Raw genomic sequence first — 144,179 nt, forward strand, 5'->3', positions numbered from 1 at the left:
TACCAGCAATACATTGAAGACCGATAAGGTATTGCAAGTTAAAAAACGGAGGTCCAATTTCGACAAATATGATTTGTTATCTGATCATGCCTCATCACACTGCACAAAATATAATGACCTATTATCAGGCCAATCAGAGAATATCAAATTTGAATTCTTACAATCTCCATTGACCGTCGCTGTTGTAATGCCTTTATTTGATAACAAGTATGTTATTTTGGACTGAAAGAAAAGAAATTTAATCACCTAGTGAGTCATAATGCCGGCCAACAGGAACAAGTTTGTGTAAACCTTATTGAAAATTCTCTGTAGAATAGGGGCGACGGCTTGGGTAGTATCAAAGTGCAACTTTTGAGCCATTACTCTGTAAAGTAACGCTAAAAAGTTCGGGTTGTCTGTAATCCTGTAAATCTTGTTCCCATCTCAATAGTTGTGCCAAGTTTAGTTACAGTATGCACAGTCACTTGTGATCGGTCTATTCCGCTCGGCGTCTATGCCCCCATAGACGTGTGTACATATGCCTGAGAAATCTATTTCTCAGGCATGTGTACACATGTCTATAGGGGCATAGACGCCGAGCGGAATAGACCGATCACAAGTGACTGTGTAGTATGCAGTTGCAAAACGTCCAAGCATATACAAATCTTCAGTATGACGCGATTGAGACAAAACCCTAGATATGTTTTCAACATCGACATTCTTCTGGTGAAACTTCAACAGCGCCGAATGCTAGCGCACAAAATCAGTAGAAAAGTGTTTTATTGCGCAGAAATGTGTGTACTCAGACTCGTGCAAAGTGACCACGTGGGGCGCTCTGAAAATCAGGATATAACTGCAAAAGAAATAGGAGGATATTGCGATGCCCTTGCTATTGTGTAAAACTCATGAAGTTATGAAGATATGATTGTATCAGGATAATTGCAGTACATATGATGAAGGGGGTTCATGCATACGTATGCAAGACTATTTACTGACATGTTTCGTACGTGACCGAGATACGTATACTGCGCATATACAACACTTCAACGGGGAATATCAGTTTCTGTGTATAATAAGATGACCTCGTCATTGTTTCGAAAAAGACGAGTTTGCTCGAATGTACTCATCACAACCAGTGGTCTTGGAGTTCGAAAACTCCATCCGTGAACAGAATACATATTTTCATTTTTTGTTTCTGCCACCGTGAATGGTCCTGTATTACAGCAGCAAGAACGTATCCACGTGGATTTGTTATTATAGTCCAATTAATTATAAGCATTACTTTTTATTGGCTTTTTTTGCTATAGATATGTCACAGTCTAGCCAATGAACATGTTTTTCATGATGATGCACGTTCTTTCAAAGAACTTTGAATTCCACGCCATGTCTCAAGTCCCAAGTGACATGTCCAGTCGAGAAATTGTCGAAACGAAGCTAAAGCGATCATTGCACCAATAACGATCTTATAGATCTCCAAACACAATAACCCCGATGTTGGGTGTATACACTAAAATTTCGGCCCGTTTTGAAAACGGTATTCACACACGCTCATAATTGGGGAATGAAATCACCTCGTTCTTCGGACTTACGCAACCTGGACGCCGGAAAAATAAAACAGATAGTAGCGGAACTTACTGTAGTACACTTTCATTGTCAGTGATCTGGAAATAATCAGAATGGGACATCTTCCAACCATCATCAATACTTGTAGATAATGATCGGTATTCCGGACTTCTCGAAAAAAATACTGCACACCCGTGTAGCCCATTCTGCTGTATTTCGTTGTAAAGTTTTTGAAATCATACCTATCATTTTGGTCAATAACATAATATTTCACGCTTTCTTTTCCCTTTTTTACACATTTTCACATTCGTTCAATACGTAAGGGACCGAGCACAATTAACGGCAGGGGGGGGGCGAAAGAGAAAATGGGGGGCCACGAAAAAAATGAGTGTTCTTGGGGTGGGCCATGAAAATTCCAGGGAAGGTAAGGGATGGGCCACCAAAATTTTTTACACCATGACAGACAGAGAATATTTTTCAGCATTTTTGTTCCTTGTTGAAGCTGGAGTTCCTTGTTAAACTTCTTGTAGCATGATGAAATACCAAGTCTTAAACCTCACAATGCAGTTGTTATGTGTAAAATGAGCAATATTATTATTCAAAATTGACTTCATTTGTCAACAATAGTAATGGTTGGTAATAATACAGAGGCTTGGTTGAAACTGGTTATTTCATCATGCTATAGGAAGAACTAGAATACGTAGTGGACACACAGGAAAAAATAGTGAAAAAAAGGAGAAAAAATGGCATTATGGGTCTTTTATAGTTAGCCCATGAAGGACTATTCCAATGGCAGACTGTCATTACAGTGGAGTAACATTGAATATCTTGGGTAGTCATAGAAAGGCAGACAGACACTGGGTTGTGGAAAGTGCATTGAAATCACAATGGTCATGTTATACATTTTTCCCCAACATCTGAAAACATCATACAGATACTCAGTTGAAGTAAAGCATAGACATACCGGTATATGAAATGCTAAACATGCATACCAGCAAACAGACTCAAAAATAATTATGCAGTTCAGTTCAGTCTTCTCAGTGACAAAATTGTCCTAAAATTCTTACTCTTTGCTGTATCATACTTTGGAAATTAAAAAGACAATGCATTCATTCTATATACCATGGGTAATATGTACATGACCCCTGTGTGACCATTTGTTCGGATGACTTTTGAGTAAAGGGTTAATTTAAAACTATATTAAACTGAAGGGGGAAAGTTACATGGAATTTTGCTCATAAAAACACTTATCTTTAGGGTTGTGCAGGAATCTGTCAAAAATGTCCTCCAAATGTCTTTTGTTTTGTTGCTCTTTTTGTTCAAAGTGTGTTCTATTTTGATCTCCTGCCTTGGAGTATGCATCATTTGGAAAGGTATTGAGGGTCAGTAGCTGTACATAATTTGGCTATTTTTTAGTATTTTGTGTTCTGTGTGTTTCACTTGAAGTTCTTATTTTACTCAGAGTATGATGAAATGCACAATATTGAGCTTGTTAGACTAACTTGGAGATGTGCAGTGAACACTGTCATCATTAAAAATAATTCATGTCTAAATCAATGCTTCAACTATAACAACTATAACAGCACTGAATGAACTTGTAGATTGTTTATAAGGTATTTGGTAATTTCATCATTCTTTGAGATTAAAATAGCACAACACAATACTGAAAAGTAGCTGTAGGTGTTACGAGTAGTAAGCTTGAACATATGTTATTTTGTTTGTTTATTATTTATATATTTATTTGTTTATTATTTATTTCAAGAATGCAAGAATGTTGTTTTCACTAAAGCATATATTAAAAGTTAGAAGGATTATATATATGTGTACAACTTTGTACCTTTGTAATCTTTCTTTTTTGGGGAGGGGGCCACAAAAATTTTGTTGCCGGTGATGGGGGGGGGGCACTAAAATTTTTGCCGGTGTTAGGGGGGGGGGCCTGTAAAAAATATATGCACCACGTATTTTCTCTTCCAGCCCCTCTGCCGTTAATTGTGCTCGTTCCCTAATGAACAACACCATTGTATTGAACAACGTTTCTTCCTTTCTCTCATTAAAAGAATGAATTTTAAAGTACCTTAGTTCAATATCTGTATGAAAAGTCCAAGTTCATTTAATTCCGATATGTTCACCTGTAGTGCAATGAAAAGACTCCTTTAATGTTTCATATTTTCCACAGCATCTAAAAATTAATATTGATAAATTTGAAAATACTACATTTCAACTAATTTGCATTTTTTTCATAACTCAAGCTTGAGATAACTGAACGTTGTATCTCTTGCACATCAATGTAGGGGTGCACATGTGATAATTTTGGCCCTGGGTGCAGTTTAGGCATTGTTCCCATTTTTCTCGCAGCCAATGGAAATTGCTACTAGATTTAGCAAACCAGGACAGCCAGATTCAGTTAGCCCCCCCCCCCATTTTTAGTCCGAAATGTCGTATTGAACTTGTTGATGCATACCTGCTGTTAAATATCGTATATATGTAGACTGTATACGGTAGCTATGGCATTTTGATAAGTATTTGTAAGTGTAGAGGAATAAAAGCTTACTCTCTCTTTGTGAAGTCAATTTTAGCTGGCACAACGGTTGCTGTCTATTTGATATCCGATATGAAACTTGTCACTGCATGTATTGTCACTTTTCCATATAATCAACCTCCCTTTGTCCGCGAACCAAAAATATTCATGGTCAACCACAGCACTCTTCAAAATTTAAATATGTAAAATTTAAGTATGTTATCACAATGCATGGTGGAAAATAATAGTTCAGAATGATGTGCCCCGGAAATTCCACCGGACGGCCACACAGGGAGGCTTAGTACCAAATTTGCAAACCCACAGTGTTTTTTTCAATGTCTTGTAGGTTTCCTCCGTGAAGAGACGATTCCATTACAAGAAAGGTAAGCTATATATGTAATAGGATGATATTTTCCCACTGCCCTACCAACGAGTCCGAAAAAAGCACCGGTTAATCTTTTTTTTTTTATTTGTGTATGGCTATGTGTGCGTGGAAGGAAATCACACAATGCATTACAAATAGACACTGCCTTGTATAGGTTTGGACTGCCGGAAATTTATTCACTTCAGTTAATGCTACTTGATACTGTATGTTCTGTCTGTCTGTCTGTCTCTGTCTATCTGTCTGTATGTCTATCTGTCTGTCTGTCTGTCTGTCTGTCTGTCTGTCTGTCTGTCTATCTATCTGCCCGTATGTCTATCTGTCTGTCTGTCTGTCTCTGTCTGTCTGTCTGTCAGTCTGTCACTCGCCCGAGGAGTGTATACATGTACCTTTAAAATGCTTGTTTTGTTTAATGCAATTGTACACAATTTAAATGCACCTACCTAATTCAGCGAGAAAACTTTGTAGTTTAATCGTGAACCACACTTTTACATTGTGGCCTTTAGAATGAAGATTCATTTTAACCAGACAACAAACCAGCTGATTACCCAGCAAGTTCACAGATGGTGGTGAGGCTTTGATCGGTAATTAATATAAAGGTGCTTGAGTAATTCTGCTCTATAATTATCAATTTCTTTTACAGTTGTTTAGAAGGTTGAAAGAGCACATGAATCAACAAAAAGAAAATACCTGTATTCTTCATAGCTCTGCGTGGCAGGGCTGTGTGTTACCGGCGTTATACAGCCTCCAGGCCATATAACGCCGGTAACACACAGCCATGCCACGCAGAGCTATTTTCTTCAATTCTGTTACCCAATAGCAACATAAACAACAACAAAACAACACCATTAAACGCCCAGATTACTGTGACTATCTGTATCGTATTTTTCTTTCTGTATAGATCCTTGTTCAGCCCTTCTCCTCTACAGACGAGATATCGCCAATCGGCCGTGTGCAAAGTCATGGAGGTTGAACACTATGGCAGTATGAGCGGAGAGACCTTCACTGTAGAAGAAGCTGTGACCAAAATTGGCTTTGGAAAATTCCAGATCATTGCACTGTCAGTAATGGGGCTGGCTCTGGTGGGTTTCAGTTCTTGTTTTAGGGACCGTTCAGTTTTTACGGCCGGGGGGGAAGGCCGGCAAAATCCAGGGGGGGGGGGGTCATCGTAATTTTGGAATCCGCAAAGGGGGGGGGGGTTCATCGCTTTTTCACTGGTAGGAAAGGGGGGGGGGGTCACCACATTTTAAAAAACATAATACCAACAATAAAGTTCACTTTATGCCATGGCCATGATCGACCCTCTTTACCGGCGGGCCGCCTGCGGCGGCCCACTACAATAAATTGACTTTATGTAATACCCCACGGCAATCTTACCGTAAAATTCCCAATTGAAGCCGCGGCTTGTATTAGAAACATTTTTGAGGGACCCCTGGGATCACGCACTGAATAATGGTAATGGCCGCGTGCCTTCAGCGGCCCTGTCCGGTAAAGTCTACTTTATGCAATAGCCATGATCGACCCTCTTTACCGGCGGGCCACCTTTGGTGGCCCACTAGAATAAGTTGACTTTACGTAATGGCCCATGACCCTCTCAACCGGAGAGCTGCCTTTGACGAACCACTCCAATAAAGTTTACTTTATACAATGTCCATGGACATGAGTTGTCTATGGACATGAAGTTTAAAATTGCCTTACAGTCGTCCTAATTAACAGACGTTTGAATGGATGTGGCTGAGAAGTTTGTGCACTGGCATCTCTGCTACACGAATAAAGTGCGCCGCGTACCGGAGTTCAAATCCAAACCATGCGGGTAAATTTGACATATGGGTTTTGGTTATTTTTCAGGGGGGGGGGGGGTCATCAATTTTTTTCGTCTGACAAAGGGGGGTCATCTTTTTTTCACAAAAAATGCAGGGGGGTCTATATTTTTTTGAACACCGGCGACAAGATTTTGCCGCCCCCCAGGCCGTAAAAACTGAACGCTCCCTTACACTAGTAGACTCAAGTGGGCACTGTTTCGGGTATACGAGAGCTAAGCGGTAAAAAGTACAAACGTAGCGCAGGTGAACGAAAATAAAAGGTCGCAACATATAATGGCTGTTCAGTTCAGGAGATATTTCTAACGTTAAAGGGGTACTATATCCTGCATATAATTAAGGAAAGTCACAGGTATGTCTATGGGGCTTTGGATATAAATAAGTAATCCTAAGCCATAAATACACACACCTACACTCATAAGCTTATATATAGCTATATTCTTCATAAAAGTATATAAAAGTTACTCTTTACAATGGCTAACAACGAGATCAGTAAAAAAATAACAGCCTCAATTCAGGTGAAAAAAGTGTTCACATGACGTAAGGCTGCGTTCACAAAAAATGGTTAGGGGGAGCTGGAGGAATTCAGGGGGATTCGAAAATTTTTGGGGTAGTAGAGGAGGGACTTGAAAATTTTGCTCTGCCTGTAGGGAGGGGGGACTTGAAATTTTGTTGGTTCCCTTTTATGTTTTACATTTTCCAATTCCAAGTTTTTGTAGGTAATTCAATGAAAATGAATACCATTTTTATGTCATCCAATTGTTGTAATGTTAGTAATAATTTAACAAAATCTAGAACCATTATGTCACATTTCATGACTTTTATCTCGATAAAATCTAAACTTTTGTGATTTGTCATAAAAAACCCAAACTTAAGCCTGGTAATAGGGCAGAAGCTGCAACTGTTGATGATTTTTGCAATATTTCTATGAAGTAAACGCAGTTTCTTGTTGTCTCCCTACAGAATGCTCAAACACAATATTCAGTTTGTCGACAAAGTCTGTATATATAAATATGTATTAGGTGATAATTTAATTAGAGTCCAGACTGACAGTCAGTTGTCAGTGATACAAATGCATGGTACACATACACAGGCTGTGATAGCAAGCTGAATACTGGACAATTCAACATGCTGTAGGGAGTAGAACAAGAACGCAGTTGTATAAACTGAACAAAAATATTGTCAAAATTATCAAAGTTAATACAGCTACTCCCTACGGGTAGTGTCACTATCAGGTACCGCCCTGCTACTGCAGTGTCACTGTCACTGCATACCTGATCAGTGATAGAGATAGCTCTGACTCTGATGTACATGGTAATTGAAGAAGAGTTTGGGTCAAATGACACTCATGACAGTGAAAACTACTTGTACCCAAGATTAGGCCAGAGAGCAACACATGGAAGACCAGGGATTTTTGAATTCTGGCATATGAGAATAATCAAATATTAAAGAAAAAAGATAAGGTCACCATGCTTGTTTTCTAAATTTTCAAATTCTCGTCATAAAATAATACAAAAGTAAAACTTTGAACAGTAAAGACTAAATGAAAGAATATGTGACTCAATGGAATTATTTATTTTTTAATAAAATTTGCTATTATTACACCCAACATTTCTGAGATTGAAATATTTATTTGATGGAATATTGTAACTTTCCAGTATCGCCAATTTTGAATAGCATCTAATTCATATATGTCTTGTACTTTTGAAACAATTTTTGGTGGGTCACTGTTCTGAGCTTTTTACAATATGGCAATTAGCCAGAATTCACAGTTTGCCCACTCTCTCATGATCGTCATTTTGTGTGCTCTTCGGCCGGAGCAACTTACCTGGCCAGAGTTGGATTAACTCAAGTTGGCTTAGATTGATAAATCCAAAAACTTCACTGATGCATTTAAAAATGAATCAATTTAAGAACTTGCCTTAGGAATATGACTTTACAAAGTGCTAATAACAGGTAGTCTTGAACACCTGTGAGCGGAATGGCGCAATACAAGTTTATTTTTGTCTGCGCGCACATCCTTTACAAATATGTTGGCTTGTGATAGTTGGGGGGACTTGAAAATTTTTGATCATATAGAGGGGGGCATTTGAAAATTTTTTAGGGTATTGAGGGGGGATCTGAAAAAAAATAAGATTTCAATCGCGATTCCTCCAGGCCCCCCCCTAATCGTTATTTGTGAACGCAGCCTAAGAAGTAAAAATAAAGCATGGAATACTACAAGAATAGCTTGCATGCAATGTTCTCTCAAAAATGATTTACTACTGCATTTAGAATGCGAACACATTGTGTATCGTAATTCTGACTAGATGACCCCGCGAAAGATCGAATGATCCATTACAGCCGATGTGTTTTCGATTGAGCCTGTCCCGATCTTTCACAGGTATCAGATGCGTTTGAGACTCTTCTGCTGGCCTTGACTTCCCGGCAAGTTCAGTGTACGTGGATGTTGTCCAACACCGAGGTCGCCACTCTATCGACAGTAAGTTTCCACCGCAAAAGTCATTGTGATCACAATGGACGCTTAACTGTAACTTTTTATAGTACTTCATTATTTTTATCCAAACAAAGAAGTAAGTTGTTTCTCTATGGTAAGCTTATTAGTCCTGCAGTGTGTGCGATATAAAATACTAGTGTTGACAAATCAATTATGAGCTATATAATCAATAATAGCACAAGTCATATGTTGCACATATTCTGTGTTGACAAGCTAAACATCAGTGTTTTAGACATTCTATTTTACAAGCAGAATAAATATGATAAAAAACCCATCAAAGTTGCAGATGATAAAGACAGTGATATGCAGCGGGCAAGAGCACATGGAGTTAAAATTATTGAGATATTGTAGGAGTTAAAACGTTCGTTTTTGTTAAGAAACTATTTTTTATTTTCTTCGAGCTAAATGTTTCGTCTTTCCTTAAACGTCTCCTTTCGTCGAACCCAGCGAAATTGATCTACTTCACAACTCTTGCTAGCAGACGACACCGCCACATTCAGTTCTTTTCTTCAGTTTAAACGTGCGCATGCGTAGATTGTGTTTGAAACTTGCACAGGCAACAGTTGTTCCAAACTATTAACCGGTTAATAGTTTTGGAAACTATTAACTGGTGGTTTAAAAACTATTAACCGGTGGTAACTGGCTCTTTGCATGTATCAGTGTCAAAATTATGCGTGCCACGTGACCGTAAATTAAAGAATCATGAAAGAGTCTGGAAGAGATGTATTACAAATGTAAAAGTCTGCGGAAGACAAATGGGTCAACCACACCATGTTTACCTCCGGCGTTTAGTCGTGCATCAGGCTATTGTGCATTGCACAGAAGGACGATGTGAAAGTTGACAACGCCCACGGAAATAAGTTTGTCGCTGAGGGCGTATGTTCATTTTCCATTTTCGCAGGTTGTGTTTTTCGGCACCTATATTGGAGCTCTTGCTTGGGGGACGTTCGCAGATAGGTTTGGACGATGGAAGGTCAGTTAAGTATATATCATCTATATTTCGATATAAACCTCTCCTCGCCTTTCGTGTTTTTCTTTACTTTTATAGTCAACATGTACAATTTTCAAATGTCTAAATGAAACCATAAAATGCCATAGTTATTATTGATTGACATCTTCACCCTTTTAAATAGTAAGAATATTTAAGTTTAAAATTTACCAGAACGGAATTGGAACAACATCCTGTATAAACTATTAAGATGTTTTTCTTTCGAGCGTGAAGATTTTGCGAAATATTGCGGAGTAATTTTACCAGCTTCTGGGAATGGCTTGACCTTAGCTAGTGGAGTAGGCATATTAATTGCATCGTGATGTCCATGTGAACGACCTGTAAGTTCACAAAATAATGATGACTTGAATGAATGAATGAATGAACTTTTGTCCATTTTTATTCGTAAATGTTCTGCACGAAATGCAATGAATTAGACTATCGATAACCGTTCGCAACGATTTGACCATCCAACTTACCCCTTTACAGACCTTTTGAGGCGGCGCTCTCACAATTAACACTATGACAGGTTATGACGATACTAACAACATAGGGAGGACGGGGAACTATCGATAGTCTGCTGCTTCACGCCGGGCACAAGTTGATCGAGGAGAACACTTTTCAGGGTTCCATATGATTACGCTACTATTTTCATTTCGCAGACTGCATTATTCGCATCAGTAATACTAGCCTACTATGGTTTACTCTGCGCGTTTTCGCCAACGTACGTATGGTTACTTTGTCTGAGGTTTGTGGCGGGATTCGCCATCGGGGGTCTGCCAACGCTCTTTCCCTACGCTGGAGAATTTTTACCGACAGCAGGCCGAGGATCTATCCTGCTCGGATTTTGGGTGAGTGATGTTCACTGAGAAACAGAGTAATTCCTATAACGTTTGTCGTCCTTTTGGTCCGCATAAAGACAAGCACCATAACCATGACACAAAAAGAGTAGAAAAGGGTATTAGAAAGGGTGAGTATTCAGAGAGAGTGGTGGACACACATGAGTGCTTATTCACGGCAAAGGCGGGGTATACTTTATTTCATATGTTGAATTGTATTAGAAACTTTTCAAAGCATCACTTAATGACTATATTTTTAATGACAAAAACAACAAACAAACAAACACCGTGTGACGAGTATGAACACAAATACAACTCTTTATTGGTTTCTTTAATGTATATGGAAATAATCATACGTAATAAATAAATAAACACGCATTAACAAACAAACAAGGAGCCAGAGCTCCCGGCGCTCAAATCAGACTTGCACCGAAAGAATCTAGTCCCGGTATAAACCCTTGCCGAGATTGTCCATTTCAAACTGCCACATCAGAGAGAGAGAGAGAGAGAGAGAGAGAGAGAGAGAGAGAGAGAGAGAGAGAGAGAGAGAGAGACAGAGAGAGAGAGAGAGAGAGAGACAGAGACAGAGAACATAACATATTATTGTATAAGAGGAGAATGTATAGGAAACATTTGTATGTGCATGCACACAGTTTATCCTTGGGCCTTGGGCCTCCAATGTTTTCTTTGTAACTGAGAACCCTAAAATTTCGGTTCATACCGACCTGTTTAAAAGAGAGATTTCAAAATTTACTATTGCATGTTAAGCCCGGTAACAAATCAATATTGCAAATTTTGTGATGCAATATCAAAATCGAATTATCGACACAGGTGCAATTCATACAATAATTCATACAATAAGTATGAATTATTTTGTCACGTGACAGCCGCGATGATTACGACAACAGCAACCTGGTTCCAGCATCTAATCAGACAAATTTAATTTAAAGATAATCTCAGTAGTGTGGGTAGCCATGGTTCTGTTTATCATAATTTATGCAAAGAAGTCCATCTTTGACTGCTCGACACCACTTCATTTTCTTTCGGCAGGCTACATGGTCCTTTGGAACAATCCTGCAGAGCGTGATTGGTTACCTTGTGCTGCCAACCCTTGGATGGCGTGTACACATCGCAGTGTCTTCATTACCCTCCTTCATAGTCCTCGCTGGATTAGCGGTGAGGCCGTCCTTAAATTTTCGTTATATTGCCTGCAAAAATACAGCATGCACTACAGACGATATTGTCGATGAGTATCGTTCAGTGACGCTAATAAAACCCGGTAGCTGCACGTGATAATTCGTCTGTACCTATGCTTTTCTCCTTCTCTAGTTCTTAAATAGTGCCTATCGGTGTTCACAAAATCTAGTTGAAGATACTTCATATGATCAAAGCTCCATTATCTCTAACTTTCGATGTGTTTTCCATCACTTTTTAAAATACATTTTCTGGTTATACTTCTAACAACATATGGAAGTGTCTAGCGTTCAACGTGTCTACATCCGAGCAGACTCTACGTGCGTATAAATGTCAACATACATACATACATACATACATACATACATACATACATACATACATACATACATACATACATACATACATACATACATACATACATACATACATACATACATACATACATACATACATACGTTATACTTCTGTACGTACATACATTGGCAAATAGACAGACATATTGTTTTAAAATTCCCAATTTTTACAGACTTCTCAAATTAACCGAATTCGCGTTTCTCATTTGTCAGTTGTTCATACCCGAATCCCCGAGGTACTGTCTGGCATCCGGAGAAACAGCAAAAGCGACTAAAATTCTACAGAAGATGGCCACTTTAAATAGCGCTACCCTACCCGCCGGAAGACTGCAGCAGGGCGTTGGTAATGCTGCGGTGAGTGATTGCCGAATGTAGAACAGACGAAGATAGATTTCGTCAAAAACTAGGGGATATCAATGACGAAATCGCAGAGGTTCTAGCCAACACAACTCTGGCCCAAGGGTTTATCTACCGTTTGCAGGGGCTCATTTTGAAGATCGTTGAGTACCTAGAATTATCACAGCTCTTTTTTTGTGAAAATCGAAAAGTTAATTTTCTCCATGGAGTTAACACAAGGATAGTGGACATTTTGAATTTCAGGAGCATAATTTGTTGATGGGGTAATTTCTTTGTCAAGTACAACATCTTGCAGGGTGACCCCCGAATTTACTTTCGATTTCGAAAGGGACTTTTTAAAAGTTTCTTTTCGGAAATTTTGAACAAAATCAAATTAATTAACTCAATCACAATTTCAATAGAAACAAAGAATTAGCACCTTGTAAATACGCTATGTCAACATTTACAAATGTGAGAACCACGCCATCGCCATCTTAAATCGTAAATTGCCGCCTTTCTCTAACAGCATTGAAGTTATTCTAAAATTTAGATGACCAATAACACTGACCTTCTAAAAACGACAAGCCGTACGCATAAAGGCATGCAGCTGTTCAATAATTTACTTTTCTATTTAATTCACAGAGCGAGCGAGGGAACTTTAAAGAACTTTTCAGCAAAAAGTATAGACGCATTACGTTGATGTTGACGATATTATGGTGAGTAAAAAATTGATAAAATTGGGAAACATTTTACGGGATTTCTATTCTTTCTTGTAATCCAACAGGCTGCTCTGAGCCGGAAGAAACGACTGTTTGTAGTTTCTGCAAGAACAAAATTCAACACCGAAATAAAATACTTTCAGGTTCAGTGCTGGTTTTTCCTACTATGGTGCCATCTTTGCAATAACGACACTGCAAGGCGCCGATGCTGGCGGCACGTGTTCTGCTCTGAGAGAGGGAATCAGTAAGACATCGAACAACGTGTGGGGCTGTGACTGTCATCCGATGAGAGCGGAGGACTACCTTACCACAGTATGGACCTCATGCGGTGAAGCTCTCAGTATGTTGTCAAATATATATATATCTCTTTAGAAACGAGTGAGAAAGATCGTTGTTCAAATTAATTTCTACGCATGGCTGTGAAGAGTGCGGCATTTAATTTCAACCAAACAAATAAATAAATAAGTAAAACCAAACAAATAAAGAAGAAACTAATCAAAAAGAAACAAATAAGTAATAAATTAATAACATATAAATAACTAATAAAAACTCGAACACATAAACATAAATAATAAATAAATACTAAATGAATAATAAATAAATGAATTCAAAATGCGACGTCAGTATCACCCTCACATCGCATTTTGAATGTTTTTTGAATTATTTACATACTTATTCAATTTAGTGTTCGATTGGAAACACCGTTTTTTCCTACCCTTGGTTGATAGCTCTGCTGGTGGACAGAATTTACCAGTCGTTTTTGAGAGTGGGGATTTGGTCGAGCGGTTCTGTTTGTTGCTTCTCTGCTAGGTGACTGGATGCCGTATGTTGTGAGTTCGAATAGAACCCCATTGGAAACACCGTAATTTCATTTCAAATAGGGAAACTGACATACAGATACACATACCCACACACATACCCATAGGCAGAAATAGGCGGACATCAGTCCCCGTGTGTGAACAGAAAGGCTAACATTAAATTTTGTAAAAAAGATGCGTATGATTTGTTGCAGAATCACCGTAGTAATGGGGTGTGCGTACTCGTCGTGATAGGGGATGTTGTAACCTCCACAAATGTAATATCAACCACAATTGTAATAAAATCAACCACAAATGTAATAAAACTGTCAACCATAAATGTAACAACCCGCAACCACAAATGTAATAAACAAATTAACCATAAATGTAATAAAACTCAACCATAAATGTAATAAACTTGAACTTGCATATGTGATCATATTTGTTTATCAATGCCCTGAGTAAATAATAACTTTAATAAGACTAGTGTAATGTTATTGCATACTTTCCTGAAACTAGGTTTCCTTTCCGAAACACAGAGTAGAATACTTTGAGAACGCTGTCAGAAAATGGCGAGGTACTGATCAAACCGTTAGATAATGGAAGTGGAACAGCAGTTCTAGACACTGATAATTACATAATAAGGAAGCGTCAAAATAACTCGTCAACCAGTGATACCACACAAAGTTTATGACAGATGACTCAGAACAAATAACAGAGAAATATAAAACCTTATAACAGAAACTTACGACACAAAACATGTTGACGAGAGCATATATTTCAATCTAGTAAAAAACAATACGAACACTACCTTGAACACAGTAGAACAAAATTAGACATCCTGGCATCCCTAGTGAAGGAACAAACTTCAAGTGGGACAACATAGGAATACAGACAATCTATCGATTATTCCACACAATTTATCCACTGAAGACGAATTTGAGGCAATTGATTAAGAAAGTACGGCAATTTTCAAAAAAAAACGGCGTTAAAGGATCGTAGTGTTATACAGTCTTCCCCACTCTGGAGTAGAGACTGCACTGACATTCATATTACTGCTGTGTCTCGCCGTGGCCAATCAGTTCTATACACAAAACAGTGAAACGTAAAATACACTTTCAAATATACTTACAAACACACTAAAACGCAAACAATCAACATATGAATAATGTGTGGAGTTGCTTTCCTTATTACATAGATCAATATTTAAGGGCTAATTCCTCAATTGCAACGACAAAATAGATTTATTACATTTATGGTTGATAAGTATTACATTTATGGATGTTTTATATTACATTTATGGTTACCATTTATTACATTTGTGGTTGGTGTTTTTATTACATTTATGGTTGATTTTTGTTACATTTATGGGCGATATTACATTTATGGGTGCATTTTATTACAATTGTGGTTGATATTACATTTGTGGAGATTATTACATTTATGGAGGTTACAGATGTCGCCCTCTTACGACAAACATGCATGTATGTAGCATAATAATAATGTCCATCGACAGTAATGGATGGAGGGACTGTGGTCAAACTATACTTTGATAACTCTTATTTTACAGGTATACCCCTAAGTGTTGCCGTCAGCTATGCCCTTAGTAGAAGACAAGCTTTGGCTGTGATGTCTGTATTGGCAGCGTTGACTTATTTGTTAATGATGATCTGCGTCAATAGGTAGAGATTTCAGTCTCGTCTTTCACCCAGTCCATTAAACTTAAATGTAAAACAACTCCTAGATCACACAAATCTGGTCAATACGCACAGAGCGACCAGTTTAATAACGTTTAAACCTGTAGCGTTACTTTGCTTTGAATGCAACGATGTATGTATGTATGTATGTATGTATGTATGTATGTATGTATGTATGTATGTATGTATGTATGTATGTATGTATGTATGTATGTATGTATGTATGTATGTATGTATGTATGTATGTATGTATGTATGTATGTATGTATGTATGTATGTATGTATGTATGTATGTATGTATGTATGTATGTATGTATGTATGTATGTATGTATGTATGCATGCATGCATGTATGCATGTATGCATGCATGCATGCTAGATAGATAGATAGATAGATAGATAGATAGATAGATAGATAGATAGATAGATAGATAGATAGATAGATAGATAGATAGATAGATAGATAGATAGATGAGAAAACCTCTCGAGATTGTTCAAATCATCAGTTAGATAGATAGATAGATAGATAGATAGATAGATAGATAGATAGATAGATAGATAGATAGATAGATAGATAGATAGATAGATAGATAGATAGATAGATAGATAGATGAGAAAACCTCTCGAGATTGTTCAAATCATCAGTTAGATAGATAGATAGATAGATAGATAGATAGATAGATAGATAGATAGATAGATAGATAGATAGATAGATAGATAGATAGATAGATGAGAAAACCTCTCGAGATTGTTCAAATCATCAGTTTCCTGTTCATTACAGGTCTTACTTCATTGTCATGGGGTTTTTCGTACGTTCTACCAGTACATCGCTGTTTAATATCACTTATTTATACACCACTGAAGTGTATCCTACAACAGTCAGGGGGGTTGGATTATTGCTGTGTACAAGCTTCAGTAGACTCGGTGACACGGTTGCACCCTATGCGGGACAGGTATGTTTAGTCAGTTTGCTCGACTCTAACGGCGTTTATCTCACTTGAGAATGTTTGTGTCAGTTTATTTAAAAGAATGTTGAAACTGGTCGAATAAACCGTATTTTGCCTTTCCCTTATAACGAAACCACATTGATCTACTCACTATACCGTATCACAAACAAAGGTAGAACCAATGTGTGAAGTTGCCTTCATTTCCTTTTCTATATATTCGATTTTCCAAATACCATTTACTCAAAGGCTTTGCATTCGATATTTGGTACACCAGTTCCCTGCAGTGGTGTCGATACTACCAACATTATCGCAAGTGTCCAGAGAGAGTTCTAACTTCAAGGTGTTTTGTCTAAATATTGATTCCAGAAAACACACGAAACTGGAGTGGGAAGTTGGGAGGGTATACGGTGCGTGCTAGGAGCAATATTGTTGTTTTTGTGGGAGCTTTATATCTGACCATATCATATATGTACTTACACACACATACATACATACATACATATACACACACACACACATACATACATACATACATACAGTGAAAATTTTCTTACTGCAGGAGCATTAAAATAAGCCCTTACGAGCAGTAGATCAGAAAAAGGATTTTTTAAAAATGATTTCAGTCCGTTTCAATATCTGTCCCAAAGTTGCATTTTACCTAAAAATGCAACCTCATTTCTGTCAATTTCATTTCCAGGTATTGGTCGCATCGTCTCCGACAGTTGCCTTCAGTATGTACGCTGCTATAAATATTTTACTTGCAGCATTGTGTCTCTATTTGCCCATAGACACCGCAGGCCGCCCTCTGTTGGTGAGTACATGCATATCTTTCCTTCACCTCTCAATCTCCCGCCTTGACTACACGTGTCCGGAACGATTTAACGTGTCAATATGTACCCTGTCTCTTCCCTGTTGGTTCTGTACGCTGTACTTCTTCTCTGGGCGACGTAATTCTTTTGCAATTTGTTGTTTTTAAGAGTTATCTAGCCACTAAAATTTTACCAATGATTTTCGTTATTTTTCTATGACAGTAAGACGACAAAAAATCAAAATATCATCAGATTAATTTGGCAGCTCTAAGGATTTGAAATACACCCACTTTTATCCCATTCGAATGACAGAAATTATGAATCTCCCGTAAGCGTTGCCCAACTCGATATATTTACTTTCAGTTCCTTTCTTGAAATGCTGCACTTGTGTTATTTACATGTGAACCACATTGAATAATAAATGCAAGTTTTAGCTATTTTTCCGCTGAAAATGTGCATAAGAATTGAAATTATCACTTCTCGGGCCTTCCAAAACAACAGTTAAAGCTGTTGCAAACTTAAAAGTAATGACCATGCCTTATCCATACTTTGTAGAATTATTTAGATTTCCAATCCAACAATTTTTGTTTATTTTTACATAAATTATTTGTCAGATATTATAGAAATAACGGGCGACGCGCTTACCATTAACGTTTATTTATGGGCTAGGGCGAGAGGAAAGCCAAAAATTAACAGGCGAGGCTTGCCGAGCCCGTTAATTTGGCTTTCCTCGAGCCCGCGCCCATAAATAAACGTTAATGGTCAGTGCGGAGTCTGTTATTTCCATTATATTATCAACAAACCGGAGAAAACCGTCAAAATTTGCGAAAATTTTCGGAGCAAACGACAACTTGGCCACAGAACTGAGCAATACGCGACGCACTGTCACGCGCGCTGTAAAATATTGGCAAATCTGGAAATATTTTCAGAAAAAAGTATCTCAACTTGGCTCCATTTTATTTGCGATTGACTATGATTTACGTTTGAGCTATACAGTTACGATACTTTGAGTTGAAAATCTTATTATTCATATTCACGGGCATATAAACAGACCATTACTGTGTATTTGTGGTCAGTCACGTGGTTCAGCTCGACCAATCAAAATGCGACAGGCAAGGCATGGTAATATAATGCACATTATATTCATCAAATAAATATATGGAAGTCACCAGCCTATTTACAATGCTACATTTGCTTAACATCACCCCTCCCCATATGTGAAATGGGAAAAATCACAATTTGATGAGAAATGCGTCCTTTTCAAAAAGTTGAAGTGACGTATACGTAAATAGGAGGGCGCCACGCCCCGTTCGGAAATCGCATTCAGAATTCTGGGACATATAAATTTACTTTTCAATGGCTTTATACGTTTCCTTTCTATTAAAATCCATTCTCCTGTCTCTTCTTCCAGGAAACCGCCAAAGAGTCCCGCGACGAATAATGTCTACATGATATTAAACGCATCTTCGCATGCCAAGATCTCTTGTCCGGAGAGCTTGATGCTGCCCGAAATTAAAGCTTGGTTAGCTCGTAGGAGACTGTAGTCGACCAGTGTGAGCGGACGATGTATCGAACGTTGATAGTGGTCAAGCGATCTCCATAAATTAGCCAGACTACCACTGAAATTATCACGATTTACATAGGACTCTTCAATAATGAATTGAATAACTTCAATAAACATTTTTTATAATCTACATTATCATTCTCGTGTTTTATCAATATCTGATACATTCTCGTTCTGTTATATTCTCGCTTCTTTTTCCCTTGTCAGCAGTTTCCCTGTCGGTCTGTCTCTCTCCTACTGTCTGTCTGTTCTGATGCCCGTCTATCTGTCTGTTTGTCTCTCTTTCTAAAACTCAATCTGATCAAAATCAGATGTTGGAATGGCAACGTTTCCGCCTTTGCTTGTTATTTGCTGTTCTTGTTAACTTACAGCCCCTTTTAGTTAAAGAAACAGTAAGGAACAAGCAAAGGCCATCTCTACTTCTTATTTTAATCAGATTGTCTTAAACCGTGAGCGTTCGAATCAGCAACCGTGGAGTCGAAGTGAGTTGTGACAGACAAATCTTTTGAGATGGCAAAGAAAATTCTCGACAAACGTAGCAAGCCTCTTGGTCGTTTGGTCAACTTCAAGTAGGTTATGTCGATAAGGTTAGACTCAGGACAACCATCCCTGCCTTTTTGTCATTTTTCAAAATACTTCTCCTCACGTATAATCAGGCGATGTGATTGGTCGAGACTTAGTCACATGGTGTAGGGGAAATAGTAACTTGGTTTTATACGTAATTGAACAAAGATTCCTCCATTTCGCAATCGAACTTAAATCTGCGTATACGACTGTCGACAGTAATATTTCGCTAAATTGATTTAGAAATACTTTTGGTGATGTTACACGGAAAAGCCAAAGAATACGATTAATCTGGCGTTTTGATCAACCACGATATCATGAAATTACATCAGTGACGTTGTTGTTGTTATTTCATACTCTTTTTAAACTGGCACAAAACTCATACACCAGTGAATACATGGCTACCAAAGTACGACCGGTAATGTGAAAGAAAAGATCTTTACAAATTATTCATACCATACAGATAGTTTTGAGACATCGTCACTGCACACCCATGGCCCATTCTACGTTATATGGTTTCCACGTACACTACTTCCAAATAATTGTCTCACTAGATGCTTATGAATATAAAAAAATAAACAATCAGATGTGAAGTGAAATTCTCTCGTACGTCAGAACATGTGGTGTGCGTAATCATCTGTAAATTGAATTCTTTGTTTTCTCTGACAACGTGTCCATGTCTTGTTATGATAAACATTACTAGTAAATTTCGTCACATTACTTGACTTCTAAGATAAGGGCAACATTTTAAAAGTTAATTAAATATGTCAATTACCAATTATTATATGACTAGCAGCAATGCCTTTCATAAGTTGCTCGGAGTGATGTTTACAGAAAATTTCAAACTTAGATGGTCACGGTCAAGATGGTCACGGTCAATATGAAACGTGACTTAAATATATCATTAAATATTCAAATTAGCAACAAACTGACATGACACCTCGGGTGTCTCTCGCACTACTTTATACCTTAAGTGTCTGTGGAAATTTTCGTCAACTGTATTCATATCCTTATAGATCCGATTCACCAGCTGTTAAAGAACCTGATATTTGCAACTATTTCACATAATATGCATAAGGTCTTCTAGTATACTCAGTATGGTGCAATACATGTCTAAAGTTTCATTTGATGCGGTCACCATAATGTGAAAATGGCCAAATATACCAATAAATTATATGAAACCGGCTAAATGCCTTCAACTACTGAAATTTCATTGTATTTCGGTCTGTAGCAAGTTTTATTAACTTAGGCCAAGTCTTTGAAGATGCAAGTCACCTAATCGTGAAAGCTGGTTAAATATACACATTACTGATTGTTTGACGTGGTATAACTTTCAATTTGTGTGTCATTTCATTCATATGCCCCTTGTGAGGAATGTCTGAACAGTGTTTCATAAAATTCGTTACGGTCAACGTTGTTTTAACAGTGTGAGATATGCAAATTGGCAGCTAGCTAAATTATGTTATTTATTACTGCCGTGGGGCTCTACTCAGTTTGTAATTTAAATCCCCTTTGAACAGAAAAAAAATTAAAAAAAAATTCTAGAAGCAAAAATAAGCATACCTTTTACGACTTTCTTTACTTTTTCTGACAACTTCTGAAATAATGAAATAACAACCGTCGCTGCTTTATGCACTAAATGTTAGTTTTATTTACATAAGCATTTTACAAAAATAAATTACGAATATATTTAATATTTGACAATATTGCACTTGGTATGCACTGACTTGGTATAAAAGTCTCTTATAAACGAGTAAGATCGAGCGCGCCTGAACGCTTCAAATGTTGTGAGGGTGTAAATGGTATAATACTGGTTTAAACGTTACATCAGATGATGGCCCTGTGGAGATTTTCTTGAGGGCTTTCTTATAGAGACGATCGTTACGTCTGTACTTTGTGCATGTGAAATACCAGTAATACGACATGGTGTGAGCTATTCTGAAGATTTTCTTCCACTTGACGGTATTGCAAAATATCTCAGGGGCGGACAGTAACATATGTATGGTTGGAAATATCGATATCAAGAATCCCGCCTGGATATCATACATGTGGTATTTGCTGAATCATGTTTAAGTTCGATGTAAATGACTTCCGTCAAATCAATTTTTCACCTCGCAACTATACCTCCACACCAAATTACATGGCTGGAAATGCGGGGATCTGCAAAGGACGAAGTTGTCGTATCCGATACATGCATAAACGACTAAGTTTTCTACATTGCATAAGTCTTTAGATTGGTATTGCTAAGGATATCTATAGCAGTAGCGTTATCTATGTTAAAGAATCCAAATAGTTATATGATGCTTATATTAAAATCCAACATGGCAGTTCAGTAAATATCATAGTTGGAAGATATTTGTACAATTGTAAATAATATACATAAAACAGACTTTAAGAAAGTTTGCTCTTTCAGTTTGACCCGTCGAAGAATTTTATAAGTAAAGTTTTAATTACGTGAATAAAACCTTCGCTGACTTTTTAAAATAAAGCTTACCTAAGTTTGAAATACCTTGGAGTCAGTGACGAACAAGCGATATCGATTGTTAATTTTTAGCAGTTGCTTTTCTCGTGGTTATGTTGAAACTACAGGGCAAATACAGTTGCCTTATTCTTATACACACACAAGTAATTTCGGTCAAGTTATATTCGTGTAGAGCGTAACGATGTTGGCAGACAATTCAAGATTAAAGTCGCTGTAAACCTTGGCAAACCCCTGAATCCTGGCAGTTTGTTGCACGTCATCAATCGGAGAGGCTGACGATGCCATACTCCATAGGCCGAAGTGGCGCGCTTACTGTAACTTCCTCGTACCACAGTGGTACCGAGAACGCCGTCAATACGGTTCCGAGTGAAATGCGACAAATTTAAAAATAGATTATAGCGAAAAATAAAACCTCGAATAATCGAAATTTCAGCTGCATTCTCCGGGTTGATGGGCCCTGTAATTGCATATAATATATTGTATTATAAGTCACGCCTGCGTATATCAAATATGGCGTCAGAGTTCTCACCGAGTAGCTTTTCGATGTCCACAAGAAAAATATACCACTACATTGTCCTTGAGCTTCAAGCAAATATTTCATTGCGAGATGACGTTTTTACCGTTACGATTTATAAGTAATAAATGTCATCACAAATGTCACTGGAAGAACTTCTCAGGAAACCGTAACGTTTCGGTAAACAATTACCGTATACTCTGTAGGCTTGAGGCTGACAATACAATAAAAGGAGACACTGTGATTTATACATGTGAAATAAAAAAATAAATGTACATCTTTGCTTTCCTTTCTCCTTCTTCGAACCACTGTGAACGTCGACGAGCAGGTCCTCGAGGGTGTCCTAGTCCCACATCCTCCCGCGAAACTGGAAGTTCAAGTTCCTCCATTATCAAAACTTCATTTCTTTGATACTGATGATTTATCTCAAATACAAACTTGAGGAAAACAGAAATGCATCACGACTCAAATTAATTTCGATCAGTCGGGCTGTTCAATATTGTTATAGGTATTCGAGTGACCTGATGACTTCGAAGCATTGTCATCGAGGTTCAAGTTTATATCGTCAGTCCGCGTGATGTTCAGCCTCACATTCGAGCGATCGGCTTCGGCCCCGTTTCCTGTCCGTTCGTTACCTCGGTCTGTACGGACCCTTTCATCGTGGAGTCGCAAATTTTGTTGAGTCAAATCTGTTGAAGAAGCAGGCACTTCGACAACTTCGTAGTGATGTTCCCCGGTCAAGACTACCGCTGGAGTGTGGTCCGGTAGGACATCGTCGATTGACGACATCGATTCGTAAGAACGCATGGGGAAACCGCTTCCTTCGGGTGGCGGATCCCGCCGCCGATCGCTTGGTCCATCTCTCGAGACTTCTAGTCCTGGGTCGACGTACACGTCGTCGTCAAGATGACGTCTCCTGTGGAATAAATGCAGCAAAATCATCCTTTCTGATACTCGACCGAAAATGTAAAGGTAATAACCAATCATGAGGCCAATCATAGACCCTTGAGCGAGAGTGATGGTCTGTCCGATGTCCCTTGCACCTCATTCAACGTAGTAAAACTGCTCACATCATAAATCAAAACAGACCAAGACACAGTTCATTGACCTTTGTGATCTGGCGAGTCTGGAGAGCGATATTCTGGACGGCTTGCTATAACATTGATGCTTCATGCTGCCGTGTCATGCCGTTAGTTTATACTTTATACGTATTTTTTGAGACAAGTTTTTGCAACTACAGCGGTCCCACTATCTCCAGGGGTGGGGTAGGGTGGAGTATTACAACTATCATCGACAGGATTAACCAGAATACAAAATAAGAACATGATGCTTCCTCCATGGTTCACATTTCTGAGAGAGTGTGACAGCAGCAGCGTGGCGTTGAACATGACCGTTTTCTAAATCTGAATCAGGCATGCTGCCAGATGAGAATGTTCTATTTCGCCACAAAGATGACACAACATGCACTTGACATTGGATTGATTGGATGTGATTCACCAGATCCCGAATATAGAAGGTATATCTTTTTGGATTTGTTCTTGAATAGTCTGACTGGTCTTCTGATGTATGCAAATTCTAGATTAAGATGATCTCCTACTATATGAGCTGGGTGCAAATTGGTATGTACGATGAAAAGCAAAGTGACATATTAACCATTTGGGACGTAGGGTTGTCTTAATTAATGATACTTGCGACGCACGATGAATGTTTAATTCTCATGTCACTATAATTTAAGGTGGAGCTGCATGTTGCCAACACAGTTTTTTTCAAAGCAACATTTCTCATCAAAGATGACAAGGAAACCCCCTCATACTATATATTTTCAAAAAGCAAAGATTCTAAAGTTCAGTATGATAGCAGTACTTTACTCAAAGGATGAAGTGGGTGTATATTTTGGGTAAAAAACCCTCAATTTCGGTATTAATGATAAAAATTAATTTAAGTCAAAAACTTGATGTTATTTTCTGAAATGTAATATTTCACTTGAAAGAACAGTGTATGTGAAAAAAACGACTATTTTATTTTGCATTATCTCTCCTTATTCTAAAATGGCATGGGTTGAAAAACTGACACTCAAAAAAAGTGATTAAAATCATGATTAGTAAAATTCAAATGCCTCTTATTTAAAATGTAAGAACTTTATTGCCAAACAATATAGTCGTTTTTTAAGAGCATTTAAAGAACATAATGTGAAAATTTCAGAAAATTTGACCAAGCCAGAGTGGAGTTAAATTCTTTGGAAATTTTGAAATTGGGAGGAAAAGGAAGCCAGGAAATCGGGTGATTTGCATTCATTTGCATAAATTTACACTTCTTTATCACGAAACTTACGACTGCTTGACAAGCTAAAAGGTGAACCCCACCAACATTTTAATCTTGGGTGAACATATTAATTAAAATAGAATGAATATTTGCAAAAACGTGATTTTTGAGCAAAATATGCTGCGTTGGGTGCAGCGCCCCCTCAATTACTTTATATATAACAAGTCATCGTTGATGACCCAGTCCCCGCTTGCTAATGGGTACTTTGATTACAGGTTCTGTGATAAAAATACTTTGATACAGATGGCACTCAATGGCCAAGAATGAGTTCCATGGTGATGAAAAACATAAAACCAATGTAGGCCACTATCCTAAAGGTCATTAAATGAGTCAACTGGGAATTAGTTGACAGGATGTTGCAAAACATTTTTTCATTCTATCCTAACACTAATAGATAACCGGTACCATATTTCATAAAGTTTAATGTAGTATTTACAACACTATGAGATCAACATCTGTATCAAGTTTCATCAAATTTGACGTTGTATTTGTGGATATATCACTCTAATTAGGAAAGTTCATTACACATGCAATTACAAATTAATTAAAATGACACTGATAAATGTCTTTAAATGTCTTTTTCACTGTTAAAGCAATGTGAGCTTAACATCTGTACAAAGTTTCATGAACTTTGATGCAGTATTTCTGACATATCAACCTAATTATGAAACTTCAATAATTGACATGATACTGCTACATGATGTGAAACAACTGACGAGCATGTATGAAATAGGTCAATGTCCTTGTACCAACTTTGAATGATACTGGTGGAAATACCGGTATGTCTGAGTTATGGCTCAGTACATGAGAAAATCGTAACAAATTTGCCGCCACGCAGCGATATTTGATCTTACTGTTTAAAAAATCAACACGTATATGTATTACATAAGTCAATGTCCAGGTACAAACTAATAAAATCAGTTGAGACTTGCTAGAGTTATGGCTCTCGACATGAAAAAAACCATAACAAAATTGCTACCATGTGGTCATATCAGACCATATCGAGAAACAAATCAATGTACTTATGTATACTATAAGTCAATGTCCTTGTACCAACTTTGAATAAATTTGCTTGATACATGTCTGAGTTATTGTTCAGGACATGGAAAGTCGTAAAAAAAATGGCCACAAGGCGGCCATATTGGATCGTATCACAAAACAATTCAATGTGCATAAGTATAACATAGGTCAATGTCCTTGTACCAACTTTGAATAAAATCAGTTGAGATATGCCTGAATTATGGCTTTGTACACGAAAAAATCATAACAAAATGGCCGCCTGGCGGCCATATTGGATCATATCACAAAAAAAATCCACACACATATATATGACATTGGTCAATGTCCTTGTACCAACTTTGAATAAAATCTGTTGAAACATGTCTGAGTTATGGAGCTGTACATGAAAAAATCGTAATAAAATGGCCGCCTGGTGGCCATATTGGATCGTATCACAAATCAAATCGACATGCATATATATGACATAGGTCAATGTCCTTGTACCAAGTTTGAACAAAATCGGTTGAGATATGCCTGAGTTATGGCACTGTACATGAAAAAATCGAAACAAAATGGCCGCCTGGCGGCCATATTGGATCGTATCACAAAACAAATCAATGTGCATATGTATGACATTGATCATTGTCCTTGTACCAACTTTGAATAAAATCGGTTGAAACATGCCTGAGTTATGGCTCTGTACATGAAAAAATCGTAATAAAATGGCCGCCTGGGCCATATTGGATCATATCACAAAACAAATTGACATGCATATCTATGACATTGGTCAATGTCCTTGTACCAACTTTGAATAAAATCGGTTGAAACATGCCTGAGTTATGGCTCCATACATGAAAAAATTGTAATAAAATGGCCGCCTGGCGGCCATATTGGATCGTATTGCAAAATAAATCGATGTGCATCTGTAGGTCATAGTGCTATGCCTTTGTGCCAAGTTTGAACAAAATTGGTTTGGCAGTGTCTGAGAAACTGTTGATGACGGACGGACGGACGGACGGACGGACGGACGGACACACGGACGGGACCCAATCTATAAGTCCCCGCCGGACTTCGTCCGCGGGGACTAAAAACTATAGAAGGCGTATAAACAGATGTGACTCACATACCTGAAGCAGTAGATGAAAAGTGTGACACTTATCCCTATGGCAACGCCCAAGATCATAGCAACAACAATGCCAACAATTACGCCAACTAAAAATAAACAAAGAAGAGCGTCTATCATGTCAAACTCGCACGAACGGTGACGTCACAGCAAGGAGCATATTTCGCATGCGCTGATGAAACTTGCTCAGTGGCGGCTTTGCGTGGAACCTCAGATGTTAGGATGGTTGTCTCAGATCGAACAACCATAACTACTACCACCATCATTTGATTGCAGCGTCAACACTGAATAAAGCATACGACGGTTGTGTAGATTAATGTCTAAACTATAATTTATGGCAGAGTCCAAAGACGTTTATACCACTGTTCACATGTTTTGTTATGGCTTGGGGATGAAAGGGTTGTCGCATACACTATAATAAAAAAAAAACGGCTTACGCAAGATGGCAGCTACGATTCATTGAATCTGCATCTTCGCATCTCAAACATTTCAGCAAGGGCATCAGGGAAGACATAAACTCCACGTAACGTCTACTATTTTGAACAAAGGTTAAATTGACCGTCGGAAAAGAGTATTCGCCTCCTAGAGGAAGACATAACAAACGCACTTTGTGCAGAAATCAAGTGTAGAGCACATATGCACTTACTGTTGAGGTCGACTCCCGACGAACGTCGAGGGTTCGGATAACTGTTTGCTGGGGTTGGGGTCGTTTGTAGTTGGTTGTTACGGTCGTCACCACCATCTGTGACAGCCTCTGTGACAATATCTGAAAAAAAAACCCCAAAGGATATTTATGTTGTTGACGAACAGGTGTTTTCGGAATACTTGACGATTGTTCCGCCTGACTCAACATCGGGTATGGCAGTTGTTTGAGACTCTACAAACAAATGTCTTGTCTTTCTGTTAGTAACAGTGTGAAGTACATACAGATATCACCAAAAGTCATATATCACCAAAACAGAAACATTCGAAAAAGTCTTAGCATCCGAAAGTCTTGAGATTACGGTTGACGAGAAGATTTTGAATTGAAAATCTATTCATTCACTTATAAGAGACGGTGTGTTCAAACCTGCTGTTAGACACCTTGGTCCCGTCCAGCCCGACCAACAGCCACAGAGAAACCCCTCGGCACTGTTCTTGCATGTCCCGTAAACACACGGATTCGAAGCACAGCTATCAACGGCTAAAACAGAAACCGTGTAGAAAAGTGAACGTAAGTGTTACAGTTACTGATACAACCGACAAATGGACAAAAGGAGGACATTATCGTTCTTTAATCTCAGTAACCCATATTGCTCTCTTTACTCGCCACTACTGCACTTCTTGAGGCGGCAGTATGATGCATTCTTGGTCACCCTGACCACGGTCCCTCTGGTCAGGGTAACCTAGATTAGACAACAGAGAGGAAGACAACTGCAAGAACACTCAATCTTTTTCCAGAGAAATACGGGTGAGGGTCGAAAGTCCACATTTTTTTCCAAATTATGATATCAATATTTACATTTTCCTACACAACACAACGGTAACCTTTAAATCGTGTTTGAGTAAATAAAAAACAAACGAGCGAACAAACACTTTTGAAAGGTCGTCAATTTCTGAGACGTTAATTGGTAAAAGTCTACAGGTGGCGAAAAACGGAGGGGGTCAAAACCGCGGTAGGCCTACATGTGTATATCAAATCAATGGAGTGCTTCCGGGGTACATCATCCTAAGAACATGTATTTTCCAACGTTTCCTGTGTTCATGATGATGATTTCATTGTAGTAATGTTTTGCTCTGCGTTATAACGATTGTTAAGCTTTTGTCCGATAAACTTTACCTATTTGACAGTTGATTCCCATGAATTCACTTCCGCACGTGCAGACATAGCCGAGGGCGCTGTCTTCACTTTGGTAACATGTGCCGCCATTTTGACAAGGCTCGTCCAAACATGAAATCACATGAACTAATTCTGAAAAAAAAGCTCTATGATCAATTCAACCGCCGAACATGAAAACACCCAAACACTAGTGGTTGCACAGGGTACCAAGAGATGTGGTTGTTGTTTGTATTGCTGTTTATGTTTATTAGTCGTGTTGTTGTTGTTGACCAATAAATTTCAACGAAGATAACTGTTGTGTCGTTGTTTCAAACGTAATGTAGATGTCATAAGAAACGCTACAAGGACACTATACTATTATTTTGATCCGATGAAACTCTCTACAACGTACACTTTCTTTATATGCTTAAGTAATAAGTGTAAGTATATGAAGAGAGCGTACGTTTGCTGAGAGTTGCATCGGGTCACATAATGATAGTGTCCTTGTAGCGTTTCTTATGACATTTACATTACGTTTGAAACAACAACAACAACTGTTACAACAACAGTTATGTTCTTTGAATGTCATTGGTCAACAACAGCAACAACAACAAGACGACTAATAAACATAAACAATAATACAAACAGTAACCAGATCTCTTGGTACCCTGTGGTGATTGCTAACTTCGAATGAACACACTTCGTTAATTGGACGTAAAATATATTAATTCTTCCTCGCATTTCCCCATCAAATCATGTTACGACTGTGAGACGTCCCCGGCGAGATAGAGCACCCACTCCCGAATTGGGAACTGATGTATTCTGGATATTTTAAACTACAAAGCTCAAACACAATACTTAATTTTCACTCGAATAGAAGTCCAAAAGTCGGCATTTTTGGCAAAATACATCTTATTAGGTCAAAAATCTACCTTGTCCAAAAAGAAGTAGGCCAAAAGTGCGTATTTTGGTCAAAGATGGAGTATACAGTTAAAAACATTTTCCAACATTTCCTTGGTCAAAAAGTATATAAGGCGAAAAAAGAGGACAAAACGGCGGTACTCGTGTTATAGTCTTCCTATAATAATGCCCCTCCCCCTGGGAATGCGAGACCGTGATTTGCTGTATGGTTAACGGAACACCGATTACTGTGGAGAACCAAAGATTCTAAATAACTGGTAGGGTGAGATAAAAGTCAGTTTCTTCTATCAAAAATGGACGATAAGTCAGTTACTGTTACGACACTGATAACTGCCAGTGATATTGCGTCTCTAAGAAGTTCAGTTATATAACTTACCTATTTCACAGTAGGTTCCATCGAATCCATCCTTGCAGGTGCAGATGTACGAGTTGCCGAACTGAGAACACGATCCTCCATTTTGGCAAGGTCGACTTGAACAGTGGTCTATGTCTGCAAATCCAAAAATTGTAGACGCATATGCCAGTAAATACGCGGGAAATTTAATGAAATGTGACGGCCGATATGGTCAATAAATATATTAAGCTTCGAGACTCTAATTAGTGCAGATTGCGCCTCACAAATATAAAAAATTCAAGCGACGACCATCAATTTTCTTTCTCTATTGCGAACTTCAAATATGGCTGAAGATTTCTTTTATGAGCAGAGCAGAAATTTCAAACTTTCATTTTTGAAGTGGTTCCTATGACATGCGCCGAAAAAAGAGAATGGTCGGTTTCACACAATCATGTAAAATTCATCCGTTTGTTATGGGAAAGAGTGATTTAGATTGACTGGAAAGGTTAAAGGTCAAGCATCCGGAAGATGATGGAGTCCGGACCGGAAATACCAATGCCATTACAACCACCTGGCCCTTCATTCATTATAATCGGATGAATTTATAGTCTTTCAGAGTACATTTATGACCTTTCCGATACAGCTATTGAGAAAGACTTTCTAAACATTTCGTACAACGTTGAAAGTTCACATACATTGGCAGTTTTGCCCTGTGAAACCAGTTCCACAATCACAGGTGTTGGTTGAGGTGATGCAGACCCCATTGTTCAGGCAAATGTTAGGCCCACACTGCACTGCTCGAGCTGAAAGTAAAATGTGAACAAGTTACGTAAATTCCATACATATACAGTGACATAATCACCAGCGATCGGGAACTCTATCTTCTATTCTTCATCAAAACGTTACGGTAGACACATGTTCAGACAGAAATAATTCATATTAATTAAGAAAATCTCTCGAGACTTATGTTTTCTCGTTTTCAAAATAAGAAAACCGTCTCGTTCACATTTCAGTTTTTTCTCTGTGAGTACCAGTCATGCGATTCTGTTGTCATATTGCAGCCTGTTACTCTAAGACCATAAATTCATTTTTGTTCGAAACCTTCAGCAGTTACTTCGATAGCCTTGAATACTTTGTCTTCGTCCCTACGCAAATCTGTATTTAAATATCATTGGAGTTGCAGTAATTTATATTTATGTTTTTTATATAAAACAACTCGCGTCTATATACTTATTGCAACAGAAGATGTCAGTATCATTTTCATGGCGACAAAATTGTCCTTGTCCCTTCTTTCAAATTTTCTTACTGTTTCAAATGATCTTTCACAGGAATGTAACTTTACTATTAACGTTGTGTATGATGACCCCTTACTCAGAGGGGAAGAAATGTCAGAAGTAGCGTGTAAAGACTTTTCAAGTTCCCAGTTCTTACCCTTTCGAGAACGCTTCTTCGTCTTGGTGTAATTCCATTTTAGTGTCGACATCGCGAAGCTGTACCGAGACTCTCGACTCACCAAAGCACTGTAAGATATATCAGTTGGGGATAATGTGAAGCATTATGTCTTATGCGGAAAAGATTACACTTATATGTCGTAGTTTTAAAGTTTTGTACTATTGTGAATCAGTTGAACATAAAGTTATATATCAAAATATGAGCCAAAATCAATTGAACGAACTAATGGGTAGCTCTGGATCATCGGACAAATGGCCAGTGCCACATTCTCGGAGTTCACAACATAATAGGATTTGAAACTTACAAAATTTCTATCGGGTGCTCTTCGGGTGTTGACTTCAGGTCCAACACAAAATTTGTTGTTGAGTTGTTCGACGGCGGGTACCGGAAACGTAACGTGTCGTTCATTGAGTTGCATGTCGATACTTGGACACTATCTGTTGCCGACTTCCATCGCGCAGTGGGGTGGGACCTTTCGGACAGGGGGCGCACCAGTAGTTGTATTCCGGCTGATTTCGTCGCGGTGCCGACGATTCTGACTGCAGGCATTGAAAAAAATGGCAAAATTGTCACCAGAATATTCTTCACACACTCTTGCGTGTGATTAGTTTTCAGCATGCATAGTCCAAGTCTGTCGTGTCCCAAGAACGACAATTGGAATTGTACCACGACTATACATGCAATGACAAGGTATGTCTACCACAATAGCGGAGGGAACCGGGTGAATTTCATTGCTGCCAACAACAATATGCCTTACAATGATACAATCAAAGAGAAAATGTGATGTAAATAACAAGTACATTATAAAGGTTTATATAAACATCAGGGGGTATCTTCGATGTTTTTAAACTTTCAGCGTGAATGGCAAGTAATCATGCGATCTGCATAAGAAGATCAGTTTCTTGCAACACGCAAAAAAGATATTGTCAGAACAGGGAGTTTTTGCTCGTTCATTGCATATCAAAATGTGGTGTAGGTCTAATCGCAAAAAGTAGGTTGTCGATGATACTTTTGATTTCGATTTCGATACATGTTTCACAGTTCTTAGGTTGTATCTATATGATTTGATTCTACATTCATATATTTCTTCCTTTTCAAAAAAGTTTCAGACCAGCCGTGTGTGTGTTTGTATGTGAGTGATGTCCCCAATATCTCAACATGTACTTCAATACCCACCCCCCCCCATTGTGAAAAAGCGGCAAACGCTAACTAGTTTGCTCGAGGCCATTGGCCTGAAAAGTTATCCATGTTTGCAAATTATTATTATTATTGGAAAGCTGTAAATGACTTGATATGTTGCAGTGACTTATTTTGAATAAAAGTGACAAAGATTTGTTTTCTGCATGTTTCGACGGATTGTTAGAACAAATCGGAGACGAATGTGAACCTGGTCATCACTTCAGCCGCGCTTTCATAAGGTGGACAAAGCAGAGTTTGGGATAACGATAGGAGTGTGTCATATCAAATTATATAATACATGGAATTTCCATGCCGAATCTAGGCGAATCTGTCCGAATATTGTTGAAGGCGTCCGTTTTGTCACTTTGCGCTGAAGGGATCCAGGAATGTGTGCAATTACGTCACTCTCGCCACGACAAAGGTGAAAGGTATTTAACGGTCGCCGATGAGAAGGGCACAGTTCGTTTGACTGATAATGACAAAGCAAGACAAAAATGCAATCTTCTTAGTCATGATCACCATAGCTTTAGTGCTGACTGAATTGATAAGAGTACAGAGGCATTCCACCCTATTCTTCACATCCGAGTATTTCATGGCGCATTCCACGTCTTCTCCGCGTTGCAGTGTGAGCTATAGCGCCGACGTGGTACACGGTACCTGCGCAGAAAATAATGGGCCATGACAATTCCGACCTTGACCCAGCAGATACACCATAAGCGTAAAGGGAAAGTATGTTTACATTTTGTACTTTGGGGAACAAAAGGGTAATAACAATATTAGGGTGGAGGTAAGTTTACGAGCGAGCGCTAATCCCTCTACGGCCGCTCTTGACACTGTCCATTAGGGTCAACCACCAAACCTTGACAGACGTAGGTATCAAAAGAACGGCAATTTCATCGACCATAGAAGGTCGATTTTTAGAGTTTGGAAGTTGAACGCACCCACTTTAAATTGTCGTTGGTTAGTTTTCGTGCTTGTATACCTTACAAGATCTTGTTTTTCATCGTTATTAAAATAATTTAATATAAAAGAAATAGATCATGATCGTCATCACGGCTTGATTACACGGTGATACGAACATGCAAAGCAGTACCCTGTCCAAGAACTAGCATTATTCACCCTGACTGGTGTCCGCTTTTTGAAAACGTGTTGAATAAAAGATGACAACTTTGTCCCCGACGGTTGCGCGCTAGTATAGCAGTTACCAGTCCTTGCTTTCAAAATGTCTTCAATATGTTCGCTCTGTCAGTATGATAGCTAGGGTAATAAGTTGTAGCGAAGAAGTTTGACCGGCTTAAAACCCGTGATGCCTTTGAATAGTAGTGTTTAGGTAGCTCTTATGATTACTGTTGTATAGGTTTGTATCTGGTGGGCTGTGATGTCCGGTAGGTGATTGACCTATAAAATACAGCATTGCCCTATATTGAGTGGACGATAAAATGCCCGTACGTGCTGCATGTCCCGCAACCCTGGAAATGCCTATCTTTCAATCAAATAAAGGCATATGAATTACACCAAGCCAGATCTGAGTTCAGTTTAATCATTATTGGAGTCCTCCACAGTCCTTCAACTTACTCTACCGGTAGCTATGAGGCACGGAGCGCGTTAAACAATAGACCCTCCACGGTCTAATGTTAACCTATACACTTACCGATCAACGAACGGTCATCCGTTACTTCGGCGGCCAACAAGGACAGTTCCCGCTCTTCGGACACTGTATACGGTATCTTCCCATCCTTTGACAGTTTGCATATCGAGGGTTGAATTCGCAAGTTTGAAACGGCGGGAGCAAGGTGTAAAACGAAGCAGACGTTGACGAAAATTAGGATCAGTAGCTTGGGCGTCGCCATTTTGACCCGTCTTTAGTCAGCGAGTGTTATTAACATTTGAATGAAACAATAATAGCTCCAATGACCTCTCTCACATTCGTACGACCACAATAGAGCTATTGTTATGATAATTGTCAGGAATCTGAAATTGAATGATTAAATTTAAAAATGCTATGGTACGGGTTATATAGTTTGCCAAATTTTATTGTTGACAATATTGGGGTTGATTCGGGTCACTAATTCTTTTCAAAGAAATTGGAGCTGTGAGTGAGCTGAAACCCGCGCAACATCGTTAATCTGAACGAAATTACGATTTTCGAAGCGGTCCTTTTCCTTTCAGATAGGTCGACAACAGAACTTGGACACAACTTCGTCACATTTTTCAGAGAGATTGGATTGCCTAGCATGCTTCGCGCAGATATTTGGCTTCATTCAGAAATATGAAACACAGCCGGGATGGAGCTCGGTAATATGTTCGTTAATGCTGTTTAAACACTATTGAAGGAAAGTTTTTTTTATGTTATAGTTTCAATAATATTGATGCTGTTGGAAAGATATGTCTAGGAACTAGATAATAACTAGATTTTAAAGGCAGTTAGTGTTGTACAGAGCGGGTATTTAGTGCCCTACGTACCGTTTAATCTTCCCTATTATTACACTGGTGAAAGTGTAAGGCTTGACACTGTACTAACAACCAGCTCTGTACTTACAGCCATCTAAATCCAGTTATTATGGTATTCCTGGACATTTGTTTGCGACGTTATCAATATGCTTGACACAGCAACAACAAATCAGTGTTCTACAATTTCATTGGCAAATAACAATGCGAACGAAGGCTAGATGATTGTCAAAGTCTCTGGGATAAAATTAACCCGAGGCGAGAGATATTGTCGATAATTTTGATGAAGCAGTTGATTTTCTATATTTACAAAACTAGCCGGTATTTTAATTGCGCGCTGCTGCGCATCCCTATTCTATGTTGATATATATGTTCTTTCCAGTCTACGCGTGCCTTTTCAAGTCGACTCGATGTCCTTGTCGGGTTACCGGTAGGTTAGGTCATTAGAGTTCCGACAACATGGTAAACTAATTCAGTACATGTCACTACATCCCATCATCTGTATCCTTATTATCACAAAGTCCTCGCAACATCTGGCGACAATGATCCTGAACTTAACCGACTATTATAATGATTTGTGCCCATGTAATAAGCTTAAATAAGTAACCTATCGCACAAAGATGTCCAGTTCAAACAAGTTCAAGTGCTATTAACACAAACTTCATACAACAACCACTTTCTAATACAAAATAATATGTATACTATATTATAAGCCTATGGACTGTATTATATATTATATTGTGCATAGAATATATTGCAATATGTACGCTACATGTAAATACAGTCATTTTAACAACTCAAATTATTTTTATTATAGACACACAACAAAATTATATATCAGACATATCCTCTCGAATGTAGTTTAAAGCCATGCACAGTCCCTCCACACACGTCCATAGCCTATTGTTAGTGACCATAGCAACACATCAACCTAAGATTGAACTCAGGCAGGTTAGACGAAAGATTAAGCCATTGCGACAAAATATGTGCCATTTGATTCTCCGGTGGTTTGAAATATTAGAGCTAAATGCCTACTACCTGTAACAGTTGAGTAACTATGTAAAGTGCATGCATTATTCATGAAGTGTAGGTATGTTCAGCATGCGTGTCTTCTTCTTTACACGGCGCAAATATTTGCATATGAAAAAAACACTTTCACACAATGAAGGGTGGTGTCCGATCATCGCCACTGTACGTACAACTCTCCTGACCTGTTGAATCAAGATGGCGGTGCACCGAGAGCACGGGATCGTAGCTGTCGCCGTCTTCCTCTGCCTTGCTGTTATACCAGCCGTCAAAAGTTATCCAAGTGGGGCGCCAACGTCCGCCTGTGTCAGCATGACGCCGGGGCATATCGGCGTCTCGCCGCAAACCTCTCCAATACCCTTCACGATTTCGACAACTTCGGCGACGTACACACCCAGTCAACCTCAGGAAGGTGAGTTAGTTTGATATACACGCTCATAACATACCACTTCTACGGTGTATTCGCACGGACTGTGCCAAATAAACAGGTTACATTTACAGAACAATGGGACTCTGGACTAAAAATTCGAAAACCAGAGCTTTTATTCTCTTAAGCATAGCCGGCCATTCAATACGGTATACATTGAAATATAAACAATTCACCATCCTTTTCAGCAGTGACAATGACTGCTACAGGTAAACGAATGTGGTTTAGAAAGGCCATGACCACCGATATGGAACACTTTCGTTCACAACTGCACTTGAACCTGTTGTCAAGGTTGGCCTATGTTCTGTCACATTGGATGCTGTAGTACGGTACGTCATGCATGCGGCGCGGTGACAGCTGGCTGTCCCCTGAAGATCAACAAATGAACATAGTACCGCAAAGTTATATCTGTAATCGTTTAGCAGCAAAACAAATTAAACCAAAACCGATGTACAAGCACGCATGTATTGCACCTATTTGTGATAGTATTGACCGACTGATCGGCGACCTTGTCGCCTTGCCGAGAAAAGTGACATCATTGAATGGACCCAAAGTCGTACATGCAAGCTGTGGGACTTGTTCATGACAATTATCCTGTCAGTCGGTGATGTAACCGTCGATTCAAACCTTCCGCTGACCTCTATTTCACTGGGTTTGCGAGCCTCGATAGATATGATAAATTAAGGAAAATATTGTGCATGATGCGCAATCAACTCACAATCACATTGTCACAGGACTGACGCGTGTATAACTATTATGTCAATATGAAAGTAGATACATATACGCCCATCATTCAAACGTGATTCATCCAAAACCGCTTTGTGACATCCCCGTATGCACGACCCTTAGTAGCTATCATATCCCGTAAACGTCATCTTAGTACTTTTAACTTTTAACTCCTGAACACATCACATACACGTATATGGTATTACTGCATGACACAAACATTGCAACGAGAGTAAATTTTGTAAACAGCGACTCGCGGACGAAGCTTTCATTGGCGTTCATCCTATTGCTATTCAATAAACAAACATACGCCTCTGATTTGATGACCTAGAGCTCTCGGAGACTATTTTTATCCCATTCAAATAGCGACATTAAAAACTACACTTCGTCATTTCTAACGTCAGTTGAACCATTAAAAAACTTTTGGACTTTGAAATTTGGTTATCGGACACACATTTGGCTGACATCATTAAAAAAACTGTACCGTCCTCACGGGCCACACAACAGTTGCCACATTTTCATTACAAACGTGTCTCTTTGATAAGAGACATCTATAAAGGTATAAACACTGTCACTGTTTCCATAATGAAACGAAAAATAAGTGAAATTTCCCTAGTTTCAAGATAGTTTAGAATACATTATGCTGGAAAATGCTTATCAGCAATAACCTATACAGCGGGAGTAATATTTCCGGGAAACAGTACGCTTCTCAATAATGTAAGTCATTCACACGCTTTGACGATCGATGTTCTTTATATGACAGGATCAAATTTCTATGTATGATTTCGAAACATTAGGGAGGACGCTCTAACGAGACAGAAGCTCTTAGAACAGGCAAAAAAAGAGACAATAGGCACCGTCCACGTGTTTTTCCAATTGTCATACGTTTTTGAACGTGTACGCCCTCATCATACCATAGACCCTAAAGGTCTATGATCATACAAACAAGTGTACCCGCCCTCAAAATGAACCCTGCAACACCCAGTTAGGGACCGTCTCAGATTATCGCATAGGTTCAGAAAGCGAAATTCGTTCGTTTACGGGAGGGGGTTTTGACCTCCATTCAATAGGTAAACTTCACTTTCGCAGTTCTATTTTGTGATTACCAGTTCTCTTTAATTTGTGTAAAAATGAACAAAAACTGCAAACTTGTAACGACAAATTTTGCTGTCAATGTTTCCAACTCGTTCGTGTCATGCTATGGTTAGTAGGCCCTACTTAAATTTGATCGATTTCTTGACGATGTAATGTGGTCAGGGGAATCATATTATTCAGTAGCTATAGCAAAATGCAACATTGTACTCTCAGCAGACACAAACATTTCACACTTTCGAACTTTCGTTTTGGGGGAGGGGGTTTGGATGTAAACGAAGAAATTTCGTTTCTTGAACTTATGCGACAATCTGAGACGGTCCCTTAGATTCCTCTCAGTTCAATCAATATATAAGAATCAGATATGAACTGAATATGCTCACGTGTTTCACAACAGGTTCATTAATAGAAGTACCCTTAACAGAACAATAAGACATATGTTATCACTATATGTAACAGGTTTTTTCAACTTCGCACACTACTCTCAGAGTTTAATCACTAATTACAAAACTTTATTTAATATGCAAATGAGCTGTTAATTAACTTGACACTGCTCAATGCTTCATGGGACAACTAGATATCCATCAGATCAACATTTGTAGCACGTTTTATTTAATTTAGTGCTGTAATTTTAGAGTAATGTCACTAATTACAAAGTTCATTAAATATGCAAATAAACCCTAAATTAACTTCACACTGTTCAATGATTCATAGCACAATTAAATATTTATCAAATCAATTTCTGTAGCACGTTTCACAAAATTTGGTGCCATAATTTCAGAGTTATATACCTAATTACAAAGTTTATTAAATATGCAAATGAACCCTTAATTAACTTTACACTACTAAATGCTTTACAATACAGTTAGATATCTGTCAGATCAGTATATGCAGCAGTGTTCATGACGTCTGATGCTGTTATTTCGGAGTTTTTATATGACTAATTATAAAACTTCATGAAATATACAAATGAGCTAATTATTAACTTGACACTGCTTAATGCTTCTCAGTACAATTGGATATTTATCAGATCAACATCTGTAGCAAGTTTTGGCAAGTTTCATCAAATTTAACGCTGTAATTTTGGAGTAATATCACTAATTACAAAGTTCATTAAGTATGCAAATGAACCCTTAATCAATTTCACACTACTAAATGCTTTACACTACAGTTAGATATCAGTCAGATCAGTATCTGCAGCAGATTTCATCACATTTGGTGAAGTTATATCGGAGTTATATGACTAATTACAAAACTTCATAAAATATGCAAATGAGCTATTTTTTAACTTAACACTGCCAAATGCTTCTAAGTATAATTAGATATATCAGATCAATATTTGTTGCAAGTATCATCAAGTTTCGTGCAGGAATTTTAGAGTTATCTCACTAATAACAACAGTTCATTAAATATGCAAATGAGAAGATAATTGACATGACACTCACAGTATCATCATAATGTTCTGAGACTGTCATCTGTGAAAAGTTTCATGAAATTTGGTGCAGTATTTCTTGATATATGTCTACACTGTCATTACCGTCTCCATAGGGAAACCATTGTACGGAAAAAACAATATTGCATAACTTCATTAATATACAAGCCACACTAACCAAAATCTAATCAGTTCTTGCAAGTAGCATATGGTACCTGTGTACCAAATCTGACTTGAATCCGTACTGGGTTTTTTGAGTTATCGTGTAAACAGACAGACAGACAGACAGACACACACACAAACATACACACACACATACACACACACGGACAGACAGACAGACATCGCTAAAACATTAGCCCACGTGTTTACACACGTGAGCTAAAAATAAGAGAGACAGCGTAAGATAGCCATTTATTAACTCCGCTAATTCTACAGTTTGGTAACCAAGGGTTAAGGAAACCATCGGTATGATAAATCGTGTTGTAACAATAAAATGTACTTTTCATGCAATTTCACTTTGTCACGAAGGGTTGTTCATGGAACAAAATACTTTGAAATGCCCAATGTTTTCTGATGTTTCGTAATATGGCGATCTCGTGTAGATTTCATTCACTGTATCCCTAAACTTATAGGGCCTGCTCCTTCATTCCAAAATTTACAGATTTCAGGCAATGGCTACAATACACCACCTTAAGAGCCATCCTTAAAGTTGGCGTTTACTCTTAGATATCGCTTGTGGTGATCTGAGTCATGTGATATATCGAGAAAACTTATCACTTTTGTAGGTTTGCCCTGACAATTTTCACTACACATTGAATTTTGCAAAAAAGACCTTGTAATGTGGTGTTGTATACAGTATCTAATGTCTATGGTGGAGAAAATAAAAGGAGAGAAAAAATAAAATGGGATATACAAAACAGAAACTTGTGTAACGTCTATATCTGTTTTGTAATGTTTTCTCACGTGACCCTATGGTTGACTCAAATAAGAGCCTGTAAAGGCTAACTGTTCTTTTGTACGACACAAAGACAGGGCTCACATAATCGAAGCGACCTTGTCCATTGTGCGCGCAATGATTGGTTGTCGAACTAAGTTTATCTCCAACGTCCTCGTTGCATTGTTTGACTTTGTTCAAACTGCAATCCCCCAAGGAAAGTTTTCTTTGTCATACGACTCTCAATGGTCGAGAAGACGATTACATTAGCGACAGGGGTAATGATCGGTCTATACTCTTGAGTTTTCTCTGTACAAAGCAAGCTATCATGACCCATCGACACGGGCGTAGCAAGATCTCACAAGTGCCGGGTCATTCTTTTCTCCTTTGTGACTGTCACGTATACTTTATGTTGAAGTGCTGTGGGTAAACAAACAGTGTTTTGTACTTAGCAGTACCACACACACCCGTTTCCCCGATTTCTACTTACCTATTTAATCTTTGTCAGTATTGTTCACGCTACCACTGACAATGTTTTGTCATCTGTGACGGAGATGTCTTTTTTAAAAACACACAAAAAACAGATTCTCTAGGCTTTTATGGAAAAACGATAACATTGAAAAGGTCAGTTAAAAGGTCATCACAAAGAGTCTTTTTTACTATAAATTCTGTAAAATGCGACCACTATGCCGTGAATAATTTGACATTTTTAGACTAAAAGAGCCAGTCGTGTATGGGTACTTCGCTATCTCCAAATGGTCAGAATTGGCGGAGCGTCCATGCACGACTGAACATTTCAGTCTAAAATCATGTCTTGCGTGCTTACAGTCGCTCTACAGTGCCGTTGTTTTGTCAATATTAATAATTTCTAAAGCAGTGGAAAGTTATTATTTCCGGTCACCTGGCCTACCCTGTTTTAACCCTCGGCTTACGAGCAAAGTCCCTCGATAATGTCGTCGCTTACTCTATTTATAGTAACCATAAGGAAACGGATATACTTTTGTTGTCGAACGTAACGAAAAGTTAGCGAATCTGGGCGTTCAGAGCACAGACAACATTGTATGATGTTTTAACGGGAATGATTTATGATGTTCCGCCGTGCCAGAGAGGGTAAAATATGGAAAAGATTGTGTCTTCATATCAGTCAGGACGGAGATATCAAAATGGCACTACTAATGTTAAAGCCACTTTCACATTTTGAACCAGGAAAGCTAACACCATTGAAAGTCGGAAGGTGATACAATACACAAAGCTGTTCTTCGTATATCCTAGGAACAAATATTGATGTAGTGTGTATTGTACCAGATTTAGCATCGATAGGATATGCCTTGAAAAATGCAAATTTGGAAAATTTTCGAGTGCGCACACTGCTCCTGTTTAACTATAGATGTCTAAAAGAACAGAATTCTGGTCGACTGACAACGCACAATAACTCATCTCTAGAAAGGTCCCTTGCTTACGTCTTTTGGTCACAATTTCGGTTTACATATAGTTGTGTTAGGTAAGCTCGTCTACGTCATTTTGTCATTGGAATATGCATGTTTTTCGTTGCGGAGTACAGATCTTTTCTTGATGGTATGCGAAATACAAATGATTTGATGGCGTGATGTAATCTCATTTATTGTAAATAATTGCATTGATCACTTTGCACGATCCTAGTAGTATTTGAATATTTTATTTCATGCTCTGCACAAGTGACCATTCGGTTATTCACCTATAGTGCGTTACCTGCTATGTAATCTGATCTCGTCATAGAGATCGGATAAACACATCTACGGACGACATACCTAGGATGTTAGTTCAGGCATTGCCGTGGCCTTTTGATAACGGAAGAGGTCGCTTAAAAGGCAATAGTTAACGTTGTTGGCACTGCAATTAGGTGCAATGCATCCTAAATGAGTAACCATTATTTCAGTTGGAGAAGATTCAAGTGTAAGGGAATTTTATGCGCGTTTTGTGCGGCATTCGAATTGTTCAGTTATCCTACTTGCTGCAAACAAAATCTTTTTGAAGAACTTTTTGAAGAAAATATATACATTGTAAATATCAATCCGCAAATGCGCGCATATTCAAGGCATCCGTTCACTTACATGTAACTCTGTACATTTTAGCCGTTGCTGTGCAACACAAATAGTAATAGGCGATGTATCGTCAAAGTAATGGTATCACGTTCAACTTCATTTTACATGTAACAATTTAATTACCGAATGCGCCATCAAAGGTTTCTAATCCATGTCATTGAATATCGGAGTCGAAAAACGAGGAGAAAACAACTGTCAAATTTAGTCGATATTATTACGCGGGTGATAGATTGATAATTTGGGGAAAATGACAAAAGTAATGGTCAAGTGATCTTTTCCATCGACAGTGACGATACACGGCATTCTAGGTGGTTTCTTACTCCAAGCAAGGCCCGTCGGAAGCACAACACCAGTGGGAACGTTTTCCAACATCCCTGTGAACACGCAGACTATTGACTGCTCAGCGACCGCCGACACAGTCACCCACACTGATGCCAATGGGAAGAGAGATATGACCTTCACGTGGACAGCGCCCAGCTCATCAGTCGGAGACATTCAATTCGTGTAAGTATAGTTCTTTTACCGGTTCCATGATGCAGTGCGTGCCAGTGTATACAAAGCGTACGTTACGCATAGAACTTTTTAGCCGTAGGTACACGCAGGGTATGTTGCTCATAGAACTCTATGGCAGATTACACCCTGACCTATATTTTGGTCGCTGATGGATAGAATAATACACGGGGCATTATCTGGCATTGCAAATTTGTGCCGTTCTTCAATAAAAATCCGTTGTACAACACAAATCAGTATGTTTTTGTTGTTTTGAGCGTATATATGGTGTTTGCTATAGCCACTACAATGCATTGTGGGATAACAAGGAAATGGTAGATCTTGAACATCTTACACCAGAAAATAAAATCAGCGTGCCCATGCATTAATTGCAGGAAACAATATAGTTGATTGTTAATAATTGCCTGTCTATCAGTCTATACGTCTGTTTGTCATCAATAATACCATTTACATAGTCTGTTTATCGCTTTCAGGCATGGTTTTGCTCCTTACCGGATTTTAAGTGTGAAGCATGCTAAAACCTGTTACATAATTGTCGGAAAGTCACGACAACTTTCACAGAGTTTATGACAGACTATTTTCGTCCTTTACTTTCAGAGCTACAACAGCGATCAATCATGATTATTACTGGCTTGGTTTGACATCCCCAACACTCAGTGTGGATCAAGGTAAGTATATCTCAGATGATGGATCCTGCGGCTAATGGGAACAAAGTGTTTTTGGAACGTCTTTAACACCTAAGCATGAACGTTTGCATGGGTACTTGTTTATGCCTCGTTACTTCTAACATATCTTTTATTTCGGTTGAATTGTATCTTGGCGGGAAACTCAATGACTGTTACATCTCTCCATGGTTCAAGGCACGACCAATCCCTGCGATTCATCGCCTTGCTTGAACGGTGGGGTCTGCTCCGTCTTTAACGATGGCTGGTCTTGCACGTGTCCAAGTGAATACAAGGGGGAAAGATGTCAGACACTAGGTTGGTCTATACTATGCATGATTTTGTTGTTAATACTACAAAAATTTTGATATAATGAATGATGTAGACCTGATTTTCGATATAATTTTCGACGACATGCTCTAAAATTCTTGGGTTAATTTTACCGGTTGGCTAGAATCTGGTAGAAGACGATTAGCTTTACGGAGTGAATAAATATATAATTTTAGATGCTTACTCTCAAAACATCGGGGTTGGCTAACAAGTGAAGACTGTTTGACGTATTTCTACATGAACCAACGACTATCCCAAAAACGATCATGTCATAATTATCATGATTATGGTTGTCTCTGAACGAGTTTAACAAGGGCGAAAACGTTCTTCCGTCCGTTTATTTGCGAAACGATGCACAGAATTACAAGGATTTGTATTGAATAAAACATCACGGTTTCTGAAATCTTGTATTTCAGATGTTTGTACTCCAAATCCATGTTTAAACGGCGGACAGTGCTCACTGAACGGCGACTCGTCATACACCTGCCAGTGCCCCCAAGGCTTTGGGGGAGCAGACTGCGGGACAATTTCAGGTATGCTTCGTTCATATAATTTGCAGATAGACATAATTATGTTTAATGAAATACATAAGAAATCATTGCAATTCCAATTATAATCCACGGGTCTTTCCCATGTTATCCCTGTGCTATTTTGATCTGCATCAACCGTATGCATTCAAATATTAACATGCGCCGTCTGGCGAGACATCAGATACCGCTCCGTATTTCGCATAAGTGTGATTTTTAAAAAATGACCTTTCATATTCGTGTTGTAGACAATTTTCAACTCTGAATGTTTGAGAAATATTCAAAAACATATTTCTAAAGGCCTTACGCTCGTCAAATATACAAATAGAATGCTCCCCGGGGCTCATATCCAGACTTTAAAATTTTATAATACGTAGTTTTTGGCATTCTGCTCGTCCTGGCTCTTTTGTAGCATTTCCGTTAAAGAAGCTTTAACAATCTCGCGCCCATTTTGAATTTCTCGGCAACTTTCGGTCATTTGTTTCTCTATCACCAAATTTGCGACGACTCTTGAGTTTTATTCTTGATTTTAAAAGAGAATCGTTCCTCGAACACAGATTGGGCAGAAGTTTGGGTCTTTCAATTACAAGTTGTGAAGGCCTATTTTCTTAATATTGATTGAGCATCAAAGTTTGGCCCTCAAATAGAAAGCTGGTGAAGTTCAATAACCGACACGTACTGAGGTCAAGAAAAAAGATATGTTTTTCCGCTTACAGTTTTATTTATTTCCCTCCCCAACCAAGACACTATACTATGAGATTGCCGCAACAATTTTTCACTCAAGGAACTGACTGAAAATTATTTTATCTTCTTTAGCTTAACATTTTAGCATTCAATGGGTATGCAGACAACTGTACACATAGTGTGTTTTAGTCTGGTAGTATTACTGATACGATATTGTCTATCATAAATTTATGGAAGGGTTTTAGGGGAAACTATCATGTAGAGTTTTTGATGAACACACTTGTCGACAGGAACGGGGTAAAACAAGACGATGGGTTTGAAGTGATGCGGGCGATGACTAGAAACGAATCGAGTTGTTTTTGAAAAAAGCGATAGCTCCGTGGATGCGACGTGCACCATTTAGAGCGTATGATACCTTCACGTTGCTTTGAATAGAGTATACGGGCAACAGGTGTTGTGGATCACGTGATCTTGGCGATAACGTGGGTTTCATGGTGTTTTATTTGTCGTTTCTAGATCCCTGCAATCCAAATCCGTGCCTGAATGGCGGTCAGTGTTCCGTCCAGGGTTCTACTTACATCTGTGGATGTGCTACTGGTTTCTCGGGGGAGAATTGTGGAACTTACGTTGGTAAGCTGTGGTAATTCATTTAGCAAAATGGAATGTTTACCTAAATTTGCCTTCAGAGAGAACTTTTATTAGATTAGAACTGAAAAGAGGACCCGGGTATTTTATTTCGGCCAAATTCAAATTAACGATAATGATTACACTTTCAATTAAGTTGATAAAGAGGGTAAGAAATCAGCACGCAATGACCACATTCTCATTAAAATCAGATGTTGAGATGGCAACTTTTCCATCTTTGCTTATTTATTTTTTCGTTGGCTGATCGTCACCTCACTACATCTGAACCGCTGCCTTTGGAGATCGCGTTCAAATCTGGCACTTTGAAGAAGCCAATCAGGTTGTATTTTGCATACAGGGGAGTCTCGTAATTATAAGTAACTGCAAGGGCACTATGCTGCACGTTCACACATCATGTACGTATAAACGTGCGGCACTAGACGCACTCAGTTCGTCAGTTCTTTGCTACCATAGAAAGTCAATGTGGACACCAAATTAAGGCTCGGCAGGGATAGCAACGGCATATCAGCTATATTGGCCATGACAATAAATTGCTTGCAGACAATTGTGCGAGATGCAAATGTAATATTGAATAACAACTGATCAAATATTTCAATAATTTGATATTATCTACATATTGGCGCCGTAATGACGCTGTCTATTATTCACGTATATTTCAGGAACACCGTGCACACCGAACCCCTGTGAGAACGGCGGAGAGTGTTTTGTTGATGGTGCTTCTTTCACGTGTAGCTGTCTCAGTGGCTTTGGCGGCTCGACATGTTCAGGTAATGGCCAGATAAATTTTTTTATCCGTGTAATTACTGTGTTGGCAAGTGTGTGAAGCAGATATAGACGTTCCGCGCATGCGTCAACGGTCTAATATTAGACATATTCCAGGATTTGGTAGTTGTTCGGGCCAACTTTGCTTATGATATTGACTTGTCCCATTTTGACAGAACTTTAATGATCTGCCGTTGAAACATCGCATTAATTCAATGAAAAGTAACTGTTTCATGATACATATAGTCTACCCCCGATTGGGTGGTTGAATCTTACCGTTATAATTGAATAATACAAATAGACTCCCTAAGTTGTTGACAATAGTGGCAATCGACCAATCAGATATAACCTTCCGAGGACGCTGCAAATCAGCAGGAATTCCGCATTTACGTTGAGCTGATTAGGTACTGTTTGTATCGTAATTCGATGGCGTAAATATAACAGAGTCTGAAGATGGACTTTTCGTTTGAATTTTGAAAGATGAATACGCCCATCTGTACGTTTACCCGCTTGAAAACATCTGTACACTACGTGGAGCGATGGGTGTTTCAATAAGCTGTTTTAGAACCATACTAAGAAAGTATACATTTGTTATACGTTCTTGTTAAAAAAATAATGAATCTTGCTGGTGTAGACAGCAGTGCCACAAACAGTACTTCTACGGAAAATCTTAGACTAGATTTGACGTCGACTGGAATGATTGTAGTCTGCGCAATTGTCGTTGTCAGCTCACCAGTTATTCTTTATCAAAACATATTATCTTAGGCAGCTCAGTTGTTATTCTTGTATAAAAATGCCCCGGTCAGAACGTTATGATTGAGATATTTTCAATCCCTTAGTCGACTCTTTCCTCATTCGAAACAGCATATAGGGTTCCAGCACACTTATAACCAAAAGTTTTGGGTTGATATAATACAGAGTGACGATCAACTACAAGACACTGATAGAGCCGGAAAGAAATTACTGGCTCCATAGTTGTTACACTGAATTTTCGTTAACTTGTCTAATGTGCAAACCAACCAACAGACTGACAACGACTCGGTTGCTTTTTCAGTGAGAGACGCCTGTCAACCGACGAACCCATGTCAAAATGGCGGCACATGTACGTCGTTTGGCGCAACGTTCATTTGCCAATGCCGTACCGGATTATTGGTGACACCTGCTTAAGTATGACGTCACTTTCTGTCTCTTGACAGCAAGTGTTTTATGTTATTGGCACACTAGGGTCACTTTATGTAGGCGAATGCTTCTGCCTTTAACAATTGGTGTACAACACCAAGAAGCAATCTCGCACATATCTGCCGTAAAGAAAATAACACACAGAACCGGTTTAAGATACAGCATCTTAATATAACCCTAAATGACTGTTCCCTCGGATAATTGCCTACCTTACCAGTTAAACACGCTGACATTTCCCCACGTAGGTGGTCATAATGCAAGTAATTTCAAACAACTATTTTTGTACTAACATTTTTGCCCTGCAAATATTTCACAACTTTCTACGCAAGCACTCTGGCGGCCTTCCAATCTTAGTGTTTAACCTTATGTTTACGCTGTAGTCGTTTTGAGAGCACCCGCATCTTAGTTTGAGCCAGCTTCCCTATAGACCCTTGACAGAATGTTCAGTTTCTGTCAAGACTAAACAAAGTCCGGGAAAAAAGTTTGGGAAACAAGATGTGGTAAAATACGCAAAATTTGACGTCGGGGTTTCGGTAGATAATAAAGCACACGATATTTTAAATACTGTGGAGTTGGATATTCGCTAGTGAATATACTTGACAGCCGCTTTCAACTACGCTTGTGAGTTACGAGACTTCAAACAAGCAGGGGCCTTCGCAAACATCACCAAAGCACTTGATAAACCACAGACAATTTGTGTCTGTGGTATATCTAAATTTCAAACGGGTGCCAGGATATGCACAACCTTGGAAAATACATCCTCTGTTGCAGCTTCCACGTCGGATTATAGTGTATCAAATTATGCTCCTTGCTCGGATGGAAAACTCGTCTTACACATTGCCCCATTTTTCAACTATGCACTTCAGTCGAAAACATTACATATATCATCCTTCGTGATTTATAGCATCATATGCACAACTACATTGGCAACTTCACGATATTTTACAGTTTGAGCAAAACATTTTATGCGTAATTTTCAAACGCACATTATATCCGTATAGTACACATTATGTATCCATATATAGTACATATCCGTGTATGTATATATATATATATATATATATATATATATATATATATATATACATATATACATACATACATACATACATACATACATACATACATACATACATAATACATACACACATACATACATTCACACACATACATACACATACATACACATACACATACACATACACATACATACATACATACATACATACATACATACATACATACATACATACATACATACATACATACATACATACATACTCCAACCTTACAAAATGTTTCTAATTTTTTGACACCTACTGTACCTGATAAGAGTGAACAATCATTCGTTATGTCCATGAAGAACTGAGTTTTTCTTATAAAGCACAACAATGTATGATATAGAAACGGTGAAAAAATTAATAAATTAATAAATTTATAAACATTATTTTAGCAAATCCCTTGACGCTTAGTTTGTAGTGCAATGCATGTGTGCACCGCTCCTCTTGTATAAAAAGTGCACATACTGATTGAAAAAAGAACGTACTTTTAGGATACTGTGCAACAAACAAGTTACAATTACGATTAGTTACGGTTCATAAGACCGAGTAGGGTGCTAATGGTACATTCTCTCTACAGTGACACCGTGTAATCCCAACCCGTGTCGAAACAGCGGCAGCTGTAGCGTGACCACAGATTCATTTGAATGTCAATGCATTTCGGGTTACATCGGCGATACCTGTGAAACTTGTGAGTGACAGCATCAGGATACTATTCCCAGCATGCCATGCTAGCGTTGCTTGGAAAACACACGTGGTCTCCCATGATTTCTCTAAACGGTTTTTAATCTTAAACAGTTAACCTAGAGTTAACCTTTGGAGGTTGATCTTCTGTAATTGATTCTTCTATTAACCTTTTCTTAATTTTCAGATTCGCATTAAATCTTATTGTATTTACAAAGTAATCGATTTTTCAGAAATTTTTTAACAACTAAAGTAATTACCCTTTGTAATTGAATGTTAATATACAAAATCCTTTTTTAATTATCTATACAAGCCATTTCATCCAAAAAGCGCAAAAACACTATTATAGCACTTATATAAAAAAAATTGGTCCTTAGTTTTGAATCACATTTTGTCAAGAAACATGAAATCTGCATGTTGTCGATCACTGGCTTTGTTTTAAATTGTTTAAAGCGTAGACACATATACTATCTCTCATGAGTGTAGACTGTAAATTTTGTCTCTCCTATCGGAGTGTCACCGCTTGTAAATCGGATAGACTTTTCCGACACGGTGCGATGAACAGATATTAGCCAACATCAATTTGATTGTTGTTTGTACCAATGCTATTTGGATGAAGAGGTTATCCTAATTTCTTTAAAAGTGTAATTTAATTTAACTTTTTATTATTGTATTGCATTATAAAATGACTGGTATCCCATGGTGCCATGCGTACAACATTACTCAAATTATTCTCTCTAGAACAAAAATTTAAAGACAACGTATATTGGATAACGATGATAATATGCGTAGAAACCCTTAATCTTTATGTTACTCATTGTTTAATGGAAATGATTTGCTTCACTGAGTCGGGAATTATTCCCCTTTCGACCTATCATGGAGGTAGCTACCTCCATGGACCTATTAAGAACAATGTGTCACAAGGCATCATGGGATACATTCCTCTCACATTTATATCCATCTATGATCTAACTTTATATATCTCTGTTGCATCTTATAACTAATTTGTCCTCGTTAAAATAGTGTGCTTAATGCTCCGTCTGAAACTTTCGTGGAGGAAACAGATCAACAAACAAACAACTGCCTGCGTGTTACAGAATTTTCAAAGTCTCTGAAGCTAAGACGACTCTCTTTATTGCTCTTTTAAAACACAAAGTTGGCAAGCTGAATGTAGTGTTTGCTAAAAGTTTCAAATTGCAAATGATACGGACGGGTTCATTTCGTCTACAGCGGATATAATTTCCGATCTCGCCTTTGTTGGTACACACTGTTACCAGAATGCAACTCCCATAGAAACTGGTTTAAAAGTTTTCTCCGCGTTCATTTTGCAGTTGATCCGTGCTCGAGTGACCCCTGTCAAAATGGCGCCACATGTTTCAACTCGTTCGATAACCAAAACTACATATGTATGTGTCCCGATGGCTTTGTCGGCGACCGCTGTGATACAGGTAAGAAAACGCCTAACTTTCCCACCAAAACATTGTTTAGGTCGTATATTCCGAGTACTAAGTTTTTCAGTCTGGTTGCCGAACTGCCCAACACAATATCTACTGCTGATCGTACTGACCCAGGAAGGTCTAGGATCGGTTCTTGTTTGATAATAGGCATCAACTGTTGACAACAAACAGCATTTAAATGGTAGAAGGAACTGTAACTACAAAAATAATTGTATTTAAGTTTGCCCTCAGTATCTTACATTGCGAAGTTGTAGAACGGGGCTGATAGTTTCTCATCTTAATTGTTGTGCTTGCTCTTTGACTGTGATGAGGGTGCGTAGCTGTACACTATCAGTTTGTCTGTCATGAAATAGTCAACGAATCATGATTAGATGTATCCATTTACGTGCATGAATATCAAAGCTATTTTATGCTGATGAACGTGTACTTTTTATTTTCTTTTATCGAAGCTCCCTGCACTCCTAATCCGTGCCTGAATGGAGGCCAGTGTGCGATAGCTGGTTTATACTTCGAGTGCACCTGTCTCGTTGGCTACTCTGGACTTATGTGTGAATTATGTAAGTTGCACAAGCATGTTGTAATCTGTTAATATTATTGGTAGGTAAGAGCGTGGTGGTTATGTTGGTTGACTGCGCGAAGGAATTCAGAATCGAACACGTACTAGACTTTGTTCAAGTCTGTAATTTGTGAATGTTTCATTTGGGTGCACGCGAGATGATTTGTGTTCTGTTTTCATATAAAACGTTTGATTTGGGTCAACGCGATGAGTGGCGTGCGCGTGTACGCGACAGGGAGTTTCACCTGGAATAATGCAGAAACTAATTCACTACTGCGCAGACTCAAAGGTAACGCGTTAGCTCGCCAGGGAGGCCTGACCGGGGCTGCCAAATTTCAAATAGGTTTGTATGAAATAGAAGTGACACTGGAGAAACTGTTGCAAAGATTTTACTTTTTAAAAAGTCACCGACTTGAACCAAGTCTGAACACGTACCTGAACAGATCGTAAAATCAGTCGTTCGAGGGCGCTCTCTGCGCTTCGGTAAGAGGGGGAGCGAAGAGGGCGCCACCGAACGACGGCTATTTCAGTCTAGCACCCAAAGTTTTAATATGTTGTAAAACCCTCCTCAGGCCATAGACGGCGGTGTCTTAGTTTTCTCCCAACAAAATATTGTGAGTGGGATAAGAGCAATGTTTTCTGTATATTCTGACACACTTAGCCGCCTAGGACAATGCAGAAAGCACGCGTGTTGCAGGTGACCCTATACATATCGTCGACCCAAGTTCATCAAGCATATTTCCCTCGGAAGTAAATTCCACTAAATTTGGAGAGAAGGCTCAAATCAAGTGTGATTTCTGTCGTGTGCGGTTTTGCTCATACATACCGTTACGACAGCCGTGACACAAAGCGTTGTAAGCGCATATTTTAACCTTTCTTTCATTGCTCTTCCCCGCAGCATCGTGCAGTCCATCGCCATGTATGAATGGCGGAGCTTGCGTCGTTCAAACAAATGGCGCGTATTTCTGTAACTGTCCACAGGGTTTCACGGGAGTCAACTGTGAACAAGGAACAACCAGTAAGTCAAGGCAATGGATCAATGAAACACTTTTTGACCGTTAATACAAGCTTTTTTATTTTTTAATAATGAATTGATCTTCCCTCGGGGCAGGCAGGAAGATCTTTGATCCACGATTTCTGTGTCCATGCTCCATTACATGGCCATACATCTATCACATAATTTTTTATGGCTATATTGCGATTCTCACAATATAGGTGAAAACACTATTGTTTTGCACATATGTAAACCAAAGTCAGAAAGTGTCCTAAAGTTCACCGACCTATCGTTGAAATTTCCATTTCCTTACAGCACAATGTAATCCCAGTCCATGTCAAAATGGCGGGACGTGTTACCTCACTGGCGGCGGCTACTTCTGCTCTTGTCCGGCGGGCTTTATCGGAATCAACTGTGAAACAGGTTACACACTTATTATTTCCCGCCAGACTATTTAATGAGTGCTAATTTTTGCTTTTCTGCGTTAAAAAGCGCATTTTCTCACAGGGAACCGCAGCTTTAGTTGAGCACAGCTAAAGTAGCATGCCAGCACATCTGCGAACGAGTTTGCTAATGATGCATTTGTAACCTGCGTTATGCTCCCGCTTTCCCTCCCCAGCTCCCAGCCGCCTTGCATTAGCGCTGCAATGCATAATCATTACGCTTACTTTTTGCTTCAACAAGACGCTATACCTGTAGAGGAAACAGCATCATGTGTGACTTTATTTATTTTGTTTGTGTTTTTTACTGCATCTTTGTGTACTGAGCGTAAATTACACAATCGACATTTGCTGTAAACAACATGTAACTTTTCGTGTCTTATCAAGTGATCTTCCATGGTTTTTGCTGTGACGTAGAATGAATCAGAAAACTCCATTTTACCCCTATAACCCATTACGCGCAAGTAATTAACAAGTAAATCGCTTTTCTGCTTGACATTTTCCCGGGCATGTGAGTAAACCTCTTTAGGCTTCATGATAGCTCAAAATTTTTAATTTTTGTACCTTGCCGGAGCACTTTTCCCCCCACAAGTTTTGTTGTGTTGTTTCAACTATCTACCTAATCACCATGACGATGTCCATCCTGTGTGTAGCTCCTTGTCAGCCTGATCCGTGTCAAAATGGCGGCGTATGTGTGGTGGAAACCAACCGTTACAGCTGTACCTGTCCACAGGGATACGTCGGCACAAACTGTGAAATATGTACGTAACACAGACAAACACATAGTTTACTCCACATTTCTTTCTTCAAAGTTGTAATTATAAACTCCACATGCTAAGAAAATTGTGTGATCAAAGCATTCCATGATTCATTGTAATCATAAAGAGGCATCCCTCTTCATCTGTTGGTAAATTCTACATAGGCTGAGTGGATTTATTGAGGTAAAACAGAGAAATCGAAACTCCTTGAGATTTTCAGTTGGTCAGAATTTATTCACACTCGCTTAATTAGAAATATTCATCGGAATCAATGAAGTCTTTTCGATGTGGTAATGGATATAAGTAATACACGTTTAATCGAACAAGTTTAATTGACAGTTTGACCTTTTGACCTCGGTGAAAGACCAGAGTAATTTATTCAGAATGGAGAATTCACTTTAGAACTTTTCGAAAATGCACACTGAGAAAATTAAAAAAGAAAGCTGCTTAAAATTCTTCTAATGCATGCTTTTGATGTGTATTTCTATCCCTTCCAGCACCATGTGATCCCGACCCGTGTTCAAATGGCGGAACATGTGGAATTTCATCATCCGGCACCTACTTTTGCACATGCGCCGAAGGCTTCCAAGGAAATAACTGTGAAATAGCTTGTAAGAAACCAATCGAATCACTTTAAATTGGCAAAAATCATCCAAATTTATTCATTTCAATCAAAAGTAGAGAAAAATTTCTATATCAAAAACTCAAATAAGATTAATCAAAGATCTTTGAAGGTTTAAAAGTTTGTTCTTTGGGGATAGCCAGTTGTATGAAGCGACAGATATTGCTTATAATATTCGCAGTGGAAATTACAACATAACATTATTGGTGTACGATTTGCGGGAAAAAAATTAGCTCAACCCTAATTATCACCACTTGTACTTTTACATCAATAGCTCCGTGTGTACAGAATCCGTGCCTTAATGGTGGTACCTGCTACGTCAGTCTGAGCACATTTGTCTGTGCCTGTCCTCCCGGTTTTGTCGGCAATATTTGTGAAATAGGTAACTTTTATATTTCTAGAAGAATTTACGCTGCCTCGTCTTGGTAATTTTGCACATGCGCAATGACCACCGAAGAAAGACAAGCAGAGTCCATAATGTATTGCCGTAAACGCTGTTGCATGTAATGAATGAATTCTGATGGCGTTTTATATGCAGCGAGGCTTTTTACCGTAAAGGGCTTCATTACGCAATTTCCGTTCAGCGCAGAGCGCAGCGTGGAAAATGAATGACGTTCTGTCGTTTTATCTATCACAATCAAGCTGACACCTAAGTATCATTTGCATGACGCAAACTTGATTTCACACGCCTCTGCCTTCCCACCAGCACCATGTTCTTCCGGTTCTTGCCTAAATGGCGGCACCTGTACCTTCACCAATGGAATGCAGTCCTGTACATGCGCGCCAGGCTTTCTGGGCGAAAGATGCGAATTAGGTATAATCAAATCTACTTATTTTATCAGTGTCAAGGTGATCTGCACGTCATAAATAAACATTACGAATGTTTGCTCATACTGTGCTCCAGGCATTCTTTTTCTTTTGAAGCATTTTTCTCTGAAGTCGAGAAAACGTGACAAATGCAGAAAAAAACAGCGCCATTTTGTTTCTCCATCTGTTACTGACGAGAACCAAAAGCCGGTAACGTTTTACAGGGTTTAATAAGTGCGGCCGTTTCCGTGTTTGCCATTGGAAAAAATTGATAGCTGATTATCACCATTCGCAGAGATGAAAGCCCGTATTTTCCGTCCTCATACGCTTCAATAGCTCTTTCAAGCTAAGGAAAGAGATCTTCGAGAAGTTTCATCTTCCTTGAAATATTTCCTTAAGAAACGTAATACCTGAAGATGAATGCTTAAAGTATCGCATACGTTATGTCTCACTTTGTCTCAAGCAGTCGAATTGCAACCATAGTGTCTGTTTTTCCGACGTCGTTTTTTCGTGTCAATCGCTCATATTACCTCCACTTTCTCTCCCCTAGCTCCGTGTTTGCCTTCTCCGTGTCAGAATGGCGGAAGGTGCGAAGTGGTCGGAACGTCGTTCATATGTTACTGCTCTCAGGGGTTTACTGGCACCGACTGTTCGACCAGAAGTAAGATTGATCCATGTTTAATGGCAGAAAAGCGTTGACACAGATGCATAGTTAGACAGACAAAGGCAGGCAGGCAGACAGACAGACAGACAGACAGACAGACAGACAGACAGACAGACAGATAACTATACTTGCGGAACGAGACAGATAGTGAGATATTGACCAAATCATACACTGAAAGAGGCGGGAACGAACGTACGACGGAAAATGTGTAAGCCAAACAGTCTATTAAATGAAAGCGAAAACCTCCAGTACTATTCATCGGACAGTATTCTTTGAAAGAACTGAATAGGGGACGTATGACGACATGTGCATCAATTTTTTCCTTTAAGATGTTCATAAAAAGATACATTTTGTACTGTTAATGTATTTGCACTCTGTAACACACAGTGTCACATTCAAACGGGCTTCATGATCATGTAAGAATAGAATCCTACGTTGTTATGCTAGAGTTGTGAATTCATATAGAGCTACTGCTTCGTATTGAACCAATGATATGTTTCGTTGCAGTTCCTTCAGGATGTAGCTCCTCCCCGTGTCAGAATGGAGGCACTTGTGTTGACGTCGATATGTTCAGTTACAGGTGTTTCTGCGCCGTAGGATTTGTGGGCGATTTCTGTCAAGAATCCAGTAAGCGTTTATGGAAAACAAGAATTGTATTTCTAAATGCTTTATTATTCTTTGTCTATTTTTGCTCCCCATTTTGCTAGTTTCATCGCTGGTTTTTGGTTTTCTGCAAAGATCAAGATAAAATGCTACTCTGAAGAACATATTCAACTCACACGCTGCATGCGAATTTTTTTATTTCATATCGCATTATACGTATGCTCACCTTTGGTAGCGCATGGTGCTGCTACGAGATAGCGGTTTTGCTCGGTAAAATGTGCTGATGCGCTTATGGATTGTTATATCAGTCTGAGTTTTACAACGCCAAGCTATCTTCTGCGCAAATGAACCTCGCCCACTATTAATCCCCTGCTTTGTACGTCAGGCGTATAGGGACGAAGTCGCTTTTTTTGGTATTTTTTGGTATTTTCCTATGTCAAGAGAAAATATACTAAGCGCTTTCACTAAAATCAACCTTGCTCTCAAATTATGTCGATGGATTGTTTGATTTGAGCAAATTATGACCTCGCTGTACATAACGTTGAGGTCAACTTGAACCTTGCGTCCAGGCAGTCGTTTGATCATGCTTCGTCGACCTCTTTGGCCGGCTGCAGTCTCAAGTATTACGTCATTGACAAAATGGATGCCAAAAATAGCGACAACGTCCCTTTAACATTGCTGTTGATCGAATGCGCTTGCTTTACAATCCAACAACGCATAGCTTTTCAATTTTTTTTAGGTTTTCCAGGCTTGCAGCAATATAACGCATATGCCTTTCTGAAAGTTAGAAGCAACAATAAATGGCATAAGAAATCCTGTTCTGTCAATGATGTCGAATTTGAACATGTGTTTGCGGAGAAAAAAATATAGTGTTGATTTCTTCTTTTTTCAGCGCCTTGCATTCCGAATCCTTGCTCCAATAATGGTATCTGCTCGTCCGATGATACAAGTCCAAGCGGTTACACGTGCGCATGTCCATCTGGCTTCGCTGGTTCCAACTGTGATTTGGCGGGTAAGGCCTCATGTTTTGTTGCACATACGTTATGATTTTCTTTGAATGTGAAAACAAAGTATTAAAAAGGTACAGTTTTATGACAGTTAATTTCGGTTGAATCCGAGTCCAGCATTTTCGATAACACGCAAATGTGGCATGTGTTCAGTTTTACCCCAGTCCTTGTTTTAGGTGTTACACTGACCAAAGAAAGAACTCTACTAAAAGGGTGGGATGACAATTTTATGCTTTGCATTTTGGCATAATCAACCATCAACAATACTTAAAAAGGTTTTAAATAAATACGTTTAGAAGCTAAGAGACATGATGTTTATGGTAGAACTAAAGATTCTGAATAACCAATGAGGAATAGTTGAAATCGGGGGTGAAATGCACAAGATCAAGCGTGCATATTGGTCTGTGTGGCGAGTAACACTGTTAGAACACAATACTGAAAGAACATTAAAGGGACAAAGTCGGCCATTTTTCATTAATTTTGTTTGATGCAAGATACTTCTTATATTGTTTAACATGTTGAAAGCTACTGAATAAATGGGTGACCATGCATATATTCGACCCCGGTTTTAGACAAATTAAATGAAGCCATCGCGAAAATGAATTAATGGTCATGACCATTAATTCATTTCGGTGATAGTTTCATGTATCGTGTCTGAAACTGGGGTCAAATATATATGGTCACCCATTCATTCAGTATCTGTCAACATGTCAAACAATAAGTAGTATCTCGTAACAAACAAAATTCATGAAAAATGGCCGACTTTGTCCCTTTAAAGCTACAGTATGAGTGGTGTAATCTCCACCATCCGCTATATCATCCATTTTCTATCTCTTCACATGTCGCCAACAGTCTGTCCCATCGGTTACTGTTATAATGGCGGTACATGTAGTGTCGTCACTCCCGGGAACTACCAATGCGCATGTCCTACTGGCTTCAGTGGAGATAGGTGCAATGTTGGTCAGTAAACTGCTGTGCAATCGTCACGTATCTGAACTTGTCTCGGGTCCTACATGCAGTTTTGATTACGTATAATTAATTCTAGACACAAGTCACAGTAAATAGTACTGCACATGCGTATTACTCATTAAATGATAACAAAACTCTGTCAGGAATGTACGCGCATTATGAGATGGCCTAATGTGTCGCTTCTGTTGTATGAGAGTAGTCCGCAAAACATCTCTTCTATCATAAAATCATTGTCTTTGTCAAGGAAAATGAACCTACCTCACTTGTTTTATATGGCACTCACATTCTGAGACACTCTCGATGAAACATTTTCACCTACAGTAAAATCTTTGGTACAATACTGACCCGGCAATTCATATAAACGCTGAATTATCTGTCCTACATAATTACATTATTTCGCTTCTACTATCGCCCTTCGTAACTAATACCTTTGTGGAGGGTCGGTGGTGAATGATTCTGATCACTAATTTGAAGTAATGTGTGTTATTAGAATCATTTTTGAAACTTTTGATTGTTCCTTCAGAAGTGCTTTTCACTAAATTTGTGAGACGTAATGTTCTATCTACGTACATGGCACTTCCCTGCTCGACAACTGTGCGGATTAACGACGCATGCGTGCTTAGGGCTGCTTTTGATTTGGCCTAACGTCGACAACAAATGCGCCAATCAAACAAAAGAGTATAACGTTTGTCAAAGCTAGCTCTGTCCTGTTATCATGAGCTCGGCTGTGATCAAGGCCCATATATGTCCACTATTAAGGTGCATTGGGCAGAAACACGCGGCGCTGCAACAGGTTACTAAACAGGTTGCTAAAGAACAACAGGTAACATTCGGTGAAATCGCCAGCTGCTGCAATATTGATAGAAAAGGAATTTCCCATTTTCTTACGGTAGAATGCGCCTCGGGGACAGATATTTTTACTCTCTAACTTATTTTCTGCTCTACCTATTGTGGGGGTTTCATTTAAAGCTCTTGGTGTAAGAAAACTTTTCACGGTCTTAGTTTTTCAAAAATCGAAAAATTTCAATTGTTTCCATAGAGTTAACAAAGTGACGGCGGCCATTTTGAATTTCAAATATCAGTAAATTTGGGTAATTTATTTCTCTAGCACCAGAATTTGCACGGTGACCCCCGATTTTTATTCTTGATTTTGAAAGAGAATAGTTGAAAGATTCCTTGAGAAAAGCTTGAGCAACATTTTTCAGGCTTTAATTTGCAGGCGCATACTACCGTAAGTGGCCTTTCAGTACTAACGAAACATTCGGAAAATGGCACATTGCCAAATATTCTATGTCCTTACTTGTTCTCTCTCATGATTTTCCAATCATCTAGTGGATCCCTGCTTGACAAACGCCTGTATCAACGGTGCAACCTGTCAACCACAGGGAAATACTTACACGTGCTCCTGTGCAGTGGGATGGCGTGGACAATACTGTCAACTTGGTAAGTTTCCTGTAGCTCAGGCTATCAAAACAGTCAAAAAAACTTTTCCTCATGCGACACTTTTTATGACTACTTTCGTTTCAAAAATACTGATTTTGTCGTATTTCTGCTTCAGTTGATCCGTGCGCCAACAACGGTCCTTGCGGCAGCCAGGGAACATGTTACATATCCGGATCTGGTTACGGATGCACCTGTGAACAAGGGTTTCACGGCCAGCACTGCGACGAAGGTGAGGGGAAATAGTTCTTATACTGATATTTGAGAGTGCATCGAGTCTGCGCATACGCGACGTATATACTTGAAAAATGCATTTCTGTCACAACATTTGATTATTAGGTGATAGGCCCCTTGAAATTGAAAGACTTAAACTTTTGCACACACTTCTAGTATGGAAACTTTAGATCATTTCCTTTCGAAAACATGAATAAAACTCCGAGGTCTCTATGAAAACAATGATCATAGACAAAGAAATTACCCATCATGTACCGACAAATGAAATTCAAAATGGCCGCCATCTCTGTGTTAACTCTGTGGGGGAAAATTAATTCGATTTTTCACATTAATAAGCGAGTGAAAACTTTATTTACTCCATGAGCTCCAAAATGACGCTAACCAGGGGTAGACCTTTGAGAGTTCGAATATCTGTCTCTCAGGCTCAATCTATCATAACCCTTTTTGAGAACCCTTTTGGCCCTAACCCATTGTTATCAATAATGGTTGTGAACCTGTTTACACGGAATAGGTGAAGAACAGGCTGAAACCGACAAAAATTACTCAAAAAATCAAGCTATATCCGAGTTCAATAAATTAAAATAAGACGCGCATGCGCAAATATGGCGTATGGTCAGTGCTACCTCATTCCTTGTTTTACGCGTAGTTGATATTTTTATGCTTTACATTTTGGCATAATCAACCGTAAAGAATACTTTCGAAATGTTTTAAATATAAACGTTTAAAAGCTAGAACCTAGACGTTTCTGTTGAATGCACAGGATTACCAGTAGTCTGGTAGGCGACTTTGAGTGCACAAGATCAAGCGTTGGTATTGGTCTATTTGGCAAGGAACACTATCAGAACTCTTTACTGAGAGAACATTAGTTGTGTTCTGTATGACTAGCCTAATCTCGATCATCCACTATATCATCCATTTTCTATCTCTTCACTTGTCGCCAACAGTCTGTCCGATCGGTTACTGTTATAACGGCGGTACATGTTTTGCCATCACTCCGGGGAACTACCAATGCTTATGTCCAGATGGTTTCAGCGGAGATAGGTGCAATGTTGGTCAGTAAACTGCTGTGCAATCGTCACGTATTTGAACTTGTCTCGGGTTCTTCTTGTAGTTTTAGAATACATGTAGTTCAAGACATACACACGGCACAGAAAAAAGTACTGCACATGGGTATCGCTGGTTAAAAAATAACAAAAGCACCACCGTTAAAGGTATACTGTCACCTGTTCCAATTTTGCTACAGTTACCATGGAAAGAGAAAATCTAGGCAATCACAGATTTTAAACGGGTGGCCGCTTTTTAAAAAGCGCCCTCAAATGGGCATTATGAATACCAAGGAACGCCCTTTTGACCATATATGGGCATATTTAGATTACAGGTGACTGTTATACCTTTAATAAGGACGTACGCACATTATGAAAGGGTCTAATATGCAACTTTCGTTTTCTGACAGTTGTTCACAAAACATCTCTTTCATTATGAAATAAATATCTTCGCCAGGAAAAAATTAAAAGTCAAATGAATCTACTTTACTTGCTTTTTACGGCACTAACTTTTTGAGACATTCTCGATCAGATATTTTCACTTACAGGAACACCTGTGGTAAAATATTGACCCGGCATTTTATATAAACGCCGACTTCTCTGTCCTACATAATGATTATATCTCGCTTCTACTATGTGTGATTATATTGACTTGTACACCAGTGTCCCCTACATTTTATATTACTTTTTATAACACTTTTAAAACACAATATGAAAATCAAGAACAAAAGGAAATATTAAGGGTGCTTCGACCTTTCTAGCCCGTACACCCTAACACGACGGTCTACCAGCCAGTATCACTGTAACACACAGAACCTTTCTGGTGCAAAGAAGGGTTTTATCCTCCTTCTGTAACTCATGATGCTTTTGTGGAGGGTTCTTGGTGATTGGTACTAATAATTAGTTTTGCTTAGTGTGTGAATGTTATCGGCATAATTTCTTGAAAGTTTTGATTATTCCTCTACAAGTACTTTTCGCTGAAATTTGTGGGACCTAGTGTTCTATCAACGTACAGGGCTGTGCTGGGTGGCAACTGTGCGAATTAACGACGCATGCTAAAGGTTGCTTTTTGATTTAACCCAACGTCGACAACAAAATGCGCTAATGACAAGTCGTTTCTCTCCAAGCTAGATCTGTCCTGTTACATTGTGTTCGGTCAAAGTCTCCGTCGCTCACTGTTATCAAGGCCCCGATTGGTCCACCATTGAGGCACAATGAGCATAAAATAGCAGGCCGAAACACATTGTGAAACAGTTCAAGAAACACTTTATATAATTAAAATGAGGTCAAATCGCGTCCTGCTGCAATTATTAATAATAAAGAAATCTTCCTCTTATTTGATGGCCTCTAGTGACGCAAATATTTGGAAAATGGCAGATTGCCAAATATTTCGTGGCCTTACTTGTCTTTTCTTATTATTTTCCAACTATACAGTTGATCCCTGCTTGACGAACGCCTGTATCAACGGTGCAACCTGTCAGCCACAGGGAAATACTTACACGTGCTCCTGTGCGGTGGGATGGCGTGGACAATACTGTCAGCTGGGTAAGTTTCCTGTAGCTCAGAATATAAAGGCAGTCAAACAAAGTTTTTCCATATGCGAGACTTCAAAAAATAATGCTTTCGTCGTATTTCTGCTTCAGTTGATCCGTGCGCCAACAACGGTCCTTGCGGCAGCCAGGGAACATGTTACATATCCGGATCTGGTTACGGATGCACCTGTGAACAAGGGTTTTACGGCCAGCACTGCGATGAAGGTGAGCCGAAATAGAATTTGTCATACAAAAATTTGAGAGCGCATCGAGTCTGCACGACGTTTATACTTGAAAAAATGTATTTCTGTCACAATATTTGGTATCACGACATTGAAAAACTTAAATTTGTTTTTCGTCGAGTTTTTCTTTCCAAAATTTACCACCAAGAACCACTGATATTTACTCTTTTATGAGAAGCCTGCGTCAACCATTTCAAAAAATGAACAATCATCAGGTTTTGGAGAGATCGGTCATTTGGTTTTTATTGTTTCGATTTTCGTAAAAGTAAATGGCGGTTTCGGTAGCTCGCCTAACTGTGCGTGATCCCAGTCTAAATTTTAGTGCCTGATAATAAACTTTTACGACAGGTATCACATGAAATGTGGTGTTTATTTTGGTGAGGAGTGGATTGTATTGAAGCCACACAATTGCAAACACAGACATCTTATCAAACCATAAGGTGTATCGTAACGATAGGGACCCAGGCATTTCCCGACCAGTGTACGTGTGCATGGAGGGACTGTGGCTGCATGGATCTTAGATCAGTGCTTGTCGGTAATCCTTACGTACCGGAAAGGGCCGTCCACGGTCAACCATCGTGGGGAGAATCCTGGATCTTATTCTCTGTTAACATTACACACGTAGTAACTTGAATAAGTTTAAAATTCGTTGAGCTCGACAAATCCACACAGACAAACAGCTAATAATCCAACGCAAAAAAATAAGCTTGCAAGAAACTGAAACATAATCAGGTATATTATATTCGCTTGGTTTGAAGCGTCGCTTGTATTGTTCGACGAAAAAATAACAGCTTTTTCATTTTTCGTCAAAGGGCATGCACGTTCGCACCGTGCGTTTCCATTTGGGCTAACAGCAACTTTCTCATCTCTTCGCCTTCCAGAAATTCCATGTACTGTCAACCCATGTCAAAACAACGGTACCTGCTACACGACAGGTGACGGCCAGGGTAATCTAATCGCAAGGTGCCTATGCAAATCAGGTTTTGTAGGGAATCTGTGTGAAGCAGGTAAGCTTTAAACTCAGTAGGTCAGAAGGATTTGCAAGCTAATCTTTTATAACACCTTTTTAGCTCGAAAAGATTTCGAAACCAGAAGCTCGTTTCTTTGAAAGTAAACATTTTACTTTAATACCAACTGAACAGCACTCTTACTCGACAGCAAACTTTAAAGAGACTATATATCAAATAGCGTCATAGCCGAATCTGTAATGTTCAAAAATTAACATTTTGTCCGAAATTGTATGACTGTTAGCAAATTGCGAGCGACTAACGAAAATGACACCGAGTATTTACTTGATGAAGACACGAAATCACATGTCGAGGTCCCAAACACGACCCGGAGCAGCACCAGACATAGTCGACAAACGGAGAGTTAGGCCAAAATTCTTTTTGCAGCAGCCGATGTTACGCATGCGTGGATATATTCAATCACAAACCCATAATTGCAATTACGTATTCGGACTCGAGATTGTACGGTCGTTATGATGAGTGAAGATAGCTGCCAAAATGACCACCATTGTTTAATTTTTTCCCTTTGGCAGTTATCAGTGCGTGCAGCAGCAATCCTTGCCTGAACAGCGGCAATTGCGCCCTCTCTACCGATGGTTTTGTATGCAACTGCGTGAATGACTTCACGGGAACTTTTTGTCAAATTCGTAAGTTGGAAATTCATCATGAATTATGATACACGGATCCAGTCGGAAGGAATTTACTCCGTGAATTTTTGATATCTGTGTGGCGATTTTTAATAACTTTACCATGTTGGCCGACTGCAGGAAGCTTATCTTTCCTTCTAACTTTATACAAACAATATTTTATGATCCAATTATTTATTAATGCTTAATTTCCATCGAATCATCCCAGTGGACACCTCGTTTAACTTGGCCTATACCATTTATTTTCATAGCCCCGCCCTGCAATAGTAATCCGTGCTTAAATGGCGGAATATGTGTGAACGACAATGGCAATTACATCTGCAACTGTATCGACGGATATACGGGGAACATTTGTCAGACAGGTGAGTCAAATTTCTCTCTCGAGTGTAAGTAAGTGTTGTTGTTGTTGTTGTTGTTGTTGTTGTTGTTGTTGTTGTAGTTGTTTTTGTTGTTGTGTAAGTTTTGGTAACACACACACTCGCATTTCAACGTGAGCAGAACCAGAAATTCAAGCTCGACGGTCTTTTTTCTCTCTCTTTCTCTCGCCAGGCACCGCATGCTCATCGAGTCCGTGCAAGAACGGCGCTACGTGTCAAAACTATATCAATGATTTCATTTGCACATGCGCAGATGGTTGGGCAGGAGCGCAGTGTACTACACGTGAGTGGGCTATTTTTACACTGGATTCTAGTCAGGCTTGAGTTCCAAGCTAAAAGTTACTTTTTATTCTTTTTCTTGTCGTTGATTTAGTACATTATATTACCGCCTTCCGAAAACAAACGAATTAAAGCTTCAAAATGTGAAATTCCCCAGATAAGATATCCACTACCTTTTCTAGCGGCCATTTTGAAATGCTGCCATGTTTATAGTTACTGCTTTATGGCCTAAGGGTCTACACATTTGTTTCACATTTCTGTCGAATGCAAATGGAAGAAAGAAGGAAGAAAATTTACATGTAATTCTTCAAATCTGATATTCGTGGCTTATGCCATGAATAAATAACTTTGTAGAAATCAATGTATGGTTCTATGTGATGTCTGTGTTTGCTACAGCGACGTCGGTGTGTTCAACGGCACCCTGTGGTAATGGCGGGACTTGCCGTGAGGTCAATCAAGGGTATGTCTGTGATTGCACAGCTCAGTGGAGGGGCGAAAGATGTACAATACGTAAGTGCGTTCATTTTAACAGTTCAAAGGTCAATGCTTTCGCTAAAATCGGTATAGTGATAACTGTATCGGAACAGTCATAGTGACCGATCTGTACTTTATGTTGATAATTATATTTAGGGAGACAAATTTGTCAATAATGTGTCACAATGACGTCCCTGATGGTGTGCCAGGTTAAAAATAAAGGAAACCTACAAATAAATAAACAGACAAACAAACGAAGTGCTGTGTAGGAACATTGAAAGGCAAACTAGTGAAGTCTTGTAATATTTCTTTCAGCTGCTGATCCGTGCGATAGTAGTCCATGTACAAACGGCGGTACATGTGTAAGTGGTAACACTTACTACGTCTGTCAGTGCCCTGACGGATTTACTGGCGTTAATTGTGTTACAGGTCAGTGGCATAGCTTTTTCGTACCAGGGTTTTGTTTTTGTTTTGTCTTTGTGAAGACTCGTCATTTTTATCTGTTCATTTGGATGGCAATCAATTCAGGAATTAGATTGGTTGTTCGATATTTGTATATGACAGAATAGTTTGTTGGGTAGAATGGAAAAACTGTCAAAAATGCTTGTGACCCAACGATTATAGGCTGTATTATCGTCACCTTTAAGGATGCCAGACAGTATTGTCTGAAAAGTGATACCAGGTTGAACTCACTTTGCTAATTTTAACACGATTGGAACTAATTTGGGATAATTGGATCTTCATATTTTTCAAATTTCTCAAGCATGTTAGGTGCCCTATAGCTGAATTTTGCAATGTTACAAATTACTCATAAAACAAGTGTATAACTTGAAAAGAAGATGGGCTTACATTTGCAGATCAAACAGACATTACTTCACTATCCAATTGTGCCAAATTAGTTTCAATCAGACCTGGAAAAAGTGGTTTTCACAGTTTAATTCCTGGCATTTTGTTGCAGAAGAGGACTTCGACTATGATACGTATGTCTTTTGTAATATTTTGATATCAAACCTTTTCAAATATTTTCGGGCATTTTACAATTCAAGAACGACTCTCCTCTATTAACATTTCAGAGATAGATGTTTGTGGAGATAGCGCCCCCTGTATCCATGGTACCTGCACACGCCGTGGTTCGAGCTACGAGTGTCAGTGTGACAGCGGATGGACGGGAGTGAACTGTGACGTAGGTAAGAAACAAGGCATTGCCCATGCGTGAAAAGTAACTGTCCAATCAAATATCGCCATACGACAAACGAAATGTTAGCTGAGGTTTTTACTATACCGTTCTTTTATCTGTCGTAGAAAGTGGAAACTGTGTAATACAGGTAATAAAGAAAGAATTCGATAAAAGAAATTGTCACTTCACAATTGTTCTAACGTTAAGGCTACAATCATTTGCTTGGTTCATACAGCAGCTCCTGTGCAGTGGATGAATGTTACTTAGCATAGGTGCGCTGCGATTTTGTATCATGGTGAATGAGACCACGTTTTCTGAACTTACAAAGAAATAGCGCAACTTCATTCGTTTTGATTTCTTTTTCTTGCATGGTTACTCAAGATGTCGACGAATGTGCCAGTAATCCATGTAGGAATGGGGCAACATGTTTAAATGGTGCAAATAAGTTTGAATGTAATTGTACTATTGGTTTCCGTGGCACCCTTTGTGAAACAGGTACGTTTTACATTTTACTTTCAACCCTAAAAAATCCCACTTGTCACCTTCGCCTTTAGTGAGGTGACTCAGAATCGACCACCAGATTTATTTGTGCTCGCGTCACTTTTATCAGTTTTTGCTGCTTATTCTCAGTATTATAGTTTATCACATGGGTGTTATTCAGGCCATGGTGTGACCGTGACCGGTTGGGTTAGCAAGATATTTACCATCTTGTCGAGGTTACTCATAGCATGGACGAAGGACTCTATGCTCAAAGCTACTAAACTACAGCTACCAAAATGATAGTGACCGGTATCAGACCCTTTACCAAAAATTTTCATTTTGCAACGTCTTTGGTCACGTTTTCTTTGTCGTACATAAGCGATATAAAAGCGAACAACAATAATAAATATAAGAGCGAGTATTCTTGGTATTACCACTACTTCTATTGTTGTTTTTCCATTGTCATCATCATCATCATCATCATCATCATCATCATCATCATCATCATCATCATCATCTCCATCATCTCTCACAATGCAGTCACATTAGTTTGAAATACGATGACTAATGTATGCATAAAATTGCTGCATAATGGTCACACTGAATTAGTTCTAGTTTCTTATGTGAACGCACCATCTTCTTTCTTTCTTATACGTAAGCTCTCATTTGTATTTCGCAGACTCTAGCGTTGGCCAGTGACTCGGGCTTATCCGTCCTTATGAAACATGTTCTATAAATATCCATAGAATTCTATTGAATCTTGTTTTCCATAGAATTCTATAGAAAATAGTGCTTAAACTCTATAGACTTATATAGATATCTATAGAATATCTATCAGGCTTAGAACTTTATATAATTCTAAGGCGACCACAGACAAGGAAAGCAATCACTGTATGTCATTGCTTCAGTCATAACATCGGTGAAAATACCCACCCACTTATGCTGCTGAAACGTATTCCTCCAAATTTTTCAACTTCTACAGCCACAAGCCAATCGTTTAGTCTGAGAATACCCTCCTTCTTTCAAGAGTACGTGGGCAAACAATACTCCTTTCTTTCAAGTACCAAATATATTTCTTTTCCGTACCTTAGAATACTTTCGTTTTAGCTCAAGGACAGTAGTAAATGGCGTAACCGTAGTCACAGACTTACCTCGAGTATTTCTCATCCCCTGAAGCAGGAGCTGCGACGGGGAAATGGTGACCAACAAAAGTTTCAAATCAAGAAACTTAGCCGCGTTATAAAAATGCGATGCCAATTATTTGCCAATTATTTGTACACGCATGCGCCATCATGAAAATGCTCGTATTTTGGTAGCAAACGAATATTGATGGAACAATATACAAATTGTATTGGTCGTGAAAAAACTCTACACCCAAGGCTGTGTTTCAAGCGATGTAATACGACACTTCAATCATCCTGGACAACTATTTAAATATTCCCAGAGCATATTCTATTTGTTAGTGGTAGTTTTCTCCATTGTGTTTTAGTCTCCACGTTGCAGTCAGGTGTGAAAGAATGAACTAGCCAGTAAAACAACTATCACAAATATGAAAGAATCATTTTTTCTTCTGTGTGAACTATGCATTTCAAAAAAAATTATGTGAAACATACTTAATAGATAATAGTATGATATGTGACTGAAAACTTAATTTTTAGGCATTTGTGCGGTCAACCCATGCCGAAATGGCGGAGTTTGTTCTGTCGGAAGCCAAAACGAATTTATCTGTACGTGCTCAGAAGGTTTCACTGGCCCTACCTGTGAAGAAAGTGAGTAAACGGTGACTTTATACCTTTAGTGTCAATTAACCCTCCGTAACAATTAACCTTCCATGTGTTATGGAAGGGACCCTCTTCGGACTTGTATGGCCCGGCATTGTCAACTCAGCAACACAGTAGTAAACAGCAACACAGAATTCGACAGTGTACAGTATATTATCAGTGATTCACCGTCTATGCAAGGATACTCAGTATAAACAAAAGTTATGTAAACACGCACAGCCTGGGCTGAGTGTGGGTGAATGGACAATGCCATACCCATGCGAAGATGGTCCCTTCCATGTGATGCAAGCTCCAAGCCTGGAGCTTTTTTCCTATGATTCAAATTACATGGGCAACTTCCTGTACTATTTTTATCGCTTTTTGTTAAAAATCGCGCGAGTTGTAAATGGCGAAAAAAGCTTAAGTAAGTGACCACAAAGCTAGCACATATGTAAAAATCATCTTTGGTGAACTTCAAAATTACTGAGACAAGGATACACAACAAAAAGACTCGTTAGGACTTTCAAAAAGTTCTACGGTCGATATGACGACATTGTGGCCAAATATGACACCTCGGTCACTCAAATGATTAACGACAGCATTCCCGGCTTTGACTTATTACAGTGATTCATATCCTGTATCTTTTCATACAATATTTAGGCAATTCTGGGACCAATCCTGACGGGTGTAGCATGCTAGCAGGGTACGCTTACCCATTCCGGACACCTGGTACCACCTCACTATCAGTGGTTCAGGATGGTCCTACTTAAATTTGTAAATCACAATTGTCCCATGGACCTGGTAATGTATTACCTTGAATGGAAATGATTATTGGACCAGTTTAATGTCATATTCCCCTTTAATATCAGACTGATGTCTGTGTACTACTAACAAAGGAGTACAACATCGAAATTCTCGTACCAGGAGAACCATTTGAAGCTATAACATGGTTTTCTTTCAAATTGACGTTTTTACAGTTGTGGCTGCCTGCGACAGCAACCCATGCGTCAACAACGGCCAGTGTTTTCCCACTTCAGTCGGTTACACATGCATTTGCACAGGTGATTTCACCGGTACAAACTGTGAAATACGTAAGTGTAATATAATTATGGAAAATCTGATTTTAACTTACGAATTCCACAGCGAGATTCTTCTATCACAATTGTAGTCAAGTTAATATTTTTCTTTCGTGATATACTTTACATTATACTCTCCCGTAAGCTAAAATGTTAACATTGTCGTAAGTCCAGAGATTGGGCTCAGACTTGATTTAGACATACGAGTCCAAGTAAGTCGTAAGTCCGAAGAGTGTTCCGTCTAAACATTATTTCAACATGGCATTCTCCCGAAATATTCTGCTGTTTACCCAATTCATTGTTTTAGTCAGATCACTGCTTTCACCAACTGTCATCCTGCATTGATCCTTTTCTGCTTTATTCACAAACTGACACAGCCAAACCATGCAGTGCCGAGCCGTGCCAAAATGGCGGACAGTGTGCAAACGATGATAGCCAACCTGGCGGTTATATCTGCGCCTGTGCACAAGGGTACACGGGAACGAACTGTGAAAATGGTAAGAATAATAACCTTTCACCTGACATAGCGAATAAAGTATCACATTAAGTAATTTTCTGTGCAGGCGAGTTTTTTGCTCGTCAGAACTACATAGAGTTCCATGTTTTTCATACAGTTATTACCTTGACACACAAAACTTGACAACTACAAACGTTAAATGGAATCTCGAATCCCGTGTCGAGTAAATTCATTAGTGTTACAAACAATTCTATATTGGCGAAAAGATCGCTATAAAGGGCCTAACGTGGTATGTGGAGTGAAACCATCGTTTACAAACCATCAATAAAAAAACAATGAATATTCACTTCATGCCAAAATTGAGAACAAAACACGATGTAGTAATAAACCCGTTATATTTTACTTACAGATCTTATTGGTAATTGCCCTGCCAATCTTGAATCTGCATGTCAAAATGGAGGCGTCTGTTTTATGAGCAGCGACCAAACTCTTGGATATGTCTGCACATGTTTGGCTGGCTTTACTGGAGTAAATTGTGAGATTGGTTAGTATTTACTTTACTCGGATTCAAAAATTCTGAGTGCAAAGCTTATGTCTACCTTTTTTGTTTTAACGATTTTTTTCAGAGTTATCCAGGATAAATGCAGTTTGGTCGAATACGTAGTTCTGTCGAACAGATGTTGAATGAACTTATATGTGTTATAGTATGATCTGATCATCATCTGATGCGTTCCAAATGTTTTGAAAGGATTCTTTTTGGTGTAGTGTGACAGTGTTCGTAAATTTTAAATTTGTTCAGAAATCATACATAAATGCTTTGAACTGCACGATTACTTTGCAGACGATGGGATGTGTGACCCCAGCCCATGTGATCACGGTGAATGCCGCAGGACGTCAGCAGGGGAGGTGTGTATTTGTGACGATGGTTGGACTGGTGGTCTCTGTGACACGCGTAAGTAAAAATTCCCCTTTCCTGCAGGGACATATCTATAAAAGTTAGTCCTAGTTATCTGTAAGATCATACCCCACGCGTGTGCAAGCGCGAGTCTGGTCGTCATGCGTTTCACCATGAACTAGGGTGCAAGTATTTTGATGATATTCATAACGATGATTATTATCGAAAGGTCTGATATTCTGATTTTCTCGTTGTTTTAAACTTAACATTGCACTCCTTAAACACGCATTTATCGCTGAATTTTCCTTGACAAGTTCAAAAACTTTTTAGTGGTTTTGTAGTGCGAGATCATCTCAAAGCAGGAAACAAAACATAATATGTTTTGCCATTCTCCTATTTTCCCTCTACAACCAGGAGCAATGTTCTGCTCCCCGAATCCATGCCTCAATGGTGGAGTCTGTGTTATATCCGACGGTCAAGAGTTATGTGCCTGTCAGGGATCATACATCGGAAACAGATGCCAAATCTGTGAGTATGCAAATTTCATAACTATGGTACTGTGTCTCAGAAACAGGATTGCAATGTGTTCGTCGTGAGAAGAGTTGCCGTGTATAAACTGAGGCCTACTGTCTGACGTCGACAATTTAAACACAGCAAATAACAATGAAGGGGTTTGTCATTTCTGGATTTGACGCACTTATGCAAATTTCTGGCAAAGCTTGGTTGCTATTTGTAAGACATTGCTATAAGCTTGGACAGATGCAAAAATATATTCAAACGGCGATACAGGTGATGCTATAAGACACATTCTACCTAGTTGAAAAAAAAGGTTAAATTTTCCAACATGCACACATCAACCGCAGGAAACACAGCGCCGATTGGTAATTGGTAATTGTAACTCTTTACAGTTTTCTCTTTGCTTTTTCCTCGTATAGACACGTCGTTGAGCACACGTGTTGCAGCCGAGAGTCTCAGCCTCGTAATCGCCTTCTTGCTTGCTATCGTAGCAGTCCTTTGATCGACATAAACATCCAGAAGATTCTATGCTTCGCCGTTTTTTTAACCTTTGGCACCGAATAGCTGTCCGATAATCACATATTTTAAGAAAGAAGAAAAGGGCAAAGCCGTTTTTTTTGCTATAAGCCGTCAATAACTCAGATTGAAATAAGAATCTGTTCATTAGTTGCATCCCCTTATGTTACAGATTGATTTTAAAATTTTCGTGCCCTGTGAAATTCATGCGTGCTTCTCGAGAGCGAACGATCTTTTTAATTCTTCATTCATATCGAAAGCACGAGTGAGTTTCGTCTTCTGCGACTTTTTATGCACGTAACACTTATAAAGGTGAAAAAAGGAACAGATTTTTATTTCTCTGACAAAATATGCAATTTAATGTAGTATTCACGTTAGAATTTGAATCTCAAGCTTACCAAATATTTAATGCTGACGTTGCGAATTTTGTACTGTGAATAAATGACCTGAATTCTGCTGTCCAACACACACAGCACTTCATGCATAAGCGACTATTACCTGTCGTTTTATCACAGTCCATCTTCGACGACTCGATTTGCTAGAAACACGCAATAGTCTTCCAGTTTGATTCCAAATACAAGCATAGCTTATGAAGAATGCACCACGTGCCTTTTGGGGAACATACTGGTTTAAATTAATATTGCTACAATCGGGGTATCGTATGCGTTTAAAGTAGAAATTCCAAGCTTAGAATAAGCTTCTCGCAATACCGGTCTACATGTAGTAGTTTTTGCAATTAAAAAGTGTAGCTTCATTCGTCAGATCATATTTCAGATCCGGAATCCGAACTTTTTGTAAACACTTATGACTTAAGATGAAGCAATATGGCATATTGCAGTTTTCATCGAGAGCTACAGGATGCGTACATGCCTTGTGTCCATTCATTCGGGTATGAACTTGAAAATTATCAACACGGGAAATCAAGGGGGAGGGAGGGAGGATAGAGAACAGCCTAGGATAAATTAGCTTCAAGAGCAACTTTGTTAAGTACGCTTTCGACAGGATACCTAGACTAGAATCTTCTGTAAGACAAGGAAATCCACCAGTGATTATAATCACAGATGTGGAAGAAAGAAAATACTTGATATAGAATAATAGGTGCAGACATTGTCATAACATGGATGTTTTAGAGACTTTTCGTGTCCCTGTACTGGTTGCAGTGATGTCCCAACAAAATTTGCCCAGGTAGCATACTTGTTCGTGGGATATTTTCAAGACGTGAAAATATATTATTAAAGGGGGCGATCGTCGGAACTCTGCTCAAAGGTTGCCAGGGACCCCTACGACCGATGTAAATACTGTATCTAGTATACGTTGGCGATTGATTGAAAGTTGAAACATGTTTGTTAAGAATGAATATCGTAAAATGTAAATGTTGCAACTATGTTGAAGTGATGCATCTAAATATCATGCATAAAATACATTTGTAAACAAGAAAGTCGCACATGCGCAGTTCCGACGACCGCCTCCCTTTAGATATGCAACGTCTTATACCGAGTAAAGGAGCCGGAATCACCCGATACAAATGCAATTTTGTAAATGCCTAGAGATAGGGGAAGGAATTTGTAATTATTCAGTAAAACTTTTACATGTAAAATGTTTTGCGAATTGAGCATGTCAATTCTGATTGGAGCTGATATCGCATGATTGCGGGTATTGGAAAAAAATGTGGTCTACGGTCTTCGGTGCTTAAGGTTATCGGTCACAAACAAAATCACACAGTGAGAGAAATTTGTGTTTTATCTATGCAACTCCTCGGATTACATTCTGAGTCATTTATCAAAATTAAGTCATTGTGTCAGATAGCATGATATTGTGCCTATGTTGACTGTTTATGTGTTCAGCTGTCTCTTTTAAACCCATATAAATATGTGTTTCTATGTACGTATGTGTATATAACATAACATTTTAGAGACAGAACTTCATGATGTTACATTTCAGAGGTTTAATGCCTGACAGGTTCAGTTGTCGATTCTCTTACGTCCAGTAAGTTAAAGATTGTATCGGGGAAATGCTCGTTTTAATTGACAATTCACATTATGAAAATGAAGGATATTATGTTTTACGTTGATTTTCGCAGTAAAATAGTATGTGACGGTCACAGTGTAACCTGAACTGTAACATTAAACTCCGATGCAAAGAAATATATCAGAGGAGTATCCAAAGCAGTTGATTTTGTAATATTAATATTCTACACGATACAAGCATTATACACAAAACATGTAGAGAATAACATTGTATACATCAGTCTTTTTTTTCGCAATATTAACTATGTGTAATTTTAACTTTGAAATCTGTACATTTTTTAATATTTTACAAGAAAAATAATAAAACATTTCACAATCTACGAATTCATGACGTATACTTTGATTATGAGATGTACATAATATATGTATTGCCTCCAAAATGTACAAAGCCCCGACGCAATTACTGCAATGGTGACTGGAGATGGACACCTTGTCGGTAAATTACCCAGCTGTACTGTCAGCCATATAGTGAATTCAATTGGTAGTTAGGGAGCAACTTTGTTAACTTGTCTGCTATATCATTTTACATTTTAGTCAGCTGCAGACACTTCGTGCATGTAGGGGGCATGTTGCCATAAAGCTTATCTAGGTTCGAGTAATCAGTATAGGGGTGGCTGCTTGTTGCTCCATGGGAATCGGCACTAACAAAGATGATAGTAATATCACAGGGGCACAAGGCATTATCAGTCATAGCAAGAGTGTAAAAAAATTAATAAAGTTATGATTATGAAAACTTGATAAAAATTAAATATTTCTGTCATTATTGTATACTTACAAAACTTCACAACTGCACTCGAATCCTGAATTACAATCCGTTTTCATGCTAAATTCGCGCAGTTGTAGTACACACGCTGTTATTAATAAATTAATGATTGTGAATGTTCTTGATAAAAGCATAGACAGGAGAGTCTCGACTGTCTATGATAAAAGATTAATATTTCTGTCATTATTGTATACTTACAAAAGTACTCTACAGCACTCGAATTTTATATGATGATCAGTATTTTTGCCAAATTCACGCAGTTGTAGCACAGACCCTGAGAAACAGTTACAGCAACAACATTGCGCAATAACTTCATGCGCCGTCACTGTTTAGAGAGTCTGCCAAGGCAGTACTGAATTTGACATAAATACTGATCTCAATTTAGGATTCGAGTGCTTTAGGGTACTTTATAAGTATACAATAATGACAGTTATATTATTTTTATCAAGAATATTCATAATCATAATTTTTAATAACAGGGTCTCTATGACAACTGCGCGAATTTGGCATGAAAACTGGTCGTCATTCACGATTCGAGTGCAGCAGGATACTTTTGTAAGTATACAATAATGACGAATATTTAATTTTTATCAAGTTTAATAATCATAATTTATTAATTTTCTACTCGTGCTATGATTGATAATGCATTGTCTCCGTCTATAGACCAAGTATGAATTTTCCTCTACATACATTTTCACCTTATCACAGTGTCTTGTTAGTTTTATCGAAAATTTTGAGAAATTGATGTGTGTAATGGTGCAATCTGAGAGCTGTTTCAATTTATTTTGTACTCGGTAAAACTGTTTGAAAATGACATTGAACACTGATATTTTTATTACATTTTTTGCATGATCAGTGTTTGAGTCACAATATTCAACAACCAAACAATGACTATGCATTTTGTAAAAAAGAGTTCTCAGTTTGCCAGAGATTAAAGACAAATGAATATGCAGGAATGGAAAATCTGTGACCTTCTTGTGTCATTTCTCCAGCTGCCAACTTCTAATGAAAAGCCTGAATATGGTATGTTTAAATGTCAAAATGGTTATTGGACTGAGGTCAATTAAAATATATGCTTCTGTGATAATAAAGGAAGAATTCACAACAGTTCAGTTTTGTCCTAGATCCTGTGAAAATTTTGAGAAATTGATGTGTGCAATGGTGCTGTGTAGTGCAATCTGACAGGTATTTTCAATTTGTCTTTTACCAGTAAAACTGTTAGAACACCCCAAGGGGAAAGCATGGGGAGTCCCCTTCTCATGTCGAAAATTTTGAAAATTGATTTGTGCAATGGTGCAATCTGAGAGGTGTTTCAGTTTATTTCGCACATAAAATTGAGCAACCCCCTTTCTTCCTCTTCACTTTTTGAACAACCCCCTTGAAGTTTTCATTTGAATGACCCCCTCACATTCCTCCAACCCCCAGACCGTAAATAATGACGGCTTCCGAAACAAGCAGAATTTCTGACTGCATCAAGTAGGCTTAATCAACAATAAAGAGGCCACGGATGACACTACACTGCTAAATAAAGATATTTTTCTAGCTGTAGCTAAGTATGTGGAAGTTTTGCCGCCAAAAAGTCATATAACCACTCACTGGCCGTGGCGTTTTGAAGAAATCACTCACTAACAACACAACACACACTTGTTCGTGACGATGGAAATTTTATTGAAATTTGCCGAGCAGTAAATGAGACAAAAAGAGTAGCTTGAAGAAATATCTTTATTTAGTAGGGTAATTTTGCTCCACTGTCTATGGAAAAGTGTATGATATTATCCCAGATATTACTATCTTTACTCGTATATGGTAGTTTTGCTCCACTGTCTATGGAAAAGTGTATGATATTATCCCAGATATTACTATCTTTACTCGTTTTGAATCCCATGAAACAACAAGCAACCACCCCTATACTGATTAACGGACTCACTGTCAGAGGATGGTGAGTTCGAGACTCCAGCACGGTGTTGTGCCCTTGAGCAAGGCACTTTACTCCTCAGTGCTCCATTGGGGGAGTTAGTGGGTTATTACCTCATCCTGTAATTGGGCTAACGCCTGTTGGATGATGGACTGAAATAAAAAAAAAAATATAAAAAATTACTCGAACCCAGAGAAGCTTTATGGCAACATGCCCCCTACATGCACGAAGTGTTTGCAGCTGACTGAAATGTAAAACGATATCGCCGACAAGTTAACAAAGTTGCTCCCTAGCTACCAAGTGAATTCACTATATGGCTGGCAATACAGCTGGGTAATTTGCTGATTAGGTGTCTAAATTCCAGTCACCACCGCTGGCAAATTCAATGATGCAAATATATTACTGCAATAGTACGTGATATCATATAGTCCTGCCTCGCCGGAGTAAGCAAAATGTTTGCAATAGCTGATAAGGATCTAGTTTGCTAAGTAATAAAGTTTGTGGCATTGGTAAGTACAAATGGTGTTTTAAATGTAAACACTTTTCTATATGGGAAAAGAGCTGATCAATGAACACAAGTCACGCTCAGATATATTTGTTTATGCCCACGTGTGTATTTTGGATGTTACAGCTTAGATGTTGGCTTTGAAGAGTGTCACAGACGGAAAATGAATTGCACTGCACTTATCAAATAATATCTAGCCACTAGCATGTACATCGTAAGTAGTAAATCTCGGGCTTTTAGTAAAACAACAATGTAGTCTAATATTTTTGTGGCAATCTGAGTTTAAAACAAGCATAGAGCGTAGGCTTTACAACTATTAGGCAAGAGAAAAAATGTTCCTCGGATTTCATCTGCAAAGCTACAGAGGCGGCGAGCGAAGTTTATTTTTTTGCTGTCCAGCAATATCTAAAAAGTAGTCACGTGATTACTGATGAACTGGAGGCTAGATTTTAAAACATACCCACAATAATAGAGGCATTATATATGCAGGCTGTGTCGACAAAACAAATTCTGAACATTTCCGCATGTTACCAGTGGAAAACAAATAAAAATTAAGAATGTTGGCCAAAAAATGCCCCTAAAACACCAAAATATTTGCAATGTGGAAGTATATATTTGGCGCAACTCAAAACAATCCAAATTGGCTTATGTAGAAGGCGATTCCAAGGAACAATTTAATTATTCTTCCTGGCCTTATTTACAACTATCAACTTAAAAACAAGTGCAGAAAATTTTAATTTCTCGCCTGAAAACACTGTATGCAAGCAGGTTAGAATGCACTTCTGTTCGTACAATTGAAATGTTCTTTCGTCGTATGATATTTTGTGGACTGGTGAGCTTTCTGGAACAGATTTGTTCATTTGCTTGTGAAGTTAATGTGTCATTGACAGAGATTTCCTCCCTCGTTGGTATTAAAATAATCAAATACGTGTCCGTTGCAGACGATCCGTGTAGGAGTCAACCCTGTCACAATGGCGGAACTTGCACCCTCGTTCAAGGCGACTCTATCGGTTTCTCTTGTCAGTGCGTTGATGGATTCACGGGAAACGATTGTTCAACCGGTAAGGTATTACTAGAAATTCGGTAGTTCTTTGAATTCATTCGTGATAACAAGCTTTTAATCATGGTTAACCCATTTGTAGAACACTTTCACTGTTCGTGTCGCATATACGTGTAATAATACTATCAGAATTCTTCATGACTAAGAAGTGTAAATGAAGAAATGGGCCAAAAGAAGGATTTTGTGAGGACTATGACGCCATACCTTTTTGCAAAGCTTACATTGTTCTGTATTGCACCTGCGTATCTAATGTTTTGATTCTTGGCGTTACAGTCAGGTGACAAATATCTAACCAACTGCTCTGAACAGCTGTAATTTAATGATGTTCTTCTTGTGACTGCGAGATTTACCGCTGAAATTTGTTCTCATCCTGTACAAATCCGCGTCTGGGATTTTTACAGTAATAAATCTATTCTCTTTATATTCTTTCAGTCAGTTTTCGTTAGAGAGGTGTCTGTGCTTGGAACACCGTAATTGAAATTTATCAAACGAACAATACCATCTTACAGGAATGGTGTTAACAAAGAAAATTCTGCAGCAAACACCTTTGTCATTCCCTTGAATGCATAGATAGATAGATAGATAGATAGATAGATAGATAGATAGATAGATAGATAGATAGATAGATAGATAGATAGATTAGACAAGAGACATATTATCGAGATCTTTATGTAACGCACATATAAATATAGACATATATGGCAGTGTGAAAAGTAATATTTTAAACTGACAAATTTGCCACTAACAAATACAGATTGGCATGGTAACAACATTGTGAACAACAGGAGTAACACGATTGGAACAGATGTTCGTATGACTTATATCCAACAATGTAAACTTATTAGATCTAAAATAGCAAATATCTAATTATTGTCGTTGCTCAATTTAACGGAAACATCTCAGTAACATCATGTTCAACGACCATCCCTTCTGCTGTCAATGGTTTAACCCTTAAAGTCGCTTGTAGACTTGCTCCAAGTCTGTGGGCATATAAGTATCAAAACATATAATAAATTGAAGGACTAAACATCCCCAGACCGACGCGCTAAAGGTAGGTTGTTGCGCTGCTCGTGGGGTGAACGCCTCGGCCAGCTAGTAACTCAGCTGCTGCGAGAAAAGCCAGGCGACTGGGGGCCAGTCTAAGTCGCATGTTGCTTGATTTGTTTCCCAGTTCTGGATTGTATCACTTGAACTAGTCTCTTATTTTTAATAGTCAATTGTATTGTTAGTGACTAATTGATGTGTCTTTCTTGCACCTTCAGCTTTTACCCGATCGCCAATGCTTTTACACGATCAAACTAACCGTCCACATCATCGGCGACAATCATACGTTTCTCTTCTAAAACACGACAGATTTTGCAGTAAATCATGTCTCATTATGCACTTTTGATCAATTATTTTGTAGAAATTGTAGTGTTTGGAATAAGTATTTTGCCAAAAAATGAAGAACTTTGACCCTAGCCCATCTGCAGGAAAATTAAAGTGCGCGGGGTGTAATAGATTTCGGGCAAATCTGCTTGAATGTCCAAAGCTAATACGCAGACTTGCATGTTGATTGACACACACATTAGAATAGTCGTCATACTCGCAGTTTCTGTATTTTTCCGAAATATGAAATTTAACAACACTCAAATGTTAGCTATAGGTAAATTCTGTTAGCAATACCCGTATCTGAACATTCTTTGAAGTTGTGTTCTGAGAGTCATACCCACATTTACACAGTCGCCAAAGTCTGAAGAGTCTTCAAATGAGTAAGTGTGGCAATTAGTATGCGTGCCTGAATTCTGGTCCTAAGTACGCGTGCTACAATTGTCGTTGACACAGATACTAGTATACAAGGAAAATGTAGGAATAGTTAAAGGCTTGTCCTGAGCGTCTGCCAATTGCTTCAAGCATGCGCAGTGGATGCACTAGTGTGAAGCGAGCAGTGGGCAGTACAGTTGCAAATCATGTGATCAAGGGATGGGTTATAAGATTTTTTGGAGGAAGTGGTCGATGTGTTTTTCACTTTCTACAAGATCAAATGGTCAATTTCCAAGCAGCGTTCAATATCTCATATTTGTCTGTGTTACTTCTAACAAAATAGACTACAATTAACGTAGGAGAACCGTTCGACATTACTTCATGGTTTTCTTTTAAATTGATGTTTTTATAGTTGTGTCTGCCTGTAACAGCAGCCCGTGTGTCAACAATGGTCAGTGTTATCCCACCACCGCCGGTTACACGTGCATGTGCACAGGTGACTTCACCGGTACAAACTGTGAAATAGGTAAGTGTATTATAATTATGGAAAGTCTGTTTTTATTTTACGCGTTCTGCAGCGAGACCCTTTGCGAGATTATTCTGTCATGAGAAGTCTGCAGGATTCTAATTGTGGTCAAGTTAATCTTTTTCTTTCGTAAAATAATTTACACTGTATATCCCATAAGCTTAAAGAGTTGACATTCCCGTGAGTGTAGAGATTTTGTTCAGACTTGCTTAAAGGTAAAAGAAGGAATAGATTTTTATTTCTCTGACAAACATTTGCAGTTTAACGTAGTATTCACGTAAGAATTTGGATCTTCAGCTCTAATTTCCCACCAAATGTTTTACGCTGACTTTGCGAATTTTGTACTGTGAATTTATGTACTGAATTCTGCTTTCAAAAACACACAGCACTGCACGTTCGAGCGACTATTGCCAGTCGTTTTATCACAGTCCATCTTCGACGAATCAATTTTCTTGAAACACGCAATAGTCTTCCGCTTGAATTCCATACAAGCGTAACTTTAGTAAGAATGCATTGTGTGCCTTTGGGGAACATACAAGTTTAGATAAATGTTTTATCCAATCGGGCTATTGTATATGCGTTTAAAGAAGAAATTCCAAGCTTACAATACGCTTCTCGCAAGACCAGTCTACTGTAAGTATTTATGTATACGTGTAGCTTCATTCGCTAGTGCATATTTTATATCCGAAATCCGAACTTTTTAAATACTTGTGATTTAAACTGAAGCAATGTGGCATGTTGCGGTTTTCATCGACAGTTTACAGAATGCATACATGCCTCGTGTCCTTCTATTCTGATGCATGCTGTAAAGTTTACTGAAATCATCCGATTTTTAACTTCTCAACACCAGAAACCAAGGAGGGGAGGGGGAGAGGGAGGGAAAAATAGTAAAGGATACAAATGAGCTTCAACAGCATACTCGTCAAGTCCATGTTGGGCATGATACCTAGACTAGAATATTCTTTCAGGAAAGGAAATTCCACAAGTGATTACAATCACAGATCTGGAAGAAACAAAGTATTTGATATAGATGCAGCCATAGTCATATAACACGGATATTTGAGAGACTTTTTTATGTCCAAAACGTTTTTATAACAGTGATGTCTCAACAAAATTTGCCCAATCTGTCTTTCTTAAACCCATATTATGTGTTTCTATGTACGTATGTGTATATAACATAGCATTTTAGAGACAGAACTTGATGATGTTACATTTCAGAGGTTTAATGCCTGACATGTTCAGTTGTCAATGATCTTACGTCTTGTAAATTAAAGATTGTATCGAGGAAATGAGCTCGTTTTTATTGACAATTTGCATTTGAGAATAAACTTGAAGGATATCATGTTTTACATTGACTTTCTCAGTGATCTCAGTAAAATTAACAAATATAAGGCGGAAGTATATGACGGTCACAGTATGACTTGCATTGTAATATTAAACTCCGATGCAAAAAAATCTATCATAAGGGTATCCAAAGCAGTTGATTTTAATAGTCTACACGATACAAAAAACATGTAGAGAATAACCGTGTATATATTAGTATTTTGTCGCAATGCTAATAATATATTTGTAATTTTAACCTTGAAATCTTTACATTTTTGATATTTTAAAAGAAAAATAGTGAAAATATTCCACAACTTACGAATTTGTGACGTACTTATGAAATGTACGTCACATTTTTTGTTCGTCATATTTACATTGCCTCCAAATTTTACGAAGCCATGGCACAATTTAGGCAAATTTAATGATGCAAAGATATTCCTGCCATAATACTTGAAGTGAGATAGTCTGCCTCACTAGAGTAAGCAAATGTTTGTAATGGCTGATAAGGATCTAGTTTGCTAAGTGATACGGTTTATTTGATATGGTGTTTAAAATGTGAGACACACTTTTCTCCATCACGGGAAAACAGTTGTTCAATGAACACACGTCACACACCGATATATTTATTCCTGCTCACGTGTGCATCCTTGATGCTATAGCTTAGATGTTGACTTTTTATCACAAGGCAGAAATGGATTGCATTGCACTTGTTAAATTAGAGAAAAAATCTTGCCACCAGCATTTATTTATTTATTTATTTATTTATTAGGAAATCTTACGGGATCAAGTCCCATTTACAGGTTCCTCAAAAGCTCACAAAGAAAACGGTTTAAAAAACACTGAACAAGACAGCACCAAACAGAAAATATTTACAAAACTAAAATCAAGTGTAGGACACACACAGACAAAAAACAAAGCAAACAACACAACAAGAACAGTCATTAAAAAATAACTTGTCTAATGTCAGACTTAAATGAGTCATTAAAAATATCAATATTATGATTATTACGAAACAATTCATTAAAATTACTCATACATCTGTTAAGAGGAGAAAATTTAAAAACATTGATACGGCTACGAGGTGGTCTGAATGTGGGACAGGTGCGCAAAAGTTTGCCAGGTGCATTAAAGCATAGCTTTGATAAAACATCTGGTAAATTATAAAATCCAGTTGCACACTTGTGTAAAAACATCATATCAAGATAACAGCGACGTTGCTCCAAAGTTGGTAAGTTAAACAAGGTACAGAGAGCTTCATACTGGTCAGCATGATATGAAATATGTGTTTTGAAGCACAAATAATTTATGAATTTACATTGAACATTTTCAAGTAATTCCATATCTGATTTTTGCCGAGGGTTCCAGACAACAGAACCATACTCGAGACAGCTCCTTACAAGAGAAGTATAAAGAGATTTAAAAGTTTGAACCTGAGTAAAATTTTGAGAGTTTCGTTTTATAAAACCCAACATTCTAAAAGATTTATTTACAGTAAGAGAAATATGATCTGAAAAACCTAAGTTTGAGCTTAAAATAACTCCCAAATCTTTAACTTTTTGCTGTCTATTAAGAATGATTTCTAAAATACAATAGTCAAAATGAATTAAAATCCTCTTGTTGGTAAAAGAGATCACAGAACACTTTTTGACATTTAAATCAAGTTTCCAAGATCGACACCAGATGGCGACTCCATCAACATCTTCTTGAAGTTTTAAACAATCTGAAATAATTTTAATAGGTCTAAAGATTTTAGCATCGTCTGCATATAAGAGAAACTGTGAATCTATAGAAACACCTGGTAAATCATTTACATAAACACTGAATAACAGTGGACCAAGTAGTGACCCCTGGGGTACACCCGATGATACTGGGCACTTCTCGGAAAAGCGACTATCAACAACTACTCTTTGTTGACGGTTACTTAAATATGATTTTAACAACTGTAGAACTTCACCAGAAAAACCATAACGTTCTAGTTTGTAAACTAATAGTCTATGATTAACAGATTCAAAAGCCTTACAGAAGTCAGTGTAGATGCTATCAACTTGTAGTTTCTTGTCAAAACAGTTAGCAAGAAAATCAACATAGGTTACAAGGTTAGTCTGAGTAGAGCGAGTCTTAATAAAGCCATGCTGTGAATTACATATATAATGTTCAACATGGTTAAATATATCATCAAAGATCACTTTCTCAAATGTTTTGCTTATTAAGGAGAGAAGTGACACTGGTCTATAGTTTGTAATATCACATTTGCTACCACTTTTAAAAATTGGAACAACATTTGCCTGCTTAAACCGGCTTGGGTCTTGTGACTCGTGCTTTCAGTAACTAAAGCTCTCGGTAGCACCAGTATTTGTTGGTAGTCTGAATTTGAAACAAGCATGGGCTTTACACCATGAGGCCAGGGGGAAAATGTTTCTCGGATTTCTTTTGTAAAGGTACAGACGCGGCGAGCGATGTTTTAAATTTTTTACGGTCAAACAATATCTCAAACTAGTCACGTGGTTACTGATAGATTGGAGTCTAGATTTTACAAACTGTCCACAATAATGGAGGCATAACATACACAGGCAATGTTGACAGAACAAATCCTGAGCACTTTTACATGCTCCCAGGGGAAAACAAGAAAAACTGTAAAAATGTTGACCACAAAACATGCCCTTAAAGCACCAAAAATAATTGCAATGTGGAAGTACATATTTTGCGCAACTAAAAACAATCCAAATATAATGGCTGTATATTAATAATGGTCTTCTTGCATATGCCGAGATTTACCGCTGAAATTTGATCTCATGCTTAGCTACAAAAGTCAGCATCTGTGACATTTCTCAGTAATTCAATAATTCCCTACATATTGTTACAGACAGTTTCCGATAGAGATATATCTGTCCTTGGAATATTAATATTGAAATTTATTTAATGTACAATACAAGCCTGCAACTTAAAAAAAAGTCAACATAAGAAACTCCTGTATTATACGCTGCAGCAAAGGAAGGACAATTCTGCAGTAAATACCTCTGCCATAACTCAGAGTACATACATAAAATGCACATGTGTAGTAACATATTCTCGATATATATATTTAATTTATATAATAATGTATTAATAAATTATATCGTACACTCACTTTCTGTCTGTCTGACTCTCTCTCTCTCTCTCTCTCTCTCTCTCTCTCTCTCTCTCTCTCTCTCTCTCTCTCTCTCTCTCTCTTATTTCAGTCGTTGCCTGCTTAAGTAACCCGTGTCAAAATAGTGGAACGTGTCTGGCACACCCGCTGCTTTCGCAAGGATACTTCTGCTTATGCGCACCAGACTTCATGGGAACCAACTGTGAACTTGGTAAGCGATAACTGTTTAAAGAACGTGCATCACACAAGGACAGTTGCTTTACTATTTTTGTATGCAGCAGCAATCTTATATTTTAGAGGGAACTCAAACTTAGTTGATAGTCGATATATACCATCATAATGGATAACATGACTAAAACATAGAATCACAGCAATTGTCAGCAGAAATTCTTGTTATGCAATTTTTGGCTCTCTCGAGGATACATGATGGGATTTCATAATGCCTTGGAGTGGTCAGACAAGACCTTTGATTGGATGCCAAGAAGAGACGTGCACGGAAAAGTCATCTCCCTCTTCTTTTTCTACATAACCCTGTTTGACGTGTTTGTGGACATCAGCGACTTGAAAAAAAAAACTGGTTTCACGATACGTTTTCAATTCATTCTTTATTTTCTAGACCACGTACCTTGTGATCCTAACCCATGCCTGAATAGCGGGATGTGTGGTCTTGTTGACGGCAATGAAGTGTGTATATGTCAGCCACCTTACGAAGGAGAACGTTGTGAATCTGGTGAATACTACATTTTTTCCTTTATTGAGTAGCCTATAGTCGATTTTTCTGCGCCAAGAACGTTTCCATTGAACTGTTTTTAAAACCGTGTTCAGCAGTTGGGAGCACTTCAACAATATCTTTTTTCTGCGATTCAAACTTTCTGTGGGATGTTAAATGGTTATTGACCACAAAGTCCAATCTGTTAATCAATTCCAACTGCTAGATAATGCAGTAAGATATCTATCTCTACGATTGCTAACCTTTTTATGTCAATTTTACAAGTAGAGTAGCTATTTATTCGCTATCCTGAGAAGGTTTACATCATATATATGTCTATATGTTTACCCATACAGTTAATCCATGCGGAAACAGACCTTGTCGAAACGGTGGAACGTGTAATAGAGACTCAAATCAAGGAGCAGGATTCAGATGTGCCTGTACAGAATATTTTGCAGGCGATTTCTGTGAAGAAGGTGAGTTCTTAGACTACTCTAAAAGTGAGCGCTGTCCTAACCTTTGGATTATCCCCAGCTTGGTAAATGACGTTCTTCATGGGAGAGAATAATAAATACAATCTTTTTCATGTATTTTCATTTGAAGTTTATGCATGTTTGAGTCAGCCTTGTCAAAATGGCGGAACCTGTCAACCACATCCTGTCCAAACTGGTGGCTACCTGTGTCTATGTGCGCAAGGATTCATGGGGACAAACTGTGAACAAGGTACGTGATTTGCATGGTGTAGTGCATGATCTTTCTCGAACAGGAAATACGTTACAGTGTGCGTAAACACCCCGACTTATGATAGTTTAGTTTGTAATCATAATCCTGTTTAATGTTAACCAACTCCGAGAACATCCAACTTATCATGTATATCCTTACAGTTCATGAGTATATTGTAGCCGATCATTGTTTAGAAAAGACATGTACTTAAGAGGTATTTTAACAAATAGACGATGCTTGAAAATGATAGCACACATGCATTTTCAGCTTGATTTTCCCTACAGTCTTTACAATACATATAGATCGCATAGCGAATGCAGGAGCTCTTCACAAGTACTATTACAGGTTTCAGCACTTGAAAAAACTTTGGAAGCATGCCATACACCACTTCCCCTTCTAATGACCCGAAAAGAAGTTCAACGACCTTTCTGTACTATGTCGTGATTCACCAAGCCGATCTATCCTACGAAGAACCATCAACATGCAAAGAATGGATTATTATTATTGTTACTGACGGAGAACAAATGATGAAATAATACTCACATGAAACTATGTTACCGTGTTATGTTGATCTATTGTCATCGCAGAAATGACATTTATTGTATGCATTTTTGTTATATGGTCTTACAGGTAATTCACAATGTAGTCCTAATCCTTGCCTAAACAACGGAATTTGTGCTGTGTCTAGTGGTAATGAACTCTGTATATGCGTGGGACTATTCGAAGGAGAAAGATGCGAAATCCGTAAGTTATATATTTCACTGTTATCGATATGTACACAAGAAGGAGTGTTGATCTCACTGCAGCATGTAATAGACTGATGGATATTCTTGTTTTTAAATATTAGAATAAGGAAATACTCTAATAAACATATGCCAGCATCATAAAAGAGGTTATTTATCCATACTGAATGACTATTCGGAAAAAATTGACATCGGATACGGCAGAAGAGTGAGGAGTGTTAATTACATCAACGTGGTAAATTATTGGTGACATTTTCTTACTGGCGATTCTTTCTTAATTTTATTATTGCAGTAAATCCATGTAAGAGTCAACCGTGTAAAAATGGTGGAACATGCGTTCAAGAATCCGGCAGGGAATACAACTGCTTATGCACTCAGTACTTTACTGGAACGGAGTGTGAACAAGGTAAACTGCGCCAAGTGAATTTTTGGCTTGCTGTTTACTTGTTTGTGATTTCACAATATCATATGACAACATTATACCCCGATCAACTCCTTTGATTTTACTCACGTTTGAGTTTTTGTTTGAATTTTAGTGTACGCATGTTTCAGTCAACCGTGTCAGAATGGCGGAACATGTCAACCCCATCCTATCCAGTCAGGGGAATACTTCTGTTCATGCGCAGAAGGGTATGCTGGGAAGAACTGCGAACAAGGTAGATTGTTTTAACAGGTCCGCAAAGATAATACGACACATTTAATAGACAACTAGTTTTAGAAATGATTTAGTGTTCGCAGGTCAATATTGTTGATAACAATTTCGTATGTATCAATGGAAAACTATAACTTACGGTAGAGTTTCCGATCATACAGACTTCATGTAAACAAATAAACCATGTTTTAAATTCCACATTACAATATTTCAGCTCTTTGAAAAATATATTAAATGCGGAGCTATATGAGGAAATTAGTGTCAACAGATTGTCCGAACAGCTACCTTATCGATGGTTAATTACGTTGCGTTTAAGGTGACCTGCTTTGCGTACCCAATCCTTGTCTAAATGATGGAATATGTGCAATATCAAATGGAAACGAGCTATGTGTATGTGTAGGAGTCTTCGAAGGAGAGAGATGTGAAATATGTAAGTAAATTGTGACTCTCTAGTGCTTTTCTTATTGTAAACTTCAGAAGTACGTCGATTAACAGTCGTCCAGGATATTAAAAAAAACCGGAGGATTACGAATGAGACGGCAATTGTGAAGTTTAGTACACTTGAATTACGGTTTCCTTTTCATGTATAGCACAATTAGCAGTGTCTTGACTTTTAATAGATGAACAGTCAGGTACCTACAATCAGTCAGCACGAGGCGCAAAACAGCATTTCTATAAACAATTTTCTTTCATTGTAGTTAACCCATGTGAGAGTCAACTTTGTAAAAATGGCGGTACATGTAGCTCGGACTCAACCGAAGCCAGAGGATACCGATGCACGTGTACACAATATTTTCATGGAGATGACTGTGAGCAAGGTAAGATAATATCGAGGTTGCAAAATAAGTAAGTTTTAAATACCAGGCATGCTTAGCCAGAATGTGATACGATTCGACTTTCTAACTGAGATATTTTGTGTTCATATATATTTTCAGCTTATGCATGCTCCAGTCAGCCATGTCAAAATGGCGGAATATGCCAAGCACACCCTGTCCAATTGGGGGGATATTTCTGTGCATGCGCACAAGGCTTCACGGGGACGAATTGTGAGCAAGGTAAGTATGGCGCATGTAATTTTTATCGGGTTATCAATCCTGGGCATCTGTATTTGGATTTTCATTCTGTGTAATCTGTAAAGTCACATTAACTGTTTAATAATGGAATTCTAGTAAGCAAAGCTTCGCTAGACTTGAAAAACAGTCACCGAAAAATGATGCGTTTTGTTATTATAAGCTTTCTAAGTGTATTTACAGAACTTATAGAACAACTATTGAATGGACTGTTAATTAATCATACTGTCTATAAATGTTTTTGCAGGGGAAGTCTGCAATCCAAACCCTTGTCAGAATAACGGAATCTGTGCCATATCCGAGGGAAATGTAATTTGTGTATGTGATGGGTCTTACGAAGGAAACAGGTGTGAAATATGTGAGTATAGGATGAATCGCGGAAGTGAATCATATCCAATCATTTCCAATGATTGTTTTCCAATGATTGTTTCTTGTAGGCATAGTAAAACGCAGAAAGTGTGTGACCTGATATTAGATGTTCGATTTACTAAAACGATTCTAGTATTCTAGTAATATAAAAATTCAACCAACTAATCGATTCAGAAATCATGTTTCATTTTACATTGTCCATAACACACAGGACACACTTACATGAACGCTCCGAAGTCATTTTAATGCATGATTTAGCGAACCAACGTTTGATGTAACTTTGAATCTGTAGTATACACTGAGCACTGATAAGCTCGCATCGTCTTTTTCACGTACAAGAAAAGTATCACGATGAATGATACTAACGTGACAAATCTCCCAAAAGTTCAAAATTAAACTTTTCATACTTGAGACCTATACCGTTGCGACTAATTATACGGCTACAGCGTCTCTGACTATACAATACAAAAAAATATTCCACTTTGAGCGTTTATTCCAGTAGGGTTTAACAATCTTTGAGCAGAATAACGTCTAAATGTGCTTTTGTTTTAGTTAATCCATGCAAAAGTCAACCATGTAGAAATGGCGGAACCTGCATGCAAGATACAGTCCAACCAAGCGGGTATAGCTGTCTATGTTCAGAGTATTTTTCAGGCGTGGAATGCGAACAGGGTAAGACATCCTTTTGTTACGAGCAATTTACCCTCCTGCTCACTCACGATAGACTTGGAAAATATTACTCAATTTTCATGTAACAATTTTTTTTACCTGCAGTGCTCATGATATGACTCTTGTTTTATACTGGTGAAGTAACGTAAGTGGTTATGTCTGACTGGATTAAGGAGTATAATTTATCTCATGCGTTCAAATTCTTTCTTCCAGTTTATGCGTGCTTTAGTCAGCCTTGTCAAAATGGCGGATCGTGCCAGCCACATCCTGTACAGCTTGGCGGATATCTGTGTACGTGCGCTCAAGGCTTTGCTGGGACGAATTGTGAACAGGGTAAACGTTTTATACTGCAACTTACCAGATCTATGATGAGAAGGTTCTTCGTCTCTATAACATGCCTTTATTGCAATGCCTCAGTGTAGACAGAAAGCAGATTGACATAAAAGTTTGTCCTTTTGTATGGCTTACAAATCAATACGGACAAAAACATAGCATCAAAAATGACCATTTATTCAAAAGCTATATATAAATTGTATACGAAAAAGTATAGAAAGATGTTTCTTCACCGACAAAAGATTGATAAGTTTGGAATAAATATTCTTCTTCTCATAGGTAGCTCACTTTGTGATTCAAATCCATGTCTCAACAACGGACTTTGCGCGGTATCAGAAGGACGCCAGCTCTGCATTTGTGTAGGACTGTACGAAGGAGAGAGATGCGAAGTTTGTAAGTACTAAGTCGGAATGATACATGTATACTTAAAATAGGATTTACTTCAAGAAGATGTGAATCGTATCTCCCTCCCTCCCCGACAAGCTTTGAAGTACGCAAGTAACTAGAAAACAATGTATACAGCATGTATATTACACTTTTTACAGTGAAAATACGCAAGATGTACTGCTTCCAAAACTGCCATGTCAGGACTCGTTTGAAACACTTTGTCCTTGACGCAATGAGGTTTAAATTATGTCCTGGATACTTTACCAAATTTCAAAATGTAGATACTTCTCCCGTAAGCTTGCCTAATACTATATTTCCGTTTCAGTAAATCCATGCAACAGTCAACCCTGTAAAAATGGTGGTACCTGTGTGCAAGATTCTAGTACTAGTGAGTCAAAGGGATATCGATGCCAGTGTTCTCAATATTTTTCAGGAGAAGAATGTGAACGAGGTGAGATACTTGTAATATTGAAAATTGCTGCCTCAAATACATTATTATACATACATACCTTGGTAAGGTAGCACATTTACAATACCATGAACGTATCTGTTGCCTTTCAGTCTACGCATGCATCAGCCAACCTTGTCAAAATGGCGGAACCTGCCAGCGTCATCCTGTAGAGATTGATGGATACCTGTGTTCGTGTGCGCAAGGATTCAGTGGAACAAACTGTGAACAAGGTGCGTATAAGGCTAAGAATTACGACATTTTAAGTGTTTTGATACTGATATATATTACTTCATGCAAAAGTCGTACATTAATGTCCATGTATCTTCGATTAGGGACCCCGTTGTGCAATCCAAACCCATGCTCTAACAACGGGGATTGTGTTGTTGCGGACGGAAGCGTACGATGCATTTGCCGGGGACCATACGAAGGAAACCTCTGTGAAATCTGTGAGTACATTAATGTCAAATTAAGTATCAGACCTGTACCCACATAATGAATTTGTCATTTGTTTCGTTCGTAATGCTTAATAGGAGGGTTAAAGGGGATTCGACAGTCAGTGAAAGTGACTATCAATAAACAATATATACTAAGAGTATGGTAACAATGAACAAAATGCTCATTGTCTTTATTGATATAAAGTTAAGAAAAGCGGAAAATTGCGGGTTATTTTGGCGGATGCTTGAATTTTCAATTTTTTTGTGCTTCAGTTGTCTCATGATACTGTTACTAGATCAATGGAGTACAAGGGCCGCTGAAAATTCCTTCGTTGTGCATGCGTATTACTAACTGTGGAGAATCATTTTGACTACAACTATGACGTAGGAATCTGGAGTAAAGCGATACTTTCACAAACTTATTGTATAGTGAGTCTCTTGTCCATGTCCGTCTTGCAGTCAATCCTTGCATTGCTAGTGAACAGCGGTGTGAAAACGGCGGTACCTGTCGTCAAGAGACGAGTCTTCCGAGAGGATACAGTTGTTCTTGTTCACAATTCTTTACAGGAGAAAACTGCGAACAAGGTGAGGTTTAACAAATCGCTTCGCTTTTCATGTTTGATATATTTTTGAGCACTCCATTGTCAGCACCATATGTTTTTAAAGGGATCACAAAAATACGCACAGGGCGAGAAAAAAATATTTTTCCTAAGTTGAATGAGAGAATTGTATACTATCACATAGCATAAAATAGTCGTGAGAAATTAGATGGACAGCAAACATACTATGACCACTTGTTTGCTCATACATACCCTCCAGTGGCGGTGTAGTGTTCAGATTTTGTAAGCGCACTCCTACTGCTTGGAATGTGAGACCTATAGAGGGTCAATACTTATCAAAACAAAAAATGATGGCATACAATAGATTGATTCCCTTCTGAAGATTGAGGACTAGTGCGTCCCTTTGTGGTCCCAGAAGGTGCGTTCATACAGATGGCGTTAGGCATAAGCTTATATGGGCAAATACAGTTGCGTATTTATTGGTCAACAGTCAGATGGATTATAACGCAAAATTCATTTAAGCTCAAATCATATATGTTTACTTGTAACATAATGCTATTATTGATAGTTGAAGAAGTTTAATTTTCAAAATTTTGCAAAAAGTATGTATGATACGCACTGTCGTCATGCTTCTTCCACCAGGAATTCCAACACTTATCTCCTCAAACCGATGGGCTCAACCCAAATACGATATGGTTTTCTTCGATGAATCTAAATCTTTCGTTTTTACATGACAAAGTCTGAGTCATTCATGAAGTTGCCTTTTCCAAATATTTAGCCGTATGGTTTTCTTTTACTTCAACTGTAGTGTACGCGTGCGTGAGCCAGCCATGTCAAAATGGCGGAGCTTGTGGACCACATCCGGTACAGCAAGGAAGTTACTTCTGTTCATGCCAAGCTGACTTTACCGGGATCAACTGTGAACAAGGTAATTCAAGCTTCTACTAAATCTAAAAGGTCTTGACGGCGAATCATACTATTTGCAGAGCCTCTTACTCAGCACATAACTTTTATCTCAATAGCAAACCTAGCCTGTGATTCCTCGTTATGCCAGAATGGCGGAGTTTGCGTCATCTCGGAAGGCAGGATGACATGTGTGTGCAGCGGACCGTATGAAGGAGACTTGTGTGAAAGATGTAAGTTTCTTTAAACTTTATATGATGAACTTGCCGTGTTACAAACATAAACATTTCCTTATACAGAAGAACATAAAACATCGTGCATGGCAGGCGGTTTACCGTAAGGGTGGTCAGTTCTTTGGGTTTCTGCGGTATAATAATGACCTATTTTTATCTGCGATGCATTTTGGCCCATTCATTTTATTCTGGCTGTAACAATCTGTAATCATTATCTGACAGTTGCTCCATGCTCAACCCAACCTTGCCAAAATGGCGGAAACTGTGAAGTAGACCCAAGTCAGCAGAATGGATATCGATGTTCCTGCTTGCAGTGGTTTTTCGGGCCGAATTGTGAAGAAGGTGAGTTTTCCGAGCAAAAATCATGATACTTTTTTTTTATAAATTTAGTTCTACAATATTTCCCTTTCGTGTTTTCAACGTTGTAAACAATGCGTATTACTTTCTTATCTTTCAGTGAATGCCTGTTTCAGTCAGCCTTGTCAAAATAGTGGAACATGTCAGACCAGACAAAATGGTGGATATAGCTGTTTGTGTATGCAAGGTTTTACTGGGACCAACTGTGAACAAGGCAAGGGGCTCTTCCTCGTCTCTGTAAATAACGCACACAAAGGCGTTTTATAAAGTAATTTATTCACTTTGCAAGTTGCTTCTTTGTGGGTATGATAACGATTCCGTTAATGAAGATTGAAATTGACACACAAAGCCGGACAGGTAGGCAGACAGACTGACAGTTTCTTCGCACAAGTTCCAAGTTTATGTGATGGAAAATGTTATCTCATTTCCAACAGGTGAGGTATTTTGCGAACCGAACCCGTGTCAAAATGGTGGCGCATGTGTAATATCTGGCGGTAGAGAAATCTGCGATTGTGATGGGCCTTACGAAGGCGAATTTTGTCAAATATGTAAGTTCACTATTTCGTACAAGAGAAACGCCTTGTAATTTATACCGACATGCATTACAATTGCCCTACGCAGAAAAATTATTTTCATACAATTTTTCTAATTAGTTACAGTTTCCTTGTAATTTACAGTATATATTTAAAACAGGGTTCAACTGGTTGTCAGCATTTGTATATCTTACATGGACAGCAAACTCATGCAAAAAGACAGGAATTCATCGATGATTGCCATATTGCTGTCTCCAGCTATATAACTTCATTCAATTTTTCTTTGATATCTCCTCCCAGACAACCAATGTCGAATACGACCCTGCCAAAATGGTGGCACATGTACCTCTGATCTGACTAATAACCAAGGTTATAGATGCTCATGCTTGCAATGGTTTATGGGAGACAATTGCGAAGAGGGTGAGAAATAGATTCATAATGCTCAAATAGTCGGATTTCAGTGTTTTTCATAGTTTATACCCTTATAAATCAGGTCTATTATTTAAGTAGCGTGATTAAGGGACCGTGCAGCAATATAGAGTGCAGTCAGCTATTTCCTCTATGAACAAATATTATAAAACTACTGAAACTGACAGCTTCAGTTCTAAATGAACCAAAAATTAAAAAGTGTAAAGCATATGATATACTCAGCTGAGCAGCTGTACGCGGTTGTGAGTTGTCGTACGCGTCCTGTTAAATTGCACTCTTCGGTTGAAAGCAGTTAAAGCAAACAAAAGCAAGAAGTCCACGGTAGCACGTTTAAAGGAAATCTGAGTGTTCCATTGGCTAACAGCTTATATTCGAATTCAATCACTGCACTCCACCGTACTTATGGCTAAAACACCCTTTGTAGAACACTAAAACACCCTTACTAGAAAATTTGACCATCACAACTGCATAATCGATTAATTACACAACAATTACAGAGGGTTCCAAACGAGCATTTAATAACACAACAGTTCTGGAAAGTTGTCACTTAAAACGTAGCAAATCTAAAATTAACTAACTTGTATAAAGACACCATTTTCTTGAATATCTTATTTGTTCTGTCATCGAGAGAAAATTACCTTATCATCACAAAAGCGATCAGGCCAATTAACATGCACTAACTTTTGATTCGCTTTTGTCTACAGTTAACCCATGTTTCACAAGTCCTTGTCAAAATGGCGGAACTTGCAATTCTGATACGTTGCAGCCAGGAAACTATGCTTGCTCGTGTGTTCAAGGATTTATCGGGAACAACTGTGAACAAGGTAAGTCAGTTGTACTTATATTTTTGAAGGCACACACTGTAGTTATTATTTTTATTACCAAGTATTTGTTGACATTCGATAGTAATCCATCAAGCAATACCTGCTTCTGTTATGACCGAATATGATTTTGGAAGACGTTTGAATGACAGGGACGCTTGTATCTTACAGTTGACCCGTGTCTTTTAACACGACCTTGCCAAAACGGCGGAACCTGCACGCGAAACCCGGCTGTGATAGGTGGATACAGCTGTACATGTATGCAAGGATTCTCTGGTCAAAATTGTGACAGAGGTAGGACTTTTTAGTTTTGAATTCTAGTTGTAATCTCTATCTCTATTTGTACCTTCGTTTATATATCTATCCGTCTGCCAGTCGTTCTGTCTCATTCGCTCCCCAGAGTTTCAGGGAAAGATAAGAATCACTGACAAGAATCAATGACATAATTTTCTTCTTCACACAGCCAATCCATGTCTTCTGTCTTTCCCCTGTCAAAATGGCGCCACCTGTCGTCCCGATGAGAGTATGACTGAAGGGTACAGATGCACTTGCGTAGAAGGATACACCGGGCCACGTTGTGAGCAGGGTGAGGAAAATAAGGTGTTGTGGGGCGTTTTACTGCAAGAATATATAACGTGTTATTAGTATGAGTGTAAACATATATGTATCTTGACAACAGAAGTAGCATAAATATCAAATGAAACCTTTGATTCCTGTGTGAATAGAATTTATCGGTCAATGACGATATGTCTATTGTTAAAGTTGGCTTTAGACTCACCCATCATTTACATGTTTTCTATTAACAGTGGATCCGTGTCAATCTCAGCCCTGTCAGAATGATGGGATGTGTTTTCAAGATGCGACTCAATCCGGAGGATACAGATGTAACTGTCTGCAAGGTTTCGCAGGAATGAACTGTGAACAAGGTGAGTCGTGTAGATTCACATATTGATTTTTTCGGACGTGCAGGAAAATGTTGTTATTGGTCACAATTCCTCACATGGCCTTATTTTTCGTTATCACCTGATGATCAATCGAGCACGGGGTTTGTAATACTGCTAAATCACTGAGGTGAATATAAAGTTTGTGTTTATTTGCCTTGAGGACTCCGATACACATAACTAAAACATTTTTCTCTAATTTTGCACACAGTAAACCCTTGTCTGGTTTCTCGACCATGCCAAAATGGCGGATTATGTTTACCGGATTCCGGTCAATCGTCTGGATATATTTGCTCTTGCTCTCAGGGCTTCACTGGGCAGAATTGTGAACAAGGTATTTGAGACAGCAACACCGGTAGTAATGACATTTCTAATAGATAACACAACTCTTAAATAAGTTTTCCGTATTATAGGTGCTTTTAGTTCTCCGTACTATAGGTGCTTTACCACACCACGTCCCCGTGATGTAACCAGTAAGTCTTATAGTAGTATAGTCTTTTGCTCTACTGTGTGGGACTCTAAATCAGATAGTAAATATTGCTGCTTTATATGAAATGGGGCTTCATAGATACTGAACATTATACCACAGTAGCAGTAGAGCAGCTGACTTTTCCCTTAATAGCACATGTCACAAACATCATATGTTTGTACTATGATGTAATGTATTGGTATGTCAAAGTCCTTTTGCTTCGAATATGGAGGGATTAACGCCTTTCTTCAAGCAAAAGTATCACAAAACCTATATGATTATCACCATCATTATCTTTATCATTATCACCACTACCACACCACCACCATCATCATCATCATCATCATCATCATCATCATCATCATCATCATCACATTTTAGCGAGTACTTTCCTCACTGGCGCTGAACAATGTTAATCGCAAAATACTCTCTGAAAGAGATCTGTTTTAAGTTTAGACTTGGCGCTTTCCACCATTTTATGTTATAAACAATAAACATACTTATGGAGGAGACATGTCTCGTGTCGACATCTGCATTCATTGTTATTTAGCTATTGACTTGAATCTCCATGATTGTATTTCAAACCCTGCTGTCCTTGTATCGCAGTTGACCCCTGTCTCATAGCGACACCGTGTCGAAACGGCGGGACGTGCTTCCAGGACTCCATCCAACCAGGAGGGTACAGATGTTCTTGTTTCCAGGGATTTGCAGGAGTAAACTGCGAGCAAGGTAACTAACGTGATAGCAGTGAGGCCGTAATGGGAAAATAAACGTTTTATTTCTCATACAGCCTCGGAGTTCCAGAATCAGAAGTGACTCTTCACTTAAATCAAAGTTCTCTGTCACCAAAACTTACTCACAGTCACATGAAGAACAACGTGATTTGACATTCCATTTCTAACTCAGGAGAGTAGCATTGTCCATTCGACAGGTCTCGCCAATAACGATGACATATTCTTTTAACAACATTTACTGTAATATGTTTCAAGCGTTCAATAAATATTGCGCGAAGTTCAATTTGCAATCGTATTATCTGAATTGTGATTTCAAAATGTTTAATGGCATATTCGGAATTGTCTATTATGAAAACATAACTTGCAGGTATCTTTATTGACATTTTAGTCTTTATTTTTGCATAATTTAGCGTACTAATTCAGTGTACCATCCACTAAAATATGAACGTAATTCAGACCTTGAAGCCGTTCAATGACTGAAGAGGGACATCTTAAAACGTCTTTAAATATTCTAACTTAAATCCCCACAGTCAATCCCTGTGTCATCTCACAACCGTGTCAAAATGGCGGAATGTGCTCGCCCGACTCTAGCCAAAATGGCGGATACAGTTGTTCCTGTCCAAGTGGGTTCACTGGACAGAACTGCGAAGGAGGTAAAGTGCCTGCGCAATTATTCACCGCAAGACGCCGATATGCAAACAAAATTCATTTATTTCTTTCAACTTTACAGCTCCATCAGCTGCAATATTTGACGTGTTTTCTATTATTCCTCATCTGCGGGCGAAAAAATCTCGACCTACTCCAAAAACAACATTGGAATGCCAGTTTTCAGCTTGTCCAGTGGAACACAGCCTGTACTTGTGCAATGTCTAATGTCTTATTGTATAGAATTCGTTTCGCCTGCAAGACTAATACTTTTGTATTACTTTAAGGGAGAGAGAAAATACTGTGCTTGTTTTCCAGATCAAAGATAATGTAAATGCCGTCACAAGTTACAGCTATTTTTCATTTATGATGTCCCTTGAAAGCTCAGCCAGAAAAAAATATGTTCCGTCAAACATGTTCGTTTAGGATACTCAATTCAACATGGTTTGCACTTACTTTCAGATAGTAAAATACTGCAATAAAAGGTTATATCGATATCCTTCTCGTATATTGTTCATATGAACTTGTGACACTTTGACCTGACAAGTCTTATTGTTTACTGCTCGTTCTTTGTACATCGCGAACAGTGAACCCATGTGTCGTCAGCGAGCCCTGTCTAAACGGCGGTACCTGCTCACGTGATTCGACCCAACCAGCTGGCTATGTATGCCTCTGTCCTCAAGGATTCACGGGCCTAACCTGCGACCAAGGTAATGCACTAAATATTCAAGGGAACGGGAAAGTATAATAGCCCTGCTATAAGATATTTAAGAAGGCACGATCGCTCATGTGACCAGTGAATAAAGAAAAGAGAAATCACAAAGTGTTGTTATGTGGCCGCAAATCAGAACCCACAGCAATTAATCTCAGTAGACTGAAGCAACTATTTAGCAGCCATCATTTCATAGTATTTCAGTTCGCGAGCACGGATGTGAGTGAATACAGCGTCCTAAAACGTTAGGTATGAAACACTCATTCCGTTTGTTACTTCGACGCTTTCGCTTCCTTCCTAACAGTGAACCCATGCCTCCTATCTCAACCCTGTCGAAATGGCGGTACGTGTACACCGGACTCTAGCCGACCAACCGGGTATTTGTGTGCTTGCTTTCAATACTTTGAAGGGGAGAATTGCGAACAAGGTTGGTAAAAATAATCACAAATAAAGTTTTTCATAATACTGACAGGAATACGCCCTATTGTACTATTTGAACACCTAAGCATCCAAGGCGCAATAGAAATAATGTGTTCCGGGACAGCTGTATGTACGAAAGTTTCGACACGAGCAAACCTCAGTTATCCTGTATTGTGCTGTATAAACTTTATAGTAGTCACGTGTCTGTATGTCAATCACTGTTTCATACATTTTAATTCACGTGCTTTTCTCTCAACACAGTCAATCCTTGTCGCATCTCATACCCATGTCAAAATGGAGGCACATGTTCGCCTGATCCTACCCTTAACGAAGGATACAGATGTGTCTGTTCTGAAGGCTTTGCGGGGCATAACTGTCAAGAAGGTGAGTGACCTAACCGGTGTTTTGCTCTTATAGGTCCACTGGCGGAAAGTGACGGCTGTACAGTATTTACGTCCGTTATTGTTAGTTTTGAATGAAGCGTCAGATTCAGAGACAACCAAATAGTTTTCCTCCTATAAACGCATTTATTATAGCGGTATATATTAACCTAGTCTAGAAAATCTGTCGCGATTTTTACGGAGCGCCCTCTGAGTGACCGATCTTCCAGTCTAACTTTCAATTAAAGCAACTTGGAGTTTTAAAATTGCATCAATTTTACTTTGCAGTTAATGCATGTCTCATTTCCCAACCGTGTCAAAATGGCGGATCTTGCTCACCCGATTCAACTCAGGTTGACAGATACAGGTGCTACTGTGCGCAAGGATACACTGGCTCACACTGTGAACAAGGTATTTACAATCACCCTGTACAATGGCTTTCTTGGTAAATAAAGTTAGTGCCAAGTGAATATGATCTTCAATCATCCATTTCGGAGTGAAGTTGAGCTATAAGACTTTGAAAAAGCCAATACTCAAACATAATATGCGGCAAAAAAATCCAACTTTTGATAGGATAATAATTATATGATAATTAAAGTGTACGGCGTTTTCATAGACCGATGCTTCAGAACGGGGAAAAATTCAAATGCGTTATTATGAAACGTGTCGTTAGTTAAACAGTCCACTTGGATGTTTGATTGTACTTTCATTTCGAATTTCTGAACGACTGCCGCGAAAACAGACAAGGTATAAAGCTCTTTGCATTTTTCAACTTTATCAACAGTGAATCCATGTGCCCTCGGCCAACCCTGCCAAAATGGCGGAACTTGTACTCGCGAACCAAGCCGTACTGGAGGATACCAATGTTATTGCCCGCTGGGCTTCGCAGGCGTTAACTGCGAACAAGGTACCGTATCAAACATTTTGCGCTCTGACTCAAACTTATGTCGCCTCTTTGGATGTCGAGTGTATTTTACAACGGCAAAAGATATTCATCTAGCTCAATAACTGGTTGTGAGCACTCTCAGCGCATATCAGTATCTCACGAGCAAGGGCTAACAAACCAAGTTTCATTAATTTTTCGATGTTGTATATGCACAACATAATCTCAAGTTCATCATCGGTTTAGTCCAGTTCATTCGTAACATGATCAATCTAAGTGGGAGTCCTGCTGACTGCACCTCCAAAGCTGTCCGACCCATCGTATGAAAAATATAATGACGAGGATGAAATTATCACATAACCGTAATATATCGTATATCTTATGCAATATCTCTAAAATTATAGTCTCACCTAAGCTTATACATGTATATTCCTTAATAGATTTCTTCATGCTGTTTTCTGACCACCGTTGACTGAGAAGTAGGGTTTTTTTCTATAATCTATGAAAGACATGCGCTTGATGGTTCTTTTAACATTATTTGTTTTCGTCGTTTGTTCGTGCAAAAATCGAATCGAACGTACAGGAGACCCGTGTTACAGTCAGCCATGCAGAAATGGTGGCACCTGCTCACGTGACCCCAGCATGCCCAGTCGTTACGTGTGTGCCTGTACTTCAGGTTTCACGGGCTCGACGTGTGGCCAGGGTAGGTACAGGAATTCGCTCTTCAATAGTCTGTACGTTAGACAACGGCAAATGTTGTTGGTCGTATATACGGGTGCGTTGTATCACTAGACAGGTAAGAATTCCAGCAGGGATGCTAGTGTGAATATTTATGGCGTGTATCAGAGCTAATTGTCTCACTGAAAGATAATTGTGTACCACGTGCAAGTTACTTTGATTAATATTATGTAATTAAACGCTGAGACAAAAGAAATCATAAAACACCGATGCGACAAGTGTTTCCCTTGTCAGATAAATTATCACGGTTTCTTTGCAGAAGACAAACTCCACCGTATTTTGAATCTGAGTGAGAACCGGTAAAGCACGCTATGAACCGATCTAATAATCTATTTTGAAAAAAAAACACCAGTAATTTTTTTATCGTGTAATCAATTGTTGTATCCTTTTACCATCGGCAACAGTGGCAAAATGATGTAAAAAGCCAGAGGAACTGTTGGAACTGTTGGAACGATTGCAACCATTTCTTGCTGACGTTACATACTCACCCTTCTTTTACTATTATATTTCTATTATATATTCAAAGAAAACCGATGCCATACGCTTCGACCGTGCAAAAATGGCGGAACTTGTGAAATTGATCCCACTCAGCCTGGCGGGTATACATGTTCGTGCACAGAACAGTTTGTAGGCGAGAAGTGTGACATAGGTGGGTATAGACACTAACAGTGACATTTCATCGGGTTTGGTTTTGGTCTGTAGTGTGCAAGTATGATGTGTTAAGAAGTAATGGATGCCAAAATAAGTATGATGGTGAGTTATCTTTACACATACGTTACATATAATATGTATGTCATAATACTTGTGGTAAATGAGAGACCTTTTTCTGACGTCTGTCAGGTCCGTGTAAAGAGTAACTTTGCCGTGTTCTATGCACCAAAAAGTAACAATTTAATGAACACAACTCCATTTTGGAAAAGGGTGACCTAATTTTCCCAAAGGAACTTCGATGATGACGGAACAGTTTGACATGATGAACGGCTCATGGCACCTAACATCATGAGTGGTTGTCTGATTCTAGGCTCTCCATGTGCCAGCCAACCTTGTCAAAACGACGGGACTTGTGAACGAGACCCGGTCCGCGAAGACTTTTATGTTTGCTTGTGCTCATCGTTCTACATTGGAAAGAATTGTGAAGAAGGTTTGTATCTGTCCGCTAATTCCTCAAAAACTCCTGTTCATAGAGCAGAAATATCAGTGTGTTTACGTTGCACCTGACGATAAGTAACTGACCCAGTTTCCACCATGTCGATTGTAATATTGCAGCAGACTGGTTATCTCCACAGTTGACTATGCAAGTCCTCAAACGAGTGGATGAGATATTGTTCAGTAAGAATATAATATGCTAAACAGAAGCCAGTTGAGAATCATTGACATCAGCGATAGACCATAGGGCTCAGAAACTAAAATTTCACTCCTTTTCACAGTGGACCGCTGTCTCCGCTACCAACCTTGTAGGAATGGAGGAACTTGCCACAGAGATCCGGAAAAGACAGAGGGCTACTTCTGCTCATGCGTCCTCGGATACATTGGTTTCAATTGTGAACAAGGTCAGTCACCCCATGCAATTGAGATGATTGGTCCGCAGCTCGCCGAAAGATATGATGTCATTGGTCATAGGATGTACGCACCTGTCGTACAAAGTCATAGAATGGTCTTATAAATATGGAGAAATGGGCAAATCGCACACAGTCTTGCAAGACCGATGAGGGCGTCTTCACTTGTTTATCCAATGTGGTCGGTGTTAGTCCGTTGCTTGGTTTGTCGCTAAAATTGTACACAGCCATTCGGTCACCAATCCACTGGAGACACCAGTTTCGTGTTATTATAAGGCACAGCCTGTCGTCGAAAAAAACAATGAAAACAAAGAATTAAAAACTGACATAACCTACTCAACGATAATTGCATATCACTGGCCGAAATTCCCACAAAAAGTTTTTTAAATTGCTGGCCACCTTATTCTATCTTTCTGCCATATCAAAATCTCAACACTTAAAACCCAAATAGGCAAAAAACCGACAAATTTATTCAAACTCGACACGTGCTTCCAAGAGGACGGGAACAGTGGGCTTGTATGTTTGGGGTTGAAACGTAGCGGTCCGGTAAGTCTCGGACTGATTCCTTGCCCTTTTCTGCATCTAGCTGCGCCATGCTCATATCTCACTGGTGCAGGGAACTAGACAATGGAGCGGTATTAGGTTGTCTGTAATTTGGACCATTTCTCAAAGATTTCTGAGGTACGCCGATTGCGCAGTATGCATGACAGGCGCTGAAACTCATGACTGACAGTTCTGCTGACGCGATGTTGGGTTTGTTTGCAAAGCATATGTAACTGCATGCTGTTTATGCTTTGGTTGTCGTGATCTTTGTCCTCATGCTATATTACAACACCATATGTATGTACAGGTTATTATATTGCAAGAGAGAGCATTCAAAGGCACTTACAGAGGCGTGTACTTCAGCAAACCAGATATAAAAGTAGTGACAACATAAAGAAATAGCGAATACAGCACAGTAAATGTTCCTCAAAATATGGAATATCCATCACTCATTCCTATATTTATGCGATCGAAGTTAATTTGTATACGTCAATGACTAATCGTGACTATTTATTCCAGCTGATCCGTGTGTGACTAGGCAACCCTGCCAAAACGATGGAACTTGTCAGGTTGATTCAGAGGAACAAGGGGGATATGTTTGCACCTGTCATGTTGGCTTTACAGGGAAAAATTGTGACCAAGGTAATAATATACCGCTATGATTTGATGCCCATCTAACCTCTGCTTGTTGAGTTCACGAAATTTTCTAGCCTTCAACAAGAACGTATGATGCAATTTTTTTCAGTGAAAGTGCCATCGCACTTGTACTTGGACTGTTGATGTATACTTACGGCAATGTCGCAATTTCAGATTAAATTAGTTTTGAATCGAATATTTTTTTTTATTACCTGTTGTCCGAAAATGGCAGTGAATTGTACAATGTCGTTGATAATGTGTGCTGTTTTGCTCAGCCTTTCTTTTGTACGCTTGTGTTTTCCAGCACAACGTACTTGCCCAGATATATACAGAGGCCTTTGTCTTAACGGCGGTGTATGTTTTGTGAGCGACGACGAAGAACTTGGATATGTTTGCACTTGCCCAGACGGGTTCAATGGTATAAACTGTGAAATGGGTGAGTTCTCTCGTAAGTCTCCGATCGGATCAAAACCTCCAAATGACATTTTCTTGATAAATATTAAAATCATTCTTGTCAAGAACAAAATGTGAATGACAGTTGTTTTGAAAAATTAATACCGGGATGTACAACCATCAACACCTGACTCCACAAAACTGTATATGACTTTCTTAACAAACAGACATGAACATGTGTGATGGCAATGGCCCCTGCGAACGCGGTACCTGTCGGAAAACGCCAAGTGGCCCAATCTGTGTTTGTCCGGACGAATACTATGGGGAGACCTGCGAGAGAAGTAAGTACAGCCGTCTACACTCCTTGCATAAGTCATCTCGACTTGTGACGGTGTAGCCGGTCGGTATTCAATATTTATTTTTTGGCTATAACCTGCCCTTTTAACATTTACCGGCCATGTCATTCGAGGCGCCATATATCAGCATTATTAAAACAGAAATATTACACATCAACGAATCAACGAAATTCAGTAACGAGGACAACTAAAATTTAACTCGCAGGTGAGAGGAAACCTACCACATATGCGTATGAATGAACATTTGTTTTTCGTCATTTAGAATCACAGAACAAGACAGCTGTTTTTAATAGCTTAACTCCTCTTTTACCATTTATTTCATAGAATCGGAGGTATGTAACCCGAATCCATGCGCGAACAGCGGTAGATGCATTGTGTTTGAAGGGAGGGCAGTATGTGGATGTATGGACGGCTACGAAGGAGTTACATGTGACGCATGTAAGTATGTGCCAACCATGTAAAGTAGTGAAATTTATGATCGCCATTGCTTCAAGTTGACTCAATCTGCAGTGCCCTGTCCTCAATCTCAGTTCCCCCCGCCCTCTCTATCAAAATGTGCCCAAACAAGACTCGTTCACGACAAACGGTAGGGCGACGGACAGAGAGAATTAGGATCTACAGATGATACTGACAATAAATGTTGGTTATAATCCTAATTGTCTAATAGGTTGCAAAGTCAATATATGTAGAAATGCAGATGAGGAGGAAAGGATATGATAGTCTGATAGAATATGACAGATAGGTAGAGAGAGGGACAAACAGGTCATATATATATATATATATATATATTATATATATATATATATATATATATATATATTATATATGTCTGATATATATATATGTCTGATATATGTCTGATATATATATATATATATATATATATATATATATCGTCTGATGATCGCTATAGAGAACACATGTAGCGGTGAAACTCTGAGTAGTTATCAAAGGCTTACAAATAGACAGCCCGATAGAGAAAAGTGACGTTTCCTCCAACAGTATTTCAGACGACGAAGTCACGTTAATTTCGTTATTATGACTTGTGCATTTTTTAAAGCTTATTGTTATGTTTTCTCTTTTGTTTTCCAGTGATTGGCAGTTATGGCAATCGTCCGTTGTCTTGGATACCGGTGATAGCGCTGTCTTTTATCATTATCGGAGTCGTGCTTTAGCATCGAGTACACAACCTACAATATACGAACGGAGCAGTAGATCAAAGTGTTATATTTCTAGTGAACAAATATTTGGCAAATAAAGAATTTCCACATACTACACTATTTTCATTTACATCTCGGAAATATCTATTTCATACGTACATACATGTAAGTTGATATTTGAAAAGTACAATCTAATACGTTTGTTGATTAAAGAATAGTCATACTAATATCAGGATAAGTTATATGATTTACATAATTATGTTTTAGTGTATGCAATGACAAACTTAGAATGCTTAAACTATTCATCTTGAATAAATACAATAGTTTAGACAATTTGAGTTAACCGTTCGCCTTAACGAGTGCCGTAATCGAGATTTTTAAAATTTTAAGTTATAAACTACTAATTTTCAGCTCAAACCTCAATATTGTTATTGGTAATATTAACAATTATTCATCATGTTTACTTTTACTGTAATATTTTTTCAATGAAAAGGCTTTTTATCGATTAACTTACATATTCGAAATACACTGTAATATAAACTTGATTGAGGTTGAGAGCGTTATTAGTGTAACTTAATATTACAAATGTGTCTGCAATGCGTTTTAGTAGATAATCTCCTTAATTACTTACTGCTGTCATTTTGGCACTTAGGTCAATACACATTAATTTTCTTTCTGAAAAATCTGTTATATCTGTAATTATTTTCTCGCAATATAAACTCGATGTTTTTATATGTACATTATCAACAGAGTAATAAAACTTTACAACACATACGAGTTTTGAATTATTAATGTTTTTGGCAGTAAACTGTCTTAAAACAAATACACTCACAACAAAGTTTGATCGCGAAAGTGTCCCTGTATATTTCGTATTCATTTAGCACAATATATCAGAGCAAGAACGCCTACGGCGCGCCAAATGTTTCAAAAATATTTATCGATTCAGTGCAAAAATAAACTGTCTTTCTCAATTGAAATAAAAATTCAGTCTCATTAGGAAGGAAAATAAGTAAGAAAAGTATAATTAAAAAACAAAAGACAGAAATGTCATTTAATACTTCATTTTAACTTGAGAAAAAATCTTTAAAGCGTAATTAGGAAATAAACAATTTTCAACGATTTGAAAAAGTCATACATCCATACTTATCGACATATATACACGTATAATAGTTCGCGTAAAAGTTGCAATGAGTGCTGATTTTACAAAAAAAAAGAAAGAAAAATATGTTATACAGTGGTACGTCCACAAAATTCACAAGAAAATCACTAAAAATCACTCCTACCACTCGGAAAAAATAGTACAAAAAATAAAAATGTGAACCACATAGAGAAAATCATTATAAAAGAATCAGACAAAAAAAGTCATGCATACATAAAATTATTTATGTACTTAAGAAAATTAAAAAGCACTACGTCTCATAATAAACGTATTATAGATAATCAAAATATAATATGAATCACCAGCCGCTTTGACAGTAAAGAGAGAAAATCGGAGAAAAAATTCGGCAGTGATGGCTCTAGACAAAAGTGGATCTCATCTACAAAAAATAAAATAAAATAAAATAAAAACGAAAAAAATTAAAAAACGCCATGAACAGAGATACAAAAAAAAACGCGTGGGCCTGTGGAAAGAAAAAAACAAATGAGGACTCGCCACAGCAAAAAAAAAAAGAAAAAAAGAAAAAAAAGAAAGAAAAATAACGAGCACTCGCCACAGAAAAAAAACAACAAGAAGCCCGAAATTACAATTATTTTATTCAAAAAACTCATGGTTCACGTTTCCTTCGATCGATGAATCCCCAACAGCGGGGAATCCGATCACCACATACTCCAATGTTTGACGAAATATTAATTAAGCATTTCAGTGATAACGTTACATCTTGAAACCTAGCTCTGTTTGGCTGGGCCCTGCTCTACTTGAAACCATACTTGATGAAATGAAGTGGGCAATATCACCTAAAGAACGTCCAAGTTAACAGTGAATAGTTCCAGAGAGTCAAGTTAACTGAGCCAATATCAAGCAGTCCACAGGTCAGATCACGAGCGAGACGTACAACCCATGACCCTTCATAGCAACACTGCGAACATATCGATGCCTTAGGCGCGGTATGGCAGGGGGCCCACTGCAGGCCTTCCACCGAGCCGCACTGTCATCGCCGTTTGGCCCACATGATTTCTACACAGTTTTATACGTGTGGTTCGATACATCGGGTTCAAATACCATGATAATAAACCACCTCGTTGTTTGGTAATTCCTCGTCTATCCTCAAAGATCACCCAAATCATGATAAAATGAATCGTTTTGAAGAAATCTGCCGCTTGTTGAGAGAACGTCCATCGTTTTCCGTGTTCGACAAGACGAGCAACGCAACTGTACAAGCCTTACGACTACGAGTATGGCGCGAGTGTCCGGCCTTCGCAACGCCAGACACTCTCACTATACTCGCAGGGCTAGACCGGCACATACACGACATGTCGATCCCCATTGCAGAAATCTTTATATCCACACAGTCCAATATATGGAGCTACAATATTTGTGCAGTAGCCTATACATAGCTCTGGGTGGCAGGGCTGTGAGTTACCGGCGCGTTATACGGCCTGGCCGTATAACGCCGGTAACTCACAGCCTAGCCCTGCCACCCAGAGCTAATTTAAACGGAGTGTTTCAGCCCGAGTATTTTGCCTTTGCCACACTCCGTTTAGAGGCTAAACCCACGGGATACGTGTGTGGTTCGATACATAGCGGCCGCTGCTAGCTCTGCATGGCAGGGCTGTGTGTTACCGGCGTTATACGGGAGGCCGTGTCACGCCGGTAACATACAGCCCTGCCATGCAGAACAAGGCCGCTGCGCGCTGCGTGGTATGCAATTTTACTATGCATACCCACACAGCGGCCGCTGTGTATCGAACGACACGTAACCGTGGGCTAGCGGCTAGCCATCGTTTTGTTGGGGTTTGGGCACAGACTGTCTATGGTTTGGGAGAGGCGGCCCTAAACTTTAGCGAGGGGATCGCTGGTTGCCGGCGTGTAGGCCTACTGTACTAGTGACGGGACCGCCGGCCGCTGGCTTACCATCTCGAGTGTACATTGAAGCGAGGGGACCGCTGGCAGCCGACGAACCACCACGAGTGTTTTGTCCACTTTTAACCAAAACTGGTAACTGTTTAATATAGAATTGGACGTGTCGGTAACTTGGACGTCCATTAGATGATATTGAAGACTAGAAGATGAGAGTTATCGCTGAAATACCCCAAATATCTTGTCCAACATCCGAGTGTGATAATCCAAAACCCTCTGGCATTTAACTGTAACAATCATGACGTTGACAATTATTCAATTTTCATGTTGGGCTTTTTCTGCGGGGTGTCCCACTCTGTTTTCTTTTCTCGAACGGGCCTCTTTTTTTTCTACTGAGTTTTTTTTTTTTTGGTAACCTCTTTTTTTTTTTTTTTTTTTGTAACCTCGCTTTGGTTTTTTTCCAAGCTGACCTCGTTTTGGTTTCTTTACAGCCTCAACGCCGGCGCGATCTCGGTCGACTTTTCAATTGTGATTCTCTTTCTTTTTTTAGTCAGACCTGATGGTGATTCATTTTGTGTTTTGGTAGTAGTGCAAGTACTATTTGTGGTTTTGTTTTTAATCATTTCAATATTTTGTGTGTGTGTGCTTAATTTTTTTTTCGTTTTTCCCTTATAATCAGCATTCATTGCACCTTTATTTCAAATACACGTGTATGTGTACGTCAATAAGTATGGGAGTGTGGTATTTCCAAATTTTTGAAAAGTTTATCTTCTCATTACGGTATCTTCTCATTACGGTTTAAAGAATATTTTACAATTAAGCATTACATAATATTCTGCCCTTTTTTGCAATAATACTTTTCTCGTTTATTTTCTTCCGTAATTCCATCGAATTTTTATTTCAATCAAGAAAGGCGGTTGCACGTCATCTTTATCTGTACAGACACATTCAAATATTTAATGACACGTATTTTCAAATGAATGCTATTTTTCTGAAAAGGTACATTAATAAAATGCAATGATATGGACGAAAGAACTTTTTTCTTTATTATTCATACACGTTTAAGAATTTTTTTAGAAAGAAAATTTGACAGTTTATTTTTACTCAATGACGATAAATATTTTTGAAACATTTGGCGCGCCGTAGTACGCCTATCGCAGAAACAATAATGATTGTGCTTGGATAGCAAAGAAAGGTTTTCAAAATTGTAGTACTGTAGCAAAGGGAGATGGTGATATGATCCACTATTACAAAGACCAAACGCAACGGTCGGGAAAGAGGAAATACTCTGAGACTCCATCATGCCGATATGTCAAATCACACCGAGAAGCATTTGCTGTAATTTTTGCGAAGGGAATCAAACGCAGTTTTGCGCCATTTGTTCCGATTATTATAAGTCGTGCAGGCAATACGAGTGATGCATTCTAAGTTTACTTCTGACTGTATATATCAGTCCAATCTTCCCCATCCCCACGCCAGTTTACCCGTCATATTCAAATATGCTTTTCAGTATTTTATGTTACCAGTTGTGTTCCCTGTGATACGCATTGAAATAATATACATTGACATAAACATAGCCTCTGTATAGGACCATATTGGTGAGCAAGAGGTAACAATACATTAGAGCATGGACACGCGAAGTCTTTTGAATAGTAATCTGAGACTGTCACAATCTCTGACGTCATATGAAGGTTTCGAATACCTAGCGATTGTGTAAATAGCACATCTTTAGCCCTATATTAGCTGTATCTGTTTGCATTTTGTCTATAAGGTTTGAAATCAAATTCATCATTCATGTATTTAAATATTTTTACCGAAGTGTGACCGCAGAACGTATTTTTCGCATATTGCATTGGCGACGAACGCACAAGTTAGATTTTGGCATTTTAAAATTGCTCTTGAATAATGAAGCTAAATCACCCAGTCTTTGACTGTTAGAAACTCGATTGCCTCCAAACTGCAAAGGCAGACACCGAGAAAAACATTCGAGGTAAAGTGTGATTAGCTGTGTTCCGCAGAATCGTGTCTTTCTTTAGCTAAGTGGTATTTGATTCGAATTTCACAAGCCGGGATTGCAAGTCGCTTATGGTCGGGTTGCTGCGATCTAGTCCCGGCGGTGGCAGTCTTCGGATGGGTGGGTACCCACGCTCGTTAGCAGAGTTTGAAATGTACCCCTTTTCCCAGAATTTTTCTCTGAAAAACACCCCTTTTTTGGGAAAATCTGGGAGAAAATCACTGTGAAAAACACCCCCTTTTTTCCGATATCTGGGAGATTTTACCTAAATGTTTGCGAAGACATTTGAATACCATAATTTACCAATTTCAAATAAGTGTGCTGACTCTTGGTGAAGAAGGAACACATAATACACTAGCTTAGCATGGGTTGACTTTGTTTGATGTGCACAGTAACAGACTGCCTTGTTCAATGTATGCTTAGTAACATGATGAAAACTTGAAATACAGTGATCGTTCAATGTTTTGTCTTCACCATATGTTCATCAGTCACACTCATATACAATCACTTTTCTGATCCGTTTTGATCTTGTATTAGTTGATGGCTCCGTCATCTGTAGCTCTGCAAAAACAAAAAACAAAAAAAAATCCTTTTGTAGAGAAATCACTTGTAGCTAAGGGAAATTTGCCACCAGCAACAACCATTTTTTTCACAGAATTTCAGCAAAGATAAATAGTACTCTCCTGCTTTCAGGTAACTATCTATCTACTACAATCTCAACTGTTAATACAACTACATGTAGTACAAAACACTACATGTAAATGTCAGTACAATAAACCGGGGTACAATCTACTGAATGACAGTTAATTCTACTAGAAATACTTCTTAGTACAAAACACGACATGCAACTTTTATTACAATAACCTGAACAGATAATCTACCAAATAAATGACAACCAACCCAACGAGAAATACTACAACTACATAACACCTCATGCAAGTGTTAGTACAATCTATAAAATGACAACTGATTCAACTAGAAATAACAGTAGGCATTATCATGTTGATTCGCTGACTTGAGTTGACCAGCGATGCCTTACAACTTGTAAGCTAGTAGCTATGGACCAAGCTGTGATATCGCAGTGGTGTTGTGGCGTCTATCGAACGCGCTCGGGTCAAGGGTCATCACCACAGACCTTGACCCGAGCGCATTCGATAGACGCCACAGCACGCTGCGATATCACAGCCACTATGGACCAAACAGCACAGCTAGCTACATTTTTGCTGCGGATTCGTAGCCCTACCACTCCCTTTGCTAGTTGTGTTTGGGGAGTCCCAAACACAACCAGCAAAGAGAGTGGAAGGGCTACGGATCCGCAGCAAGCTACATTTATAAATTTATCATATTTATGAGTTTCGCTAAGTTTTAGAAAAGACTTACTTGACTCGGAGAACTCACTTTCCAACATTTGAATCACTTCTGGAATCACTGTGTGTACTCAAGGTACACATCCACAATAACCGCATCTCAAACTGTCATTTTCACTGACAAATTCCATGCATTCTGCACAGGTTTTGCATCTCCCGCGAAGAACACCTCTACCATCGACCGCCATATTGCTAGTCATACAGGAAGTTGTTGTTGGATGTTTAATTAGCTATCTTCCCCCCCCGTAATACAGCGTATCAATTCATAAAACACAAGAACAAAGTTTACCATCACAGGGACGGTCACTGGATTTCTAAACAGCCAGAACATACTAAATTTTAATCGAACTGATATGAGGGGTGGGCACGTAGCTACAATCACCTTCACAATGTGATGTACGGTTCTCCCGGGACGGTTCTGGATCATGGCTTAGGGGGACCGCTGCTGGGTTTTACTCTCTCGAGTGAGAAAGCGTCTTAGGAGAAGAAGAACCAGACCTATTCTCGGAGGGTGATCTGAAAAAGTACCCCTTTTTCTCGATTTCACGGACCTAGATGTCTCCGTGATGTCCGACTAAAATCGACCCCTTTTCCGCGAAATTTCTAACGAGCGTGCGTACCCGGCTGCTCCGAGACTGCCACCACCGGGGATCTAGTCTCTCTCACAGCCTCTAAACGGCTACGTCCTAGACTATACAAGCGCCCTTAGCAGTTGAGCGAGCCGGCGAATTCCGCTACACTTCAACCCGACAGGCTCGGTAAGCATTGCTTGCTAGACAGACCGTTGAGGTCGCATCACCTCATGGTTGAGGATAGAGCTGCGTAGCGAGGGACTGTCACTGAGAAAGTCTAGCTGCCAACCTACAGCCCCAATCCCCCGGCAAAATCCTGGCAAGCGATCGTCAGGATTGTGACGACGATTATTTCAAAGCCAACATTGCTTTTTAAATTTGCAAAGTCACGTGGTGTCGAGTGATATTCGTTCTTGCCCGACCATAAGCTTAATCGTTTGCAATCACCGGTCGAGTCCGCCATACGAGACCGAACGGCGGGCTTGCAACGTGAATGCGGAGAATTGCCTGACAGTGAATTTTCGCCTAGATATGGCATATACTGCTACCAGAGTGAAAAATTAAACCTCTGAAGGTATTTCAGACCCGCCGATGTGATTTTTGTAGATGGATACGTTGTTTCATTGGTTTCGGATTTCTCGCCGATTTTTCACGTCAGACCTTTTCTTATAGCTACTACCGAAGTCTCATACGTTTTCATAATCACGGTATTGATATAATATTTCAGACTATTCATTCGTACCTTGCCTATCACCATGTTCGATTGTTTATGGTACAGCTATACGCCATGTAGAATTGCTCAAATATCACGATTGTCTTCAAGCTCTTCTGTTGCCACAAACTTTTCTGACACCTATGCGCCTTTCAGACTTCCAATTGGCCAATGAATTATGATAACGGGTTCAATTTATGTTTGTCATGAACAGGTGGAAATGTGTAGGCCAAGACATTTCGGCACTTGAATTAAAGAGCACATGCTTGTTAGATTTGTGTTTGATAGCGATTTTATCGTTGCGAGATAAATCGCACAGAGCCTTGTATTCAGCTTTTATATAGTAACATTTTTTGTTTTGGATTGGTGTTGTGGATCAAGCGATTAATTCTGTGATGACAAATGTTCATATAGAGATCAAGTTTGGGGTTACGTCATGAAGGGGGGGGGGGGTCCGAAAGGACTCGCGTTTGATGTTGGTAGAGTATGGGTTGGGTCCAGTGCCCGAACCATTGACTGAGTCATCAGTAGTCACGGTATCTAATTGACGTTCATGAAAAAAATAAAAATCCTTCAAGCGTAGACGACGAAAGAAAGAATGCACATTAGGGAGCGTTCAGTTATATGGCCTTGGGTGGCCGGCAAATTCTTCCTGCGCATCAGTCAACATAAGTGAACCCCCTACCCATTGCACCGAAAATTAATGACCGCCTTTAAGACGACAAAAATTTCATGAACCCCCAAAAGATTCTCAGATTTTTTCAAATGACCCCCCCCTTACAAACTCACAAGATGTTAATGTTCAAATTTCCCCCTCTGACTTGCTATAATTTTGAAATTACCCCTCAAAGGGATTGAACAGAAATTACAGGTGGATTGCAATATTTTTGCGCAAGCATGTGTGTACAAAATTTTGATATTTGATTTAATTGATAATCAGCTGTTGATAATGTTGATTCACTATACATGGTAGTCTATGAGAAAACTATGTAATACTTTTCAATACAAAACTATATCTATGCATTTATAGAAATTATTTGATAATTGACATAAAAGTACTTAATAGGAATAGGGCTGTTACAACTGGTACGTGGACAAAAAATTTGACTTTAGAATTTCGCCAAAAATGTTCATCTACTATACGTTGCAGTCTATGATAAATTTGTGAAAATTTTTTTTCCAATGAAAAACTTGCTATACTTGTGCATATAGACGTTGATTAGAATATGATGGTTAAAGGTGCATATTATGTGTACAAGAAATCTGATGTTGGAATTTCACTGAAAATGTCCATCCACTATACATGGGAGTCTATGAGGAAACTATAAATGATTTTTTCCAATACAAAAATAGGTAAATCTGTGTATTTATGTACTCTCGATTATTAATATTAATATACTTGATTAGACTAGGGTGGTTACAAATGGATATGTGTGCAAGAAATTGGATTTTAGAATTTCACCGAAATGTTGATTCACCATACATGGTAGTCTATGAGGAAACTATGAATAATTTTTTCCAATTCAAAACTATCTAAATCCGTGTATTTATGGACGTTTGATAATTCATTTTAAAGTACTCTAGGATGGTAAAGGTTGATATGTAAGCAAGCATTTGCATTTCGGAATTTCACCAAAATGTTGATCCACTATACATTGGAGTCTCTAAGAAAACTGTGAATATTATTTTACAATGCTAGACTAAATTAATTTGTGCTTTTATAGGTGTTTGATAATTGATACAAATGTACTTGATTCAAATAGGGTATTTGAAAGTTCAGATGTTGACAACAATTATGATATTGGAATTTCACCTAAAAGTATAATTTCACTTTTCATGGTACTAGTAGTCTACATGTAACTGTTAAATAATTTCCCAGCCCAAACTTGTTATATCTCTAATATGTAAGTAATAGGAATTATTCATTGCCCTCAGTGAGCTCGATTTACAATAAGACAAGCCTCAGAGTTGCCTAGTCAAGATGTTCATGTGACAGATAATTATACTTTGTTCACTTACAGTTAAATGACTTCAGAGAATGAAATCATGCAGCGAATCATTTTCATCTCTCAGAATATTTCTGAACACTGAAACTGCTTTTTGACGGGACGGATACTTATGAAAATTAAGTGACCCCCCTCTGAGCTGTTTGAAAAATACATGACCCCCCCTTTGCAGTTTTCAAATTTAAAGTGACCCCCCTGGATTTTGCCGGCCCACCCCCGGCTGTAATAACTGAACGCTCCCTTATGACGTGAAAGTAAATTTTTGCAGTGTAGTGCCGGAGAGGAAAGAATTTCAACCCTTAGAAAGGACAGAACGTTCTGGATCTGAAAGGGGCAGGTCGGGTGGAATGGTAACAACAGGTGTGATTGCAATGAATTCGGCGCTGTCTTTTGTTACAATGAAATTTGTATACGTCAATGACTAATCGTGACTATTTATTCCAGCTGATCCGTGTGTGACTAGGCAACCCTGTCAAAACGATGGAACATGTCAGGTTGATTCAGAGGAACAAGGGGATATGTTTGCACCTGTCATGTTGGCTTTACAGGGAAAAATTGTGACCAAGGTAATAATATACCGCTATGATTTGATGCCCATCTGATCTCTGCTTGTTGAGTAGTTCACGAAATTTTCTAGCCTTCAACAAAGAACGTATCATGCAGTTTTTTTTTCAGTAAAAATGCCATCGCACTTATACTTGGACTGCGCTGTCTTTTGTTGAGTAGCTGTCGGAAATGTGTCAACACATACAGTTTTGCATCTTTCTTAACTTCTGAGATGTTAAGAACTTTGAAAGGGACTCATTTTTCTTTCGTATGTATTGGAGGTTATTCTTGTATGTGGTGGGTACTACAAGTGAAGAAAGAGTGCGTTTTGTTTGACAGATAGAAGTTGTAAAAAATAGTGTCAATGACACTGTGCTCCCATTTTACTGAGATACTAAGTACTTTTACAAAAATTGCATTCCTACAGGTTGATTACTAAGAAAATTCCGTTGCAAGTCAAAATTAATCTTATACCCGAGCAATATGAAATGCTCCATTTCATACTGACTTTTACACATCTGACAGAAAACAACCCTAGGATCAAGACTATTATGTTTTAAAGCAATCCAACAAATACTTTGGGAGAAAATGATTTTTTGACAAAAATTGGGAAAAATTGCCTCCAAAATACTTTAATATGAAACTTCACCACAATTTGAACAAACCTGACAAAGGCCAACCCTAGGATCATATACATACAAGTTTTCAAGGCAATGGGATGAGCGCTTTCAGAAAAGATTGACCAAAACAGGAAAATCGCCCAAAAAATACAAGATTTCCCACAATTTGAAGAAATGTAACTAAAGTCACTATAAAGAGCCTGCATACCAAGTTTCAACCAAATCTGGCCAGTGGTTACAGAGTTTTAGCAATTTGCAGGATTTTTCTTTTTTTCTTTATTTGCATATTTTTGACATTGACAAATTCACATCTCCATCCCTGAATGCACTTGTACACCATATACTTAGATAGTGGGTGCTGCGGTTTAGGAGTTTTTATGTAGACTGACATACATCCAGTGTGTGAAACTCGCGTAACATCCCTACTGGCCAAGCGGGCCAGCAACTTTAAAAATAGCGCCAATGGCACTTGATCACAACTGGCACATTGTGAAACTACTCTATCTCTGGGTACTGTACACTGTACATGAAATACTGAATGGGTAGGTGCTGCGGGTTTGGAGTTTGTCAGTAAATGCACACACAAAACAAAGTCCCGAAGTAGCGAATTCCAGCCATTTTCAAACCACACTGTTTGTCAGTGGGGTAAGCAATATTCGCAAAAATCACATTTCCAGGCTAATAGACTATGTTTTACGAAATCGCACATCCTTATCACAAAATAAAACGATCTTTGTCTTTAAATCAATGCGCCAGTAAACAGGTCCAGCAGCTAGTTATGTCATCAAGTCTGTAATGTTAAGGTCATAACAAATGTGAGAAATCTAAAACATTAAATATGTTGTTTTTTATCAATTTTATTACCAAAAGCGCATGAAAATCTCTGATACTTTGAATCAGCCATCCTGCATATTTGTAACATTCATCAAAACCTCATTTCTGTTCCACAACTCATTAAATAGTCCACAATGCAGGATTGGTGTACATTCCAAACTACATATATGAAAGAACCCTAAAATCAATTAGTTAAAGGGGGGTTAGAAATTTCCCAAAACTATCTAACCCCTGCTCCGTTTGGCTCCATTTTTCGGAATCGGAACTTGGAACCAGTCTGAATATCTGTACCAAATATCAATGCAGTCTGTTCAGCGGTTTTTGACTTTTTGTCGTTTACGGAAAATGGACACTGATCTGTCTGACACCGGTTGAAGCTAACCCTATATCACAACTTCCAGATGTGATAATGACCTATGGTCATTATGTTAAAAATACCGCCAATGGCGCTTGGACATAATGACCGCCTAGTATTATCGGCATTTATCAACAACCACACTCACTGTGAATTAGACAGACCACGAAGTCAATGAGCAACATATAGCTGAAAGACTATTTTTCACATTGCGATTTTAAGCTCATTTTTATGAGAAAAGAGACATGTATATGTTATGGAGAAATAGCAGAAGACATATTTGTAAATTGTTTGTTAAGTGACAATCATATATGCATCTCTTGAAATTTTGTGGTTATAAGGTATAAACATAGTGTAAGAATAATGAGGTTAGAATAAGTTAGTAAAGCTAAGTTGACAGTAATTAAGATTACAAAATTATACACTAAGCTGGGGAAATCTGATTGAAATAAATGTTGAAAAGTAGCAAAGTCATGGTCATCTTTTGTCTAATACCTTGTGTAAGTTCATGAACTTTACATAAATCTTGCTGTAGATTTGTTGCTAATGGGCAATAACTGTGTTTCAGATCATTTGAGAGCAATCTATCCATGACAGGTTTAAATTGTAATATACTTCTATTTAAAGGAGAGAAACTTCTCAAATAATTTTTTCCCTGTAATTTGCTGTGAGAACACATGGACAGATGCTCAGGACTCTATGCTGGTGCTACCTTGATAACTACATTAACCTACAACTTGTAACGTCATTGTCTAACCTGTTCACCCCAATTTCCTGTAGACAGGTCCACACTCTCCATTGATAACAATGGGTTTGGGCCATACCATTGTAGTGAAAGACTGTAACATGTGAGGTTGTGGATACTTAATCTCTGGAATGTCAAAGTCTGTATATTGACTCAAGGATGTTTACTTAACAAATGCCTAGGGTCATCTCAAAAGTGAGAATCTAAACTATGAAATATGTTTTTTTTAATGCTTTTGATGCCCAAAAGACCATAGAAATCTCTTATACTTCGAATCAGTCATCCTGCATATTTCTAACATTCATCAAAACCTCATTTCTGTTCCACAACTCATAAAACAGTCCACAATGCAGGATTGGTGTACATTCCAAAACTACATATATGAAAGACCCCTAAAATCAATTAGTTAAAAAGGGGGGTTAGAAATTTCCCAAAACTATCTAACCGCCGCTCCGTTTGGCTCCATTTTTCGGAATTGGAACCTTGGAACCAGTCTATGTATCGGTATCAAATATCAACGCAGTCTGTTCAGCAGTTTTTGACTTTTTGTCGTTTACGGAAATGGACGACATCAAACACCGTTGAAAAACCACCTCTATATCACAACTTCCAGTTGTGATAAAAATCACGGCCCTGAAGGAAATAAACTGGTCCGATCCTCATGTCAAATCCAAATATAGAGCAAATTTTTTACCCGCACTCAGTATAGGGGCCAAGAATATGCAATTGAAAAAAATACAACACTTAAACATCCTAACATCAAACTGCAGCTGTTTTGTGCCTTTTAATTCTTTTAAACGAAAGCAAATGAAGACAGCTATCAAAACCAAAAGTTTGGGCAACTGATCGCAGTGCCAAAAAAACATATGAAATCAGTGAAAGGTTAGCACAAACACATAAAACGTTTTTATTTCCTAAAACAGCCTTTTACAACAAATATTTCTAACACTGAGAAAACGAGCACAAGCGTGGGCTTGAAATATGTCACAAAACGGAAAAGCTACGCGTCCAGAACTCCGATCAGGGATAGGTAAGTTTTGGCAGCACAAACACCGGATCACACACAAATGCAGTCAATACATTAGTTGACTCTTTCAAAAACGAATCTGGCTGATGAGAAAAATAATACTGAAGTGTCGAAACCCACGTTAAAAGACGAATCACAAATTAAAATGGCCATCGAGGTCAAATAACAATAAAGACGCAACTTCGCACAATGTTTGAATATCGGCCCCGGACATTTTCTTTCTAGTATCGAAGTTTGACGTCCAACATATTTCCGTCATACATAACAATCTATATATCGGGTCAAATATCTATACCAGACTTTAAAAGAATAACTTGCCTTCTGTCGCGGCACTGTGCGGGGTTTGCAAAATTGCCGATTTTTACCTCAGGCTGATACATATCGGCAATTTTGGGACTCTATATAATAATCGATACTAGATAATTGTAGAATGGCTTGCCTTGCTTCTCGGCACGCCGGATCTGTGAAATCACAGAGATTTACTCGATATTTATCGGCGATTGGGACTCAAGCATAGACATGAACATTGAAGCTTTGCTCATACTTGGCTGTTAAATTATAGATAACGTTCCTTCATTAACAACGATATAAATCAAGGTCGACAGTACAAATACCGACATATTTATATTGCTATGTCTATTAGCATAGCAAATACTAGTAGTCAAGGATGAAAGAGGGCACTTTTTGGGTAAACAAGAAAAGATATTAACATTCGCTGCAAAAGTAAACATTAGTTAATTGAATGTGGAGGTTATTCATAGCTTATATGCAGATATCTGTGCTTTATTCATACTTAGGGAAGAGGTCATTTCAAATAGGCGGTACCGCCAATACCTCCCGCGGTATACCTCTAAGGTAGAGTTGACTTTTCAGATCCTCAGATTCAGATCCTCAGATTCAGATCCTCAGATCTCAGACCTCAGATCCTATAACTTCAGACGCAGGTTCATAATTAAAATTTAACAATTTTCAAAGTTTGATGTAATATACTGATAAATAAAATATAACTTAGATTTGAAAAGACTTTAGAAATTATTTTATTTCTATCTTGAATCTTGAACTTAAAAACTTCGATCTCAGAATCAGAACGTCATCTGTCGAAGACAGGTGCGCAATGATTCCACTTGTTATGTCATCAATTGAACACCCGCGCGCGATCGAACGATCAAGACCGCGACGATCAAGTAAATGCTGGCTATCGACAGTCCGTATTTTACCATCGTTCGTAATATTTATGGCGAGGGAATAGGCCAACCACCGGAATTCGAATCGATCACGGTACAAACAAACCATGTGGCGCAACACGCACATAGACGTACGTGTATTTCCATACGCGTTAGTACACATGTGGGTTTGTTTGTACCGGCATCACGTGATTATTTGGGCGTACTGAGTCTGTAGAATGCATCGCGTCCTTTTTATTCCGGAGTAGAACCATATAAACAATCCATGTTTGAGGCCAGTGACCCCGGGCTAAATCTGAATTCAGGGGTCGGAAGAAGCAAGTTAGCTAATCTGTAATTGTAGACCCGTGTTCGTTGAAACTTATTGAGCGAAAACGTTTATGTAGACTTTTTTGTTTTCATAACTGCCTTGTACATGTCATATTCAAATTATTATTTTAAATATTGCAATCATACTGTTAATACGGGTATTGTAAAAGGCTTGTAAATTCGAATCTGCATCTGAAGTTATAGGATCTGAAATCTGAGATCTGAGGATCTGAATCTGAGGATCTGAGGATCTGAATCTGAGGATCTGAAAAGTCAACTCTACCATATCTTTAACCCTGGAGGGACCGGCGGTAAGGCAGTTAGCAGCTTTTTAATGAGCTTGCATGCATTATGAGACCGCGGAAAACTGCGCTACTTAGTACGTCATTAGTAAACTATTGTTTTCAAGTCTTTTGATTTTGCGGAGAGCCATTACATTTGGAAACTGAGTGAACGAAGGAGAGTGGACGTCATGCATGGCCACCTGGAAGTGTCGTACTTGTAATGTCAGTATCATAATTCCCAAGACTGCTGTTGCCGTCGAATGACATTTTGAGTCAGTATTCAACAACACATACAGCACTATAGGCTCGTTCTAATAGTGAGAAAATTGAAACGTAAACATTTATGTCACTCTGTTCTTTTCTGTATTCGAAATACAAGATTGCAACTATGTAGCACAATCCGTACTGTACTCATACGATGACTTTGCGCTTGCGGCATATATTTAGTTCCTTGTATTGATAAAATTTGCCTACGTGTCACCGTCATCGGCAAGATGCGCGCAGTTGTTTTAAGATGATAAAATGGAATAAAGATACTTGCCAACTATAACATCGAAAGTTGGTCATAGTTCTAAAATAAAAATAACATCAGAAAGAAACGTGATGTTGAAAAGTTGGACACCAATTTTTTGTGTTGGTGGCAATGTTAGTATGTTTTCTATTTTTAATAGTTGAATGTCTATTTCTAGTACAGAGTTGATAATGAAAACTATGTTGAATGCTTTCTCCCATTCCCAATACCCAATTCAATAAAAATGCACACCGACTTACTAGTAATCTACTCATAATCAAACATCGAGTTAGTTATTGTAATTAGACACCAAAGTTTGGATGCGTAGTTTTGAAAAGGTTATAACCACTAAAATTGATCACGTGGCAATAAACACCATGAATTACATGTTGGTGTGTGATTGCTAGTGAATTTTTTTGTGATTCTTAAATCGCCGAACGAAAACATTTATATATACGATTATGGACAGCTGTGTGTCAGCAACTACACTTGCCTCCGGTCGCTTGGCTTTTCTTGGCATAGCAACAGCAGTTACTGGCTGGCCGAGCAACCCAATGCGTTCATCCCACCATCCTACGCAACAACCTACCAATATAATGCAACAGCCTGTTAAAGGTATACAGTCACCTGTTATCTAAATATGCCATATATGGTCAAGGGGGCATTCCTTGGTATTCAAAATGCCTAGGTGGGGGCGCTGTTTTTTAAAGCGGCCACCCGCTTAAAATCTGTGATTGGTTAGACTTCCTCTTTCCATGGTAACTGTGGCAAATTGGAACTGGTGGCAGTATTGTTATGTAGTCATTCCCCCCACACTCATCATGACCTGAGTTCAATTAGTCTAGAACATTCTCAAGGCTCACTGCCCTTGATGACCTCACAACCTTGAATTCAATTAGTCATGTTTGGAATGTTCTGGAAAGTTGATTAGTTGTGTAAGGGAGATAATTTTAGAACAGTAATTAGCATGTCAATAAAAGTTCTAGATTGTTCTTATATGCCTTTATAAAAGGGACGTGCACAGCTTCCAGTCAGACTTTTGGGATCGTGTCTCTTGTGTGTTACTAAACTCCAGCAGTAGTCATTCTCAAGACTTTTCAAGACCTTCACTGCCAACGCTGGATTTATACTGTGGACTTTGTGCAGCTTCAAGCCTGCAAGCCAAGGACTGTTCATTCATCCAACTGACTGTTACAACTCTGAGACTGGAGCTTTGCCGTCCCAGCTGAGATAAGTAGTCTGTACACTTTAAAGCTTGTACTCTATCCCTGACTTAGCAATTAGTTTTATTTTCGTAATAAATTTTGTTTAAACGTTAACTGCTGAGTTCACCCTTTTGTTCGTTTTCTCTGCACGTAACAAAATTGGGGGCTCGTCCGGGAGACGAATATTTTGAGCCGTTTGACAACATTTTGACAGCTTTTCAAAACTACTATATACTGTGAACTCAGCGAAATTTAATCATGGCGGAATTCAAGCCAGACGAATTTATGGATGACCTTGATCAGGACACATTTAATTCCCTCAGAAAAGACAACCTCATAGCACTGGCAAATTTCCTTAAAGTAGATGTCAAAAGATCTATGCGCAAGCGAGAAATACGTTCAAGATTGCAAACATTTAGTTAATTCTGGCCATTTTGAGGAGTCTGCCTTAAAAGATTATGAGCCTGAGTCTTCCTTTGAACTCAGAAAATTAGAGTTAAAATACAGGCAGATTTGGCACGTGAAAAGTTGCAAATGGAAGAAAGACAGAGAGAGAAAGATAGGCAGGAAAGATTAGAAATGAAGAAAGACAGAGAGAAAGGAATTGCGATTAGAAGAACAGCGATTACAATTTGACATCACTAAGCATTTCAGGTTAGTTCCCCTTTCCAAGAAAAGGATGTTGATAAATATTTCCTTCATTTTGAGAAAATTGCTCAGAGTCTGAATTGGCCTAAGGAGTCCTGGTCTATGCTTTTGCAGAGTGCTTTGGTGGGTAAAGCCAGAGAAATTTACATTCAGTTGTCAGTAGAGCAGGCTTCAAATTATGATTCTGTGAAGGAATTAATTCTCAAGGGCTATGAGTTGGTGCCTGAAGCTTACCGTCAGAAATTTAGGGATTGTGAGAAGGTGAAGGATCAAACTTATGTTGAATTTGCTCGAACAAAAGAACAACTGTTTGATCGTTGGTTGTTCTTCTGAAAAGGTCAGTCAGAATTATGACAAATTACGACAGCTTGTTTTGATTGAGGAATTTAAAAGGTGCATCCGGAGTGACATCAAGACGTTTATCAATGAACAAAAGGCAGATACATTGGAGGTTGCTGCACGTTTGGCCGATGATTATTCATTGACCCACAAATCTTCATTTCTCAGCAAACCATCCCAGTCCTTTTCATACAGAAACAATGCAGGTAAATTTAATCGTCCTTTTCATCAAGAATTTTTCAAAGGACAGTAGGAAATCAAATGACAACAGTTCACAAATTCAAGTAACACTTCCACATCATCAAATCCCAAGTCTCAATCTCCTTCTGACAAACAGTTCGGTACACTTTCTTGTAATTATTGTAAGAAAGACGGCCATTTAATGTCAGAGTGTTTCAATTGAAAAGAAAACGTGAAGGTCAAAGTGGTCAAAGTGGATCTAAGCCCACCGGCTTTATTTCTTCATCAACTCAATTAGAGTCTAATAATGTGTGCAACACATTTTCTGAGGTTAAACCCCTCTCATCCCCAATTAATGAGGTCAAGGTCAATTCTTCTCAAGATAGCATTATGGGTATTTTCGAACCATTTATTCATGATGGTTTTATATCACTTTCTAGTGATTTCTCTTCCGCTACCCCTGTCAAAATTTTAGAGATACCGGGGCTTCCCAGTCTCTTTTGTTGGCAGATACCCTGCCGTTTTCTGAAAAGTCATTTTCAGGTTCTAAAGTTCTTATTAAGGGGGTAGATTGTAATGACTACATTCCTGTTCCTCTCCATAATGTCTATTTGTCTTCGGACTTTGTTTCTGGACCTGTGGCTTTAGGTATTAGGCCTTTTTTGCCTTTTGAAGGGATTCACCTTCTTCTTGGAAACGACCTTGCTGGGGACAAGGTCATACTAATCCACTTGTGACTGATAATCCTAGTTTAGATCAAAATCCAGAGCCAATAGAGGAAGACATTCCCGGCCTTTTCCCTTCATGTGCTATTACTCGAGCCATGTCAAAGAAAACTTCTGAGAATCAAAATACTCTCAAAAATAATGTCACAGATGTTGACTTAAATGACACCTTTCTCAGTCAGGTGTTTTGACACGGATCATTCCGTTATCCCTCGTGGATTTGAAACTTCCAGTAAAACTTCTGCTGACCAAAGTCAGACATTTTCTAGATCAAATCTCATTGCAGAACAACACAAAGACCCAGATATTTTGTCTTTGTTTGACAGGGTAGATGATGAAGGTAAAACTTCAGATAGCTCTGTTTCCTATTATACAAAATCTGGTATTCTCATGCGTAAATGGAGACCTCCAGACGTTTGGTTGATGACGATTGGGCTATAAAACATCAAATTGTGGTTCCAAAGCCCTACCGTGCTGAAATATTGCGCCTAGCCCATGAAACCCCCTGGGCTGGTCACTTAGGAGTCAGGAAAACTTATCATAAAATTCTCAGTCACTTTTATTGGTCTAATCTCAGGCAGGATGTAGCACATTTCTGTAAAACTTGTCACACATGTCAAATGGTAGGAAAGCCAAATCAGACCATTCCAAAGGCCCCTTTACAGCCAATTCCTGCATTTCAAGAACCATTTAGTAGGATACTAATAGACTGTGTTGGGCCCCTACCAAAAACAGATCAGGAAATGAGTAATGAATTCATGTTGACAATGATGTGTACATCTACATGGTTTCCAAAAGGCTTACACTGGGAAATATTAAGCCGAAACTATAGTGAAAGCATTGTTCAAAAAATTCACTTTATTTATATAAGGCCTTCCTGCATGTGTCCAGTCCGATCAAGGTTCCAACTTTATGTCTGGTATTTTTCAACAAGTAATGGATCAGCTAGGCATTAAACAGTATAGGTCATCCGCCTATCATCCAGAAAGTCAGGGTGCTCTTGAGCGTGGCGATTTCATCAAACTTTGAAAAACATGATTAGGACCTACTGTTTTGACACAGAGAAGCAGTGGGATGAAGGAATTCATTTTCTGCTCTTTGCTGTTAGAGAGTCAATTCAAGAGTCTCTTGGTTTTAGCCCATTTGAGCTTGTATTTGGACATACAGTCCGTGGCCCACTTAAGCTCGTTAAAGAGAAATTCCTACAGACGATGATGATTGTCTGAATATTTTGCAATATGTGTCAGATTTTCGTACAAAACTCTCTAAAGCATGTGAATTAGCCAGAGAAAATCTTGAGTCATCTCAGCAGTCAATGAAAACCAAATATGATAAAAGCACCTCAAAACGGAAGTTTGAACCAGGTCAAAAAGTTCTTGTTCTACTTCCATTCCTGGCAAACCACTCCATGCTCGTTACTTTGGGCCATACCTAATTGATAAGAAATTGAGTGATTTAAATTACATCATAATAACACCTGACAGGCGAAAACAAAAACAGCTATGTCACATAAATATGCTTAAGCCATATTTGGATAGGGATAATCCTACTAAAACAAAGCCTGTCAGTACAGTCAGTTCTGGCCATTATGAAGATAGTGATACTGAAACTGACTTGAGTGAAAATACTCTAAACTCAAAGCTGGGCTCGGTCAAGCTTCAGAACTCAGAAATCCTGGAGAAGCTGGAGTCTACAAAGTTGGCACACCTCCAGCCAGAACAACAACAACAGGTGAAAGAACTGCTCCATGAATATAAACACCTGTTTCAAGATGTCCAACGAGGACAAACGTCATCTACCACGACGTTGATGTTGGGGACAGTAAGCCTGTAAAACAACATCCATACAGACTGAATCCAACAAAAGCGAAATATCTCCAGGAAGAAGTCAAATACCTGCTGGACAATGACTTTATTGAACCCAGTAAAAGTAACTGGAGTTCGCCGTGCATACTTGTTCCCAAATCAGATCACAGTTATCGTATGTGCACGGACTTTAGGAAGGTCAACACTTTAACAAAGACAGACACTTTCCCATCCCGAGGATTGATGACTGCATCGACCGAGTGGGAAAAGCCAAGTATGTGACGAAATTTGACCTACTGAAGGGATTTTGGCAAGTCCCTCTGACGGATCGTGCTCGTGAAATATCCGCCTTTGTTACACCAGACGGATTGTTCCAGTACAAGGTGATGCCATTCGGAATGAAGAACTCTCCGGCAACGTTCCAACGGATGATCAACGACGTCATATCCGGGCTAGACGGGTGTGCAGCTTACGTTGACGACGTCGTCCTGTATAGTGACACCTGGGAGGAACACATCAAGCTCATGCGGAAGTTCTTTGAGAGACTGAGCAAAGCAATGTTGACTGTCAACCTTGCCAAATCTGAGTTTGGTTGGGCTAGGGTAACTTACCTCGGACATACTGTAGGACAGGGTGAGGTAAAACCTGTTGATGCAAAATCAGTGCCATTTCAAGTTTTCCCATACCAAACTGCAAACGACAACTGATGCGCTTTCTCGGTATGGCTGGTTACTACAGAAAATTCTGTCCAAATTTCTCCACAATTACTGAGCCTTTGACTAACTTACTTAAAAGAAAGTAAAGTTTGTTTGGTCAGAGCAATGCCAACAGGCATTTGATACACTTAAAGCCATACTGCAAAGTGCTCCAGTGTTGTCTGCACCAGATTTCACTTTGCCATTCAAATTAGCTGTGGATGCTAGTGATACGGCTGCTGGTGCTGTTTTATTGCAAGAGGATAGTCATGGTATAGATCATCCTGTTTGCTATTTTTCACGCAAATTTAACAAATCCCAGAGAAACTACTCTACAATTGAAAAAGAGTGTTTATCTTTGATATTAGCTTTACAGCATTTTGAAGTTTATGTTACTTCTTCAAATCAGCCAATAGTGGTTTATATTGATCACAACCCTCTTGTTTTTCTGCAGAAATTTAAAGGCAAAAATCAGAGATTGCTAAGATGGAGTTTAATGTTACAGGAGTTTAATCTTGACATTAGACATATCAAAGGCAGAGACAATTTAATTGCAGACTGTCTCTCTCGCATTTAGAGCTTATTGTTGTTCACACTTTTAAGATTGCATTTGTAAAAGAAAATTTTTTTTGAAAACTTTTCCTTTTTGAAGAGGGGGTGTGTTATGTAGGTCATTCCCCCCACACTCATCATGACCTGAGTTCAATTAGTCTAGAACATTCTCAAGGTCACTGCCCTTGATGACCTCACAACCTTGAATTCATTTGATTTGCATAATTTATGTCGGGTCCCACTCTCCGAAGTCAGCACATTTCATTGCCCCATGAAAAAACATAGCGATTTTACCCTATTATTTAAATATCAGCATCCAACTTTGACGTCCCACATATTTCTGTCAGAAAATAACGATATATGACGTGATGTTGAGTCTGTAAAATCACCAACATATGTCGGGCGTTTTTACTTCATTTCTCCATGCTTTACAATTACATGACATGTCATGTATCTGGGCATGCATGGTCATGAAATCGCCGAAACTTTACTCGAAAAAGTCAACAATTTATGAGTACTCTCATATCAATGCTAGATCATTTATCCGTGACGTGCACACTCCCTCTGTAAAATCGTCCTATCTTTTACATCTGACCATATTCCCTCTGCAATTTGGGGGATACCCATAAACAAAAACTGAAATGAAGTGCCTTTACCTGGTGCTCCTGTGCGTAAAATCGCCGAAAGAAGATTGCATTCGTAGCGAAGAACGCTATGCAGAGTGGCTTACGTGCGCTTTACTTTTTGCACAAATTTGGATTGAGACGCGCTGTCTCACACAACCTGCTCTAATTACCGCGGTGTATGTCCGAAATCAAACTTTCATTCATTCATTCATTCATTCATTCATTCATTCATTCATTCATTCATTCATTCATTTATTCACTCTAACTAACGGTGTTTAAGAGTTTGTCAAGCACCAGGTGAATATTTGTTCGTCCCTTGATGCGTCACTCTTGCCTGGTTTTTCGTTTGTCCGTACAAACATGTGCGATGAGATGAATATTAAATGAGTTCATTGTCTTTTAATCTTGATATTTTCGAGTGACGACCGAGAACGTGTGTCGATGTATAGCCCAGCATTCAATTCGTTTCAACCTTGGTGCAGTGGCAGTGAACTGAGATTTACATATACACAGGGATATAACCAGTCATAGTTGGGAACAGGTTGTTACTCACGCTAACGTGTGTGTCAACTGGTTTCATTTAAAGTTACTATATAACATATTTATTCGCATCAATTTATGAAGGAGGGTAAATGGCCAAATGTTGCGTCTTACTGCTAAAACACGAGTGCATGACTTGCACACGTTTCACATACTTATCAAGCGCAAATTACAAGTAACATCATGTCTGAAAATATAAACTTTCCATAATATATGATGCTGACTTTTCTGCTACATGTGTGCTAAAAACGAACTCCATTGAATTCACAGAACAAGATCAGGCAGATTGGGCAATATATGATAGTTTTCAGATTACATCGGGTAAATCTTATGTGTAATAGTCACGCATGTTGATTTTGTAGTATTACATCGTAGGCAATCCATAGTTCCTTATGCAATGATTATAAAATTCAAAGACATTGTAATTGGAAGTACAAATCAGATATTCAAAGTATATCAATATGATGATTAAACCAATTTTTAAATTTTTAATGTCGGCGTTACCAAAGAGTTCTTCTTTCTGAATATTAATGTAAATGACAAATTTCTCAGCAACAATGGAAAATATGCAATTGTGATTGATCAGGCATTATCTTAGTTTATGATTTCCAAAGTCACTTTGAGCTTAGAATTCAAAATATAATTTCAACATCACAAAAAAGCGTTGGAGTGTTTGTTGCGTGTTACCATGGCAGAAAACACCAAAGCTACAAAGTTCATTGAAAAAAAAGAAGACATATCATACATTTAAATGTTAAAAAACGATTTTGTTTACTCGATGATTATTGCATGACTTCATCGATAATAAGATTATCGAATGATGAATAAATATAATCGATAATATGCACGCGTGCACATTGTACCGTAAAAATATATCTTTTCATGACACAAATATAAATTTCGGGCTATATATTGTTACGACTGACTTTTCGTAACTTGTAGTTGTCGACGGATCGTCACTCACTCAAAGTCACAGATCGAGACGTACTACGGGAATCGTAATACTTTCAGTAACTGGAACGCACACCAGGTAGTCAGTTTAACTCACCCACTTCAGACCTTTATTACTAAGGCAGAGTGGCACCAAGTCCGTCCCCAGGATACAATCATGGATCAGCAAAATTTTCTCCAAAAGTTCTAAGTTCTCCGTTCTCCCCAAACTATCAAAATCATCAGCTTTTATACATTCATAACACGTGTTGACTTCATGTGACATACGTTCATTTCACGTGAGGTCACTCGTGTACTTTCAACGTGAAAGAGTAATAAAACCATAAAAGTTATACAAGTTATGAAAGTCGGTAAAAGGTCAAGGTAATAAAAATCCTACTCTATTTCAATACTTCTTAAATTTTCTCTAGTCTGTCTTAATTTTCTTGGGTTTTGGGGTACCCCCACATCCGACAGATCTGGGCGTGCCGTGTAGGGCAAATGGGGATCCCTCATAGCCAGAGTCTGCTGGTGAGAGGAAAAGTCTCATTTTTATTTCGTCTATCTTTCCAAATGTACTTTCGATGAACGACCTCAAGACGCCTGCCGCGTCATTTCTGTCGATGCTTGCCAAGAAATCGTGCAATTCAATGATACTTGCGGCCGTTAGTGTGCCTCGTTTGCATTCCCATACTGTCAATACGTTGAATGTAGGACTTTTGAATCTGCGCTGTGCTTCAATAGCCGGACTACAGAATGGTCGTATCCTAACCACTCTGGCAACTTCTCCAATCATTTCCCAGCGGATGATCGAAATCCAAAAGATGGCTGAGTTCCAGGCGAACACTGTATGGCAGAGATGCTGGTTTTGTCTCTCTCTTTGGTGTTGTAACTTGTGCCTTTGGTAGATACAACACATACAACATGCGTATAATTCAGACTTGTAAATCAATACATACGACTGCATATTACAATATACGGACATAACTTGACATTGATAATGTGTCGGCTTCTTCTACTTGACGAGGATGTTTTGGGTAAAGAGGTCATGTAACTGACTCAGTCAAATATTTAGTCGAAAATTTCCTGTAAAAAATCCACATTTTTCAGATTTTTATGACAGTTGCTTTTGGAATATTACAAATCTGGTCTAATCTCGATGTGATGTTTTGAGTTCCTACAGGATACCATACCTGGAAGGGACTTTGACAGATCGCAAATTCCGTTTGCATTCCATCATCACTCCCCTTCTGTTTTATGGATATGGTGCAGCGAAATGATGGCATAGTTGACGCATCACATGACTCGTCCAGAATTAAAGTAAAAGTGCAGCCATAATGATCTGTGTCCCACAAACACCCGTAAGGCAGTAGCTGTAACATCAAAACAGTATTCAAGATATTTAGCAAATGAAAAGTTCGAAGTATCAATAATAACAGTACATATGGATGAGTTTGACATTTTTGTCGAGTAGTATAATACGTAAAGTTTTACATGACAGTGAGATATCTTTTCAGTTCAGAAGGGAGCCTTCAGAAATTACTGGGGGGCGGTGAAATTGGGGGAGGGTCACTTTTTAGAAAACTGTTCAAGGGTCACTTTTTATAAACCTATCTTGGGGAAGGGTTACGTTTGACAGAAGCTGATTTTATGGTCAAACTTTTGATTGTCAGTGTGATATTTACCTAGTTTTGTATCGAAAAAATATTATTCATAGTTTCATAGAGATTAAAGAAACTACAGAAACGACCTCTTCTGCTTCATATCTGGACATGTTACTTGAATTTGACTAATGGTCACCTTTCTACTAGGCTATATGAGAAGAGAGATGATTTCAACTTTAGTATAATCAATTTCCCACACCTCATAAGTAATATTCCACTCTCACCAGCTTATGGGGTATCTTTCTTTCATGAATTTGACTTTGTTTGTACCGTCTATTTACTGTCTGTTCTGTGCTGTTTTGTGTCTATGTTTACAACTATTGTCTTACAAATTTTGACCTAGTGTTATTGGATTATGGATTGGTATGATTGCGATTATTTCATCATAGACCCCAATGCGCATAGTGTATGGACATTTTGGTGAAATTCCGAAATCATATTTCTTGCACAACCATAGACTTGTAACCACTCTAGTCTAATCAAGAACAATAATCTAAATAATCAAGTGGAAATAAATGCACATTTTTACCTATTTTTGTATTGGAAAAACATTATTCATAGTTTCATTATAGACCGACATGTATAGTGAACCAACATTTTTTATGAAATTCCAAAATAAATTTCTTGTACACAAATGCACATTTTACTTCCAAGTTCAAGCAACAAAGTACATTTAAATACGTTATCAAACATATATAATATACAGATACAGCATGTTGTTGGCAAAATTGTAAAAAATTTGCCTGATGGACTCCATGTATTATGATTTGAAATTTGTGGATGAAGCACTATATCAGCCACATCTTGCGTTCTTATAGTTGCACAAAATGTGGTGACCCTCCCTCAAATGTATGATATACCATCTGTCTTCAAAAATTCTTGCGTAATAAATTGCGACTGTCCCTCCAAAAACACCAGCCCTCCCCTCTGTAATTTGTCCTTAACTAGCATAACAATTGAACCAATTGTTATGTAAATTAGCTGATACCGTTTCAGTTATTTCTGGGGAGAATACTGCATTGGTTGGGGGAGGGTCAAGTTTTAGAATGTCGGAGTAGGGGATCACATTTAAGACAGGAGGATAGGGGAGGGTCACATTTTATGGTACAGGTGTGTGCGAAATTCCCCCGCCCCCTTAATTACTGAAGGCTCCCTAAAACGCTAGTGACATCTGGGCAGTCATCAGCACTTTTCATTGACACATTGATTGCCCGAGTCGCAAGAAAATGTACCTTTCCAGGATCATGCAAGATAAATGTAAAAACACAAAAGATACCCCAAAATAAGGAAAAATACTCCATCGCCTGTGGGGCACCGTAATTATGTTCATGTGGACGATAATGGAAGAAATACTCTTACCAAAATTTTCTTATCGTTCGGAAATAGCTTCCAACCGTCAGTGACGTTATCGATCTCCACTTCAACGTCATTTCCGGTTGCCATTAATGTGAAAGATTTGGTCATTTCACACTTTGTTCCACCAGGTACGACCTTCTTTTCTTCACCCTCGACCCACTTGAAGGTTCAGGTAGAAAAAAGTATGAAACAATCGTTAAGATAGGAATATGGCATGTTCTCATTGGTCTAAACAACCGTATAGTCAAAGAATTTCATATGAATGATGTAGACTTTAAATCACGATTCCTCATTCTACTGAATACATCCAATTCCCATTAAAGATCAGCCTATTCGTTATATGATAAGATAAGGGAAAGTATGCATACGATAATCTAAAATTCTAGTCTATTATTGACTCATGCCCTTTAGCACCTTCAGAGAGCAAAGACGAGGATAACTATATAATTATAGAGTTGTCGAATATGATAAAGGTCTTATATAAAAAGGTATAAAAAGCGTAATCCCCAAAACACATGGAAAAATGCCGTATGCAAAGTAGTACGTCAAACGTCATCACTATTATTTTAGAAAAAAATGTCAACCTCCACCGGACCATGCCAGCTTACAATATTATGGGCAAACCAGGTCTAATTACAGAAATATCCAAACTAAAACCGTTAACATATTGCACTTCAACTGCTCTTCAAGATGATACCACAAGACAAATTAATGTAAATAAATTTATGTTCTACAGTAAATTTATAACAGTTACAATTTGTTGATTACTCTATAATTTTATACCTGTTCTGCCCCACTAAACTGTTTCACCAGGTAAACGCGAAGATGTATATCCTTCTCTTGTTTAACTATATACACCATACAGGACATGTACTGCTTTAGGGTTCCCTTTTTTGACACCTTTCTTTTTGGTGCTTTTCCCCAAGCAAACCGTAGCCAGTGAAGTGATCGACGAGTATAGATAAGGTATCCTTGTCTAGGAGGCACATGGAACTTTGCTCGTGTGTCTCTTTGTCTGGGTCAACCAGCATCTGGTAATTGCTTGGTTCATCGATATCGGTGGCTGTGTACACTGGAGTCAACTTCCATTTGTCGGCTGGATCGATGCAATGAGTAAAACTTAGACACACATTCTCTCGAAATTGAAGACCATTTGGGCCACATACAACCACTGGGCTAAGTTTTGTCTTCCCCGTTTTGTCTCGAGGTTGATGTTTGTTTTCCCAACTAACGTACATGAAGATTTCCTGCTGTTTGCCTCTCAGAATGGCTCCTGGTGGAATGAATAACTTCACCTCTAACCGGGGCAGGGACAGATGGCCGCCGTTGTGGTCGAAGGTTCCGGATATATAGTTGTCTGGGTTGATATTATCGGTAGGTAAATTTGGCTCTGCAATAAGCACAGGCAAGGGCCTGTCACTCATGGTATCATCTTCGAGAGAAACCATAATTGTTGGCGCATCAACCTTGTCAGTCTGCTCACTAGTCTTGTCATCCTCTTTTCCGGTCGTGTTTTGGTCCAGTTCTAATGGACTCGTCATCTCCCCTCCTTGCATTCTCGTAACACTCTCTATCAGTTGGCGTTTTGATGCGTTGTTCACGCTCTTTGTGGTTTTCGTCGATAAAGTAGTAGTTTCCTGCTTTTCTTTGGAATTTTGACGTTTTCTCTTTCCACTGCTCTGCCTTGAGGCTGGAATATAAAGATTAACACAACACTGTAGAACAGCTCACTTAAAGCGATGCATTTGAAAGCTTGGTAACTTATTCTTCTTCTTCTTCTTCAACAGAGTCATTGCTGATAGACAAAATTTATAGAACCTTTACTAATTTCTAGCTCATTCAATTTTCTAGCTCATTCAATTCTATATAAACTTTGGAGGCAAATAATTGTATCAACATTTGTTAAGCAACTGAAACTAAGGGTGCCGCTTACTGCATAAGATCCTCGTTAAACAATACTTTTCTAGAGTTCCAAAACGAAAGTCGCCAACTTTGGAATATAAAAAGCTAATGCATTGTTTTATTTTGTTTTGTTTTAGAAGAAGCAAATCACACGCCTTTTAGTGGAAAATTGATAGTACTAATTGAACTTTATATGCCCCATGTTTCAGTTTATATCACAGTTGTCTGTGAATGTTAACTTTTTTCCACAACTTTGCAACTTATTGATTGTGATCAAAAAACATACAAAGTATATTCCTATAGAGTAATTGCTAAAATCATTAAAGACTAGTATACCAATATATAAATAGCACAGTTTAAATGGAAATAATAAATTTCTTTGACTGCTGTCATTTAATATACTACTTTATTGGAAATTTAATTTCAGAATTATCATGGATGCCGCCGAAAAATATGCAGACAGTGGGCTGCAGTTGAGAAGTTGATGTGGAATGCCTCTCTGACTGGCTGAGCAAAGTCAGAGATAAATTAAAATCACGTATTTCACATTTCCGTTCTCACACAGTAAAGATGTAAATACTTCCTCAGTATTAGATGACCAATCGGTCAAAGCATGCCTCGATGCTTTACACAACGAATATGTTGTAGTTCCTGCAGACAAAGCTTCAAACAACATCATCTTTGTCTGTAGGAATTATTATATCCAGTGTATAATAGATGAATTAAACCTTCATTCAGATAAGAGTAATACCACCTACGCTCTTTCCTCCCTCACTGATGAAGACATTTTTGCAAACCATTCATCTGTGCTCAATGAATTTGGCATTCCTTTGAAAGAGAAGGACAAAAAACTGCCTATGTTGTATTGGATACCTAAACTGCACAAGAACCCTTACAAACAACGTTTTATTGCAGGATCAAGCAATTGCACTACCAAACATCTGTCACAATTATTGACTATAATTTTAACAACCATCAAAAATGGTCTTTTTCGATATTGTGACAAAGTGTATGAAACAAGTGGGTTGAATCAAATGTGGATACTAAAAAATTCGAAGGAATTGTTGCTTGATTTAAAAGTCAAGAAGAACAAGTTCAGCTCAATCCGAACATTTGACTTTTCCACATTATACACCACAATTCCCCACGATAAACTTAAACAAGGCTGTCATCTCTTGTGAAACAAGCTTTCCTGCATAAAAATGGCAGTAGAAGGTACCAATACATTACCATCAAACATAGGACAGGTTATTTCAATAACAACATGGTAGCCAAGCACAATACACAGATGAAGAAATTATTAAAATGCTTAATTTCTTAATCGACAACATATTTGTTAAGTTTGGCGGTATGACATTTCAACAATCTATCGGCATACCAATGGGTACAAATTGTGCACCCCTTCTTGCAGACTTATTTCTGTATTCATATGAAGCAGAGTTCCTACAGTCTCTCTACAAATCACCTGGGTCTAAAAAACTTGCAAGGCGTTTTAACAACACGCACAGATATATCGATGATCTGATTAGTCTAGACAATCCAGACATATCAAATTACTTACATCATATTTACCCTGATGAGTTGGATATCAAAGAAACAACAGAGGGTAGGAACTCTGCTTCATATCTTGATCTGTTCCTACAAGTGGGTACTAATGGGCTACACACTAAGCTGTATGACAAAAGGGATGATTTCGATTTTGAAATCATAAATTATCCCCACTTGTCAAGTAATATTCCATCTGCACCTGCTTATGGTGTGTACGTGTCTCAACTTCTCAGGTATTGTAGGGCTTGTGATTCCTACACTGATTTTCAACTGAGACACAGCTCATTGGCATCAAAATTACTGAGACAAGGATACACAACAAAAAGACTCGTTAGGACTTTCAAAAAGTTCTACGGTCGATATGACGACATTGTGGCCAAATATGACACCTCGGTCACACAAATGATTAACGACAGCATTCCCGGCTTTGACTTATTACAGTGATTCATATCCTGTATCTTTTCATACAATATTTAGACAATTTTGGGACCAATCCTGACGGGTGTAGCATGCTAGCAGGGTACGCTTACCCATTCCGGACACCTGGTACCACCACTATCTATCAGTGGTTCAGGATGGTCCTACTTAAATTTGTAAATCACAATTGTCCCATGGACCTGGTAATATATTACCTTGAATGGAAATGATTATTGGACCAGTTTAATGTCATATTACTTAGTAAGTCCTTGTGGACTTTGGTCACGTCAATCCAGGTATATATCCCTATTTAGGAAAGTTCATTAAATATGCAAATTAATAATTAGCTGATGACAAATTGCTAAATGATTTATACTACTGCTATTTCATAGAATTTTCAATGTACATAGAAAGTTTCGTCAACTTTGATAAAGTCAATACACATAATTAGGAAACATGCAACTAAGTAATTTGCTGAAATGACTTTCTTTAATGTTGTATCATAGTATATTCCTTCGATTAAATATAATTATCTTACAATAAGAGGCACATATTTCATGCCTATACAATTGTGTTCACTGATTGGCTATTTCAGGATGTCTTGTTTGAATACTATTTTGTACCAGTTACTTTGACCTTAGTTACTAATGGTGATGGATGTTGGGATGAACTGAGTGATTTGATCATTGACTCCTTTTCTGAGCGAGTATGTTCTGTTGGCAACTACATATACAGGGCTCGAAATTAGCGGTAGTCCCGCGTCCACAGACTACCAACTTTTCCCTGGGACTGCCAAAGTCCATGAAATGGTAGCCCACACGGACTACTAAAGCCTGGGACATAAAATACTTGGCGTGCGATGTCCGTCACTTTTGGACGAGCTAAATGCAGTCAACATGTAGTTTCATTTGTTTGAAGCAATTATCCTTTCATCTGTGAAGTTTTTTTCTGGTGACTATTACAATTTTCACTGCTATGTTGTTGTTTTCACAAGATGCAGAGCGTTTGATACTAGAATGTTGAGTTGCTTTTCCGTGTGCAGTCTTTGCATGCCAGTTCACACTATGCTGTTGATCGGCAGCATACAAGACGTACTTTTGTCAAGTTTTGGGGTTTTGATGCTGAAATTTCACAAAACTTTCACTTCTATATCCAGAGATTGTGTAATCAGTTTGATTTGAAATAGTAATATAAAACACTGTGTCAGTTAAGCTTGGAAATCGTGGCTGAGTTTCGCTGTATGGTTGTCGATCAGTATCAATGTATAACGTTCTGTACAGAGAGATTCGTGTGTAACAAGGCATGCCAGTTCATAAAGATCATGAGAATATTTTTTTTCTGTTTTTCTTTACTAAAGTTACAACTTCTTTGGATGTATAAGCCGATTTAGAAAGTGTTACAATTGTACAAAAATAAGCATTTTTCTAAAATTAAGCGTTCTCGACACATAACATGGGGTTTCTCGAGTAGAAGCCCCTAGTTTTACTGATGTTTTGTGTTGCCGAACCTGGGGCTTATACTGGGTACGAGCACAGTATCCCTTAACCAAAATATTCATGAACTACCAGCCATTGTCATTTGGCTACCAACTTCAGAAAATGGTAGCCCGAGTGGACTACCAAGGTGTAAAAAGTTAATTTCGAGCCCTGATATATAACACTTTCTGAATGCAACCTAACATACGTGTCAGGTAAATATATGCCAAGACAATCGTTACTTTAAGTCTATGACTACACAAGTCGTATATACCCTGAATTGAATGTAAAGATATATGAGATCAAGAAGTCTTATATAAGGAACTTGTTGTTGTCAGTGAAAAAGACTTTACCTCATTCCCTTCAAATGAACCTTGGAATTAATAAGTAGATTGAACCTGGATAAGGAGTAAACCATGTTATCCAGGTTTGAAAGCATAACATCGCAATCGAGCTTTAATCATTGCAAATGCATTGACAAGGCTCACTCATGAACATTCACTAACCTCTGTATATAGGCTTTTTTCGGCCATGGCTTGGTGACCTGCTTGGTACTGCTGATCTGTAATTGAAATAGAACTATTCATTCAATCTTCACAATAACTGATTTCAGTTACTCAAATAATAAGAGAATGTATTTCTTTCTCGGACGTACAACTATGATTCAACTCTACAACGTGTGGAGCGGTCTCAATCAGAAAAATGTAACAACTTAGCCGGCCATTGAACCACTCTTTTTTGGGAGTGGAGATTTAGCTGAGCGGTTCTCTCTGTGGCCTCTCTGCTAGGCGACTGATGTCGTATGTTGTGGGTTCGAACCCGATTGAAAACTAGTCGTATATTCAGTGACTGTACTGAATTACATGCATTCACTTTGGACCATGTTGGCGGTGCAGGTGGTCATAATCATGCTGTGTATTGTCTGTATTGATTGTTTCAACGACTTGAAATTTCATTACCTTCAATGACTTTAATTATTGGAACAGTTTGGATATCATCAAGTCTGTCGATTTACTGAATTTAATCTTAAAACTTGTGTGGTGTTCAGATGAAAACTGGAGATGGACAAGCATTTTTTATCATTCCTGTAGTAAGAATACATATTCATGTCAACTTTCAAAATACCACGTGTATCCGCAGACTTTCCTAACCTTTTGCTAAACTGGACGATTAGTTTTACGCCGTAAAATGCAAAGTGGGAAGATGGAAGCAAAGTTCTGAATATGTCGATATATCGATTCTGATCCTTGATGTGTGTAGTAAAGCCAGTCGGCAAGTTATCAATCAACCACTTTCTTTATTGTTTAGTTAGTTCATCACAATTTACCGATGTGGATGGCTCCATCTCTGTTGGCTGCAGAACTGGTATCCAATCAAGGAACAGCTGCCCCCAGAAACAGCATCTGGCACTTGGTATTGTGATCCATGTGGGCGTCTTCCCCCTACAAATATATGAAATATTGTAATGCGACTATTGTTTTCTTTAGGAACCGGCAATCAGTGACATTACAATATAGTAATATGGGCTGTCATATAAGCTAGATGTCCCAGTTGAACAGGAAGCTGATCAACTGTTTGAAATGTGTCATTTCATTTATCCTTGCTCAGACTCAGCTATTTTACATAAGTATATTAATATTCAATCAGGAATGCTAAACACTTTCCATTTTGTATTTACTTCGCAGTCTAAACATACTTTATACTTTATTGTAATTTATTGGGAGAGTTTACACGTGTAGGTACTTTTTCAAGTTTGAAGATGCGGGGCGTTTCTTGATAGAGTTTCGCCTCATATGTAATGAACGTGTCAAACCTCATAAAGTTATTAATGGATGGCAAGATGAACGGACAGAAAGGCAATCATAAACACATACGGAGCCAAGCGACAAAGATTACTCTTTGTAAAGGAGACAATAACTGTAAAAATGACAATACAGCATTTTATTCATCGTTAAACCTTTGATTAGTTAAGAAATGTATAATGTCTCATAATAGCCAAATCAGAAGTGGAGGTCCGATGCCCGGATACTCCATCATATGTTACAGTGTCACATGCATTGTTCCGGTGTGTTCTTGGGGATACGGAATAATATTAAACATGGAAGCGTTTCCTGATATTTCCTGATCTATTTTAACCTTTCCATGATTTTATAAGTTGTTACTTTTATTGAACATTTTGATTGCTGTTATTTTTGCCTTTAAATGAAAAACACATTGAGATATTTAAATGTATAATTTGCTATATAAGAAAAAAGATTATGATTATTATATTGAGGAATGCAGCGATTATATTACTCCTAATGATTAAACTATGCAAAGCTAAAGAAGGCCTGCAGACTGGAATGAAATCCAACTACACTGATGTCAGTTATTTCACAATGGTGAGGCCTACTAACTCACGCCATACCAAAGATTGAGCTACCATACTTGGCTGTAATTTCGATCCTGATTATAAAATCTACATAAAGTACATTAATTCAGACTTACAGAAATGACTGCATAAACCAGCAATAGAAAGGCATTGTGGCCCAAACTTAGAATCACTCGTTAAGTACGTCTTGTGTCCTACGTTCTGCTTTGTGGTCAACTACCTCATGGTGAGTTCTACTCTATGCTTGGTTACAGTGGCAAAAATGGTTCGCGTTAGGCTAATCTAACGTACTACCGTATATCGCTGATTTTACCTGTCGAGGGGACTTTTCGCTCAAAATAACTTGGTAACTACGTCCAACAGAGTTTTTCCAGTCAATATGAAAGCTGGTGGAAGGGACTATGTTTGGCCTCTGTAAAAAGTCTCCGTTGATTCCATAAAAGATTGCTTTGCCTTCTTTTTCTTCCGCTATCATGGTTTTCAAGGTCAAAGAGCATTTGCAAGAGCTATATCTACCTGTGTCGATGTCATATGTCTCCTGGGGAACCATTGTCGGTGGACAGCTCTGGCACTTTGACAGGCATCATTGAATGACGTCATATCTGCGTCGTTGAAAGCTGGTGCATCATCAGAGAACTACAAACAAAAGTAATTTAACATAATGAATTGAATAAATGATCTATTTTGTGGATAAACAAAACTCCACTAGTGTTCAGTAAGCCACTGTTTTCATGGAAGGTAGACCGACACGCGTATAACTGAATAATGACCATATAGAAAACTAAGGCGTTCCATTGCAACAAACTCAGATCGCCATATTTCTGTAGTAGATATTTTTATGAACTACATTCCACAAGCAATTACTCCTTCACTAGTCGACGCAAAGTTTTCTGAGCTCGCCCCACTCGATGCTTGATGGTGGGTTGGGCAACGACCATATAGAATTGTGCCTGTAAGTAGATGATTCTCGTCTTTCTCACAGACGTGTGACTAGGTCGGAGTAGGAATGTTAAGTGGCCGGCCAAAAGCCAGCAAATTAGAAATTTTTTATTAGTAGGAAATATAGAAAATGAAAGAAATTTTTCGTCATTTTACAGAAAAAACACTTTTAGATTAGTTCCTTCCATGATTTCAAATATGGGTTTCTAGCGAAATATCGTGTCCACAGATTAGCACAAAAGCCACCATTTAAATTAACCGAAAGGATGAAGTAAATGTATGATTTAATGTGAAGTTGCATGTTGCCAACACTTTTTTTCGAAGCAATATTTCTCATCGAAGATGGCAAGGAAACCCCCTCAGACTATATATGTTGGCAAAATAAAAATGCTTTTATTCAAAATGTGAGATTTTTATTACCAAATAAAATAATAGTCGTTTTTATATAGCATTATTCAAAGAACATAATGTGAACATTTCAGAAAATTTGACCCGGCCAGAGTGGCGTTAAAGGGCTGATGAAGAGTAAAAATGAATTTTTTATTGCTTGTTTATTTTGATGAATAAAATGGTCAAAAAAAGATCTGCATTGGAATTTTTCAAAACTGCGCTCCCAGTTCCGAATAAAGGCCCTAGCGACGCCCTTGGCAACAAAGATACAAATCTTCTAGACACTTCGGCAAATGTCGGGTATGACGTCATTTACAGCACATTGACCGCCGGCGATATTCACGTCAGTGCTTTTGTGTGCATTCTCGAAATCCATCGTAAAAAGCTGTAACAGCGCCTAAGCGTTGTGTCGCTATGCATTGTTCTCAGTCAGTATCAAAATTGTTTCAATGGCCAAAGGATGAAGATCTGGCCAGAAAATGGACCAAATTTGTGAAAGCAAAGCGGGTTAATTTTACTCCTTGTAGCCAAGCGCTAGCTCTGCATGGCAGGGCTTTGTGTTACCGGCGTACCGGGGGAGGCCGTAATAACAGGTATTTTATACAAAGGTACAGACTTATTCTACCTGCAACTTAAAACTGATAGTGATTTTGTAGCTCATTCTTTGCTATTTTCATAGTATTTGGTAGCCGGTATCAGACAGTACGTGTTCGTGTCGACTACATAGACGATCTGCCGTTTAACGGCGGTGTTCTGCTATCTATCCTGCTGCCATATATCCTGACATTTCTCATTTGAATATATAAATATGCGTGTTGTGGCAATTGTTATGCAAATGTAGGACCCCATTCAATCTATTATTTCATAGCGACAGTATGGTTGTACTTATGTATGTGAAAACGGGT

The 144,179-nt window shown here is 38.5% G+C and overlaps 5 protein-coding genes across 23 annotated transcripts in view; 3 read left to right on the plus strand and 2 right to left on the minus strand.

Moving 5' to 3' along the window:
- The first annotated feature begins 4,302 nt into the window (after window positions 1-4,302).
- On the plus strand, window positions 4,303-19,134 carry LOC139144972 (putative transporter SVOPL). Of its 2 annotated transcripts, XM_070715837.1 has the most exons (13): window positions 4,303-4,443; window positions 5,344-5,524; window positions 8,646-8,744; window positions 9,661-9,732; window positions 10,410-10,598; window positions 11,637-11,762; window positions 12,350-12,490; window positions 13,115-13,188; window positions 13,335-13,531; window positions 15,559-15,670; window positions 16,466-16,637; window positions 17,329-17,442; window positions 18,852-19,134. In XM_070715837.1, exons 2-13 carry the CDS (start codon window positions 5,405-5,407, stop codon window positions 18,879-18,881), a joined length of 1,446 nt encoding a protein of 481 aa, XP_070571938.1. In that variant the 5' UTR covers window positions 4,303-4,443; window positions 5,344-5,404; the 3' UTR covers window positions 18,882-19,134. The 2 variants fall into 2 exon arrangements, with proteins under 2 accessions (XP_070571938.1, XP_070571939.1); XM_070715838.1 differs by lacking the exon at window positions 10,410-10,598.
- A 2,060-nt stretch (window positions 19,135-21,194) lies between these two features.
- On the minus strand, window positions 21,195-34,577 carry LOC139144973 (delta-like protein A). The gene is made up of 10 exons (XM_070715839.1): window positions 34,344-34,577; window positions 31,818-32,052; window positions 31,493-31,581; window positions 30,757-30,864; window positions 30,104-30,217; window positions 28,828-28,959; window positions 28,078-28,191; window positions 27,655-27,774; window positions 27,013-27,097; window positions 21,195-23,480 (listed from the first exon to the last, which is right to left on the minus strand). Exons 1-10 carry the CDS (start codon window positions 34,540-34,542, stop codon window positions 23,045-23,047), a joined length of 1,632 nt encoding a protein of 543 aa, XP_070571940.1. The 5' UTR covers window positions 34,543-34,577; the 3' UTR covers window positions 21,195-23,044.
- A 1,719-nt stretch (window positions 34,578-36,296) lies between these two features.
- On the plus strand, window positions 36,297-75,278 carry LOC139144975 (neurogenic locus notch homolog protein 1-like). Of its 16 annotated transcripts, XM_070715854.1 has the most exons (41): window positions 36,350-36,578; window positions 43,149-43,365; window positions 43,969-44,039; window positions 44,232-44,351; window positions 44,780-44,896; window positions 46,091-46,204; window positions 46,879-46,986; window positions 48,036-48,148; window positions 49,799-49,909; window positions 51,234-51,350; window positions 51,809-51,916; window positions 52,814-52,933; window positions 53,225-53,332; window positions 54,003-54,110; window positions 54,605-54,718; window positions 55,004-55,111; window positions 55,436-55,543; window positions 56,087-56,197; window positions 56,708-56,827; window positions 57,696-57,815; window positions 58,663-58,770; window positions 60,112-60,222; window positions 60,338-60,451; window positions 61,398-61,505; window positions 62,931-63,041; window positions 63,140-63,253; window positions 64,152-64,277; window positions 64,811-64,924; window positions 65,176-65,286; window positions 65,474-65,584; window positions 65,977-66,090; window positions 66,370-66,483; window positions 67,128-67,241; window positions 67,613-67,726; window positions 69,370-69,480; window positions 70,449-70,562; window positions 70,925-71,044; window positions 71,414-71,548; window positions 71,846-71,956; window positions 72,314-72,427; window positions 72,835-75,278. In XM_070715854.1, the coding sequence occupies exons 7-41, from the start codon at window positions 46,979-46,981 to the stop codon at window positions 72,915-72,917; spliced, it is 3,846 nt and encodes a 1,281-aa protein (XP_070571955.1). In that variant the 5' UTR covers window positions 36,350-36,578; window positions 43,149-43,365; window positions 43,969-44,039; window positions 44,232-44,351; window positions 44,780-44,896; window positions 46,091-46,204; window positions 46,879-46,978; the 3' UTR covers window positions 72,918-75,278. The 16 variants fall into 16 exon arrangements, with proteins under 16 accessions (XP_070571942.1, XP_070571944.1, XP_070571945.1 ...); XM_070715841.1 differs by lacking the exon at window positions 48,036-48,148 and having other exon boundaries at window positions 36,297-36,578; XM_070715843.1 differs by lacking the exons at window positions 48,036-48,148; window positions 55,436-55,543 and having other exon boundaries at window positions 36,297-36,578.
- A 3,565-nt stretch (window positions 75,279-78,843) lies between these two features.
- Window positions 78,844-107,621, plus strand: LOC139144974 (neurogenic locus notch homolog protein 1-like). The gene is made up of 47 exons (XM_070715840.1): window positions 78,844-79,202; window positions 81,357-81,470; window positions 86,012-86,131; window positions 86,537-86,650; window positions 86,986-87,105; window positions 87,233-87,352; window positions 87,983-88,096; window positions 88,388-88,501; window positions 88,632-88,751; window positions 89,064-89,177; window positions 89,446-89,565; window positions 89,683-89,802; window positions 90,065-90,175; window positions 90,739-90,858; window positions 91,069-91,188; window positions 91,468-91,581; window positions 91,901-92,026; window positions 92,137-92,256; window positions 92,359-92,472; window positions 92,920-93,045; window positions 93,829-93,948; window positions 94,043-94,156; window positions 94,379-94,498; window positions 94,614-94,727; window positions 94,948-95,061; window positions 95,347-95,466; window positions 96,180-96,299; window positions 96,468-96,590; window positions 96,760-96,882; window positions 97,103-97,222; window positions 97,449-97,571; window positions 98,313-98,435; window positions 98,971-99,093; window positions 99,673-99,795; window positions 100,102-100,224; window positions 100,479-100,601; window positions 100,886-101,008; window positions 101,382-101,504; window positions 102,064-102,183; window positions 102,745-102,867; window positions 103,240-103,359; window positions 103,646-103,768; window positions 104,837-104,959; window positions 105,258-105,389; window positions 105,574-105,687; window positions 106,027-106,140; window positions 106,795-107,621. The coding sequence occupies exons 1-47, from the start codon at window positions 78,941-78,943 to the stop codon at window positions 106,875-106,877; spliced, it is 5,727 nt and encodes a 1,908-aa protein (XP_070571941.1). The 5' UTR covers window positions 78,844-78,940; the 3' UTR covers window positions 106,878-107,621.
- Window positions 107,622-130,811: 23,190 nt separating this feature from the next.
- LOC139144993 (uncharacterized) overlaps window positions 130,812-144,179 on the minus strand; it is a 60,355-nt gene continuing 46,987 nt past the window's right edge. Inside the window, exons 1-5 of one of the 3 annotated variants that reach the window (XM_070715876.1) lie at window positions 140,081-140,136; window positions 135,016-135,922; window positions 134,236-134,391; window positions 132,406-132,585; window positions 130,812-132,111 (exon numbers count right to left, since the gene is read on the minus strand). In XM_070715876.1, the coding sequence (XP_070571977.1) occupies window positions 131,980-132,111; window positions 132,406-132,585; window positions 134,236-134,391; window positions 135,016-135,102 (555 nt within the window). In that variant the 5' untranslated portion in view covers window positions 135,103-135,922; window positions 140,081-140,136 and the 3' untranslated portion in view covers window positions 130,812-131,979. Of the gene's footprint in view, window positions 132,112-132,405; window positions 132,586-134,235; window positions 134,392-135,015; window positions 135,923-136,615; window positions 136,963-139,627; window positions 140,137-140,900; window positions 141,017-142,461; window positions 142,582-144,179 lie in introns of those variants that run through there. The other 2 variants (XR_011554883.1, XM_070715877.1) reach the window with 2 other exon arrangements.

The sequence above is a fragment of the Ptychodera flava genome, chromosome 12, assembly GCF_041260155.1.
Source record: "Ptychodera flava strain L36383 chromosome 12, AS_Pfla_20210202, whole genome shotgun sequence".
Lineage (NCBI taxonomy): Eukaryota > Metazoa > Hemichordata > Enteropneusta > Ptychoderidae > Ptychodera > Ptychodera flava.

Bases quoted from the DNA above. Each gene is read 5' to 3' on its own strand.
- LOC139144973 (XM_070715839.1), bottom strand. From the start codon at position 34,542: ATGGCGACGCCCAAGCTACTGATCCTAATTTTCGTCAACGTCTGCTTC. The intron at 28,192-28,827 runs GTAAAGTTTATC...TTTCTGTTTTAG, and splicing joins GGGAATCAACTGTCAAATAG to CCGTTGATAGCTGTGCTTCG. The intron at 23,481-27,012 runs GTATGTGAGTCA...TTTATTCCACAG, and splicing joins CTTTTCATCTACTGCTTCAG to GAGACGTCATCTTGACGACG.
- LOC139144972 (XM_070715837.1), top strand. From the start codon at position 5,405: ATGGAGGTTGAACACTATGGCAGTATGAGCGGAGAGACCTTCACTGTA. The intron at 9,733-10,409 runs GTCAGTTAAGTA...TTCATTTCGCAG, and splicing joins ATAGGTTTGGACGATGGAAG to ACTGCATTATTCGCATCAGT. The intron at 10,599-11,636 runs GTGAGTGATGTT...TTCTTTCGGCAG, and splicing joins CTATCCTGCTCGGATTTTGG to GCTACATGGTCCTTTGGAAC.
- LOC139144975 (XM_070715841.1), top strand. From the start codon at position 36,365: ATGGCGGTGCACCGAGAGCACGGGATCGTAGCTGTCGCCGTCTTCCTC. The intron at 44,040-44,231 runs GTAAGTATATCT...CCATGGTTCAAG, and splicing joins AACACTCAGTGTGGATCAAG to GCACGACCAATCCCTGCGAT. The intron at 72,428-72,834 runs GTGAGTATGCAA...TTCCTCGTATAG, and splicing joins CGGAAACAGATGCCAAATCT to ACACGTCGTTGAGCACACGT.
- LOC139144974 (XM_070715840.1), top strand. From the start codon at position 78,941: ATGTTCTTTCGTCGTATGATATTTTGTGGACTGGTGAGCTTTCTGGAA. The intron at 93,949-94,042 runs GTAATTCAAGCT...TTATCTCAATAG, and splicing joins CGGGATCAACTGTGAACAAG to CAAACCTAGCCTGTGATTCC. The intron at 100,602-100,885 runs GTGAGTGACCTA...TTTACTTTGCAG, and splicing joins GGGGCATAACTGTCAAGAAG to TTAATGCATGTCTCATTTCC.